This window comes from Ostrinia furnacalis, unplaced genomic scaffold (genome assembly GCF_004193835.3).
Source record: "Ostrinia furnacalis isolate ACB-3 unplaced genomic scaffold, ASM419383v2 OfSCF2997, whole genome shotgun sequence".
NCBI classification, from domain to species: Eukaryota; Metazoa; Arthropoda; class Insecta; order Lepidoptera; family Crambidae; genus Ostrinia; species Ostrinia furnacalis.
The window spans coordinates 522,237-649,977 of record NW_021133236.1 but is presented as its reverse complement, the minus strand read 5'-3'; the positions used below and the strand labels follow the sequence as shown (position 1 = coordinate 649,977).

At 36.2% G+C, this 127,741-nt stretch overlaps 5 protein-coding genes and 1 long non-coding RNA gene across 7 annotated transcripts; 3 read left to right on the top strand and 3 right to left on the bottom strand.

Annotated features, from left to right (window-relative positions):
• Positions 1 to 6,262: 6,262 nt before the first annotated feature.
• Positions 6,263 to 13,425, bottom strand: LOC114356879 (uncharacterized). Its single transcript, XM_028310249.1, has 9 exons — positions 13,189 to 13,425; positions 12,728 to 12,850; positions 12,527 to 12,634; positions 12,291 to 12,445; positions 11,904 to 12,065; positions 11,683 to 11,789; positions 11,479 to 11,590; positions 11,235 to 11,365; positions 6,263 to 10,662 (listed from the first exon to the last, which is right to left on the bottom strand). Exons 1-9 carry the CDS (start codon positions 13,351 to 13,353, stop codon positions 10,499 to 10,501), a joined length of 1,227 nt encoding a protein of 408 aa, XP_028166050.1. The 5' UTR covers positions 13,354 to 13,425; the 3' UTR covers positions 6,263 to 10,498.
• A 193-nt stretch (positions 13,426 to 13,618) lies between these two features.
• On the bottom strand, positions 13,619 to 17,605 carry Rpn5 (regulatory particle non-ATPase 5). The gene is made up of 9 exons (XM_028310248.1): positions 17,496 to 17,605; positions 17,293 to 17,366; positions 16,847 to 16,963; positions 16,602 to 16,714; positions 16,118 to 16,496; positions 15,491 to 15,714; positions 15,055 to 15,211; positions 14,524 to 14,687; positions 13,619 to 13,928 (listed from the first exon to the last, which is right to left on the bottom strand). Exons 2-9 carry the CDS (start codon positions 17,350 to 17,352, stop codon positions 13,790 to 13,792), a joined length of 1,353 nt encoding a protein of 450 aa, XP_028166049.1. The 5' UTR covers positions 17,353 to 17,366; positions 17,496 to 17,605; the 3' UTR covers positions 13,619 to 13,789.
• A 533-nt stretch (positions 17,606 to 18,138) lies between these two features.
• Marf1 (meiosis regulator and mRNA stability factor 1-like protein) lies at positions 18,139 to 45,024 on the top strand. The gene is made up of 19 exons (XM_028310238.1): positions 18,139 to 18,589; positions 20,171 to 20,334; positions 20,530 to 20,676; positions 20,957 to 21,114; positions 21,540 to 21,657; positions 22,034 to 22,227; positions 28,382 to 28,550; positions 30,547 to 30,712; positions 31,772 to 31,968; positions 32,201 to 32,784; positions 33,943 to 34,118; positions 34,921 to 35,056; positions 36,983 to 37,088; positions 37,409 to 37,723; positions 38,271 to 38,576; positions 39,416 to 39,818; positions 40,393 to 40,553; positions 41,268 to 41,364; positions 41,894 to 45,024. The coding sequence occupies exons 1-19, from the start codon at positions 18,454 to 18,456 to the stop codon at positions 41,929 to 41,931; spliced, it is 3,771 nt and encodes a 1,256-aa protein (XP_028166039.1). The 5' UTR covers positions 18,139 to 18,453; the 3' UTR covers positions 41,932 to 45,024.
• A 596-nt stretch (positions 45,025 to 45,620) lies between these two features.
• On the bottom strand, positions 45,621 to 46,873 carry ND-PDSW (NADH dehydrogenase (ubiquinone) PDSW subunit). Its single transcript, XM_028310239.1, has 4 exons — positions 46,694 to 46,873; positions 46,484 to 46,619; positions 46,222 to 46,361; positions 45,621 to 45,825 (listed from the first exon to the last, which is right to left on the bottom strand). Exons 1-4 carry the CDS (start codon positions 46,785 to 46,787, stop codon positions 45,719 to 45,721), a joined length of 477 nt encoding a protein of 158 aa, XP_028166040.1. The 5' UTR covers positions 46,788 to 46,873; the 3' UTR covers positions 45,621 to 45,718.
• Positions 46,874 to 51,450: 4,577 nt separating this feature from the next.
• On the top strand, positions 51,451 to 115,232 carry LOC114356902 (uncharacterized). Its single transcript, XM_028310287.1, has 8 exons — positions 51,451 to 51,805; positions 71,676 to 71,779; positions 107,780 to 107,933; positions 108,689 to 108,874; positions 109,902 to 110,125; positions 111,927 to 112,143; positions 113,517 to 113,720; positions 114,170 to 115,232. Exons 1-8 carry the CDS (start codon positions 51,629 to 51,631, stop codon positions 114,314 to 114,316), a joined length of 1,413 nt encoding a protein of 470 aa, XP_028166088.1. The 5' UTR covers positions 51,451 to 51,628; the 3' UTR covers positions 114,317 to 115,232.
• Positions 97,496 to 98,836, top strand: LOC114356903 (uncharacterized). Of its 2 annotated transcripts, XR_003656260.1 has the most exons (4): positions 97,496 to 97,907; positions 98,076 to 98,200; positions 98,511 to 98,676; positions 98,754 to 98,836. It is a non-coding gene; the product is annotated as an uncharacterized LOC114356903 (long non-coding RNA). The 2 variants fall into 2 exon arrangements; XR_003656259.1 differs by lacking the exons at positions 97,496 to 97,907; positions 98,076 to 98,200 and having other exon boundaries at positions 98,465 to 98,676.
• Positions 115,233 to 127,741: the final 12,509 nt, after the last annotated feature.

Here is a 127,741-nt window from a genome sequence, read left to right as displayed (position 1 = left end):
CGGGCGGCCGCTAGTATTACGATAAAACGGAACAGCGCCATCTCTTGGTTGAATTCAGAACTAATACTATGAACAGCGCCATCTATTATCCAAATTCTGAACTAATCCTATCATTGGCTATTTATAGGTCTCCGTCGCATCAGTAGCGTGCCTATATCGTCGGGCCTGAAGTGTGTAGCGTACAACTCGGTGCAGTCAGTGTGCACGAGCGACCACAAACCGGTTTGGGGACTGTTCTCGGCTGCGTTGCGGCCTGGTACTGATGTGTGAGTATCTATTTCTTGGGTCCATATTGGCTCACCTAAAGTTATTTACCCGAAATTGTTCTTCCTAACGATTTTAAATCCGAATGATCACTCTTCCTAAAATTTTTCCTCCTAAAGTTTTCATTCATACTATTTTTAGTGCTACCAGCGATGTTCATAACACTCATGTTTCCGAAAATTTTAATTAATAATATCATTTATGTAAATATATTTAAACTCCTACTGTTTTTTATCATAACACTTTTATCCCTAAACATTACCATAATATTTTCACTCATACCATAGAATAATAATAAATACTACGTACAGAAGTACGTTCTTCGCGAATAAAACGTAAGGCCACAGTTCTAACCTAACCTAAACCAATAATAATGAATAGACCGATTCGTTTCTGGAACTTGACTGAATGACTGGAGCGGGACTCTGGCTTCGCTCGCTCGGCTGGTGCGTTGTGGTCACAGTTCTAACCTAACCTAAACCAATAATTATGAATAGGACCGATTCGTTTCTGGAACTTGACTGAATGAATGGAGCGGGACTTAAGTATACGTGCTAATGCCAACAAACTTGAACTTTAATATATTGTTAGAGAAAGAAATCTAAACAAAAAAGATATGACTTTGAATAATAGTGTAAAATATGGTTATGTTTAGAAAATCTAGGAGAACAAATAAAAGTGTAATAGATGTTTATTGCTAATGACATTATGAAGTTGAATGATTCGGAATTATGAACATTAGAGATAGAGTGGTTAGGAATTGTGATTGTTAGGATGAAAAATTTTAGGAAGAACATTTTCGGACTTCCAATTTTCGGAGTTGAAAATTTAGGTGAACTTTGGCGCACCCCTATTTCTTGTATAGCCCGACCAGGAACATAAAAACCCTCGCCATGTTGCGGAAAACTAATGGTACTAATTTCTTTTAATGGCAACAGTAACTGAAAACTTCATTGACATGTCACCTTGCATGTCAATAATAAACTGTCTATTGCTGTCAAAGTGTAAACAAACTTTATTTTAAATGTGTGCAATTCATTTTGTGAATTAAATTGCTAAAAACATTTTATAGTCGTGAAAGAAAAGTGGTTCACAATGTGTTAAAGTATTTGTCGAAGAGAAATAGGTACTAAGGGTTCGGACAATATTTTCATTGAATAATGTTTCCGACATAGATTGTCAAATTGACTGACATGTTTATCGTATAGTACAGTCCACTAAGAAAATTAAATGTGGTTTGTTTCAACTACCTATTTTAAAGTTTTTTGACCCTTTGTAAGTGTTGAATTTTATGGAATTGGGAAAGAAGTACCGAGTTTGAAGCGTTCATGAGCAGACATTGCAGTTGAATATTAAAGTTCTGAATTTGATTATTAATGAATAATAATATAAATCGTACTAACTCGATTGATGGTTTCATTTAATTTATTGAAACCAGGTTGAAACATCAAATTAGCCCGTAATCTTGAATCCTGATACATAAAGTTAGCCTAATAATTTAACACAGGTACGACTGTACTCAGTGTTGCACTATCAATGCAATTGACGTGTCTCTATGCCAGGGTTTTTATGTTCCTGGTCGGGCTATACATCTTTGCTAAGGTTTAAATTGGTTAAGAAGAAAAACCTATTAAAGACTGAGAAGATCCAAAATTGACGCGGGTGTCACCGCCAGTTGAAACTAGTATGTAAATGATATAGATGACGCCGGATCCTGATATTACTCTGGAAAAACAAACTAATCGTAGATTAGATAATGTAATCTTATTCTTGGCCTTCACATAGATTTTTAGAAAAGCCCACTTTCTAAGATCCGTATAGTATATTAATAAATCGACTGTTGTCAAGAAAACGTCAAATTAATAAATCTAAAGAGGTTACATTACAATAGTTGAGTTTCTCAAGAAATTACTTGATTTCAAGCCAAGTTTATTTAGAAATTAATCGAGTCGAGTTTGTAACGCTTACTTTAACTTACTTTTTAATTTTCATCTCGAATAATTAACAAAATGTTAAAAAATATCATTTTACATCCTACAGAGTGCCACTAGCAGCTGGTCTGTTCAACAGAGAAGTCTACTTGGAAGGTATAAAACGACGAAGGGCCCTACTAGACCACAATCCAGGCGGGTCAGCAATCTGCAACGTGCAATAACATTGGCTGAAACCCTAAGTATAAGTACCTAATTATATCTATAGTCCGGTCCCTGAGCACGTAGAATTTCGTCCAATGACCCCAAGCTACCCATCCTTATCGCTCGCGCGTAATTATATTGCTGTCGTGACTATGCGAGCGCAACAGCTTGGGGTCATTGGACAAAATTCTACGTGCTCCATGACCAGATTTTATCTATTAGGTGCAGTCAGCGTCAAATATTTCGTGACCAAAAAACCTAAAAGTTGCAACACGTCTTTGTTTCAATTGGAATAAGGTTGTGTTTGTCAACTTTTTGGCCACTATGGGCGTCACGATCTTTTTAACTCTGACTGTTTATTTACTGACTTTAAATTCACAATGCGACTGCGAAATATTTTATGACTATCAATCTTTATTTGACTTCGGTGTAGGTACTTTTGTATGGTGTTACCGGAGTACGTTAGAAAGATAAATTTTTGGTGTTAGAATCGTCGAACAATAGTTATTATTCTTAAAATGACTGCCATTAGGCGTAGTTTACAACGTGTACAGCAAGTGAGCAAAGTGAGAATTAAATCTAGCGTTCTTGTAAAGTATGACAGACTTGTTAAAACAAGCAAATTGATCACTTAACATGAAGGGAACCGTTCTACCGGTAGCTTAGGCTTTTTATCAACTTGTATTAAATAGTGGAGATACAGTCGTGGTCAACTAATTAGGGACAGATAGAATACTAAGCAATACTAAGTGTTCATTTCCTATTATTGTGAGCTTCATTCGATATTACTGACTGTTACTTTGTAAACATATTGACTATCAAGTACTCTATTTATAGAATACAATAACAACAAAAAAAAACTTACTAACGTAATAAAAAATCTTAATCAAATCACATGAATCGGTAATTATGGTACGGACGGTCTGGCCACCTAATTAGGGACGCTTAAGTTTTTCCTTCTAAATTAAAAAAAATAAAAAGTAATAACTTTTATTCTGTTCATTTGTAATTTCGGCGTCAATTTGAAAAGTGATACTCTTATCTTGCGAGTTAAAAACTCATCAAATTATTAAAGGTAATGGGCTGAAAGAAAAGCAACAATGCGCTAAGTTATAATCAATCTTTATCAGTGTGGATGGCCATACCGGTAAATAGCAGATCATCTGAAATGTTCCAAAAACATGAATCTACGATGCAGTGGCTTATTTCAAAATCATGAAACCACAGATAGTATGCCTAGAAGGAAGAGGCCAATAAAAACAACCCCACAAGATGATCGCAGAATGGTCACTCTCGCAAAGAGAGACCCCTTTAAGGGTTCCGTTCTGATCAAGAGCGAGATTTTTGGACCAGAACCGACTGCTGGAGTATCTGCGAGGACTGTCAGAAGGCGACTGGTGGAGGCAAAGCTTGTAGGAAGAGTTCCTCGAAAAGTTCCACTACTGAAGATGTTCCATCTTCAGTAGTGAAACTTTTCGACAAAGAAGCAAGATTGGCGTTTGCAAGAAAGTATGGACATTAGGCTTTTGCTCAATGGATAAATGTGCTGTTTTCTGATGAGACCAAGATAAATCTTATTTCATCCGATGACAGACAATACGTGGGACGACCTGTAATACCAAAGTAAACGAAGAAGCAGGTGAAATATAGTGGCGGCAATATTAAAATCTGGGGCTGTTTTTCTGGACATAGAGTGTAACCTATAAAAAGAACTGAAGTTAAACTTGAGCAATTCCAATTCAAGTAAATATTGGAGAAAACGATGCTATCGTATGTTGAAGAAGTCTTACCAGACTCATGAACATTTCAACACGATAACGACCCAAAACATACCGCGTTTTCTGTTTAATCGTTCCTAGCGCAACAGTCAGTGACGGTACTAGATTGGCCCGAAAACAACTCAGACTTAAGCCCTATTAGAGCTTATGGTATGAAACGAAGGAAAAAGTTGCAGCTCAACGTACTGGCACTAAAAATAAGCTTTTCGTGGCATTTCATGGTGTTTGGAATATTATTTCTTTAGAAACCTGTAATGATTTGATTGCATCCATGCCGCGCCGATGTCAAATGGTTATAACCAACAAAACCAACCATATTGGTTATAAAAATACGTTTGATGATTTTGTTTTGTATTCTATATTTATTAATGAAAACTTTTTATGTAATAAACACTTAAATAATTTCCAATTTATTTACATTTACAGTGAAAGTGTTACGTGTCCCTAATTAGTTGTCCATCCATAGGTCAATAAATGTGTAGGTGGCAATGATTTATTTATTTTAAAAATATTGATCGCAACTATCTAGTTTCTCTTCTGGCCTTTAAATATTTAGAATACTAGCCAAATTACTTGTTATTAAAAGGCACAAGCTACAAAGCCTCGTGAAGATTTTTTTTTCGGACTGGACCGGTCTTGTGTTTTAGTCATATAACGTCCTTAATTAGTTGACCACGACTGTATATCCCACAAATTCAAACATCTGGAAACTTTAGCATCGTAACATTACACGACAGATGGTAACGTCGATGTTTAAAAAAGGGTTTTTTAAAAGTTATCCAAACTAAAGCATTATTCACCTTGTTTCATTTTAGTAAAATGAACCTTTGACAAAAACTGTAGGAACATAAACGTGTCCCTAGACGTTTAATGTCACGAAATTTTTTTTCTTGCAGCTAATACAGTCAGCGTCAAATAGTTCGTGACACCCAAAATCGCCAAAGTTCGGAACACGTCTTTGTTACAATTGGAATAAGGTCGTGTTATCAACTTTTTGGCCACTTTGGGTGTCTCGAACTATTTAACGCTGACTGTACAAGGCATCTTTTAAAACTTACTTTTGCTGTACATAATTACACTCATTTTGGGAATAACAATTTACAAACTTAAACGCATAGACGGTAGTGTTTTGTTATATTTTATGTGTTTTGTTTTTAATTTTGAATGTTTATTTATTTTATTATACTTTTTTTTTAAGTTAGAACATAAGAACAGCAGCGTTAACGTGCAATGAATTTAATTAAAATAATTTGACGCTTAAAATTTTAGTTAATTTTGTGTGTACTTAGTTTATAAAGTACGAAATACGCGTAAATAATACAAAAAAAGACATTCAGCGATTTTCAATAGACAAATCTAGTCAGTGGTATGCAATAGTCTAAATGTACATTGTACAAGTATTATTATTAGTTTACTTACTTTTTATCAGTTAATTAATATTGATTTATAAAATCAAAGTGTTGTGTATTTTCAGTATTAATAGTTAGTCATTTATTTATTCGGTTTTATTTAGCTTGATGCATTGCTTATTAATTGTGTATTAATTTGATATAAATACATAGTTCATATTGATAATGACATGAGATACCGAGATACGACAAGTTAAAATGCATGGAAATATTATTTAAAATAATTACTTTCGTTGCATTCTCAAATTCGTTTGTCAAGCATTAGCTGTGAAATCAAAATATTCAATAATTTTACATCGTGGTCATCTATCTGCCTGTATTATTATTCATTTGTGTTCGTTTAAGGAATGTTTTTTTTTTTTAAATTTAAGTCGTGGAAGTTATTAGAATAACCAAATTTCGTGTCGGTAATTCTTCCAAATTACCTATTATAAAAAGTAGCCATCTTATCTTTGATGGATGTTAAAAAGGTAACATGGTGCTTAATTTTTGTATCATGTGATCTTTTTCTTGGTTGTGAATTATTTATTATGGATTTTCTTGCAGTGATCATAAATAACTGTATGGGAAACTATAATTCTGCTGATCACAGAGGAAAATTTTGCCCCCACTGGGAATCGAACCCAGGCCCTCTGGATTGCACCCCCAGCAGTTATGGTCGCTCTTATTCTTTATTGGGTTTGAATTAAAATTCACTTAATAGAGGCTCCTGGGTTAAAAACATGATCGTAGAAGTGTCTGGGTGGGAGGAAAAGCATCCAACAGACAGTGGCAATATAGTTACTAAATTGTTCTGAAATCTGAACCTTATTGCCCTGTCTTAAGGCAAAAACAATTAAAAACGTGCACGGGTGCGTTTCTAGTCACGACCTTTAAAAAGCAGTAGTGGCAATATAGTCACGTATTCGGATATACGTCACGTGACGTCTAGTCAATTTGACAGCGAACATTAATTTCGATACATCGCATGTTCGCGAGCGAATGATTTTTAGTACCTACGCGAACTCGCTGTTTATACTCGTATTACTGACTATTTATGAAAAATATTATTATATTGAAGATAATAATAACACATAATTCTAAATTATGAATGAAAACTTTGACAACCGCAGGTAAATGTCTTAATATACATTTAATTTTCAACTATAAGGGTGAAGCCCTCGTAGCATTGAGCTTTTATACTACGTAGATTTATATTGTAATGTTTATAATACAAAACTCGATGTTTCCTGCCTTAACACTGTGTTATGTAGACCGTCTTATGAAGTGTTTTAAACATTTCGTATTGATTGGGTGCTGTGATTTACTGGTTCTAGTCTCGAAACCATTCCAAATATCACAAAAGACCGTAGTAATATGTTTATGTTATTAATAACTAAAAGAAGTGTTAATCGTAGCGGTTTGCGTCGTGATTTGTAATTTTTTGTAAGGCGTTTATTCCGAAACGATGTTAAAATAACAATGTACTGTCGAAAGTACCTACATCAGTCCATACATTTTTATTGCAAAATGGCTGCTATTACAACTGTATAAGAGCACAGTGTAAGCTTGTTATGCTGTTCTCACATAAGAGACAGTGTAAGCTTGTTATGCGGTTATTTGAACAGACGTATTGGTAAAAATGCTTTTTTTCCCACTTTGGAGTGTCGTTCCAGATTATTTATAAGTCTTATTACTTATTTATTATTTGCCACTGATAAAGAAGTGGTAACGAAAAATCGACAATGCGACGCCAACTGCTGACTTTAATATTTCTTTTGTATTCTAAACTTTAAACCAGTCACAAGTTTACAAGTTTGTATATTAGACGTTTCTAAGAAATTAACTATCTTGAAGGTATACATATTGTTCGTTAGTTAAGTAAGAGTGTGGTGTTGGGGTTTTTGGGAAAAGAAAAGAGTGGGAATTTGATAGTTTCTTAATGTATGTGTACTGTAAAAGACGAAAAATACAATTATTTTGATTAAATCTTGATTTATCTCATTAATTTTGTAATATTTATTTCATTACTTTGTCTATTTTTATTGATTATTTACCGAAAAAAGGAGTTGACACCATTGACTAACATTTTATTCTAAAGTAACTACAACTTATTTCAATCTATGGGATTCTATGGGGTGTTGATGGTGGTGTCAATTGTCCAAATAAATAAAGTATTCACAAATCAATATATTTTTCAACAGATGTGAAATCTAAAGATGTATGAATTAACAGTTGTATTCTTTTGTCTTCAAAATTTACTGTATGCTTTAGCAGTATTGTCTAAAATCAAGTCAATATTGACTTACTGTTACTAACTTAACCACTGATTGGTCAAACGACTGTCAATTAAAGGCCAATCAGTAATATTTTACTACTAAATATTGTTGTTGTGTGACGTAGATAGATCAGACTAAAACAGTAGATAGTAGATGTAAAGGGTAATAAAGTGAAGTATTCCAAAAAGTTTTTGGTGTCTTGATTTCGATATGATCTAGTTTGCTAGTTAAATTGAAATAATTCTAAGAAACAAAATTCTTCAAAAAGATGTCCTTTCTAAAAAAACTGTCATGTAAGTTTACATTTGCAGAAAATAATTATTACCTGCTGAAATTGACATTCTGATAGTTTGCTACAATGAGTTATTATTACTAGATAATATACTACCATAGTATCATAGTTATTATATTTGTACCATCCAAAGATATAAATAAATCACGGCCGCTAACTTATAATCATTTCAGTATTTGCAGGAGGAACAAATCAGTCTGTCTTCCATTTGTTATAGTACTAGTCATATAAATCTACAAGTATTATTATTTGTACTTCACAGTCGGTTCATCTAAATGTCATATTATGTCAAATCATAAGTGCAGTCAGCATAATAAAAACAAACGCACAAGAAATCGAAAATGTGTAATTTTTTTTTAATGGAACTTCATAAAAAATATTAGTCTAACAATGCCTTGGCAAATTCTTTTTTTGTAATTTTATCTGTTTTTATGCAAATGCTAATGAAATAAACAGCGAAAAAAGTATACTGATAATAATTATCAACTTTCAAAAAATACACACATACTTAGTATTTCTCATTGTTATATTTTTAGCCAAACAGAAATACATATGTAAATAACATGTTGCTGACTGTACTTGCATAGAATTTTGTATTTTTGTGCTAATAGCCTATAGGTATTTATTAGATACTAGTAACTTACATAAATGTTCAATATTTTGTCTAATATGCCTATAAAATATTTTTAATGGTTTTCTATGTGAATATTTTTCACAATATAAATAGCAGAGGTTATAGGATCATTGTAATAAAAATACATACAGAAAGTTTATAATACACTCGAATTTATATTCTATACCTACATTCATATTACATACTCTTTTCGCTTGTTATCATAGTTGCACATTATTTAAGGCGTTTCTGATATTCACACGTTTTATGTAAAGCTGTTGTTAAATGAAATTGGAATTGATAAATGAAACCTGTTTAAGGCTGATACACATCGGATTCATACGCGTAAACGTGAAACTGTGAAAGTGTGACGTCACTAATCTAGATATTAGGGTTGTGCCCACTATATTATCATCAGTTGTATATCATTTCTTTTAATCATCTTTATAAGACGGGACGTGACACGGGTACATAAAATTTAAGCTTACGAATCCGGTGAGTTTCAGGCTTTAAATAATGTAATAAGGCGCATTTCACACCACCTGAAGCTAACTTAGTTTATCTAACGTTGTTTGATATTGTTAGAGTGATATAAAGTAATTTAAACGGAATAGAAAAGGGACCACGCGAAAGTGAAGTTAAGTTTAGCTAAGTTAGCTTATTTCGTGGTGTAATGCGCCTAAAATTGACCACAAAGTCGTAATTGTAGCTTTCTAAGCTAAAATGGTTTATGGTCAATTAGTCATTCAAAATAAGGAATGGTTAAACTTGATGAAGTCCGAATTTCCTCAGTGACATTTGAACTTTATGTCTGTATTGTAATGTTCAAAATTCATTGAGGAAATTGGTCACTGTGGTAGGTTGAAGTACACAGAAGAAAAGCCTTATTAAAGATATATCAGTCATAACAAAAGCAAAAGTAAAGAACTAAATTAAAAGGCTGATTTGTGACGAGTAACGCACTTTAATCTTTCAGTTTATTAAATTAATTACAATGTACTTACTTAAAAATGACATGTTATCTTTTAAAGGCAAGCACTTGCTGAATTGTATTAGACAATACAAAATGCAAATTAATTGATCCATCCTCTAAAATCACAAACACTCTTTGACTCTATGAAGACAACAAATTAAACTTAATATGTATTACTTTTAACTTCTCTACTGTTAAAATATGACATACGCAGTAATATATCTATTACTGTGTTCATATGTGAATTTAATTTCGCCAGCGAGTGCTAGCTGAAGTTGTTGTAGCATTGATATATTTTCCTGTCTATATTTCATGAATAAACATAAGTTTTACAACCTAAGTTATTGAAATGTTACGCTAAATATAGTTATCTTTCTCGCTAAAAAGACTATTATTTTTGATACTTGGCCAATAAATTGATACGTACAGTCGACGGCACATCAAGTTTAACATAAAATGCGAAATGAAAGTTTTAGTGGCTTTTGAAATCTGGATTCTTTTCAAACAAATTTTAATTTCGCTTTACCATCACAAAAAGGTTGGCGACCCCTGCCCGGCATAGTATGATGTGCGGTCGACTGTACAAACTACTTATTGACTAACGCCCGTATTCACAAACATTACTATGAGGTCCCACAGTGCGCGTGGCCGCACAGGATCACACATTAACCAATCACAGAACTCTATTCAACGTTGTGCGTTCGATTTGCTGCTTCACTTAAGCAAGTATCGTTTGTGACTACGGGCTTAAGCATATCTTATCTAAATTTTTTCTACTATTTTACTACATTATTGTACTGCCATTCGACGCAAGCGCAGCCCTTGACTCCGTCGATTTCAATGTCGCACCAGCGTTCGTAGAATTTCGAAACCCTGTCTTTACCGATGTAGAATGTTTCTTCATCTTTCACTTGCACTCGAACGGAACTTATCTTGCCATCTGAGAAAAAAAATGTTTCTCAATGAGTGCTAGGATCTTAATCAACAGTGGCGCCACACCCTTGTTAGTGTAAATATGGATAGGCCACCTACCGCTCAATAGTTGGCGCCACTGTCTTATGTAGCGTGCAGGGATGTTATGGATATCCGTAACCGTAACTGAACTTTCGGATATCCGAAATAAAAAAATATCCATTATAACCATAACCGAAACTGATTGAAAAGTTTCGGATAAAGGCGGAGTCTAAATTTTAATATTTGTTACCTACTTGTCTGGCATTCCCTGGCACCACCCAATATCCCCGCCTGTTTTACCTTCTATCATAGGTGTCGTCATAGTAACATAAAATGGCTATGTGGGTCGCGTAGCATCTAACTATTTGAGTTTTACATTTTTAAAATTCTAATATCCGTAACCGTAACAGAAACCGGTATAATATTATTCTAATATCCATAACCGTATCCATAACCAAAACTTCATATCCCTAACATCCCTGCCTGAAAGTGGCGCCATCTGGTGAGGGCAATTACGACAGCCTTCATTTGTGTCAGAAGTAAATTATTTTTTCTTACCAGCTTTGTACAGAAATCCGTAGTCTTTTGGAAGCACTTGCCCTTCTCCGTGCTGATAAAGTTTAAAATCGCATGACTGGATCGGAAACACGCTGCCATCAGAGTGGCGGCAAACGTATCCAATCGTAAGACTGCAAATAAAAAAGAACTTATTTGTAGGTACTTGTATAATACTTATAAAGTTTAATTTCTGGTGCTTTTGTAAGGTGAACAAATACTGAGCTGTTTTAATGTATTTACTTACTGCGACAAAATAGCTGGCTGCGAAACGATTCCAATTGCCATGCAATCACCATTGTCGAGGAAAATAAAATGGTAGACATAGCGGTGGAATGTCTTCCAGTCACGGAAGGGTCCTGTAAAGTTAAAATATTAGGTAAAGTAATATATTGACCATTCCCTACATAAATTCTAAAAAAAAGTCTTAGTTACTTATTTTTAAACTCACCAAAACTGTGGTCTCTCACACATGGCGTGTTCAAAGTGTGTTCTTTGCCATCGATAGTTACTGTGCCTTTTAGGAAACCCATTTGTTCATAATGTGTTTGGTGTAATCTTTAAAAAATAGCAGTCATATTAATGCACGAAATAAAGTAAGGTAGATCATTTTATGAATTACTGGTATAGCGCCTCTAGTGGCGAGATATAGAACTTTAAATTGCAACGTACTTTTTCAGCGTTTTGAAGTAGTCCCGGGACCATTGCTCTCTTGCAATGTCTTTAGCCATACAAAGTGCAGACATTTGAGTGTCGTAGTTAAAGGGAGACCAGCGTGCACTCCAGGTGGCTTGCAGCTCCACCTTGACAAGTTTCTCTGGGTTACTGCGAAGTCTGAAATGTCAAAAGTAGGTAGGATTAATATTCCATTAATAAGTATGCTCTTGTGTCTCTCACACTTGTTTGGAAAAATCGATGGCGCAGTGCAGTGTCCAGGGAAAGTGCAGTTAGGAAGTGTCCTTGAACCGTTTACACTGTGCCATCTACTGAGAAACTCCACTTTGATTTAGAGCTAAGAAGAGAGGAAGCTGAAGAATCGATACTAATCTTGTCACTTACTTCATTTCGCCCTTATAAGAGACATGCCAAGCTCGCATGGGAATGTAGTTGATAATTTCTAGCCCTTGTATCTTGTACTCTCCCGCTTCGTGGACTGTTTGTACCTGGTACGTGTCAGGGAGACATGGAGACAGTAGGAGCTCTTCATTTTCAACCTGTGAAAAAAAAATCAACCTTATGGCATTCATCGATAAGACAGTATTTGCTTAATTACATCATTTACAATTAATAGATACCTTTAAATATAAGAAAGCATCACAAACATGTCCAGCCCTTCGCGCAATTCCGCAAATCACAGCAGTTCCGTTCCGGGTCATTCCATTAAAATAAACTCCATCTATCGCCTAAAAATTGAAAAAATAAACATTACTAATATTTCATTAGTAAATTATAAAATCCATGTGTTCTTAATGAAGTGACCCTTTTCTGGAACTTACCTTAGGATTGTCTCCTAGAAAATATTTCTCCTCCAAGCGAATTTCGTCGTTGTGGATGTGAATAGTGCCATCTGAACTTTCCCCTAATTCAATGGCCATCAAGTGCTTTATATGAGCCACTAGCTGTAAATAATTAACGTGATAATAAATATAAAAAATAAATCTTCATTTCTGAAAGTGATTATTCCACCCAAGAATCGAACCTAGGACTTTCGAATCTAGAAAAACCATCTCTCCAACCACTAAACATGGAGGTTGGAGGCGTTAAGTAGTTTATCTGGAAATACCTAAAGTTTATTTATTTTTATCATTGTAACCTTTGGTGCCGACTAATCTAGCATTGAGACGCTTAAGTACATTAATTAATTAACCAATAATATTGTTACAGCTCTTTAATGAACCAATGCTAATCTGCTTCTTCTCTATGTTATTTTAAAAATAAACACATGGTATGTACTCACCTGTCTCATTTTCAGAATGATAAACATTATTATTAATTTAAACCAGTAATATTTATTTTTTACTTGATAAACTCCAAAGATCGGTTGATTATGCTTAGCATTTATAAACCTAAAGATCACTACGAGACTGGCCGGAATAAATAAAGTTATAAGCAATAGAAGCATTTCGAAAATAATAATATAATTAAATTAATTAACTTTAAATCTAGGCGAGGCACTGTTAATCACTGACAGACCGAGCGTTGTTATCACAATTTCAGTTATCATTAGATACCGATGCATATCGAAATTTGGTAAGTCTGCAGGTGTCGAGGTCCACTAAAGCACATCAAGGTCATAATACAATAAAACACTGGTGTTATTTTAGTATATTTATTTCGAATTTACCTAACAGTGAACTGACAATAGTCCAATACCAGTTGGATTTTCACTTTGAAGATACAAAATCATTCTTTTGGACACTGATTACATTAAGAGACGTTAAACGAAAATTAAATTGATTCCATTAAAGTTTCTACACAGTAGAATAGTTTTACTGTAGGAAAGAAAATAATAAAAATACATTTTCAGACTCGATACGTAACGCTAATTTGTTTAATAATTACTCGGCTGTCGCCAGCAGGTGTTTGTGGACGCATTCTTCTTTGTTGATCAAATGTGTCGTCTTGTTCACAAGTTGCATCAAGCTGTTCAAGTTATTTGACCACTCGTTGAGACGGTCTGACGCGTCCATGTTTAAGCTGGAACAATTTCAGAACAAATTAACGATAGTTAAAGATAATACGTTAGAGCAATTAAATATCATGCAATGTTTGGACTTTTGCCAAAGCAATGATGATTAATGTTATTACGCAGTCGATGAGATATTATTAGAAACGCATGGTCACTACACAGATGCAATACTTGGCGACTCGCAAGTCGATGGCCAAAAAATCGGCAAACTTGTATCATAATTTATTTTCAATTTCACACAGCGCCATCTAGCCCCAAAGTATAATAAAAACGAGTTTTGCTTCAATTGTGAGTTTCGTTTAGAGTTAGACTACTTTCCGATAGGGCCAAACGATGTGTCTAACGGTTCTCTATCAAATAGAAAATGTCAAAACTGCCCAAAAGTTACGACATGTCGACCTTAGTAATGATTTATTTGCATTTGCTTTAATAAAACATATCAAAACAGACGAACGTGTTGTCAGCGCAGGCATTGCGTCGGCAGAACGTGCTTTACGTGTGGGACCCACATGGCCATGTGAAAAAATACAAATCATGTACAACGAGGCGTAACGATCGAAAAAATACAATCGTGCGTTTTCAGCACAGGGTTAAAACGCTTACCTAAAGTGTACAACGCCAGCCGGCCGGTCGATCTTGGCTTTCACGATCGTGCTGACCACGAGTTGGCTCAGCGCTTCCTCCGTCTCTGACTCGCTGAGGCCAAGCAGCTGGCTCATACGTTTCACCGTGATGCGGGTGTAGTACATAGACATAATGCGAATGTTCTGAAACAATAGGTTTAACTTAGAATTTCCTGGACAGTGTTGTAAAGTTTTGGTCCTTCGAGCCGGATATGTCTATCATTAATGCAAAAAATAGTTGAACAATAATGAATTAAGCCAGCCAGCCATTATTTTTTTAAAGTCAGCCGATTTTCAACGATTATACAAGGATCCGTCATTGTGGAAATCCATGAAGGATTCAGCAGTGGACATCATTTGGCTGAAACGAATGATACAATTTGTGTAACACTTTTGAAAAATAAACACTAATTTTTATCTTTGTTAAGCTCTCACCTAATAAACTTGTGAAGGTACAGAGATCACTATAAACTTGAATCGTGTAAAATAAATAAAAGTTTTGACTACTTACATGTTCTACAACGCGATTCTTCAGATCGTTCCAGCGTTCCTGTCCCTTCTCATCGGCGGAATCGAAGTATGGAGTAGAACGAAGCATCTTTTCGTACATGGAGCACAGGGTGTTCCATCTAATGATTTCAGGGTTGATGAAGAGACCCAGAAGTTGTCTGAAATCAGAACAAATTGTGAAGTTGTGAAACAATAAACATTCAACATTAATAGTTTCCCTTACTCAGTGATCAAATTAGAGACAAATAGAATATTAAACAATCTATTTAATTTAATTAATTGTAGGTCTGCCTAAAATTCATAAATTTTCTCTTCTAAATCCTGATGTCTTTTTAAATAATAGTGATATCAGAAAGGTTCAGGTATTACCCTCTATGTATGTGCAAAAGTTCTATAAAATCAGTACAGATTTAATTCTCCTTTCTTAAATAACTTACTTGTACTCAGGCAGCTTATCAAGATCCTTGTCTTCATTGAGCCTGTGTGTCAAGTCCGCCTGCTCGTTGTCATACGGAGCCAGCACTAGGAACACCACACTGCCGACCAACGCATCTGATCCGGCTAACTGGCCCAGAGCCCTGAAGTGTCTGCAGACGGCGAGATACTGGCCGTTGTGCTGGTCTACCGCAATCATTAATCGGTAGAACTTTTCTTTCAACTCCTGTGAAAAAAAAAAATTTATGCAAAAAGTTTCAATATTCATACCTAATAAAAACAGGATTTTATTTTAATCACAAGGGGATATACAAATTCCAAAATTTTATTTTGCTTTTTTGTGTAAAAGCTGCGCACGTGACGTTGGCGGAAGTTAGGGTCATCATCAACAACAAAAGAAATCCAAAATTTTTCAGAGATGTTCTCATAGGCTGGGTTGCACCATCTTATTTTAACTTTAACGATTGTTCTTATTTTAACTTTAACGATTGTCAAAAATCTGTCAAACCCCATACAAAACACACCAGTTATTGTTATAGTTACTGCTAAAGTTAGCGTGTGCAACTCAGCCTTAGATGATGATGTAGAAGGAAAATATTAAATTTTAGTGATGCAAATATCTAACTAACCTGTGTATCATCCTCTTCAAAGAACTTAGTATTAATTTTCTTAGAAATAATCTGGGTACGGATGTAGTCTTTTATAGCCAAGCACAGTCTCATCTGTTCCAAAATAAGCTCAACTTTCTCTCGTTTATCCATTGACCCATACGTTTCAACCTGCAATTCTTGGATGATCTTTGCAGCTTCCGCGATATTGCCTTCTTCCTCACGGATCTTGGCCAAGATGTGAGTCAGCCTGGCCCGTTCAACTTCAACGTAAATTTTGCCCTCTGTGATAGATCTTAAGGTCTCAATGAGTTTTATTTTGGTCTCTTTGTCTGGAGTTTTATCGACATAAGTGCAACACTCTTGGACCATTTTGACAACTGCTTGTTTGAGTTGTGACCTGAAATATACAATTTAGTCTCAAAGGAAGTACTACATAAGTAACATTACATACATACGTGATCAGAAACAAAACTTATACTGTATAGATTATTCAAATTAATACCTTCTCTTTGAAAGAAGTACAATATGGTCATTCAGAGCTGACCAGTTCTTAGCCTCAAAGCAAATTTGGACTACAGCTACTAAAATCCTAGCAGTAGATGCCATATCAGCTCCCTGTAGAACAAAACAAATTGTTATATTTTAGCCTTAGTACAAATTCATCTTTAGCAAAAAAAGATTGTACGTAAGAAATAAGGTCATTTTAGACATTCGTGAATTTTATAAATCAATAGGACAATAAATTACCGTTCTCGTCTGCTTCTCAAGAGCCAGTAGCTGGTCTATAGCTTCTTGTACCTTTCCTTTGGAAGCCCATGATTTCCAAAGGGGAATTTTTTCATCGCAAGTGGTGCTATAATCCACCTGAAATATGTAAAATTAGATTAAATATAGAAAGAAATTGACGTTGAAATAAGATTATTTAATGTAAACAGATAACTTAAATAAAAAACAAAATAACCCTTCTTCTGGCACAGTCAGTTAAAAAATAGATAAAATGTTGGAATAGGATAAAAATAAAAGATGCACTCCAAAACTTTGATGGATTTTAATTTTTAAAGTCTAATAAATAAGCTCGTAAGACTGTACCGATAGAATACCTACTTACCTACTAATTTTTGGTCTATGAAACACGATTATGATACTGTCTTTGTGCATCAAGAACAAAGCATTTGAAGAGAATTTGTACTTACTTCCATTTTAATTATTTTTCCACTGGCATCTAGGCCACCAATATCTCCGTTTGTAGTCATTTTTAGATAAATTTCTGAAAATAACAGGAGTTAGACGTGGTTAACATTTACCAGGTGAGCAGATGTGAAATACAACATGGTTATAAATGTTAAATCTTAAATAAGATTGAAACCAGTAAGGAAGAAGATTATGCTTATTATACCTTATTTAATTCAGTAATTACAGCACAACAAAACGCTATTTTTCAGACACAAAATAAATGCAAGCTCATCAGAGTGACAGCTAATCAGAAAATAATTGAGTGAGTGAGTAGTGAATGAATGCATCAGAGCTTGACATTAGCATTGACTTAGTAATCTCTATAGACTTATCCTACGCACAAAATAAGCTGGAACATACAACCTTATTAAGTTAACTGCGCACCTCGCTGAATACGAGACTCCTCACACTCATCTGCACACCTCCCCGCATTCGCCCCGTTCGTATCAGGAGCGTCGATGTGACGTCACTGCTACCAGATGCGAAATGTAAAATGTTGTAATCAGTTGCAATTGACGCGCCTCTATGCCAGGGTTTTTATGTTCCTGGTCAGGCTATAAAGTGGTTACCATTCCGGAATTTTGCCATCTAATTGACACGGAATTTAAAAAAAATATAATATTTCATAAACTTACAAGTTTCTCCGGACCTACTTGAATCCTCTCCGTGTGTGAGTCCAACTTGCACTCGACCAGTGTTTTTTTTTTCAACTTTCATGCGATGAGCATTTACCTTTATTCACGGTCGATATTTAAAAAAAAACAAAGACGTTCATAATCGTTCGTTCATTTCATTGTTCATTCATTTTCGAGTTGCTGTGCGAGTGTGTGGGGGACCGATCGAAATGAGATGATTTGGATTTATGTGTGTTGGTTACGGATTATGGCGTAGAAAGTGTGGATTGATTTTAGTTTTTACATTTTGTAATTTTTGTTTTCTTATATGACGCAAATCTTATCAGATTTAAGCATTTAATGTATAGGATACCAACCCAAAGATAGTTTTTGTACGTGTGATGTGTGTTGTGGCTACTACTTGGTAGCCTCAGTTTTCTTTGTTTTGAGAAACATATGCCTATTATCTAAGATTTTAGTCGTAATTAGCGTGGATAGTTCTGAAAAATGGGTTCTAATATGGATCGTGATGGTGCAGTACCCTCTAGCAGTAAGGGAAGAAGTCACTCGGCTCAAGGTCTACCCAGTACTATTTCTAGTCCAGCTATGAAAATACCTTTACCTCCGCGCTTATGGATTACAGGTGAGAATACTCCTATTAGATTTGCTCGGCGAATTTCACTAATAATGGAATGCTGAACTGGTTTTATGTAAATAACTAGAGATTGAAAAAAAGTATGAAAATTATGATGATATTTTTTACTGTTTATCACCTGATTGCATGAAAAAAATATGACACGTAAACAGCTTTATTGGATATTTCTTATCAGTATTTATTTACATTGTACTGTTGTGTGTTGATATTGAATTTTCATAAACATATATTTTATTAGGTAGGTAATTCAACTCAATTCAAAATAGGAAATATTTATTTGCATAGTGACTCAGTGAAAAAAATGTGTAGAAGAAAAACTCAATAAATGTGTTATTTTAAATTGGGAGAGGTGTTATGTTACAATATTTTAAGTATTTTATAGTAATATTTTATGATGTAGTTATCATTCATAATGTAGGCCATTTGAACAGGTGCTCACCTTGTGGTTATTCTACTGAAAAATCACAAATTTCACTTGACGTAATGTTTCTGATTATTTATTCAGTGTTGAGCAGATAACATTGATATTGAAGCTCATGCGAATATCAAATTGGGTTATCGTTGAAGCAGTTAACTAATAGGTATTAAGGGTTTCATCAGCTTAAAAAATTATAACCAATAAGAATTTGAAAATCTAATTAGGTCAGTCGCAATTTCAAGATTTATCAGCAAAAGTAACTTAAGTTGCTCTATGGTTGTTTGTTTGAATATAATTTTCCTCCAATTAACTTTTATTAGTATACCTATTATTATTAAGAATGACAGATTGCTCACCCCCCACATTGCAGGGTCATTGTATTTTTCAATGTACCTAAGCAACATCCAGTTTTAGAAGTCTTTAGATTGATAACTTTACTAACTCACACTTCTTACAAAAATAATATGTGATGAATAAATAATATAATAAGTAAAGTTTGCTATAAAGAATATCTTGGTTTTTATAAAAAAAAAATCAATTTCCCCTTATTATAACTTTAGCAAGCTTATTACTGTCTCCAGCTCCACTGAAGTAGAGTAGAAAAGAGACATGCAATAAGTGTCTAAATTAAATGGATATAATGTAGTGAAATAGTCATAGCAAAAAGGAGAATTGTATCAAAATGCACAAACTAAAATTCATCGATCAAAATGAAAGAAAGAATCTAATAAGTTTCAAGAAGGACTCATGCATGGAAATTTTTATCTTTTAGCAATGAGTGGATTAGGGACTTGTACATCCCCTCTCTTTTATTTAATTCAAGAACCTGCATATGCGACAGTATCATTTAAAAATCAAAGTAGCAATATGGTATAATATTGTCCACATAGATTTTGTTTAGAGTTGCTACATTTTTTCACTGCTTTCACCTCTATCTCAAAATTTTCATGTGGAACTGCTGCTGTTTCAGTTCCACTGAACACACACAGCCTTATACACATACATTAAGTGTATGTATTTCCACTGAAACAGCAGCAGTTAAAATTCACATTTGAAGTAATTGATAGGTCATTATCTGCCACAAAGTGCAAATCAATTCCTTACTAAAAACATTAGGTGAAAGGAGGTATATCACATTTCTTCTTTTACAGACATCGAAGATGAAGATTCATCAGACGAAATAGGAGGAAGTACTAGAGATGATTACTTAACAAGTGTCGAACGTCCCCGTGTCAGGTCTAGATTTCGTCATCACAAGCCTAGACAACAGAATAAGGTGCCTGTTGGAATATTTTGGGATATTGAAAACTGCCAGGTATGTTGGTTTTATTTCTCGTCTTCATTCGTTTGTTCGTTTTAGCTAAATGACGTCCACTGCTGGACAAAGGCTTTCAAGGATTTTCATGATGACCGGTCTTGCGCTGCCCGCATCCAGGCTCTTGCCGCAACCTTCACTACCTTTCTACTACATTACACTATATTATAGTGACTATAAGATTACTTGTTATAGGTACCCCGTGGCTGTTCTGCGATAGATGTGGCTAAGGCTATTCGTGCCAAGTTCCTAGTTGAAGGGCGTCTTGAAGGAGAATTCATTGTTGTTTGTGATGCACGAAAAGAAGCGCAATTTAGACTGCAAGAGCTCAATGATGCTCAGGTATGCATACATTGCATTTTTATGGATCGTTTCATCCACGAAGACGCGCCCCGCCATTCTTCCGCTAATGTTTGAGTGTTATCGGTTTCGGTACACACTAAATTATCCATGAGTGCACACGCACACTCCAATAATGACGCTCGGATTGCTTGGATCAAACTCCCTGCGCCCCGCGCTTCCCTCTACCAATAATTGGTAGGGCGCGTCTTTGTGGATGAATCGATCTGTAATATTGTTTGTGGTAAAGAGACAATTTTAAAACCTATTTCTTTGTGGACAGGTAAACCTCTTTCATGTGTGTGGCTCACAGAAGAATGCAGCCGATGAGAAGTTGAGACAATGCATGCGAAAGTTTATTGAACTCTATGGGCCAGCTGTTATAGTTTTGATCTCTGGTGATATTAACTTTGCCGCTGACTTGAGTGACTTTAGATATAGGTAAATATACTGGTGCTGGTTTTCTGGTCATATATTTATACTGTAAAAAAATGTACACTAATGCCATGTGATGTTCTATGCCAAGTGGCACTGAACTCAGGTTGGTTATTCAATATTTTTTATAAGATTTGTACATTGCATGTGCAATTAAATTATCAAAATATGTGTTGTATTTATTATAATAGTTAATATTAGGTGTTAAGCAACTCGTCATACACTGAAATAATTTTAGAGTTATGTTCATTCACACTGCTGCCATTCATATTTTTATTTTTTACTATTACATTTTGTGTCAAGATTCCGAAAGTTTCTAACTAGTTGATGTTTATATCACGCTCCAATGATATGAGTAAAATGATTATTATTTATTGCACATGCATGATTATACTTCTATTATTAATTATTTTATTACATTTATGTATTAGGAAAGGTATGGAAGTGATATTGGTGCATAAACAGAACACATCATCTGCCTTAATTGCGTGTGCCTCGTCCCATTACTCTTTCAATGATTTGACTGCCAATCTGCCAAGGAATTCAAAGGTACACAGCACAAGACCCTATCATCCATTTGTTTTTATTTTGTTAATCCAAATAAAACATATTATTATTATTTTATTATCTAATTTATACAACTACAGATATTAAAAACTTAAAATAAAATAACTATAATTTATGGGAATGGTGATTGGGATTATACAATAATTACACATTGAAATAAGATTCCAATACATTTTATATGTATAAGAAAAAAAAAACAAAATTCTTACTTAAGAGTGTTATTGTTAATTTTTTTATCAATATCGATAAAATAAAACGGTTGTAACGCCTAAAGTAAATTTTAATTACAGTTAGATAAGTTACTCTTTTTATAACCCCCTCAAACCAAACAGGAATAACATATTGTTTCGTCATATAGGTGTACGCAGCGGAAGATAAGGCGATAGATGAAACGAAGTGCGAGATGGAAGTGGTGAATCTGCCAACCGATCACCCGCCGGAGCGCATTTCGCGGCGCCTGCGCCGGTTGGCGGACAACTGCGGAGGGAAAGTGTTGGGGGTGACAGCCTCCACTGCCATGCTAAGGTTCCCCACCCCTGACCACGCTTTGAGGTGAGTCGATTTGATTTTGACTGATACTTTTATTGGATTTATTTATGTTCAAAATGTTATTGTGATCAAATACAATCTAATATGTACTACCTTTAGCCTAGGCGCAGACCACCAACTTTTGGTTTGCCGGTAGTTGAGTCGGGCTGTTAATCAGTATGGAGATTGGAGATGTATGAAAGTGCGCACATTACGCCGATTTGGTGTCGGCCAGTTCTTTATACAGGATGACTGGAACTGAACCCGCCATAGCTAATAGGCGTATAGAGGAGGTCATTTGCTAATTATTAAACCTTACTTTCTATGGCTAAAGTTTAATAGTTTAGGAGATATGTCAATTTTTATACTTTTTTCAGATTTTTCCGAAATTTGACCTAAAAACTGTTTCAATTTTTTTTCTCGCGTGATTTCCACAGTTTTTTTTATTTGATATTAATATCGAACATGTCTTTATTCAAATAAAATAAATTTCTGATCCAGATAATGATTGAATAGCTAGTTACGAGCCGCCAAAGTTCAACAAAAGTACAAACCACGATAAAAAATTCTACTTCAAATTCGATAGAAACAAAAATTAATGGTGATAATGGATTTCCAATAATCTTAAAAATATCTCCAGCTTTTCTTCTTTCCAATGATATATCACACGTTGTAATTGGATATTGAAATTTATCAAAAATTCAAAGTTTATGGAAGAAAATGGAGTAATAATACAAAAATTATCCATACAAAGTTGATTTTTAATTTTTTTTATAAAGAATTTAGTCAGATTAGCTCAAAATTAGGCAAAAAATGGGTTTAGTTTGGTAAAATTCGGGACGATTTTGTGACAAGGCCGATTGGTGTTGAATGGCTGAATGGTGAAAACTTCAAATTGATACACGTGTTTTGCATCCATCTACGTCATCTTCAGAAAGTCAATCTAGTAGGTACTTCAAGTCCTGGTCGCCCAAAGATTGACTTCGTCCAAACCGCGTTCAAAACAAAAAGAAGACGCAACGAGTTGACGATTTATTTAAGTCCTACAGTACCTACTGACGATTTGGTAATGGCCGCCCAAGTATTGTTATAGTTTTATTTAATTTCCATTATTTTTTAACCAGCTGTGCTCGCGTCTTTGTATGCGTAAAAATAGTTTATTAAATAATACTTCCCGTTTTTGCAAAATTTTTCTTTACTGCTCCACCCCTATTGGCTGTAGGGTGTTATATCGACTAATGTCTTTCTTGATAAATGGGCTATCCAATACAAAAATAATTTTTCAAATCGGGCTGTAGCTTAGTTCCTGAAATTAGCGCGTTTAACCAAACAAACAAGGTCTTCAGCTTTGTAATTTTAAGTATAGAAAGCCATCTTTAAAAGTAATTAGGCTTAGGTTTAGCATTATACCTTAGTACTTTTACAGAACTAGTGCAAAGATGTTAAAATATCAAGTACCAGTATAAAAAAACAATAATTTACCATAACTAACAAGTCCAATTTAACTAGACCTCCATACACGTACAAAATGTTTAATAAAGAGGGTCAGCTTATGCTGGTTTTTAGTTTTATAATTATTAAAAGCTTTCTGTTCATTTTTTTAAACATATTATATCAAAGTAAGAGTTTTTAAAGCGTTTAGTACCTATTTCGAGCCTTAAATAATTTTGTCCAGCTAGATTGGCCTTTTGGTTCACAGTGTGTCGTCGACATAAGGCCGTCTATAAGTTTTATATAACTTGCGTAAGTCGCTTATCGTAATTTCTTACAGCTTGCATATAGAGCCAGTAATTTTGCGGAAGCAATTTACAAGTGTAAAGAAAGTTTAGTTTTCAAGTCATTGTTCGGCGATAATACGTCTATTATGTATGTCATGTATTCTTTTGAAGCGTTGTTGAATAACGGCACGCTAATAGCTATTCATAGCCGACAAGGATACATAAATTGTACCTACCTGTTGTGATAACGATCGGTGATATAAAATAAAAACTCCTTTAAAGAATAGCAAGCTACTGATAAGTGACGATGGAACTACCCCTATGTTTCTAGAACGAAACGTTTTAAAGATTCAAAGAGTAATTTAATGCTAACTGCAAATTATGCAATGATCGTTTCCACCTGTGGTGGCAAGGGCGACATTCAGCGGTGAACTAATAATGGAGTTATTTTATATGTTTTAAAACTTTCACATAGTCGTACACACGCGGACTGTGTGCTAGAAGTAGTCTTACAGCTTATTTGCTAATCTGCACCTTAACGAATGGTCACATAATAATGTTTCCATTTCATTCTTAGATCAGTGACAAGTGAAAATTACTTTCTTTGTTATAGTTTACTATGTAACATTATTCGACATAAAGATACATATTATTATGTGATAATTATCATCATAATAATTTAATACCTCGTCGATCACACGAATCGACGATGTCCTAATGTGTCTGCTTCAACGAATAACATTATATAGGCTATCTATTTATAAGTTTATTATGCATTGCTTTAGATAACACCGGCCAAGTATTGCTTACTTCATGAATAAATTACTGAAGTAACGTTTTACTGTAAAAAGTGCTATAATAGCGATTACAGACTATTGTTTCACTATCCGCCGTTGTAAGATTAGTAAAATCAACACAATGGAATAAAAACGTGCAATGCTTTTTCTTAGATACGTCGCATGCTGTGCACGTTTGATTTTTCTTTAACTACCTATTTCAAAACCTCATTACTGTGTACCACTGTGAAAACATAATTTAAGTACATTCTATGTGTTAATAATTTTAGAACAAAGCAACGTTAAATGTTTTAAAAATCCATTGTATCAAAGATTTTACAAATTGCATTCGTAGAAAGGCTAAATAAACTGAAGTAACCGATTAATAGCAGCAAATCGATTGCGATTGTTGCTGAATTATGATTCAACTTCCTATATTTACGTGTAATGCAAGCAGGTTATCGTAACATTCAAAGATGATAAAAACGAGTTGCGCCATTCATAAAATATTGTTAATATTTTTATTTACAAACTTCACCGCACAGTTTCCGAACGAAATAATAGTTGGAAATGTAGGTACTTTTTTGGGTGCGAAATCCGTTAATGACGAAAAATTTAGATGTACCCACATTTAACTGAATTTCCTACTTGATCATCTGTTCTTGTTTTAAACGGTCATTGCATCGCCGGGCACAAGCAAGGACACAGTGATTACAACAACTTGAAAAAATAAAGCCAACGGTCGATTTTTGCAAAATTAATTGTGGTAAATTAATGTTAGTTGATAGGCCAATTCATTTTACAAGATTTTTAATACATCAAAATGCTACTAACTGGGTAAGTTTTCTTTATTTCTCTTATCGCAAGTTAATTATTTTTCGGATTTTCTATTTGAAAAATGTTTTTTTTTTTCGGTTTATCATAATTTAATCCGCCTTTCTACCAATTTTATTTGGTTCGTTTTTAGGTTACGCAATTTCTTTTTTTGTTTGTATTATCGTTGTATTAAAATTTAGAATCAAGAAATGTAGATCTTTAATAATTTTGTTTTAATTATTTAAAAAATGCATTATTTTAATTCGTTCTCTCGTATTTTATAGAAAGGAAAATTAGTGAAGTTCGTAAAAATGGTATTGTCAACGATTTCCGTAATTTTCATGTAGCTTATTAAATCTCAAATTAAAATTAGCACGTTCGAATGCATTTCACAATATATGATAATGTGTTTCTTCATTAAACAATCATAAGACAACGGAAAATGATTAGCCACAGTGCGATAGTGATCAGCTGATTCTTTGTAAGCGTGACTCACACACGGCGCAGCAGTTGAGATTTAAAAACTCGTACTTTTTAGCATTTCATTTCAAAATCTAGTAGTTTTTTAAAAGTGTTATTGAGTATTGAAATACATTAGAATTAAATTTTGTTACGAATAATAACGTTATTTAGCTATAACATTTATTTAATAACAAATATTTTTAACTTCTAACTTCACGACGATTTTCTTCTTTACTCTGATTTTATATTAGTAATGTATGTTTTAAAGAATGTTCAATGAAAAAAGCTCTGAAACCATGAAATTTTGTGATGCAACTGGCGAACGGTGTTTTAACGATGAAATGAAACTCAGTGATTTGAGCTTTATAATTTACTGTTTAGCTATAAATTAAAACTAAATGCCCGCCGCTGATTTCAATATTTATGTTAAACCAATAGAAAACCTATTGAAGTGCAGTGCATTTTCAGTAATGTCAGTTATTTAAATAATAAAGCATCTACTGCCTACATCTGTAATTTTTTTTTAATTTATCCTCAATTAAAATGGACTCTGACTGAAATCATGATGTCATGATGGAAAGGTGGGCAGTGCATATGAAAATTTGGGCGGTGCCCATTCAGTCAACGGTTTTTTATCAGTGGTATGATGAACTTTAAAATAAAACTGTTGCCCTTCTCTGCTTTTATGTAAATTATAATAGTTTTTTAAATAAACCGTTGGTTGTGACGATTCAAATACGTGCAGTTTCATAGAATGTGGGCGCTGCCTACTTGGGAAACGGTTTATTGCTGATAAAAGAACCTTTGTTAGCTGTTTCTCTGGGAGAAAAGTAGTTTTTATAAAATCATTTTTTGTAATATTTATATGCCCAGTGCATACTCCTAAAATATTTCAGATTATAACTTCCTGCTGATAAAGGCTAAGGAGTGAAATTGCTCAAAAAATTCGTTACGACGACGTTCTGACTTCTTAGTACTATAATATCTTTTAAGAAATCTACACATACATAAAACTATAAAAAGGAATTACGATAGCTAGCTGTGACACACATTCAAACATTCATCCTATATAAATAGTAGTCTATTTACATTACTACATTATATTTTTCGCAAACAATGTTATCGATATCATAAATGCGTAATAACAACATACCTACTTTTAAATCGATGTGAATTTTTTACCAAACGGGTTTAGACAGTTATTGTGTTGTATACTTCCGACAAATGCCGCCAATGACCGTCAATTTTTTATTCTAACATTGTCGTTTCCTTGCTATATTCGTTGACTTCGAATAACCTTGCGATTTATCCTCGATCAAAAGCCATGACAACAGATACTTAATGAGAAATAGACTATGACAAACGCAATTAAGTAGATGTGTAAATAAAGTTTTAATGTTAACATCTGCTTTTACCTATAATTTAGACTTCATAATTTATTAAAATCAGGGAAAACTTCAGGCTCAGTCAACTCCTAGTTTCTTTATTAGACTATGGTAACTTACTTTTTGAAACTAATCTGTTATTAAGTACACCGTCAATTTGGAATAGTTTTTATCAGCTGCTTCTCACCAGCTGTTTGTATAAAACACAAAATACCCACGTTTGAATTTTATCTTTTGTAGGTTTTATTTTTCATATTAAAATAAAAAATTAAGACATAAGCAATATTTAAAATCTAAAAATGTTATCGAGTTATTTTAAAGAATTACTTGTAAATGCTGCCTAATTCTCTATTTCATTTATCTGCATTATTTATCTACCTTACAAGATAATGTATTCTGTGAATTGAAATGAAAATGCAAATCGAGTGTCATCATAATACAGTATGATGAGATATGATAATACCAATAGGTAATATTTGTCTGTTCCAAATAACGTTCTACTGGGTTATTATATCGATTGGACTCGCATCGATCGTATTATGAATGCACATTGCAGGTGCTGTTTTCCCTTTGTTTTGTAAGCTAACCCAGATATGACGTCACTTGTGGTTTGTTCTTCACGGAGTCAAGTGACCGAGTTATTAATTTCAATAAAACGATAGTTTAAAAATACGAATAAATAGTATTACCGACTATTATGATAAAAAAAAATGCATTTATGCTTTGTGCGCAAAGGCACTGAACGGATTTCAATGAAACTGTGCGGTATTAATAAGTTTTAAAAACTTGAGTACCACCACTTTCCACATCTTAACGATGTGTATCAGCAGCTCTTTACAGAAAACATAAACTAGTAACGCGATTAATTTCAGTCATAAATTCTTTCTTATGCTTAATGCTTGAAATTAAATACAGTTTTCAGCTTCGGTGTTTTAATTGGTACATAAGGCGAAGTTCATTCCATAGGGCATTCTTTGCAGTTCTTTCTGTAATTTGCATAATCTCTAATCCTTGTCCACAGAGCTATGAAGCGTATGGACGGTGAAGACGTGTTTGGTCGCAAGATCAGTACGCGTTACGTCCGCAGCGTGTACGAACAACCGCAGCCGACGTACTCGAGTGACGAGGGCTACGGCACGGCCACCACCGCGCCGGCGCCCTCGCGCAGCGTGTACGCGCCGCCGCCGCAGGTGCGTGGGATTGTCGACCTTATGGTTGTAGTGGTTTAGGTTCTATTCTATAGTCGATATCATTTGGGACTACCATCGCGCCGCCGTTCTCGCGCAGCGTGTACGCGCCGCCGCCGCAGGTGCGTGGGATTGTAAACCTTATGGTTTAGGCACTATAGTCGAAGGCACAAAGACTAGGCCGCCGCGAGTGCGTGGTATTGTCGACCTTATGTTGTAGTGGCTTAGGTTCTATAGTCGATAGCACATGGGACTAGGTGTAGAAGCAACCGCAGCCGACGTACTAACGTTACCGCGCCGGCATCCTCGCGCAGAGTGTACGCGCCGCCGCCGCAAGTGCGTGGTATTGTCGACCTTGTGTTGTAGTGGTTTAGGTTCTATAGTCGCTAGCATATGAGACTAGGTGGAGGAGCAACCGCAGCCGACGTACTCGAGTGACGAGGGCTACGGCACGGCCACCACCGCGCCGGCGCCCTCGCGCAGCGTGTACGCGCCGCCGCCGCAGGTGCGTGGGATTGTCGACCTTATGTTGTAGTAGCTAAGGTACTTAAATAGTCGCCACTCGCCAGCACGTGGTGCTAGATGTAGCAACCGCACCGATGTGTTCTAGTGGTTTAGGTTCTATAGTCAATAGCATATAGAATTAGCTGTAGAATCAACCGCAGCCGACGTACTCGAGTGATGAGGGCTCGATACCGCGCCGGCGCCGCAGGTGTGTGGGAATGTAGACCTTATGGTTTAGGCACTAGTCGACAGCACATGAGACTAGGCCGCTGCAGGTGTGTGGGATTGACGACCTTGTGTTGTAGTGATTAAGGTTCTAAAGTCGATAGCATATAGGACTATGTGTACGAGCAACCGCAGCTCGAGTGACGAGGGCTACGGCACGGCCGCCACCGCGCCGGCGCCCTCGCGCAGCGTGTACGCGCCGCCGCCGCAGGTGCGTGGGATTGTAGACCTTATGTTGTAGTTCTTTAGGTTCTATAGTCAATAGCATATAAGACTAGGTGTAGGAGCAACTGCAGCTGACGTACTCAAGTGATGAGGGTTACGTTACCGCACCGGCGCCCTCGCGCAGCGTGTACGCGCCGCCGCCGCAGGTGCGTGGGATTGTCGACCTTGTGTTGTAGTGGTTAAGGTTCTATAGTCGACAGCACATGAGACTAGGCCGCCGCAAGTGCATGGTATTCTCGACCTTATGTTGAAGTGGTTTAGGTAGTATATCAGACTTAGGTGTCCTCATACAGTGTAGTAGCAACCGCAGCCGACGTACTCGAGTGATGAGGGCTCGATACCGCGCCGGCGCCGCAGGTGTGTGGGAATGTAGACCTTATGGTTTAGGCACTAGTCGACAGCACATGAGACTAGGCCGCTGCAGGTGTGTGGGATTGACGACCTTGTGTTGTAGTGGTTTAGGTTCTAAAGTCGATAGCATATAGGACTATGTGTACGAGCAACCGCAGCTCGAGTGACGAGGGCTACGGCACGGCCGCCACCGCGCCGGCGCCCTCGCGCAGCGTGTACGCGCCGCCGCCGCAGGTGCGTGGGATTGTCGACCTTGTGTTGTAGTAGCTAAGGTTCTATAGTCGACAGCACATGAGACTAGGCCGCCGCAGGTGCGTGGGTTTGTCGACCTTATGTTGTAGTGGTTTAGGTTCTATGTTCGGTAGCATATGGCACTAGGTGTAGGAGCAACCGCAGCCGACGTACTCGACTGATAAAGGTTACGACACGGCCACCAAGGGCTGATTTATGGGGGGACATTGCACAATGTAATATGGAGTTCGATACTCCATTTTTTTTACAAGTCGCGTTCATTTAAATGCCCCCGTGTCGACCTTGTGTTATAGTGGTTTAGGTCGCATAGTCGGAAGTGAGAGCAGTTTGTACCCACCGCCATTTTGCTCAATTATGCCATTTTGTGTTTTCTTCGTTTATTAATTTATTTTATCAGTTTTAATTTCAATTGGTATTTAAATTTATTTCAATCATCTGACAGGCTAAACCGACACCTCGTCTTGCGCTAATGCCGAGCACGTCGAGCGGCCCGAGCGCGTCTGGCGACTGGTCGCTGGCGCTGCAAGGGCTGCCCGTGGCAGTGCCGCCTCCGCTCGACTTCTGCCCGCCGCCCGCGCCCAAACCGAGGAAGATTAGGGGCACGCATGGTAAGTTCAAGTATCAATTAATATCTCCTAACAGGTACCCTAGCCCTGCCTAGCGTCGGTACTCAGCACTGCGTATAGCGACTGGTCGCTGGCGCTGCAAGGGCTGCCCGTGGCTGTGCCGCCTCCGCTCGACTTCTGCCCGCCGCCCGCGCCCAAACCGAGGAAGATTAGGGGCACGCATGGTAAGTTCAAGTATCAATTAATATCTCCTAACAGGTACCCTAGCCCTGCCTAGCGTCGGTACTCAGCACTGCGTATAGCGACTGGTCGCTGGCGCTGCAAGGGCTGCCCGTGGCAGTGCCGCCGCCGCTCGACTTCTGCCCGCCGCCCGCGCCCAAACCGAGGAAGATTAGGGGCACGCATGGTAAGTTCAAGTATCAATTAATATCTCCTAACAGTTACCCTAGCCCTGCCTAGCGTCGGTACTCAGGACTGGTCGCTGGCGCTGCAAGGGCTGCCCGTGGCTGTGCCGCCTCCGCTCGACTTCTGCCCGCCGCCCGCGCCCAAACCGAGGAAGATTAGGGGCACGCATGGTAAGTTTAAATATTCTCATCTCCTAACAGGTATAATCCTCGCCCTGCTTAGCGTCGGTACTCAGGACTGCGTATAGCGACTGGTCGCTGGCGCTGCAAGGGCTGCCCGTGGCAGTGCCGCCGCCGCTCGACTTCTGCCCGCCGCACGCGCCCAAACCGAGGAAGATTAGGGGCACGCATGGTAAGTTTAAATATTCTCATCTCTTATCAGGTAAAACCCTCGCCCTACCAAGTGTTGGCACATTAATGTTAATGTGGTGTTAAACTCTGCTGTATACTTTGGCAAAAGGAGATTTGGATCCCCAAACAAAGGGCTCACTTGGCTTTAGTAAAGTGAGCACCTGAGATTTATTTAAAAACAAAAGAAAATTTTCTTCGCTACCTGAATTCACTCGTACACTCACTGCGGCCGCTCGTCGCACAGTCGCGTCAATTACGCTCGAGCGATAGGGATGGGTAGCTTGGGGTCATTGGACGAAATTATGTGTGCTCGGCGACCGGACTTTAATCATTATTCTCTTTTCAGGGTCGGTGAATCTGGACCGATCCGGGTGTTCGTCTACCAACAGCGCCGAGGAGAACCGCCAACGCGACACCAGCCAGAGTCGGGCTATATCCCCGTGGAACTCGTCCACTTTTAGTGAGCAGAGCGAAGGCGACTGCGAGTCCACTGCCGAGCTCACTGTGGCTAATTTACCGCCCTACGAGCCTCAAGTGCTGCAGGTAGAATAATAGACCTTATTGTGATAGACATAGGTGTCAATAACCAGCAGAGTCGGGCCATATCCCCGTGGAACTCGTCCACTTTTAGTGTAGCCAGTATCTACAGCTTGACCGCCAATAAAAACCCAAAACTTTGTCTCGGGGGAAAGTTAAACTGCAATTAATCAAAAGAACATAGGAGGAGTTCGAAGTTAATATTAGATCACAGTATTAAGATACCTCTTCTTTTCAGGAAATGCTGTCGCAACTGTTCAACCAATACGTGCCCGTGGTCCGCGTATCAGTCTGGGCGGCCGGCGAGGGTCCCCTAGCGACCGTAGTGCTTCGCTCCGAGTGGGACGCTCGCCTCGCCATCGCTCGTGTCCACAAGCGCCGCCTGGACAACCAATGGACCGGCCGCAGGCTCGAACTGTCCCTCGGCAGGCCGTCACCGACCCCCAATCTAGACGTTCTACGAGCTAGGCTACGCGCCATCCTTCTAGACCAGAAGAACTACATGCTTCCGCTATTACGTCTCCGTGACGCCTACGCTAGCCGTCACTGTTGCGCTCTCACCACCTCAGACATCGCTAAAGTGAAAGACACTGTTATTATTCACGAGGGATTCGGACGCATGGTCCAACTGATCGATTTGACTCCCGTAACCAACACTGAGGTCGAGGAAGCCCCGTGGAAGTGCCATATCCACGCCGCCTTGAACACTGGGCACGAAGACGGAAGCCGCATACTGCAACCGGTGTACATGGAAATCTCTTTGTTGGCTAAGAATACTCAGATGCTGTTGGAGAAACATTGCGGCATCTTGCCTTTGTTGAGGTTAGTAGCGTTACTTTGTATTCTGTAATAATTTTAATAATACTCATCATGTTTTAACTTGTATAAATTCCCAGTTATAGAACTAGAATATTGATAAAATGTTTGTCAAACTTTTATGTATCATCTAAATTTTATTTGGACTCCAATTCTGTTTCTATCTTCAATGTTTTTATTTTTCGATTGCCATAAGCGCGAATTGAGTCCACTACCTTTGATCCCTGAGTTATGGAGATCTAGCTCTAGCTAGTAGAGAAGAACTAAAGAAGTCGAAATTTCCAAAACTACAGCAGAGGCTGCTCGCTCAGCAGTAGTCAGCAGCTCACAAAAGGCCGTTGGTTCAATTCCTACCTAAGTCAATCTATTTTTCTCAAGTAATTTTATAAAATACTCGTTCACCTAATAGACGTTGCTGGACTAAGGCCTCGCCCAAAGATTTCCATAACGACCGGCCTTGAACTGCCCGCATTCAGGTACTTCCCGCGACCTTCGCCAGATCGTTGGTCCACCTAACAGTACATCTTCCGACCCGTGGTCATCACTCTAGAACTTTCTGCCCCAGCGGCCATCAGCTCTACAATCTTTATGCTCCGCCCACTGCTACTTGATTTTAGCAGTTTTTAAAATGCTCACGTACCGTACCGTACATACCGTGCACGTGCGTACGCGGCCGGCAATGGAATGAATCCAACGTAGGGAACACCCGCGGAGGCGGCGCGGTGGCGGGCTTCGCGCGACTCGTATCTACAGTGTAGTTGAGCGGTGTGGGCGCGGCGACGGCGCGGTGACGGCACCGTGTGCAGGAACGCTAATAACTAGAGATGGGCCGACTAGTCGGGAAAGCTGACTTGTCGGGAAAGCCGACTATTCGGCATCATTTGTAGTCGGCCGACTAGTGACGACTATTCGGCAAAATATGCCGATTGTAATCGGCGCCTTCGTTCGTTCGTTTCAGCCAAATGACGTCCACTGCTGGACAAAGGCCTCCCCCAAGGTTTTCCACAATGAACGGTCCTGCGCTGCCCGCATCCAGGCTCTTCCCGCGACCTTTACCAGATCGTCGGCGCCTTACAAAATTAAATATGTGAATGAAATTATTACTATTACTTATTTATTTATTTAAAACTCATAAAATAACTACCTATGTACTTCGTCCAACAGCTTCGTAGAATGCTACGAGTCCATGTTCCCGCCTCTAATGCCGGACCCGCACCACGGGGTCGCGCTAGAGCTGCTCCTGCGCAGCGTGCCCGGGATCGAGGTCCGGGACAGCCCCTCCCGCCATCTCACTTGGAAGACTGAAGGCACCGAGACTCCGCCCACGCATAGCAATCACAGTAAGTTTATTTGTTTTGCTCTTTTATTCATGAAGATTCGATTAATTCACATACCTTTTTTGTATTGTTAACACGCAATATCCATAGATTTTGTATAGTAATAAGAATCTATGACGTCACTTGTTCGCCAAGACATTGTAGATAGTTAATGGATAACTGAATGGGGTTCCAGGGCTAAAATTAGTTTGTTTTAGTGATAACCTGTGTACGTTTGAACACCTATGTGCAAAGTGTACAAAGGCCACAGACAGAACCCATCCTTATCGCTCGCGCGTAATTATGTTGCTGTCGCGCTCGCACACTCACTGCGGGCGCCCGTCCCACATTCACGACAGCAATATAATTACGCGCGAGCGATAAGGATGGGTAGCTTGGGGTCATTGGACAAAATTCTACGTGCTCACAGACCAGACTATAGAATAGATAAGACCAAAAATGTCTCAATTCAGAGCTTCTGCAGAACATATTATTGTCTATCCAATTAGAATTATGTAAAACGTTTAAAATACGTCTCTCCAATTATAACAGAAACGTTTAAAATGTCAAAAATCAAAAATCAAAATCAAAATCAAAAAAAAAAAAATTATTCAGTTTAGACCACAAGTGGCACTTATGAACGTCAATAGAAAATAATAAAAAAAGAAAAAGGTAGCCCTTATGGGGCACTTTACATGTCTCCTTATCTTTTGGGTCCTACCAGCGCTTCGAGACAAACATATGGCAAGTGCTGAGAAGAAACGCCGGAACAAACTGTGTGTCTCCTAAACTATACACTTTATTTACTCCACAAATCTTCGTCCAGGTGAGAGCTCCCGCTCAAGCGGCGACCGTGACAGGCCGCGCACAGCGCCCGCCCTGGAGCCGATGCTGGCCTTGTTCGAGAGAGAGCTCATCGACCTGCTGCGCACAGCGCCGCGCTGCTCCATACCGTTTAGCAAGTAAGATTCACGATATACAGGGTGATTTTTTATAGTTCATCAAACAAAAGGGTGTATTCTACAACTCAAATACAAATACAGGACCAGTATTCAAATCCTAAAAAAAAAATTGACATCCCCATACTATATGACTGATTGTTGATGGTAATGATTTTTTTCGGTCCCTTGGGTAAAGATTTTGCATTTGAGCAGTAAAATCATTTTTTATATTTCATTAAAAAATAAAATACTATAATGTATTTATGCGCTGCAAATCATTTACATATAGTCAGCATCAGTAAAAGCTGACCATTTTTCATATTTATAAGGTCGAATAACATTGAGATTAACGACTTTCTGCGCACAGCGCCGCGTCCATACTGTTTAGCAAGTAAGATTGACAAATGCTGCAAACTATTCTCATAATATACGGGACTTATCTCACCACACTTCCTCATCACTGCAAGCAGTACAGTTGGGCCTCCAATGAAACCCAACCAGTGAAAGTAGTCCCATATATTGGAAATACAAACATTTCCATGAAAATTTTTCAAATAAATAAATTCTAGTATTTGAGCTCATCGACTTGCGTGTGACGTACTTGACATGTACAGTCGCGGAATGAAAAGGTTCGTCACCTTAGTGTCGGTTTTCGCTTGCACTAGGTACTGTAAGAGTCAAACCTGCCAACATAACAGTGCAAGAAACAGTGCTGCTAACATTTAAATAAATATGACGTTTACTAACGAATAAGGTTTTGCTTGTTTATTTTTCTATCCCATCAGTGCAATGCAATGATGACATTGACCAATTGACAATAGTTTTTTTTATTTAAAATAAATAATAATGGCAGGTTGAACCAACAAGAAGGTTTTAGTTTATCAATCATAATAATCTTCTTGACAAGATAAATCGTCAAACAACTTTGATCTGAATAATTTTGAACTTTACTGACGAACAGTTAAAGATTATTTTCTCTAACTCGAGATTATTCTGTAACATAGTTTCAAAAGGTAATATGTGCTCGCGATCGTTGAAGGAATCAATTTGAAAACTGACGAACCTTTTCATTCCGTGACTTTACCTACACAACCGCGTTGCTCCATACCGTTTAGCAAGTATAATTAAAGTTTGCGCTGCAAACATTTCCATATAGTTTTGCCTATAGTATCTGGAAAAAACAAAGTCAAATATTATCTTTTCTTCTCAAATTGGTTTGTTTTTTGTGTTGTAGACAACAACTTAAAATTACTTTTTTAATTTAATGAGCTTCCATTTTTATTTCTTTTTTATCAAACTTGATGTCAATGCTGCACATTTGCGAAATCGTAAATTCCAAAACCCAAGTCATCCAAAAAATAAGAAGCTAGTTATTTGAGTAAACCGTTCCTTGATTGCAAGTCAATCTCTGTACTTATTTGCCAGTCTCTTTTGACATATACGACTGTGACTATACATGTCGACTGTATAGTCACAGTCGACACTATATCAGACATTTTTGTTGCAATATAGCTCCTGTTGCAAGTTAATAAGATGCTGTAGTCTATACATGCATAATGCCAATTTGTTATTCAGATTCGCCAATATTGTTTTGAAACTGAGATTCAAAATAAATTAGATTCAGATGTGGCAATGTTTGCAGCTTGTATTTGAATTACAGATGTAACCTTTCTTGAATGACTAAGTTAGGAGCTCATGTTTGCATTTTAAAACTGCTTGCTTACAAACTCACAATCCCAGCAAATTTTAATATCCATACATCTTGATAACATAACTACAGTGTACTTTTGTTTTAGATGTTTTGTGAATTTAGTTACATAGATTATTTTGTCACCTACTTTATACGGCTTTTCATCCCGCATTTGTTTTTAGTTACTCATACATGTTCCTAACAAAAATGTGTTTTTACGCTACCTTGGATGATAGGTATGGGTTAATTTTTTATAGGCTTATCCCAGCTTTCCATCACCATTTCGGCCGGCAGTGCCGAGTGGCCGATTATGGATTCACGAAGCTTCCCGACTTGCTCGCGGCTCTGAGCAACACTATTGTGGTAAGAATGATTTTATTAATTTTATCGTGAAACTGGTTTCATCGAAAGCAACTGCATTTTTTTGTGTGTCAAATATCAATAAGATAAAAAAAATCTTTCGAATTAATTCTTAGGAAAAGTCTCATTTGATTGGCCTAATTGGAATGTAATTTTACCAATAAGGATACAAAGTCGGAGAATAATGTCGTATATCCGTTTTTCTAATGCAATCGAAAATACTTATTAAGCTTTCAATTAAACCAGTTTAAATGCCTACATAATTACATTCTTTTAACTACCTCAATTTAAGAGTGTACTGATCCGTGAATTCTCAATCCCAGGTGCTAGGCTCCGGCTCATCCCGCATCATCACCATATCGGCAGCCGCCCAAAGCCGCCGCTGGACTTCTGATCTCGTTAAACTGCTAAAAGCCCAGCCCGGCCGCTCCATTTCACCAACGGACATTCCCCAACTGTTCCACGCCACATTCGGACGGACTTTCTCTCCGGTGGACTACGGAGTTTGCACGTTGAACGAGCTCATGTTGCGAGTGACGCCGCAAGCGGTTGCTGTCGCCTCGGATGGGACCCTCTCTCTGCCGAGGCGCACTCCTACACCTGAGGAGAGAGCTCGCACTGTCCAGTTTGCTGAGCAGGTTAGTTATAGTTATTACCCATTCAAAAGCCCGGTTTCCTCCATGGCGGAGCGGAGTACAGTAGTGTTTTGGATAACCAATCAGATTTCATTATTTCCACATCTCTTCTCCAATATGCACAGTATTGCACAGCTCCGCTCCGCTTTGGTGGAAACCGTGCTAGAGGGTCCTAACGACCCCTATTACTACGCTTCTATTGCTGTATAATTTTGACATTGAATCGTCTTCTTATAAAACCTAAGATTAGGCGCACACCGTTGATTTTTAGTTGGCCGATAGTTGTGCCCGATTTTAATTTGTATGAAGAATCGGCCAAATCGAATCGGCGTAGTGTGCCCATACTGATCAACTGCCCGACTAAACTATCGGCCGACGAAAAATCAACGGTGTGCGCCTACTCTTATGGCTTATTTAGATGGCACATAATGTTTTTTTTTTTAAATACTTTTTCATAACGTTTTAGAACCTTTTCTAGTTTAAACGAAACTTACTCGTAATATGACGTCATATTCCTCGTTCGAAACTTCAAAACATGCATTTCTTCCAGGCGGTCGAACTCCTCTGCTACTCACCGAACCTACGCATGGAATTCTCCCGTTTTGTGCCAGCTTACCACGCTCATTTCGGCCGCCAGTTGCGCGTAGCCCACTACGGCTGCGTGAAGCTCGTCGAGTTATTCGAACTCATTCCTGAATCCGTCGCCGTCATGATTGAGGCTAGCGGAGAAAGGAGCGTAAGGCTGGCCACTCGAACGGCGAAGCAAGTTATGGCGCAGAGACTCAGGATCCTCGGTCCTTTGCCAGTGGCCACTTTTGCGGCGCAGTACGCGGCGCAGTTTGGAGCTCCGCCACTGGTAATTATTATTTATAACTAGCGTTTTCCCGCGGCTTCACCCGCATGAAATTTCGTTTGTCACAGAATGTCATAAATTATAGCCTATATGTTATTCTAGGTTATAAACAATAATACTGTAAAATTTCATCAAAATTCGCTCAGTAGTTTTTGCGTGAAAGAGTAACAAACATCCAGCCATCAAGACATCCAGACATTCAAACTTTCGCATTTATAATATTAGTAGGATTTTGATGTCATAGGGGCCACTTAAAATTTGGGATTGATGGTGAAAACGGGCATAAGTCGATTAGATTCTGATAAAATGTGTCTATTAAATCGTAGCTTTATTTAATAAAATCTCGTCCTTTGATTGAAAGATAAAAATCGATGGGTCCTATGTAGAAGGGCAAAAGTGCAAAATCACAACTTTACAGTTAAATCATAACTAATCTATTATGTTCAGATAACGGTAGTAGCATAGAGATCTAGAGAGATGCCAACTAATGCGCTGAGTTCGAAACCCAGTGTCGCATTAGAAATTCACATACACAAAGTAATAAAAATAAAAACAATACGTTGTGAAGAGTGTGTGTCACAGTGTCATGCACACATTGCATGTGCTCACTATCCATTGCGGTATCAGCACTCAACGTTCCAATAATCTTTAGTACTACGCAAGCAATGTAAACTGTTTACACATATAACGTCGCTGCTGTCATCATTGCTGTTACGAGCAATGTGTTCTGTTTTTTAGCATAATTATTGCTGCGACACTGGTTCCGCCCCTTTGTCACAGTTTCTGTGATCTGTGGCTAGTAGATATGCACATTACATAACACATTTGCATTTTTCTTTCAGCCGGACATCCTCGAAATGCCCACCGTGGAGGCCCTCATCTACGCAGCTGGGGGCTGCATCGAAGGCGGGATAGTGACCGGCCCAGGCGAGTCTCCCCGCTGGTGCTCCTCTGCCTTAGCCGCTTGCTCAGTCCTATCATCAGACCGAAGCGTAGCCCGGGGCTCCACAGACGACTATTTCATCAGCGCCTTCCGTCGCCTCCGCGGTTCAGACCCAGATATTAAAAACTTGGCCGCAGCTGGGATCATCATTGTGGCGGACAAATACATCCGCATCACGCCCGCTTGGCGCATAGTGTGGCGCGTAGCCCAAATCCTCGGGGAGACTGGCCCTATTACGTCTATGGAGATGTACGCGGAATACTCGAGCAGATTCGGGTCTGTGTTCCCGGCTGCTGAGTTGGGTGAGTGACTTTCCAAATTCTCAACACAATCATAGCATAATGATTTTAATTTTATTTATTATTTACTTTCGTAGAAATCTGATGTTTTTTTTTAGATATTTCTGATGTGATAAAGATTTAAATTAATCCAAATTGAAAAAGCATAACTAAAACATACATACTTTAGTACTAGTTCAATTCACTAGTAGATGCTGGCAAAAATAAGTCGCGCTCAAAGATTTCGTTGCAATACAATGAGGGTTTTCGCGATTGAAAAATCCGCCAGATGGCAATACGTAGACGGGAGGTCCAAATGCTGCATGATTGGTTATTTTTGACATGACATTGACAGATATTCAAAATCCACCAATCATGCAGCATTTGGACCTCCCGTCTATGTATTTCCATCTGGCGGATTTTTCAATCGCGAAAACCCTCATTTCTTAGGGGTTCTCTTTTCTTGGGGTTTGAGATTTTTTCTCTAGCACATTTCCAGCAGAGTAACTAATTTGTTTCCAGACATATATGGCATAGCGTAGTTGTGATTGTGACATAGCCAACGCATTTAGCAATACATTCTATAATTTCCTTCCAGGCCTGGACGGCATAGGCGACTTCTTGCGTCAGTACCGCGAGATTTTCTACGACGCCGCCGGCGGCCGCTGGGGGCTTTGCCCCGGCGTCGTTGTGCCGCGCTGCCGCGAGTTGCCCGCGCCAGAGGACTACTCGGTGCACGACACGCCCCCGGGACAGAAGGTACGTCATTAAGTTGATAGCCATATGGTTCAAATTGCTCTTATGTTAATACATATTCGCTGCACGATACGACCCCGGGATAGAAGGTACGCCGATATAGATCGTTTCATCCACGAAGACGCCCCTCCATTCTTCCGCTCATGTTTGAGTGTTATCGGTACACGTTAAATCGTCCATGAGTGCACACGCACACTACAATAATGACGCTCGGATTGCTCGGATCAAACTCCCCGCACCCCGCGCCTCCCTTAACCAAAAATTCCAAAAACGTCTTCGTGGATAAACGAACTATAACTCGTTAACCATAAGGTTCAAATTCCTCCTACTTTAATACATACTGAATGCACGACACGCCCCCGGGACAGAAGGTACGCAAGTCATGAACTACAAGGTTTTAATTACTCCTACGCCAATGCGTTCGCGTTTACGGAGATATATTGCAAGACGCACCACGGTGATGCAAATCATTGCGTGTATAATATCGTTGGCAGCACATGTACCTACTACACTCTATACATACGTCGATCATGACGACATTTATGCTTGTTTAGCCTTTGTACAGAATCAGAATTACCTTCCTAGTGTTTATTGACAGATTTGATGATTTTAGTTTATATTAACAAGTTTTCCAAACAAATATTTGTTTTTCGTTACATTTGCTTTTACAAATAACTGCGAAACAAGACATTAATGCTTGGATATATTTTATTTCAGGGATCAAGGGTGTTCGAGTCACCTAAGAACAATATTTGGTGCTCGCCTCCGGCCAGCGCTCTGCCGGCGCCCACCGCTCTGCTCTCGCAAGAGAAACGTAAGTTTTTACAGGCACAACTCGCTGCAAAGCCACTTCTTGAACTACTGAGTCGTCTAGTTTAAACGTAAATACTATAATCTATTTTACTATAAAATACAATAATCATACTTTTACATACACGCAATATTGTTTACATTTTACCCATATAAACAGGTACATTGGATCGTTTGCCGAACGCGCACACGGCCTACTATCGTTCTGTGTACATCAGAACGTATTGTCAACGCGTTTGATCAGAAGCGTCTTCCGTTATTCCGGAAGACAATTTCGAAAAGTTCAGTTCTATCGATCTCTCTCTCTCAGCTCGAGATGCTGAGTTTTTTTAAAGAGATATTTATTGTGTAGTAGAGTTCTAATCAATAGTGTTGATAAAACTTTTGGCGTAGGCTCTAACTGATCAGTCTTCATCTGTTATTGCAATAAAGACTATTTTCCAAGCGGTCGGCCGACGACCCAGTGTAATCCTTCATTCTTCTTCTCAAAAATGACTTCGGTGTTGTCATTTTAACACATTTTCGCTTGACAGGTCGCACTCGCCTGGCCGCGCATTTCGATGCACAATAACCGTTACATTCACCATTCCCTATGCTACTAAGCGAAGATGCATTCCTTTCCAAACATTTACTCTAATGAAGTGAAGATTGCATGTGTTCGTATGATGAATGGAAGCTATCAAAGGATTGTTCCCAGGGTCGAAACGAATTTTATTACATAGACTAATAAAAGTGTCCTGAAAATTGTGATGTCTCTAACAATAATGTTTTAGATGGCGTATATTTTTGTGTGTTTATTTAGGTTAAGAGAGTAATGTTCAGAGCATTCGAAAAGTGTTATGGAGTGTTGTTGATACGTCTCGAAGGCCGCGATACTCGGAGGCTTGACGTGATCGAATCACAGTCCTCGTCGCATAAACCCCGGCGTAGATCGTAACGATATATTACCATAACAACGTGTATGATACCTATATATTTTATTAGTACTTAATTTCTATTTATGTTCTAGTCTTTCCCTACCCAATCAGTTTATAATCTACTTTAGATTGATTGGGATTCATGGTTGTATATAGCTTAAAATTTGATCAATCTTTATTTTATCTTTTGACATTTTTATTTATTATTTATAAGGTTAAATATGTGCAAAGAAGGACTGAAACATAATACTTTAGAAATTGGATAAAATTCCAGAAATGGTATGTATTTATTTGTTGTTTAATTTCTTTGTGTTATGAAATTATATCAATTATGATGTTTATAATGTGATTAAAGTTTATGTTTACCTATGTTTTTGCAACGATAACATAATATACATATCATCTTTATGGATCGAGGCTCAAAGTTACTTTAGGATTTAGTATAAGTTTACAAAATTAAACATATAGTTATCATATTATCACTTCAAATAACATTTTTCGAATGACACATAAAGTACAATAAATCAACATGTTGATTTTTGTCTATAAATTTTATCCTTTGATATATTGATCTCGATCTAAATGTGCATGCAATTTTGGCTTACCTTGGTTTATTTAAATAAAATATATTTAGTGGTTGTTGTTATAAGTATAATAGAAGTATTAATTTGTCTGTCCTAGAGTATCTCTTTCGAATTTATGTACTTTTAGATAACATTTACATTATATAAATGTTTCAATATGTATGTTTTGGAGATCACTCAGCACCTTGCTACACGAACCATTCAAACTGGCCTTAATATCAAATACTGTAACCATAATGTTGAGTCAATTATAGGACGTTCAAATCTTTTATAAAGATATAACCTGTAGATATAGGTTGTGTTGTGTTGCTTTGAAAGATTTATGCTTGTGCCTAAAGTGCAATGATTTTAATTTATTTGCGTAAAATTTCGAAGTTCCACATTGATAAGCAACTGTGCTCTTAGCATGGTAATTAATAATTGAACGTTTTAATACCAGTCCACAATAAGTCGGACTATAAAATGTAACTACTTAAAATTTAAATCTACTTTTGCCGTTATTATTTTAGGAAAATCATTTTAATGTATACTATAAAAATTGCGTCATATTTTAATAAGTCATCTGATTAATGTAAGGTTTAAGAAAATCCTATATTAGTTAAGGGTTTTTGCTAATGGAATTGGAATAGGATGATATTATTTTACCTTAAAACTATATAGCAATGTACAGCGGTATAGTTTACTATCTTATTTACGTTCCATTAGCAAGTAGGTCGCATAAACATCGGTCGGTCTAAAATTTGTTCAAAATGACATCCGATTTATGCTGACTTAGTATTGTTACACACCGATATTTCAAAATGTATATTATCAAATATATTCTCGACATTGTCAACATTTGGAAGTATGGTCACCGAATTACCTCCGTTAAATCTATTTTTCTATCAAGAATTCCTATTGTAATTAGATACAATTGTATCAACATACAAAGAGTGACTGATTTCCCAGTGTTAATTGTACTACATGGTGTTGCGTAAAGTTGAGAATTAATACAAAAATGTTAGTAAATATCAGGTGTAAAAATGTTTTTTTATTTGTTATATTTTTCAAATATTTTTTTCTTATTTAAGTATATTAACGTAAATATTTACGGTATTGCCAAATTTTATAAATATTAAACTAAATTCATATGGGGCAATCATTCGAATCATTTTTGTAGAAGAAATTGAAATTGAAACGATTTATTTTAGTATTGTAAGTATATCAATATAATTACATTTATGGTTCATTTATATATTTAAAATTAACAGAAACTTGCACCAATGCATTGTTACTGTGATAAATACGTACCAATGAATGCCATCTTTATCCAGTAATTTTTAGTGTTGATAATTGAATTTAAACAATCAAAAAGTACAGTATGTGGGGCTAAGAAATAATTTGTTTATTTATGTATATAGTGTACATATTACAATTTAATTAAAAAATTGGTACAAAATGGAACTCAGCCAGCAGATCTTTGTAATATTACATAATAATGAGCGTTATTAATGTGGAACGCCGATATTTTAAACCTGTTTAGAAAGTTGAATTAATGTAATATTAATTTTATATTTAGGCAGGACCTTTTTGTTGGTCGTGGAATGTATTGTTTCAATGCAATTTATTTATGGTTTATTGTATGATTGTTAACACTGCCAGAATGCATTTTTGAATAAAATCCGTTTCTCAATTGGCCAATACGTGTTTGTAGTAGTTGCTACTAGAGGTAAAGCTGCACCAAGTTGCTGAAAGGTCTAACGTTAGTAACATAAAATAATGAAATGTTTTTTCAAAGCTAAATGTGTCAAAAAGACGCAGTAGAAGGCTTTATGTGTTTTCGTATTAGGCTTTACCTAATACGAGTCTTGAATGGATTATTCAAGTACACACACAGATCTTTCAGAAACTAGGTAAGTAAGTATATAATTTTAAAAACTGTTTTATTTAATGACCGGTACTAAATATTCTGTAAAATGTAAGTTCTTAAATGTAATTGCTTTAACATAACAGCAATCTGTCCATATTTTGGAAATAAAAATTGTTATAATATGAATTGAACAATTGAATTTCTTAAGACTGTAGCAGATACATTTAAGTACTCGTAAACGAATGCTGTTTTTACTTTTATGTGACCAATTGCAAGTTTTAAATTTTATCATTAAGACTAGATACTTAAGAATTCCAAGTACAGTAAGAGAAGATGTAAAAGTAGTATTGTGTTTTTTTCTACATCTTCATTATTCTGTGATCATTAATTTCTTGTCGTAGTGAACTATAGATCAATGTACGTGCGAAAGTAGTATCTTTTGTCAGTATTGCATGAAAATTAATGTAGTGTTAATAAAAAAATAAATGTTATTTTTTGAAATTTCCTGTGTTTTAATAATAAAGAATACCTAACACACTATTTCAGAAGTAATGATTGTTAGCTAAGTCACAAAACCATGAGATATATTTTTTTGTTTTTTGCCCCAGGAATTAACATTACATCTTTAGGTGTCTTTAGTCTTCACACACAGACAAAGTCAAGAGAGATGGGCGTTGTTTTACTAATGTATTATTTACCCTGTATTATAATATAATTATATTATGACCATACATTTGTGACTAAAGGACTACCTATCTAATAGTTAGCTCTCTAATAACTCTTGAATGTATCAGATCTACCCTGATACTGTAATAAAAGGCACTGGTAGTGACATAGGTCTGTAAGAAACATAAATAAAGGACTAGATCAACAGATACCTAAAATGGTGAGTAAAAAGTAAAAAAAGATATCTCTAAACTGTATTTATTTTATGGTAAATGACAACATCTACTTATGTGTTAGGTATTGAACAAGTTACATCAGCTGTATTCAATTTAGATAGATACTTCACTTCGTTTGGTCGGACAGTGGGCCGTGGCGTCTCTCCCAGATCATGCGGTGTTTCTGCTTCATGTATGCCTTACGAGCATCACCATAGGCTCCTAGGTCACCATCTGTAACAAATTAATTATTGGTCAGTTTCTATCAAGATAAGTTGGAATATAATGGTGAGAAAAAGAAAAGGGATGTAATGGAAGAAATATTACAATTCATAATTTTATTTGAGTGTCCACAGCATGGCTTATTCCACTATTCCCCGTTGACAATCCCCGTTAATGGGCAATAGTGAACAAAAAGTTCACTAATTCCCGTTGACGGGGATTGTCAATGGGGAATAGTGGAATAAGCCCACAGCATGTTGGCTAAACTTAAAGTTGGAAAATAGGTGGTTGATCCCAGTATGACTATGACAGTATAAGCTAGAATTAACTTGATTGTTATTACACAAAATATTGTGTATAAATGTGAATAATTGAGGATTAGAAGACATTCAAAACATTGCAACTTACATTTAATAAACCAAGCTTCTTCAGCATCCTTGTATTTTTCCCACAGAGGTTTGCAAACTGTGTTCTGGTCAGGGGTCTCATACAACATACAATCTTCAAAGCGTTGACGTATAATGCCCAGAATTTCAGAATCAACAGCTCTGAAATCAATAAAAGTTAATTTATTATAAAAGAAGTATTATTCAGTATTCTATTCAATGACGGTTTTTATGTCTACACGTAGATAATTCGATCAGAAACTTTTAACTAAAGCGTAACTAACCTATCACGTTTGAACTGAGCATTGGCCTCGAAGTCACATACGACATCGTCGGTGTAGCACTGGTCGATTGTTGGCACACGGCGGTACTGCTTGTGATACCAGGGATATTTCTTCTGATTCGGCTCCACTATCCTCTCTGAAGCAAAACAAAACCATTCCAATAACACTGGCTTACATAACAACACCGATTCTTAAAAATTATTATCTCACCTCGGAACCATGTTACAGGCGAATCAATGGTGTTATAAACAGCGCTTGCAAACGCTCTAAATAGGTTATCATCGGGTTCATTTTCTTTTACCATTTTATGATTCTAAAATAAATAAATCCACTAAAATTCTTCGCAAAAGTGGTGCTCTTTTTGCTCAGAGACAGCTGTCAATTTTGACGTAAGGACGTTGACTTTTTGTTTTTTAATTGTAAGACTATGCTATGGAGTATTAAAATATAATAGATTTGTAGGGAAATAAAATTTTGATTTTTTATTCTTCTTATTAATACAATAGCAACTTCGCGGCGCCTTTTCACTTTCAGCAGCAGCAGCAGTAAACGAAAACTGGAAAACTACATCACAGCAGCTGCAAACCCAGAGGGGGTGCCTGCAGACAGACGGAGTAACATTCAATTTTGATTTGAGATGTAATTGCATTGCTAACTTCCCAAGGCGAATAAAATATTTAAGTCGTAAACTAAAGCGACTATTATGATATTACTATTAAATTCCATTTACATAATAAACAGGCATTGATATAACTCAATGTAAACAGGCTGGAATTTTTTACCACCTGAAAAAATTACCTGTCTACTTTTATTTATGGATTGCAATCCAGCGGTGTTTTCAATCCAGCTGGATTCTTGCTGGATTGACCTGAATCCAGCTGGATCCAGCGCGGATCCAGCAAAATGTGGAACGCAAATAAAATGACGACATTTTTAAGACTTTTTTTTTATTAAGTAACTAGTTTTCCGCCCACGGCTTCGCCCGCGTGAAAAAAGAGCTATTTTTAGGGTTTTCCCACTCATTGTTCGAATTTTTCTCGCCGTAAAAACCATCCTTGGACTTCAATGAACATTTAAAAAAATTGGTCCAGACGTTGTTGAGGTCTGCGCTTACCAACACATTTTGCGATTCATTACTGAGAATGCCCTTTCGGTTTCCACACTGGTCGGTTTTAGGATCATTAAATAGTGAATAGTAGAATGACCACGACAACTCTGCCACGAGCGTAACGAATAAGAAGTCATACACCATAGCAGCGTCGGACTGGCCATACAGTCGGGGTGGCATTTGCCAGCCGGGCCCCAGCCTGCGCGGGCCCCCCACGGCCTGGGTTGCGGGGCATGCGGCAACCGTAGCACAGGGGGCCCGCGCAGCGTGGCCCCTGTGCTACGGTTGCCCGCTTGCATGTCTCGGAAACTGTGCGTCGTACAAAAAAATTGTAAAGTCATAATTTGTAGAAAATTGCTTTGCCTACAAATCTGTACCCCCAGTGAAAACGGAGTTAAGTCGAAAATGGTGATTTTTGGGAAATCGCATTTGAAGTTAAAAAAAATCCTGCTTCGTCGCTATTAGAGATAACTTGGTGAAATATTTTTTAGGTGAAAGGTAATGTTAGATATAATTAGGCAGTGTGCCAGTTTGGGAAATATAGCATGTAGTTTTTTCGAAATTAAATAAAAACCCAGTTATATCGCCATGCACGGCAACTTTACATTCGTGTAAAGTGATGTAATGGGACATAAATCATTTTACACCACACTTTTTGAGCAGACGGGGGCCCCTTCCGTCGTGGGGCCCTGGGCACGTGCCCAAAGTGCCCAGTGGGAAAGAGGGGCCTGTGTAAACATATTTGTAGGCAAAACAATTTGCTACAAATTATGACACAGCGAATTTTTGTAAGACGCTTAAAAAAGTGTTTTCACCCCTTTTTTCAAGATGGCCGTTGGGGGACAAGGGTGGCGACCCCAAAAACTTGAGGTTAAGCTTCTATTGACCACATTGACCCACACATATCCCAAAAATAAAATTGCGTTCTCTAATAAATGCAATACTCGGAAAATTGCCGGAAATGATGGGAAATTTTTTTAGTCCGTAATGTTTAATATAAAAAAATATTGGACACATATATTTTTATTTGTCAATCTAACAAATAATTACATAGTTATGGTGCGTTGAAGTTGCGCACGACGTCACAACGTGCGGCATTTTTAAGCAAGCGTTGACGTCACGGGCCTCTTCTTATGAACTTTGGGGCGCTTTATCTCTTTAAATTTTCATTAGTTTGAAAAAGTGAAAAATACGTGTATTTTTTTATAAGTTAACTGACGGACTAATTAAAACTCTTGCTTTTTGACCCAGGCAACATCCCCATTCTCACAATTTCATTCACGCATGTGACTTGTGAGAGACGATTTTCAGCATTAAAGCGCATTAAAACGAGACTTCGTTCTCTACTGGGGTAAGAACTGTTAGATTCGTTAATTATACAGTGTGAGTCACGATAAAGTGTACATATGAAATTAGTTGAAACTAGAAAAAAATATAAAAAATTAAATAAAAATCTCAAAAAAATTTTGACCTGTTTTTTGTCGATAAAAATAGATCTAGTTTCACCTAATTTCATATGTGCACTTTATCGTAACTCACACTGTATTAAATACAGAATCGGATCTAATCAAGGATTACGAAAACAGCAGCTTTTACGATCGAGTCATTAACAGCTTAGCTGAAAGTTCTCCTGTTTTAAAAAAATGTTGATTGGCTAGCTTTATATTATTATTTGTTATTAGTAAATACCTACTTATTATTTTACTTTATTTTAGTATTGTAATAATTTTTTTACAGTTTGTTTATCTCAGTATTTTTCGATAGTATCCCATCACCATGATCTAGTCTCGGGCCTCGGGATTGCTATCAGCCACCCGGGCCCTTCCGGCCCAGTCCGACCCTGCTGACCATAGATAAATGTTAACCTCGCACTCGTTCGGTCTCATATACGCTCATTTCTTTTTTCAGTACCTTTTCGTAATCTAATTGACCACTTGGCTTTGGCTTTTGTTTATTAAAGTTCTCCTTCTCTCTTTTAAGTTCCATCTCAAGCTCTTGCCTTGAAGTCATTTTACGTACCAGTAACTTCGGAGAGGCGCCGTTCAACGCACAAAACAACAGAACGGCAACGTCACCGCGCCGTTTTGAAAATGGCGGCAATTCGAAACTAAGCAATAGAAAATTATACGTTTGCGGACCCGCATCGCTGGATCCAGCATGTTTAAAAAGGCGCTGGATCCAGCTGGATTGCTGTATGCTGGATCCAGCAATTGCAATCCCTACTTTTATTGCATCGGTTGGGTAAAAGCATGCAATCTATTCTAACAAACTTGATAAATCAAATTATTGAAAGGAAAACCATGAAATTTAAAATTTTATTATTTTATTGATTTAAAATAGACGGTACGGTATGGTAGTGAATTTTCGAAAATTTTCTCTTTTCAAAATAAAACAATGTTTCCTTTGAGTAAAATTGTACCTTACAGTATTTTACTATTTATTAGTATTTTCCCTTTTAAATTCCACCCTATTTATTGTGTATTCTTAAGTTCTTTAGACAAAAAATCTTACTGTGTCCGCCCGACAAGAGAAATCGATTTTTTTCAAATTACAAAAACTGTTTTTCTATAAGTCTCTCGATGTGCTGTTTGTTGAATTGGTTCATAACGAACTACCTACTATGCCAGAGGTCGCGGGTTCGATATCGATACCCGATTTCCATAGTAGATACAAGCTTCTTTAAAGCTTTGCTTGGTTTGGGACTAGGGTTGCCAGGTCCAAAATCATAAAAGCCGGACTTTGTGCTTCATTTGGCCGGACATTTTACCCTAAAAGCCGGACATGTGAATGTGCAATTAGTGTCAGCTCATGAGTGAGTACTATCATCATCGGTTGCTAACCAACATCCTGATGCGTGCGCTTCATAATTATGATTATGTGGCTCGACTTTCGCCTGGCGCGGCAACCAAATAAAAAGCCTAACAAAAGCCGGACAGGCCGGACAAGGCAATATTTGGCCGGACAAGACCCTAAAAAGCCAAACATGTCCGGCTAAAGCCGGACGCCTGGCAACCCTATTTGGGACTAGATTGACTTGGTTAGATGGCGCATTATAAAAAGTGTTCAAGGATATTTATTTATTTTATGCTGTCTACTATCGATAGTCATAATAAAATTATACTTGTTTGAAGGGAGGGTATAGTGTTTATGTTGCTATTGCCTGTTAGTTCTCGTTGTGTTGCATACGCGTTCATATAAACGTGAGCTTTATTTACTGAGATGCGCTGCAGTGGCAAAGAAGGATGTTGACTGCATTACAGAGACGAGGGTAGAGTAGTAGCACAATTGTTTGATAATTTTGTAAATGTAGATCTTATTTCATTTACATAATAATTGAAAGAAATATTGTCGTAAGAGGTCTTTTAAGAAGTTTCCTGTTGGCCATCGGACGGCTAAACTTTGACTACAGGCAGAGTTGATGTTGTGTGACAGGACAGGATTTCAAGCCTCAAGTCATTGAACGGAGGGCGGGCGGCTAGGGCGCATGCGCGCAGGACCCCGAGTTGCCAGTCAATAGGGGTTCGGTTGTTGTGGTGGAAATTGTGAAAACATTGGCTTACATTCAAAACAGTCCACCACAAAAATACTTCATTAACCTACCGCGTTTCGTCCGCTAATGTTTATATCGTAAGATTTTAGTCCAAATTATGGAGTACTCACCAATTTAATAATTTAGGACATATAGGGTAGTTGACGCTTACTAATTTTCTACACGATGTGAGACAAATCTAAGCCTCAGTACGCGTGTATTTACGGCGACAAAATGTGTGTGTTTGCCTCGTTTAGCCGCATTGATAACACGGTTGCATGAATGGAGTAACGGTGAATCAGTGCAGTGTAAATAAAGTTCGCCTTGAACTTGCAACCCAGTTAGTTGATTTCTGTCAGTCGTCCATTGCGCGTCACGTCAGTCGGGGATCTGTCGTGCGGAATGCGGATCGCTAGCAGCAGTATGGCGCGGGCCTGGTGACAGCCTCAGTCAGTCGCGTGGCGCGAGGGCGGCCGCGAGGTGCTCATGCGAGAGAGGCGCCGGCACGATGAGGTGGCGGGCGCGCGCGGGCCCCTACCGCGCCAAAGAGCGCGCCAACATCAGCTTCTTCATATTCATCATGTTCTTCGCTGTCTGCGGCGTGATAGTCCTCACGCAGCTCCTGCTCCTCGAGAGGCCTAACGCCGCCGGCTCGTCCCGCTCCCGGTACAACGAGGAACTCCAGGTTAGTGCCAAATTTGACGATGCGCAGTCGGTCGTAAATCATGTTTACAATTTTATCTACCGTTTTCTTTGTTTGTGTATACTCAAATGATTAGACCAACAAACGGAGATAGCTAAAATACTTACTAATCATAATATTGACATTACATAGCTACTGTGTTTGCTTGAAATACAGGAAGATTTCCAGTTTCCCACGTTTATCTTAAATACACGTTTGTAGAGGTTCTAATGGCATGTTGGTAGCCAAACCTTTTGTGAGGTTTTATTATGTAAATTGAATTGATGTGATCAGTGTAAAAATAGATCGGGAAATTGTCGCACGAGATTGTTATTTTACGTGAAACTCTATTGACTCAGAGCAAAAACACTTGGAATGGATGAGGTGATTGTCCCGCTAATATAAATTTATGTAACACTCAAGTTGCTACCGAATTAACGTAGATAACGTATCAAGAAAAGATAAACGAAGCAAGAGCGAGGGAAGACGACGAGTTAAAGCTCATCGAAGATAAGAACGTTAATTGCCCTCAATAAATACCGAGTGCTTTTGGAGTGATACCGATACATGATAATGTTAATATCCGTATACGTAGGTACCTATTTACATCGTTAATACTCTCTAAATGATCATCAAGTAAAAATGTGCTCATTATGTTTACGTCTATTCGTATTCCAAAGATGGTTTGTATTGGCCTGAACAAAAGATTACAGCTTCGTCATCTTTTCATCATTAAACTGAAATTTGTCACAGTCACACTGCATTCATACCAATTATGATTCTTACCACTGTTTTAATACTTACGTATTCAAGTTCTCAAATAACCTGGATAAGATTACTTTTTAAATCGGTAAATATTTTCGAAAAAGCGGATTAGCGGACTTAAATATTGGATAAGGAAGAAACAACAGGATAGACGCCATGCATTCGATTGTTTAGGAAATATGGTTGGTGCATATTTCAGTTTATAATTGAATCATAGATACAACCAACAGGTAAGTATCCCCAGAATAACAGACATTTGACATTATAGGTTTCTTTGAACGTGACCTTTTAAATCAGCTGTGGCCGGTGGCTCTAGCTTGATAAGCAAAGAATAGCGATTTTTTAACCATTGACTTTTGCACCCTCTATCTCGAAATTTTCTTATTACTATCACATTTCGTTTCATTTCGTGTTTTGGATAGAGTGCGCCATTTTCCTAGACCGTAGAGCGATTGCTCCTTTCGCTTGCCTAGCTCTATCGTAGAGCTAACTTGTGAATTAATTATTAGCGGCGATGGAATCGACTATACGTCCCTGAAATGGATACATTGCAAGCTGCATTTCTTTGATTTGCATTACGGATTTGGACTATTTCGGAAGACGAATTCCATGTTTTACTATCCTTTTCAAAATACTGTCATGATTAAGAGCGATGATGTTCAGAATTGAGGCTAGGCACTACACAAAATGTACATCTATATACTTAGACCCTAAAAGAAAACAAAAACTGGTTGCTAATTTTGTATTTATACTATGTCGCATGTGCTGCTATGTAATCTACACTACAGGTCTGTAAAGTGAGATATGAATACCTAAATATACCTAACGTATTGTTTAATTAGCATAAATAATTCACAACAATCCATTTATCGCTAATTAAGTAGTCTCTACGTGATTCACGGACGCTATGCATTATGTAAATAACTATGACTGGACAGCTTTAACCCTCGCTGTACGAGGTGGGGTGTGACACACCCCAGGCCTTTAAAATACGCCATAATTTAAAAAATTTGCAAGTACTAAATTTGAAATTCTCAGTAGCTGGAATTATGGCGCTGCTGCTTCGATCAGCGTTACAATATCAGTCCAGCGGTGAATACCAACTGAGTTACATGCCTTTAAAGTGCGTGTGGGTGTCACACACCCCACCTGGTACGGGACGTTGTTAAAAAAGTTAAAAAATAATATAACAGTTTTGGTATAATTTATATATTTTTAGCTTTGTTAATTGAATAAAATTCAATACAAATAATATTTTTCGTGATGTTCACGGAATCTGAAATTTTCAAGCACTTTTAGTCAAATGAGATTACTTTTAGTGCGAATCTGGAAGTTTAGTACTGAGATCCGAAGATCTATGTGAACATACACTTATGGGCTACAATTTATACTTGGTGATACAATTTATGGGTTACTGAAATGGAATAGCCCATTTTATGCATTGAGCATACTCATTTTCTTTCATCAGAATTGTAGTAAATTGAAAACCTATAATCAAAATAAATTTATACCCTTCCAGTTTTTAATTTACTTTTCAATTATAAGTAAATATCTTGTACTTTGTTAAATAAAACGGTTGTCATAATTAAAGGCACTAATTAAAAATTATACATAAGAAACTGATTCCTCAATTACAAGACCAACAGAAATTGTGTCTTTTTGTTATTGTTGATAAAAATGTTATAATACACATTTTCAGCTCAGAGCTTTTCTTACACCTAATTAGCATACGTAAATAATCAATATTAAATATGAAATTCCACCAAAAGAAATGTTCAATACAAATTTTATCACTTTGTATATTGGGGTATGTCATACCCCACCTGGTACGGGACGTAACTTTTAGTCACCTCGTACACTGAGGGTTAAGGTTTAAATTGTTCATACGCGCACATCGAACTACAGATAATGGAGGGAAACTTGGGATACACTGGACATGGATCGGCGAACGTGGGCGAACAATGTTCGCAAGCAATGTTCAATTCTAATCGACTCCTGGATTTTAATATCTCCATAACGAGCAGCTGTATCAAGTAACTTCAATTATTAGCTGTCTCGAATTACATCCAATTTCACAGTCCACCATTTTATTTCTACATACCGAAAACCTACAAGATACTTTCATAAAATTATATCTTCCTTTAAGAATTTATATGTTAAGCCGTTTTATGAGTTCCTAAAATATAATACAGCTCGGGGTATTTTCCAGGGACTAATAATCTATACTTATAATAAATCTGTAGAGAGGTCAATTCTGTACATGAAATATATTTTCAAAATAACTATCAGGGGGTGATTAGTGATCGATACTGATGCCAAAAATGCAATCAGTAAAATTTTTGTCTGTCTGTCTGTCTGTCTGTCTGTCTGTCTGTCTGTCTGTCTGTATGTTCCTTATAGAAACAAAAACTACTCGACGGATTTTAACGAAACTTGGTACAATTATTCTTCATACTCCTGGGCAGGTTATAGGATACTTAGGAATTCCCACGGGAACGGGAATCAGCGGGAAAATCCTTTTGTATGAAAAATCTAAACCGCTTAAGTTAGACGCTTGAAATTTGGCATGCAGGTACCTCAGTAAACTTAAAGCTTAGTTACAACAGGATATTGCAAAATTCCCTCGGGAACGGGAGTTAGCGGGAAAAAACATTTGTATGAAAAATCTAAACCGCGTAAGATAGACGCTTAAAATTAGGCATGCAGGTACCTTAGTAAACTTAAAGCTTAATTACAACAGGATATTGCAAAATTCCCACGGGAACGGGAGTTAGCGGAAAAAAATATTTGTATGAAAAAATCTGAACCGCGTAAGAAGGGGGGGTAAAACGAGATCCACGCGTACGAAGTCGCGGGCGGCCGCTAGTAAATGATAATAATGGAAAAGCTAGACGAAAACGAAAGAGCGACGTCGCCGCCACAAAATGGCTCGGCTGAATCCTTTGACAAGTTTATACCTGGATATAAAAGTTGATATTTGATGAAACATGACTATTATAATAATATTTTGTTCTGAAAATTGACATAAAAATAAAAATACAGCTAGAAATCTTTTAGAACCTATAGAGTCCAAAATGGGCTTTTATAATGTAATACATACATAATGTCTATACTTATTTTTATTTCTTACATTTAATGAGCATAGCATAGAATAGCATATCTTTGCTGTGCCGTGTGTGCACGGTTGCGGAAAAGTTGTATCTGTAGTTGCTACTAATTGTAGTCGACATCACATTAGTCTAGTCATTTAGTACAAAATAATGGCTTTACCTGGAAAGTTTTCCGAAATCTGAAATCTGCTACTAGGCAGTATTTTTCCAATATGGCGGCGAAAGCGGCAACCATACGAGGTCGCAAAGTTGAAATTCGTAAAGAGCACATCTATAAAATACCAAATTTCATTACTCCCGGAAAACTTTCCAGGTAAAACTAATGACTGGACTACATCACCTATACATTTTTGTTGTAAAAGATCAGCTATTACAACTACATGACATAATACAGAGCCTTAATGTCCCAGTCCAAAGCCACAGAAAACTTTGGGCAGCCCAATTAGGTTGTCTGGTATATGAATCAAAACCACATGACGTCATTGTTCCCTTGTCCTTCATCGTAAGTAGCTTTTTATGTTTGCGAAAGTAATGCTCACATTATCCTTTAGTTAATAGGTACCTCTAGACTGCGTGAGTTATGTACCTACCCTTAATTACGGTAGTGCGTGCCGCTAGCTGTGATCATGTGCCAGTAAAAGTTGTGTTAACAAAACACTAAAAATATCACGATAGTCGATACTAGACACCGATTTTCAATATACCTAGACCTAGATTCAGTTCTTATTTCAACATTGAATATCTTTAATTCCTGTTCGTCGACTATGTTTCATATTACTTCATCATTATCAGGTCAAGTCTCCAGGAGGACGACTCTCTCTAATGAACCAGAGGATTTGCACTTAGCACACTAGGTAGGCTCAATTTTCCAGAATTTTCCAAATTCTTCATCTACTATGAGTAGAAATTCTACCTTTGACAGAAATCATAAATAAAAATTGTTTGCAAGAAAGGTGGGCTTAGTAACTATTGAAAATAACCTCTTGATCTAAATCACTGATTCGTAAAAATTCAAGAATAGATTCTCCGTTTTTTGTCCGGGATAAGAACTTGGAAGAACTCTTGTTCGTTGAAGGGGAAGAATCATTAATCAAGTCAGACTAGTCCATATATGGTTAGATATAGAGATGGTTTCCTTAAATCTTTTCCGGCTTGTCCACATCTTGTGAAATTTTAACACACATACCTCAAAAATGTCTTCTAAAAGTAGTTAACTTTGAAAATTGCTAATTCGATCACTTCAGTCGGTAATAAAATCGTCTATCGACATTAAACTTACACTTCGGACAGTAAATCTGCCTTATCTAGCATAAAGCGAATGTAGAGCAAATTCCCCGAAAGGATCATAAAATAATACTGATTCGGAACTCCTTAATGGTTCCGAATACCCGAATATTTTATTGGACTTTGCCGTATCGTCCGGAATTCCGGACGCTTGGCCCCTTTAAGGTAGGGTTACCATCTCTAAAATTAGGCTACCAGGACAAGACGCGTGAAAACCCCGAATTTTGGAGCCAAAAACCCGGACATGTCAACAGGTTTTTATAAAATTTAGTCCATCGCCCGGTATTGGCCTATGACTTAAATTTTTTATACCCGGGTAACAAATGAGACCCCGTCCGGACGCTTCCTAGTCCCTCTCTAAACTAGGAAAAATTCAGGAAAACCCGGACGGATGGCAGCCCTACTTTCAGGATATCAAAGCGCAGACGTAAAATAAAATAGGCCTGTTATCCCCAAAATGAATAAAGTGATTTCTGTTACATAAAAATCTTATCTCGCCCGAACGATGCCGGGTGCGGTGAAATTGTTTCAATTTAGGCAAAAGGTTAACTGGACAATCCATGTGTGTAGAGCTAAGGTCGCAGAAATATCAAACATTGCTTCTCTATATATTTTTTTAATTTGTAGATAAAATACTAAAGTATTCTTTGTGAAACGTATGCACAAAAGATGAGACTGTATACCATAGTCGTGCCATAGTTTTATTGTATTCATTTACCCTATGGCGAAAGACTTACATTGTCCACCAACGTGACACAAAAGACTTAAAAAGTTGCCTTTTTACCTACTTTGAGGAATATAAGTTTACAAAGATGCTATTATTTTAACGAAGAGTTAATAAAATGGTAGGCCTTCACTTCAATTTAACTTGTAAATATTTAGCTGCTTACGATTCCGTGAAAACCGTAAAAACAATTATTACTGTACTGAAACTGTTTATTTCTTTCTTGCCGCTATAAAAAACAGCTTTTAAACGTTGTCATACGACATTGTAAAATTGTTTCATGAGAAGCGATGGAAGTTTTATGAAATAATATTTCTTGGGCTAATGAATGAAAATATCAAGGGATTGTGTTTTCTATCTGACCGGTGCGGTGCGTCGGTTCCTCCATTAATTTTATTAGGAGTGGGCAGGGTCAGCCGGAGTGACGTAGGGGGCAGTGAAAATCCCTAGGGCCCGGACGACTTGAGATAAAAGATCCAAAATCCGAAGCCATAGAATAGATTTCACAAAAGTTACCGTGTGTTTTATCAGAGAAGCGGGGAACAAGTTTCTACTCGTAAGGTTTTAATACTCGAAGTCCCAAAATGCGACGTAATATTAATCACTAACAATATTTTTTATTCTTAAATTGCATTTTTCTGTCTACAGAGCATAATTCCAAGGCATTGTTGTTCATAATTTATTCCATGTTGTTTTCTCAGCTCGATCTCTAGGAAATCTAGTCATCATCATCATCATCATTTCAGCCATAGGACGCCCACTGCTGAACGTAGACTTCTAATCCCCCATTGATTTCCATAATGGCTAATAGGTACTCGTAATATAGGAATTATCCTGATTGTCTGCAAAGAATAATGACTCCGTACTTTAGAGGTACAATAGAAACAGTTATTAAAAATACTTTTTGGTGTTGGAATTTCCTGGGCCCCGATGCTAGGCCTCGATTCAACTGCGGCCCTGAGCGGTCGTCTTGAACGGGCCTCGTAAAATATCTTTCTTTTACTCGTAACTTGCAATACTTCAGCTTCAGACTTCTCCAAAAGGTTTACGAATTAATGTCCATTGTCTATAGCTGCCATTCCAGTCAGAAATGTTTTGTAGAGTCGAGCTGGTGGAAGAAAGTATCCCCTGAAAGCTTTTTCGCTTCACTGAGATTCATTGCATAAAATGTTTATCTTTTTGGGTAAACTTTCTTATGAGTTCTATTTGCGACTATTAAGAGTAGCTATCAGACATCTTTAAACGGGAAAACAATAGAGGCAGGGAGGGAAAACAATAAATATTGAAGGTATATAAAACGAAATTTTGTGGCATCATCAAAGTCTTATATGTTGTTGGTTGACTGTATGTATGCTGCAGAAGATTATGACAAGTATAGTGTGATAATGTTTAAGGCCTTACTAAGCCTTTAATGGGAACAAACTGTTTTAACTAGTCTAGAAGCTTAGGTTATGGCGCAATTTATCCCAAGCATGTCGCTGAGATTTGATCCCATTTTGCGCCAGACGGTTTTAATTAATTCATCGACATGATGGTTATAAGACAGGGATTACTGTACTTTAGATAGCAAGCACTTTCGCAGATGAAAGTCTTTTAGTTCAAGTTATCGGGTTCTTATATTAAAGATGAGATCTCCGTGAGGTAACTACATACTTAAGTAGGTTACGGGTGTAGTTAAGCACCTATGATAGTCGCGTATTGCCAAAGTTTTTGTCCAATAAATGTTCTATTAATATTGCTAAGCTGTATCATATCAGTCTACTTTTCAATATTTTATGAAAATAAATAAAAAGGCATGGGACTATTTCCACCTCTCTTTTCCACCGCTGCAACTCCTGTGTAGCCAGGATCTACAATTTGACCGCCAACAAATTCTCAACCAGTAAAGGTAAAATTTTCTAGAAATAAATAAAAATGTAGGCGTCTAATACAAAAATATCTTAGCTAGCTTATGCTTTGAAATAGTGATGAATAAGCGATTGCGAGTGGGAGAGTCTCTAGTTAGTAAAAGGAAACAAAAATACAGAAATTCTTTGTTCCCTTTGTTTCTGAATGTTACGTACAATTCTCTAAAGCTGCGCATACTTTCAAGATTTCCTACCTATAAGTTCAAAGGCTGTAAGAGAAAATAGACTATCGGGTTGGTAACGTAGAGTATTGTAGAGCATTTTAAATGTGGCATTATGCTAATATACTAGTGTACTTATCGCCAGGAAATGAGACTTACAATAATTAAGTCGACGATTTTAATGTTAATGTGTAAAGAAAACACATGAAATTAACATAAAACATGTCTAATTTCAAATTAGAATATCTTAATCGAAACCTCAAGGTTCTATTTTATCCACTCATAAATTTTAAAGACTACCCACTAAACTGTATTTTTAGCCACGTTTTGTTACATAAATAAAATGACAAAACCTTAGTTTATTGCTCAGCATGTGAAACACTTTTTTAAGTATACGATAGTCAAACTATAAACTTGAATCTTCTCTCAAGTATAAATAAATTCAAAGCCAATGCTTAATTGGTCTAAATATTGACAGGTTGACTTGACTTTAATCAATGCTATTTTTTAATCAGTAAGCTCATAAGTACGGACGTTAGATTAACGGCCGAATACTGAAACACTACTCAAATCTGTCACTCAGCTGACGGGCTCCTAAATTTAAGTATCCTTCAATTTTAAATGGTATTCTCAAACGCTACTCAACGGATTTGAAGCCGTGATCAGCTAAGCAGCTCTCAAATGTTTACATAATGGCAACATTTACCAAAAAAAGTATGTTTTCATTTACACAAATGATAACTTTACGTCTTTTATCCATTACACGCAGCATCGTTTGGTTATGTATTGTCTTTTATGGAAATATACTCAATCAACTTAACATAGAACAGTTTATTTTTAGTTTCTATTATATATAAATCTCGTTTTATCATATAAAAAAATAAATGCTTGCATTTTTATTTAATTAAAAAAATAATTTTAAAGGTGATACTTTTTATTGTTGAAATCTATTAAGTGGCGATCGTGGACCGAAACGTAACCACAATTGACATTTATCATTGTTGACTGACAGAGCATCAAATTGACAAATCAACAACTCTTGGAAATGCTGCTATGCGATGTCCCCTTAATCCTCAGAAATAGGCATGTTTATGTAAAGCGATTTCATAGCAGCTATTTTGGTTGTTACTTCGTGCACTATACGATGCACAGTTGGCTGTTAGATGTGGAAGATATCACCTAGTACACGTTCATAACTTCCCGTTGCGTAGAACAGTAGGGTTATAATAAGTATTTGGTCCACTGGTTGTATGGCATTTGGTGAGGGGTTTCAAAGAGCTTCCAAATTATGAATCCAGAAACAACACCGTTTCTTTAGAGACGCGGAACCTCGCTCGGAATTGCATGTCATTATAATAATATTTTTCAATAGCGTTCAGCCTTATTGCGTTCCTGCGATTAGATCTAGGTATTTCCTCGAGGCTCGAAAGAAATGATAACGATGACACACATTATTTACCACTATTTAGGTCGATTTAGGTATAAGAATAGGATTTAAGATACCGCGCAAGCACTCTCAAATTTAACAGCTGCTTAAGACGATTTGACAGTTGTTTGAGTAGTGCTTAGCGTTGAATGGCGTTTCAGTATGCGAAAATTCATTTAAGTGGCGTTTGAGTGCAACTTAATTTGAGAGGTGCTTAAAAATTGAGAACTGCTCAGATATTGTTTTGAGTATGCGAAATGTAAGTTTAGGAGCTGCTTAACTATTTGAGAAGCCGTCAAATATTTAAATGGCGTTTCAGTATTCGGCCGTAAATACTCGTATGTAGTTCCTAAGTTACATACTTGTAAGAACATAGGTTAGTATGTAAACCATCTAGGGATTATCATTAACACAGCTGCATGGATCAGTCTCTAATGAAATTCCAGTTATAAGAATGCTGCACAGACTGGAATACTACGCTCAACTATAGTAAATATTCTACTTTGTAAAGTTTATTCGCGCATAAAAGGATTTTCCAAGTGATATTAATATTTATGTCTGTTAATATTTGCAGGTTCTTCTGTAAAGATTGTCAAAAAAATTGCAGAAAAAGTTGTAGTAAGGTTTCGTTAATGAATGTAACGTTTGTACTGATTATAATAATTTTGCCAGTTGCTGAGGCATTTTATCTTAATACTTACAGACACCACATGTTGCCTACTTATTTGTACAAATATTCACGTGATTGAACCAAAAGAAAATCATTGTACAAATACAACCAAAACAAATTATAGAATAAAGAACCTCCTAAAGTCATATTTTTGTCGCAAAAATAATTCTTAAAGGGAGTCTGAATGAGGTAGGAGATGTGGGTTTATATGGGGATCCCATCATTTTTCATGTTATCAATATCCGAAGTCATTTTAATGGTTTTTGTAATAAATAAAGCGTTTTTATCAGGAGACGCGCGGGCGAGAACTTTTTGTGAAAGTCCAAAAAACACGCGGGCAAAGTCGCTACCATAGCTAGATAAGAATAATGCTGAAATGATTTACTAAGGGAGGTTAAGACTAATGAAAATAAACTAACAGGATAATTCGTGCGAATACCGTGAAATGTAACAAATTGTTTTAGCTCTGTGAGAAATCGTTAGGCTCAACGTCATGCTCTGAAAAGTACCGCCGGATAAAAATTCCAGCCGCACAGGCTTTCTATCAAAAGGGATGAAACAAGGCTGAGTCTGTTTGCGGTAAGGCTGGGACACACAAGGTAAATCTTATTAAACGACAAAATTTTCTGATTTCAGACTTTTCGTTAATAACTTCTGACATACTTACTAGTGAACCTTTCAAATTGCAGTATGTGGTTTAGCCAAATCTGAAACTGTAAATTAAATGTCCTTTCGCTTTTTCTTGTTGTTATTTTATATGACCCCCAAAATTAACATTATTAATTAAAATTACCATCTATTTTCATAGGTTCTATATTGGCTCACATGAAATTCTAAATCCTATTCTTTGTCTTACTACCGATTTGTGTTCATAATGATCTCTCTTCATAATTTTATTTTTCATACTTTTTTTATTCATACATTTTTATTACTACCAACGGAGCTCATAACAGTTAGTATCATAATTTTTTTTATCAATACTGTTCCTGCCAAGAACCATTTAAAATACATAATTTTTATTTTCAGATCTTTTTTCTTCATAACATTCATTGATCATATTGTTTTAATTAATAATGTTGTTACTAAGAACATACTTCAACTCATAATGTTGTTGTTCAGAATAATTTACTTTAGGTATAACAGACATACTCGTACCTTTAAAAAATCATAGATAATTTAATTAAGTAAATAAGCATGCAGCATGCATTGGTATCTCCTCGTCTCCGGCGCTGCGGGATGTGCAGCCCTTCCGCCCTTGCGTAACGAGGCTCAGGCACCCACGCTTGCTTCCGCAGCTTCGGCTTTTTGGATCGCCATCGGCGCCTTCGGCGCCTCGGCGACCAGCCTCAGCCGCTCCAGCTCACCCGGGCGCCTGAGCCTCGTTACAGCGGGCGAGGGCTGCCCTCCCTCCGCGCCTCCGGCTTTTAAATTACACTCTAGGGGTAGGGCAGACAAGACTACGTGGAGTCGGTTTTGCAGCGATTCGTTTCTGTCACGTTAGTTTTGTGGCACAAAATATTGCCTGTTTTGGACCATTTCAAATTAATTTAATGTTAAAATACGATTTAATACGAATATAGACATCATGATTTTCAATAATATGGATAAATACGGATTACTAATGTTGGGCCAAAAAACGTTTCCCAAATTATCACATAGCAAACAACGTTTCGCAAATTTTCATTTGGCAAAATTACTTATTGCAAACTTTTAATTCGCAAATGTCTTTTTTGGCATATTATTGTTTGGCAAAGTATGTTTTGCCAAATGTGTCATTTGGCAAAAATATTTCACGATAAACTATTTACAAAATAATTTGATTGTCGCATTAGAATGGACTACAAATTAGTTTGTGGTTATTATTTTATTTAGTGGGTAGATAATATAAAATTTGTTCTAAATTATTTTCATATTTCATTATTTTTATCGAAATTTCCAAATGATTCATTAAACAATAGAGGTGATTCTAGCGCTCGGCGGCCGCTGCCGCGGCACGCTTCGCTCGCCTTCGCGCGTTAAGGGTCACTGTTCTAACCAAACCTAACCTACTATTTTCTGCGATGCCTACTTTCTGCAACCATACTATTTTCTGCAATCTCTTTGTTTTACATAAAATTCTTGTGAAAACCATGATCATCTTCCTTATGCTTTGATTTGTGGGTAACGGTGGGTAAGTATGTGAAGTGTCAATTTGACCAAACAAATTATTTGGGATATAATATTTAGCAAAATAAAACATTTGCTATATAAACATTTGCCAAGTAAAATTTTGCCAAATAATAATTTGACCAAATGAATTAGTTGCAAAAAGTACAGTTGCTAAAAGTTCATTTGGGAAATGAAACTTTGGCGATAAGTTGTTTGCGAAGTGAAATTTGGCGAAAAGTAATTTGGCTAAACGGAAGGATACCGATAAGTAAACTTATAGGTAATAAATTTATGAGAACAAATATTAGGATACATCACATTTATTAATGTTATAGTTATTTATTCGAATGATTATGAGTTTCGATCATTAGTATAGAAAAATATATGAAAAAAAAATAGTTAAAACTAAGTGTATGATTAGTGATATTATGAATATCAATGATTATGTTTTTAAATGTGTAGGTTCTAAATTTTTTATGAAGAATGATCATTATGGTATCAAATTGTATGAGAAACATTTTCGGACCTCCAAAGATAGGAATTGAAAAGTTATGTAAGAAAATGCGCTACCATTTTCATAGCCCTCCTTCTTGGGTTTTTGGGTCATTTAGATTTTCAGTTCGCGCCAAGAGACGCCTCTAAAGAATCGATCATTAGAAATATGCTTCATTTGTTTAAATAATCACCATTTCCTATTGGCGCGAACTAACGCATTTTGGCTTGCAATCTGCGAGTAGGCGGCGAAGGCTGCGAGTGGCGCGTCTACCCACGTAGATATTGCGGCTTTGTCAATGGCTGCCTGCCATTGTGCCATTAAATTACATTGCATGCAATCTTCGGTTAATTTACCTATGAAAGGAACTGCTCATCCCCAAAGACAGAGGGCTTTGTGCTTTAATATTATTAGCATACTGTATTTTTTGGTTTAATTTAGTGACGGTTCTACTAAATATATTGACAAAGGCGCGGTTGTTGATTAGGGGTAATTAGTTTATTATTAAATATTAGCTTTTGCTCGCGGCATATTACGGTCTATTTTTGGGACCCTTATTGCAGAAATGATTTGTTATTTCACCCTCTTTAAGAGGCAATAAGAGGAAAATGTTACAGAAAGATATTAAAATAGAGTTTAAATTAAGATTTGAAATTTTCGCGTTCCATTTTAATTAAAATAAGTAGAAAGACACGGGTCTTAACGCGATATTTAAGACTGAGTTGAAACATTATCTACTGTATTGTACTGTGTGGCTTGACGTTATGTAACTCAGTCATAAATGTCGTGTTAATACCCGTGTCTTTCTATTTTAGTTAGTTAAAATAGAGTTGTTTTGTATTAATAAATAATATAGTCAACGTGTAATTTTCTACCGCAAATTTACAAGTAACAAGCAAGTTACATACACTATTATATGCCATACTATATCATTTTTAACATATTTTCATGTCATCATCAAATAGATAAAAAAATAGATTCATATCTATTTTTTCACCATGTGTATTCCCACCCTAACACTAGGATGTGAGCCTGTGTGCCCCCGCAGTTAGGAATAACGACAAAGTAAAACCAGCCATTTAGACGTCCGCGAGCTCTACCAAACGCTCGGCACGTTGTTTGTTTCATTGTTTCAATCCTAAAACTTGGAAAATATGTGCATAATGTTTTCTATTTTACGTGGAATGTTCTAAAATTGTCCTAAGTTGTGATGGGGCACTGCAATTTTGATAATAATCATTGACTTGGAAGACAAATGTAACTGTCTAACTTTCCTTGTGAAATTATTAAAAAGTTAGTAAAAACTGAAAAGTTATGTGAAATGCATATACTTATTTTCTAGTATAAATGTTTTACAATGTTGCTGCTTTTTCTCAGCACTATCCCTCATTTTCCTTTCACAGTCTGTGGTTAGTTTTATTGTGTACGTAATACCTACGTATTGAAAATGCTAAAAGAGCTTTATAAAAGCTTACTCAATTCTATGAAAGCTCGTAATCCGATACATTGTATTATTTCAACAGCGCGTGTTTCAATTCTGTTTTTAGGTATTCCTGAAATGTATTCAGATTTGGTAAACATAAATCAAATGTTGGCTCTAAATTTTCCACCACAAGTATCCCAACGACGAATATTACTCTATTAAGGGGGTTGTGTAGTGACAAGTTCCAAAACACATGAAACTTCGGAACTATCGTGCAACAATAAACTTTGCCATCACGACTGTGACGAGGCACTTTGCCTACTACACCCTATATTGACGACGTTGTATTTGTACAGTCGACCGCATAACAAACCAGTTTATTTCGTAGCAAACTAACACGTATTGCGTCTACATAAAATCTACATAGTTTTGTGTGATGTGTGGGTGCCTGTACGATGTTTGGCCAGTCATAATTGCATTTCCTGCTTTAAAGAGGGTCAGTCATTGATTTTATAGCATGTCCCTTTCACCGTAACCGATTAAAAGTAATAAAGTATTTAACTGCAAGGACAAAGTGATTAACTTAATTTTTCCATAATTTAAATTGAGTTATTAAGTTATTATATCGATTGTTTGTGCATAGAGCGTGTCGTATTCGAATGTGTATAGTTATTGTGACCGTTTAGTGAAAGCGATTAATGAATAATATATTAATTTTATATTTAATGTGAGTATAAAAAATAATGAAGAAGATTAGTTATTTGATTGCTCAACAATTTTCGCGCTTTTGAACTCAGAAAAAAATATTTTTTCACTTCAGAGCACCTAGAGTCTTAGCTAGATATTTTTCGTTCGTTAACTTGAATTCATCAAATTATTTTAACTTTTCACTAGACATTGACTAGGCATGGTACCTAATGATAAATAAATAGACAAAATATTATTATTTCTGTATAATGTTATAATGAAATAAGTTCGTTGACTTTCTTTCATTTGGCTATTGCCAACTGCTTTATTGTCTCTAATTTGACGAGACTCGTGGAGTTTCCCTGGGACAATGAACCCTCTCACCCTGATACAAAGTATAGATTTATTGCCCCGCGTGCGTATTCCACGCATTACAATTACTTGTATGAAAAGGACACTTGCGGGTGTCACGCGTGAGGGGAAATTCCGCGTCCGTGATGAAATCTACACGATATTAAAAACACCCTAATAATGGCATTTATATTTCATGGAAAAACATTTACTATTTTAAATAAAATACGAGTAATTTCGCTACCCTTTGTAGGTTTTTACAGACCCTCGGCTATTGATTGCGTCACAGCGTGCCGAGTGTCGGCATAAAGCATTTATGTACAGTCAGTGTCAAATAGTTCGTAACACCCAAAGTGGTCAAAAAGTTGACAACACAACCCTATTCCAATTGTAACAAAGACGTGTTGCAACCTTTTTGACTACTGGATGTCACGGACTATTTGCCGTTGACTGTACACGGCACATCAAGTGAAACAATGTGGCAGCCAATGCAGTTGTGATAAGAGCGAATTTGCAACAAACATGTAGGCTTTTGTGCCGTTGTATGTTCTTTGTGAGTGTATCAACATATTTTACGTATTAAATTCCCGCATCCTAATGAGAGCTCGGAGATAAATGAATTTAAATTCGTGCAGCAATCAGCCCTATATTAAGCTAGCTTCGTTGCCCGGGTTACACAACGCCTGTTGGTGGTTTGAATCCTGTTGAAGGCAAAATGTTTTGTAATAAACACGAGCATTCATTTTTATTACATTCTCTACTTATACAAATTTAGGTCCTAACAAAGTTTTCTTGATACTAGCACAGAATAATAAAATAAGTACTATACTAGGCACAAGCTTACGAAATAACGATTAAGGAATCTCTACATATACCACACATTAAGATGAGAGGAAAATAATATGACATGCATGCATACATTTCTATTGGCGTATTTAGTTACCGATTCAAATGAAAGCCAGAGTTAGTCAAAATTCAACCCACGTTCTGCTCATCTCACCGTGTGGGCATTAATATTATCGATTGAATCAATTTACTGGTATATTTTTAAATCTCTTCAGCTTTGCCTACGTCCTATATCTGGACTGACCATCGCCAGTCAGAAAATATGTTTTTCCTTTTGGTTAAAATTCCGGACTTGCCAGCGACAGTAGGTAAATTAAAAAAAAATGAAGCCTTTTGGTGGAAATTATACTTTTTTTCTCTTTTGCAAAACTAATCTTCTTGTGAAAATTTCGGATTGGCCATCGACAGGACAGTGGTATTTATGAAAAAAAAAAACTTCTTATTCCTTTTCGTGAAAAAACTTTTTTCTCTACAACTTACTGCTTGACCTACTTCGTTCGTCATCTCACGTGCCCCATTTGAGTTACTAGCGTGACTGTTTTTGACCTACTGCGTGTGACGGCCGATCTCACTTTGCAGCATTCTAATTATAACTCTTTCAGTAATTTGTGCGAGTTATACCATTCGTTGTTCAAAGTTACGAGCCTTTAACAACGGCCGACTCCTCAGTCTCGACATGAGGGCTCTGTTTTTGGCAGCGTATAAATATACGCCAAATAATTATTCGTAGACATCTGCTAGGTACTTATGGTGATAGATTGATGAGGAGGATTCAAGATACTTGCATGATTGAAGGGTTTTCAAATATTAATCTTTCGGTGATATTGGGATAATTAATTTTTCTTCGATTCTACACACTCGTTTGCATTGGGGTTGTAAGAATTCGGGAATTATTTCTATCATTATTAGAAACCATTTAGAAGAAATTGCTCGAATCATCTACGTAGACAAATAAAAATAATTGCTCATTTAAACGTAACTCTCAGTTCTCTTATTTTAGTTTTCATTTTCTTTAATATTTAATAAACTGTACCGTAATACAACTTCTTTTAATATTAATAACAGGCACTCTATTACAACTAGATCTTAATTCCCCAAAGTATAAGAAATAGAATATTTAAAGGTGAATAATAAACGTTAACACATAAAACGCTACGCCCGTAGCTCAAAGTTACAAGCCTTCGGGAACAGCTGCCTGACGCGGTAATTGCTTTGTTTTTGGCAAGCGGTAATGTTGCCAAGGCTTCGTTTCTATAACTTCAACGACGATGTAAACATAGGTTGAAATGTTATAGAGCACTGAATAGTAGGTACATTAAACCGGCGTTTCGTAGATACAGAAGTGAATTGAGTTGGTAAAAGGTAGGGTAAACCGTATAGCTATTGCCCACTTAAAGATTTCAAACACATTGAGATGAAAAATTAAAGAAAGTATTTTAATTATCGACCATTTATGACTTTTTTCTTATAACTCAATAAACTGTTAAACAGAATATTAACAGTTTTTAGTTAAAACTTACGTAACTTAGAAAATATTGAAATAAATTTAAAATCCTCCAAAAAGTACAGTCATTGCCCATTACTTACACTAATTGCCCACATCAAAGCACAGTAATTGCCCAGTATCTTAAAACAAAATAATCAATTTTAAAATGACAAAATAGGCTTTAAATAAACAAAACAAAACATTAAACTTAAATTCTAGTAGTACAGTCTTCAAAATTTCAAAATAAATTGCGTTTGGCCTTATTAACATATTATCAAATATTTCTTGAGCTGATGTTGATGAGTCAGAATCGGTAGAGACAGAATCATCTACTTCAAAACATAGATGACGCAAAAATTTGAATTTTATATGTAAATTTTATATGTATTTATTTTTTTATCTTCTTTGATATCAGTTCAAGTGGTTGCTCAGAATGTTCAATTAGCTGTTGGTTATTCTTCCCTAAAGTTGTATCTATTTCCTTACAATTAACATTTTCACTAGTAGATTTAACGTAGGATTTTCATTTTTTGTATTTGCGTTTGAATTTTTATCAATTTTTTCAAGCCAAACCATATTTTTCAGCAATTTATCTTGTAGATAAATTGTTGGATACATCTTGTACAGCTTCGATCGCTTTTTGCAAATTTTCTATGCTATATTGAACTTTTGGAGTCTTTGGCATACTGAAAATGAAACATTAAAAGCCATTTCAATATTTATGCCTGTAAATTGCAAAACAAGTCTAGCAATGAGCAACTTAAACACTGCTACTGCATGGTGGCAACACTCTAATAATAATTGCCCTGGGCAATAACTATACATTAACATATGGCAATAACTGAAATGATGGTGGGCAATAACTAAAAATATACAGATTTACGTGCAGTGATTACCCACCGTTAAAATGACCGTTAGAAATCAAATTTTATCAGTTATTTTCATTGATAATGGAGAAAACACTTATAATTTCATCATGACTATACACCATTAGTTGAATATTAAATAACTTGCAAAAAAAAATTAACCTCTAAGCAAGTCATTCCTTAGTAAAATTGTTAAAGTCTTTACCTGTCTGAGTAACATTTTCACCCGTCTTGACAAAATCCGCCATAACTGTTTTTTTTTAGTGTTTCCTATTGTAAATTTTAAATCTACTGTACATTGATCTCGGAGCCATCTACTTAGTAAATTCAAATCTAACTAGAGTGATTCAAAGTCAGCACCTGACAATATTATTCTTAAAGCGGGCAATCACTACCAGTGGGCAATCACTCTCTGGTTTACCCTATTACCTACCTAAATTTAAAAAAAAAAAGAAGTATTTTCTCACTGCGCTGTTTTATCAATCACCTGACTGCTAAAATAAAATTATATCAAAACGGTCGAACTCTATCTACATAATTATGCCCCAATAAATATATTACTTTAGTGGGTGGGTCCTGTTCTCTCCAAAGGGTTACAGAGACAGGTAAAAGGTACAGGGTAAGGGGACAGGTAAAACTAATCAAATCCTTTGTATGACTTTTAATGTAATTTAGAATAGAATAACTTCAGTAATAACTGTTAAGTCACATGAGGTTTTATGATATCGTGTTACGACGGCACAGATGTAAGGTGGAGGTGAACGATCTCATTGAAAAAGGTACGAGGCGCTAATAAGCCTAATGCTTTGTGTAGACAGTGAGCTAGCTAGTATGTATGGTGTTGAATTTTGTACAAAATGTTATACTCTACATACCCGTTTTGTAGTATTGTTACAGTTATTATCCAATGGCATATTATTTACAGTTTTGCCATCCTATCCTATTCTACTTCCTACTAATATTATAAATGGGAAAGTTTGTATGGATGTCTGGATGTTTGTTACTCTTTCACGCAAAAACGACTGAACGGATATTGATGAAATTTTACAGTATTATTGTTTATAACCCAGAATAACATATAGACTATAATTTATGACGATCTGTGACAAACTAAATTACACGCGGGTGAAGCCGCGGGCAAAAAGCTAGTTTATAGTAGTACAAACAACAATACATCAATTTACACACTGTTATCTTTATAGTTGTAAGTAATAATCCCATCAAAAACAATACTTGTCAAAANTGTTTCAAAACCTGTCAAGGAAAGGTTTTTATCAAATATCTTTGAGTATCTTTTATAGTTATCATGTATAAGCAGTATTTAGGGGGTGCTCAATACTTTTGGCCAAGGCTGTATACTATTTTGGAACAAAAACATACGAGCAAAGTCACAGAATACAATAAAGTTTAATGTGCTATCGACTGTACACAAAGCCGGTTAGCCGGTATTCCGTCAAAATTGATAATCTTCACCCTGATTTTTTGGTGTTTGCTTTCAATTATTTACAGTAATTACTTCTTTACAGGCCTGGGAGGGGAGGACCGAGACCGGCAACGGGGAGGGGGGTGAGCCCCCCCCACCGGCCCACGCGCCTCTAGACGCCGTTTGGCAGCCTGTTGCGGGTACTAGGTAAGTGGACTTTGCACTGTAATACTATTTTCGGCGACCGGAGATTTTGGGAAACGTACAGTTTCAATTTGATTCAGCACGGATTTTCAGGATAAATTGGGAAACCGAGTGTTGGTTTGAAGCGCTGCTAGGGGCCAAAATAGACTAAGGCTGAGTTGCATCCACCTAATTTTGACGGTAACTTTAACGATAACCCGTGTTTTTTGTTTGGAGTTTGACAGATTTTTGACTTTTGTCAAAGTTAAAGTAAGATGGTGCAACCCAGCCTAAGACTCCCCGTAGACTTTTTTTGGTCTATAGTTTGGTCGGTGTAATGCTGCATACTTCCATACATGTTCATATAACGATAAAAAATCTGTAGTCTGCCGGCGGAACGCTTAGATAATGTTTTGAAGATGAGTTAACAAAGCAATTCTTGCATTCGTAAAATGTTCCACTTGTAGATTTATGTAGTTTAGGTGTATGTAAAAATATCGATGAGTGCCTTTACTCGTATATGGCAGACTACTATGAGTAATGAACATAACGACAGTCTGTCAACGTTACATAAACATATTGTGATAACGTTCGCTTCTTTGACTTGTGAAGGTACACGGAAAGCTCAGAATACAGAACAAACCAGAAGGAGTGTTCGATAACATTTCTACGCGGCAACTTGTGTCCAAAATACTTCCCCTCCCGCGCCCCTCTACCCCCTTTAGTGTTACTAGCGCCGTGTGACACCCCCATTTTTGGGGTAAAATTATGTAATTTTTTAAAGAGATGTTAAACAAGTAAAAAATAAGTAAGTGAAATAAGTACACACGGCCAGTGTTAACTATCCATTTCCGTTTTTGCTCTCGCTCTTATCAAATGGTGATTCTTTGCGATAGAACGAGACGACATGACTGGCCATAGGCATAGATAGTACCTACCTACCTATGAATTTAATTTTTACTCCGAAGTAACTAAGTGTAAGATGATTATTTATTTCTATTAAATAGTGTAATATATGTACTATATTTTATGTAGGTATAATATGTTATTTAAAAGTCAATTACAAAAGTCGAATATAAATTTTAGAATGCCAAGTAAAACAAAAAAGAAACTTAAGGTTCTTTATTATGTAAACATATCGACAACAAAACATTTGTTTACGGCGCAGTAGTGCTTTTAGTTTAACTTTTCTTGGAGTCAAAAACAGAATCCAAATCAAAAACATCACCAATACTTAAATTTGATTGCGAGGCAACTCTGGCTGTGTATCCTGAAAAAAAATCAGAGTAAGTATGTAAGCAATAATTAATTACTTAAAATTATTATTAAATATACAAATATTGCTGCTGCTGATCTGTTGATACCAATGCCTTACTTTTGAATAAATGGGAAAGTATGAAATTCACGATAGTAATTTATTATCTCCTCATTATTAGGGAGTAATATTATAAATTAATTCAATATATTGAAATCAAATCAAAATCAAAAATATTTATTCAGTTTAGACCACAAGTGGCACTTATAATTTAATTAATCAGGTTGTCATGTCATGGATGAAATTACACTAAAAACTAATTAAAACAAAAAGGATGGGGAAAATATTCCATTATTCTGTGGTAACGCTAACAAAATTAACGCGTGAATTTTTTATAAGTAGACAAATGTAATTCAATATAAAAAAGTAGGGTAAAATATTCCGTTGACCTGTGGCAACACTTACAAAATACAACCGTGATTTTTTTTGAAAATTATTATTTAATTAAAATGAATTGGAAATGTGCTACTTACGGATAAAACATGATCCCATGCACTTTCTTCGTAATTCCAGTAGCATTCTTACATGTTGGAACGGCACAAGACGGCATAATTTAATTATAAAGTGTCAATCTGACGGATATGTAAACAATGCGCGCGCCGGCCATTGACTGATTGCTCTAAAGTCAAAGTAGTGCGATTTGGAGTACTTTATATGAATACACATTTTACGCCCGTTGACGGTTTCTGGTTTGTTCCGTATTCTGAGACGGAAAGTAATAACCATTTCCTTGTTGTTAGTTACACTTTGCCATCATATTTTGAACTTAAACGAAATGGGGTTCAAAACTGAATTTCAATGAAGCATATTTTACCCTATACTGGTTAAAGGGTGAATATACGAGAATAAATTGCTGATGTTAAAAGTATTAACGCTGGCCCTTTTATCTCGAATTGCATATTAGCCTCCGCGGAACGTGCTCTAACGGCCGCGGAAAATGAAATGAGAATTATCTCCTCGACAGAGTAATGGGAAAAACATGCATTGCTATCGCAATTTGCAGTTTTCCCGCGACGCGGTCTTAAGAATGGGAGAATATTACAAGCTTATGCTGAAGTACTTTCGCCATAATAGGTGTTAACACCATTCTCATTTTCGCGGTTATGTTCTTGGCTTGATGAAAGCTGATGAATATCTACAATATTTGTGCCACTGATCGAAATGTCGCGGCGGGGGTATAATAAAAGATTAGGTCAGGTTATTATTTATTATGTATAGACCAGACTGATATAACCATTTGTCTGACTTTTATGTGTTCACGCCTAAACCAAACCCAATATTTATTAATTAAGTATGTATGGGACCACGACCAAGGACATAAACAACCTTTTGCCTCAAAAACAATCTAATACCATGGCGCACGGGAAAAAGCTACTTATCGGATTTTTAAATGTTATATACCATTTTTTAAGAAATGCATGATTTATTACGAATATCTGAGAAATAGCCGGCCATGAAAGTATTTCAAACTTGAAGCCTAATGGGTTCGCTACACAAAAAGAGGTTTTAGTGTTTTTGTGAACGTTAAAATACTATTAGGATGGAAAGTTCTTCGGTGTCAGCTAATGAGAGTCGATTTGGAAAACGTGAGAGGATCGTGTGACAGCCCGTGGTGGTTCTAATAAAAACTTTTATATCTAATACTTATAAACTAGTGGTCTGACTTTGGAACTGCCAGCAAAAGTTAGTTTGTTGTACTGACAACTGACAGGGGTAATACTATTAGGATGTGAGTCCAATATTATTGTCTATTTGACTAACTTTATTATTACTGGATAGTTAATATGATTTACTTACAGCTTTTGGCCGCGGCTTTACCCGCGTGAAATTAGGTTTATCATTGAAAGACTTTCGCGCGCGTCTCTCCCTTTCTGAAACCGGGATAAAACTATTTTATGTTTTCCCTTTTATCTCATACTAATACTAAACATGTAATTCGGTTCAGTGGTGGCCATGAAAAAGTGATAGACAAACAGTTACTCTCGCTTTTATACCTTTAGTAAGTATGGATTCATCGTGCTTTTACGAAGTCGTCTTTCTAACATGTCACATGTTATTATTAGGATCCCGGCCCAAGTTTCTGTCGGTTAACAGCATTATAATGACAATTTGATAGGTACTTTTCAATAAAGTCAGTTCTTGAAAGAAATTTTCCTAAACTCTACACGAACTAAGTATTTAATGTCAAAATAAACTTTAAAGAGTGAATAGTGATCCCTTTCACACAATACCTACACTTTTATTGGTTTTTGCTTTGACTTTAAATAAAGGAATAACATAACGTAAGCGACTAACGTACTTTTGTTAGTTGTTACTCATCATAGGATTAACGTTATCATCATAATTATTTGTTTTGGGCGAGCTTTTTATTTAATGTGCTTTCGAAAATGGCTCGTAATCATTATAGTCAATAACTTACCATGAATCATTTAAAACATTTGTGATAGCATTGATATTATTAATTTGTGCAGATTTATAGACGAAAAACCGACTCAAAAAATATCGCTAAAAGTAGAAAAATAATAACATTATTTAAATATTTATCCCATGATTAATAATGTCGGAATCGTTGCCAGTCTGCCAAGTGCCAAGGTTAAGAATCATATAAAAGCCTCTTGAATCTTAAACTTGTACGAGTATCTAGAATGTACTAAAGATGATTTAATATAGTCATAGTTCTTTAATGTAATATTTGTACTTATCTTCTAATATTTTTTGGGACATAGTTAGGTTTAATACATTAAAGTGCCACAATTACAAGAACATTTACGTTGCGTTCGTTCACTTTGCGTTAATTACTGTGAAGGGAAATAAACGGGCCTATTGGGTCGGATTACGGACTGAGGTAATTAAAAATAGCGATAATAGTCGTAAGTTATTACGTGCAATTTGGGTGCTTTTGAGTGTTAATAAAATTAAGATAATTTTTAATATGGTTAACAAGGTGTTGACCACAACAATCGATAAAGAATGTTTAATAGGCAAATAATATAATTTATTATGAGAGAGCTAGTTAATTTATAGAAGGAAAGGTGTGCTAAAATAGTAATTAATAACTTTAACTCATAAAAGTTTAAGTCAGATACTAAAACACTCAGGCCCTTACTAATAAAACTTACACGCTCGCTGAACAGTGTTTTAAAATGACATTTCGTTTGGAAACATCATTTTCAAAAAGTGTTTAACAACTGTGTAACTTTTAATAGTAAGGGGGTCTTTTAATGACTACGAATAATCGAGATAACGGTGCGTCGTCGTATGGCAGAAATTGATATAAAATAATTATTTTTTTTCTAAAAATATAATTCAGTTACTGTTTTAGATGCTTAAAATGACAGCATTAATACACCTACATTTACATTAACTAGACCAAATGCGAGTATTTGTTAGCTTTTACAATACACGCTACGTTAGATCATTCGTTATTATTACACGATAATTCAATTACATAATTCATTTTCGTTGATTGTCTGTTACGTTTAAATACTGTTTTTCATAAATCAAAAGCAATTAGCTAGTTATTCAGTGCGTGTGTTCACGCCCTTGGTATTTTGACTCAGTTTGCGCACGTGTATATGCGTGTTTGTCTACAAGTTGTGGAATGAGTGGAGCTACTAATTTGAGTTAGCTGTTGAACTAATTATTTACATCTGATTGGGTCAAGTTTGTAAACTTTCGTAATTGGTAAAAAGGGCAAGGGTGTGGATGATATTTTTGTTGTAACGGGATGATCTTTGTTTTGTAGTGTATTGTTTAGGTAGTGTTGTGTGAACTTGTGTGGATAGGTATTGGTAGCATTCCAACCTTTACTAGTACTATTGGTAATAACTTAAGGGAAACCTGTTATTGGCCATATTGTATGTTAAATTTATGTATGGTAAAATTGTATAAATACGCTGTTGGTTTTCTCAATAAAATAAAATAAAATAAAAAAAAGTAACAAAATAAAGTTATTCTTGATTCTGTATTTAGATTAAAAACAAAAAATCAAAGGTCATATACAAACAATGTATGTATTGTTTCATCAAAATCCTTTCCGTAGTTTTTGCCAGAAAGAGTAACAAAAAACCATACAGCTTTGAGTATGTCTATACAATCGTAGACTACATTCGTAGTGCGCGGGCGTATATTCGTAGCTTATATTGCGCTACGAGCTACGGTAAAAGACTACGTTAGTATACTATTACTTATTCTGTGACGTTAGTTTGTATCTCTACATAGTTAATAGTTAAGTATAAATTGTTCAGGATTCTCTTAAGTATCTCCTTACGGTACTTAGTAGTAATATTGTTTTCCTAATGAGGCTTTCGTTATAATCACCATGATGACCCAAATAACAATACTTACTGAAACTGTTTACAGAGTTCCCTAAATGACAATTTAGGCATTTTTCCAAAAGATTTCATTTTTTAGATTGTAAGGTATTCTTTCAAATTAACCAATTAAATCCTTAGCTTTAGAGCACCATTTAACCCCTATGTAATATAAAACTATGGTTGTTAAAACAAACATTTATCTAGACAAACGTTTGTTCGTAGACAAGATAGCGCATATAAATCTTTTCAGCGTCGTTTAGGTTAAATCCAGTATAATAATGAAAGGCTTTAAATATTTGGTATCAACCCGCCCTCGCTTGGCGCTCTGCCAGCGAGTCGTTACAATCAACATTTCGTTCGTTATTGCCACTTACCTACCAAATTTCCAACATTGTCCTATGTTTTGAGACATGTAACGGTTGTGCACAAATGGATAAACAGTATCTTGGCATTTTGTGAGGAGGTATAATCGATTGGATGAAGACACTTGACGTACCGACGAGGTTAAAATGCTTTTTATATTGTTAGGCACTGTTGCTTGATGTCTCAAGTTGACTTTCTTATCCAAAGGCTTTATCCTGACTGACTGACTGATGGATCAACGCGCAACCTAAACCGCTGAAAATAAAGGGAAAAACAAATTAGTTTGTGATTTAGTCAGATTTTGTAATAATAATGAAACAAAATAGCTACAGTAATTTTGGTAATGAGAATTCCGAATGCATTACTGTGACGGATTCCACAAAACCGCATTTTTTACACTATTTTCAAGCAAAAATGTAATGACACAAAATGCAAATGAAAATAGCAATAAGTATACGTGCGTCATGCAAAAGCACAAATGCCTGCATCAACTCGTGTTAATTCTGTTAGGGCTTTTAGCTGGAAGCTTGGTAATCCGGCTCGTCCTATTTTAACGCAGAGAAAGCTCGCAGAAAAAGCTCGCAGATGCCTCCCATCTCACGAGGACAGAGCTGAAGCGAAATTAAATATTCTTAACCCAAAAACCTTGGTGAAATGCGTTCTTTTATCCAAGTGCTTCAGTGTTATAAAAGTCTTGAGACATTTTTATCTAGTTTTTACATTAGACTTCTGTATTGAATTAAGTGGGCTATTTTGGAACTTACATTAAAACTTTTCTCGTTACGGAAAATTTGTAGACAATAAAATAGATCTGTAGATCTAGCTAGACTTTTGAGTAATTAGTAAGAACATTGATTCAAAAATACGGTTTCTAATTACGAAAACTTTAGAGTACCGCTTCGTGACTAAAACATTGATACTCGTACATAAAAAGGGGAAAGAAGTAGGAATCAAAGCGTTTGTGTGAGCATCAAGGAAACAAATGGCAATGCCAGATTTTGTATGGAAGGTGGCGTCTTTTTTTGTCGCGCGGCCATCGACCAAACTTTGTTTTTCGATTACAAAATAGTGTAATAAATCAAACTTACTATGACATGTATACCTCTAAACTCAGTCTGAACTGAGTTACGAGCGTTAGAAGTTTGATGATTTACATACTAGATTTGCTTTTTGCGCGCAAGTTTTGTAAGAAATTGCAACAAAATATTGCGCTATTTTTTTATTGCGCTGATTCTGCTCCACACTGATGTCTGGGGCCTTTAATGGATGGTATTGTTTGTTTACACATACAATGTCACTATTCTGTTGCAATTTCTTACAAANAAGAAATTGCAACAAAATATTGCGCTATTTTTTTATTGCGCTGATTCTGCTCCACACTGATGTCTGGGGCCTTTAATGGATGGTATTGTTTGTTTACACATACAATGTCACTATTCTGTTGCAATTTCTTACAAAACTTGCGCGCAAAAAGCAAATCTAGTATGTAAATCATCAAACTTCTAACGCTCGTAACTCAGTTCAGACTGAGTTTAGAGGTATACATATCATAGTAAGTTTGGTTTATTACACTATTTTGTAATCAAAAAACAAGGTTTGGTCGATGGCCGCGCGAAAAAAAAAGACGCCATTTTCCGGCATTGTCTTTAAGTTGTCCTATCAAGCAAATGCACGATAGGCTGGTTGAACAGTACCTACCTGTTATATGTTTTCGGAGTTAAAAGTTAATTTCATTTTATGACATTAAAAGGGAGGTTTTCAAGAATTAAAATTAATTTAAAGAATACAATTTTCCGCGTTTAAGTTCTTTTCCTATGAAGTATGAACACATTTATACAATTTTAATTTCTTTATTTTATGTAAGTAGTCATAAGTATATTAAACTTCATGTAGAATTTTGAATCAGCTTAGTATATTAAACTTCATGTAGCATTTTGAATCAGCTTAGTGTTTGCCGTGTCTCTAGGGGCGATTGCAGCGCCAGTGGAGGGGCTTGAAGTGTCCTCTCTACTCGTGGAGTGCCCTCATTGACGTTACAGGGCACTCTTCTGTGAACTTTAACATGCATCATCCACTAGTGATGGACCGAAATAATACTAAGAGTTTTTGAGTATTTAGATAGTATCAGTGTTAGTTTAGTACCAGCATTTTCCCGCCGCTTCGCCTGCATGAATATCGGCAAGTCACAGTCAATTTTTTTTAAAAAAAATTTAAAGAATTTTTTTTCTTCCAATTTCTTATTGTAAAGAAAACGTAATAACTTTTAAACTAAGAGGTATATCCTGATAAAATAAAAACAGTAATGCTAAATAACAGGCAATACTAAAAAAATACATAAAATACCCTGAAAACGCCAACAAATAATAAAAAAATGATACTTTTTGTAAAAAATCTGCTTTTAAATTCGTGTTTTTTTTGGTTATTTGTTAAATTTCTCCAAAAAATGCCCCTATAACAGGTAGTTTTTATTACTTTGTATTATTCTCTATCGTATTACCTTTGTAAAACCAAAAATCGCATGTCTCTATCCCTATCATAACATTTGCTATGATCGTTTGAACAAAGGCCTGCCACAACATTATTCTCCGCTACAGGTAGGGACAATTTTAATTTTAACTAAAATGCTTATTTTACTTCGAAATCTTTTGTTTTTATTTGAAATCTAACTTGTCTTTATCAAAATCACAAATATAGAGCCATTTTTAGTTTCGTTGTTAACGAAGCGTTGAATAGCGCGCCCGGAGAGGCTTAGTTCAAACGATCATTGCAAACGTTGTGATAGGGATAGAGACATGCGATTTTTGGTTTTACAAAGGTAATACGATAGAGAATAATACAAAGTAATAAAAACTACCTGTTATAGGGGCATTTTTTGGAGAAATTTATCAAATAACAAAAAAAAAAACACGAATTTAAAAGCAGATTTTTTTCAAAAAATATCATTTTTATTATTTGTTGGCATTTTCAGGGTATTTTATGTATTTTTTTAGTATCGTTTATCATTTAGCATTATTACTGTTTTTATTTTATCAGGATATACCTCTTAGTTTAAAAGTTACTACGTTTTCTTTACAATAAGTAATTGGAAGAAAAAAAATTGTAAACTAACAGTGTTGTAAATTAGGTTAGATTGTAATTTAACTACGTCAGATTATAATCTGACGTAATTCACAATTTTACGGTGACATATACTTATTACGAATATTACGGATTTAGTACTACATACTGTTTTTTCGTAGTTACCCGACTGCGCCAGAAGGAGGGTTATTTGTTATCTTTGTTTTGTGGTTACATAATATATTTCCAGTTTGTTAATCTTTATCCTTAGCATTGTTATTTATCACGACATTATTTACCTCTTATATTTACCTATCTAATTAAAATCCTTATAAACTTTATACAAACTATAATTAAGTTAAATTATCGTTAATATACTTTCCTCTGTTAGTAACAAAGGAATTGTTTACAGAACAATCTTCTTGGAATTTATCAATTGTTTGTGCTCGAGTGCCGTAAGTATTTCGAGTAGGTATCGACTAACTATTCGATTACGTTCCGAGTTTCTCGAGAGCCCATCACTAACTCGCAAAGAGGAATAAGCTTGTAAAAAGAAACACGCGCTCGTGTTATTCACACATTTGTGCGTGCACTGATACAGAGGTTTTATCTTATAGTTACGATATTGTACCTATATGAGTTTTTAATCAAACCGCAAAGCGCGGTGAAAACCCTTTCATCAGTGCTAATATAAAACTTCATTTGTGTAAGGAGGTATGTAGAGTTGCACAGCTATTCTTGTTACATCTATACTGATTCTTATCCGCTTGAAATAAAGTTCAACCTTCTTTTTATGTAAATAACAATATTCAAGTGTACCACAGTCCAATAGTGTAGATTCTCTAGATACGTTAAGTATTTTATTAATGTTATACCTAAGTATTGAGTGAATATTGGTATGTCATTATGACTTATCTAATAATAAATAGGTGTTATTTTTTTCAGTTTCAGAACCTTCCTTAGGTTAAACGCCAACCAATCGGGGAAAAAAACTGAGTTTCACCTTTTATGGAAAACAAAAGAAAGTATAAAAGCTTAACTGATTCATTGAAAACTTATCTATGTATTTTCTACTATTTATTCGCTAGTACGCCATGGTTCCGAAAAGGGTTAAAACAAATTCTGTGAAGATTTCAGCAACGTTGATAGAGATCTTGCAAGAAAATTAACATCAAATAGAGTTGATAAAAACATTAAAACCCTAATTGTGAAAAGGAAAACTGAAAACTTTTTTTATAGCACCAAGTTGGAATATGCCAGTGAATAGAACGTTCACTGAATAAACAATTTACTTTAAAACTCGAGATTAAAAAGCAATAAGCTAACAGTACCTACTGAGTTCGTTCAAGGTCGATAGAATAAATGCAAGGACGGAGCTTGTAGTCCATTCTTTTAGATTTATTAGATAAAACATTGATTTATAAAAATAAATGGTAGTTACACAAAATTAATGCTTTGTCGATGTGTAATCAAACAAACGATAAACTACATCGACCTTTGCCTTGGACAGGTTATTTATTATTAAAATACTATGAGACATGAAACCAAAATACGTAGTAATAAAAAAACACATTTGATATTTTATGACAAACCATAGTGAAGTGCTAAGTAAATAGCGGGCAACGTATTTGTTTTAATCAACTGGGCAAAATCCTCCCCAATTCTTTTAAAATAACCCATTTGTCTTTGTCTGTAAGAAATTGAAAACAAAACCGTGAAATTTTCAGAATAACAGACTTGGTTCTTTTAAAGCTTTTTTGCAGAGAAATACTTCATATTATTATGGGCTCCACCAGTACTCATATAAACTTAAATGAATACAATACCATGATAGCACCTTAGCAGGCGTTACTTGTAACCTCCTGGTCAGTTTTGAACTATTTTGCAATAAATAGTAACAAGAAACGATCCCTCTATAGTTCACAATGTAAAATTGTTTTTCCTGTGGAAAATACCTTCGACATCAGGGAATTAATTTGTAAACCAAAATAACTGAGAATTCATGACCTCGGGGCAGCTGCTCGAACCACTCAGGGGTGAGGCGATTCACAGATTGAAAGCTTAACTGGTCAAGCGTAAAATTCCCTAGGTAAGGTACAGTCAACAAAATAGTATTGGAAAATAGTACCTATTACGACTAAATAAGATGCTACCGTGTTCACCTTGATGTACTTGAAATACAATCTAGACTCTATACTCCTGATACGAACCAATAAATAAGGTAGAGGCTAATGTAGCTTAATTAGGGACGTGCCTTTTTGTGTTCAGTCAATTAGGTGATTAAAAAGCTTTCTTAAAATTGAATCTAGTTGTAGAGTACCTAGTAGTGATAAGATAAAATAAAATGAGAACATAACCATTTATGAAAAAAGAAAATTTATAAGAATCCTATAAGATCACTTACGTGTCTGTACAACCATTAGCTATAGGCAGTTGTTCGAGAAACTCGATGGGTATACTGGAGATAAAGATGTAGTTTGTCGACTTATACTTTTAAAATAATGTGGGATATCCAAATAGCTGATAAGACCTAAATGAAAAAGCGAACTAATTAGATTGACTGATATAATTACTTATTTGTATCTATGCATCTCTTAACTCATCGAATGCCGAAGAGTTTGCCAGCTATGCAATATTCCGCAACCGGCATTGTACAGGTCAATAACATTCTCAGATCCTGGTATGAGTGTGAGACAGACAGATAAGTAAAAATCATACTTAACCTTCACTGCTTGGATGTCATTGGAAGCTAACCTACTTCCTTGCTATACAGGAGTTGTCGTGGTGGGAAAGTGTGGTAGGATAAATCCCGTAAGTGGAAATCATTTTCGACGATTTCACTCGTAGAGACGAACAAATTAGAATAACATCCTCAGACTAATTTGGTTACGAAGACCGAACAAAATGGGCGGTGCAGTCATGTAGAACTAACTTAGCCTAATTTGTTTACTTGACTAGCTATTCAAGTTCTTAGTGCTGACAGTGTGGCTTGGTGGTAGCGAAAGTTGCGAATCGGACGTGATTGCCAGTGTAGATTCAAATACCGCCAGGGGCAAATATTAGCGTGTGTATTTTTACTACTGTGTACGTTTACTTTATGTAGAGTTTATTATGTATATTTATTTAAGTAAGTTATTGCATAATCTTTTTGCCCGGGCCACTAATTGGTGCGATAAAAATTATGTTGCTTTGATGGAAGTGTGTCATTTCACTCAGATAATAAATGTCTCTCAAAGCTTACTATTATAGTAATCCTACAAGAGAGAATTTGAATTGATATAGCTCTGATTCTGTCTAGTCTAATATTTAGGTATAAAATTTCAAAGCTAAAATGGTCGTCTGACAGATTTTCTACGCCGAGTATTCAGCAGTAGGTTCTTATATTATTTTTGTTTTCGTAATAAATAATAAATGCCCTACTTAACTACAGATACGAATTTCTTCAAAAAGCGCCTGCGTATTATACCTATCGTAATGGAAAAATCTCCGGGGAATAAGCAAACATTTTTTATGAAAATACCTTTGGCGCGCCCATCAATCGCTGTTATGCGGCTAAGTTTGCTCACTCGCTATAAGTAATCTAAACTACACTTGGTTTAATTTTAAAGGCTAATACAATTTTGTAATTACGTTACAGAGTAATTTTGTCTTTTATAGCCCTTTTTATGTAGGGTAGATACAGCTACCATTACCATGTTATTATTATATTAATCATCAGCACTTTTTAGTTTTTTTTGGAAGAGGGTTCAAAATAATCGCCCAGTATGATTTGTTGAGTTATTAACATTATTTTAAGAAAAATCCATGACCAAATTCCTCTTATTCAAGACTATTTTCCAAATAAGGGGCTACAGACGAGTAAATGTTTTTTTTAAACCAATCGCCATTTAGAAATCTTATTTCGAGATTTTATCTCACGGTAATAAAATCTCAAAATTGTTTTAGTACTTTAATTTATTATTTTCTCATTAAAAGTATAAACTTCGCACAAGATCATAATTGTTACAACTTTCCACGCCAAACCATCAATCGCTATGTTAATAGGCGGCCAAGTTTGCTCGCTCGCAATAATCCGGGCGCGTGAGCTACGCAATTTCTCGTCAAGCCGACATGAGCGCACCTCCATCAAGAAGTTTAACATTCCTAGACTTTAATTAAATTCCGGGGAACTACCAGAATCTTTTCAATTCCAACCAACCGCGTAGAGTTGAAACTTTCCGCGGACCGGCTGTTCGTAAGTTGACAAACATAAGTTAGCAACAATAGTTTTTATTTGTGACGCTTCTGTTATCAGCTTATTCTATGTTACGTAACAGTGAATATTGCTTCATTATATTTGGTAAGCACAAAGGGTTTTATGCGATATTTCCAGGATTCTAGTAATAGGGTTAAACCGGGCCCGTATTATGTTGCCTGCTTGCAGGAAGCCCTTTTCTTTGAAAACGTTTTTAGTAGGCAGTTTTCCTTTCGTGTCCGCATGTAATGTGGTTCTATCTTATATTGGTATTGTTATTTTGTCTGTAGTTCCTTTTTGGCTGTCAAAGGTTGAGTTTTTTCCGCCACTTCTTCTCAGCACTAGTCAATAATGTTGTCCCGAAGTGGTGGTAGGGCAAGGTATAAGGTATTTGGGACGTGTACAAGTGCCCTGGGAAAGGCCTAAGTTAATATTTTGATTTTGAATTGATTTAGATTTTTGTGTTGTCCAATATATTTTAATGTATTATTTCTTCTCTTTAATATATCTGCAAGTCTGTCTTCTTTTTACGTTTCTAAAAAAGATTTTCTTTTGTTGCAAAATCCTTGTAGGGGCGATTTTTTTATGACTAATAGGTATTTAATAATGAATTCGTAAATGCATGTTTATGTTTATGCCAATGACAATAAGTACCTACCTATGCAATTATATTGAAAGGTTATATTGTGTTTTCTAAAAGAGGAAGTACTTAGCAAAGTGTGCGCGTTTTATCAAGTGACACGACATGCATGTCACGAGACTACAATAGCTCAGGTAAACAACATTATTTCAAACTGCATGCTATACCTATTTATACGTTAATTATTCATTATTACATACTCGTATTTCCGTTTTATATTATCCTTATTAATTAAGAAGTAATTAAATTTTATTAAAAGTATATGAATGTATAAGAAATGTACAATCTGTCTATTATATTACCTGATACCTTACCTTATTGTTCTGTTAGAATTCGCCGAAACCGACCTATTTTGATGAATTTTAGCATAAATATAGTTTGGACACCGGAGAAGGTCATATAGGTTACGCAAACAAAAGATGGGATGGCGGGTGAAATAGGGATCAAAGTTTGTATGTTAAATCAAATTATTTCACATAGGTATTGGTGATAATAATGCGATTGTGTAGGTATATGAATGAAGTGCTTTTGAACTAGAGACGCGCATCAGACATGGCGCATACGAAAAACGAAATCCACGCAGGTGAAATAGCGAAAGTTGAGGGAAAAAGCGAAGCTAGCAAAAAAGGCTTAATTTTTATTTAGATTAAATTAAGGGCTATATTACGTCTTCTATACCTATCGTTAGTAATCCAGTCGCAAAGTGTAGCAGATAGGTATGAGTTGTTCAAAAGTGAGTTAAGAATCGACGCTCGAATAGAGCAAAATATAGAATATCGATTTGAATGTGTACCAGTTCTGAAAAGGGCCTGTATAAAACAAAGAATGAGAATTGCGATCGTCCTTTATCTGCCAACATGCCTGAGTGAGCATACCTCGTACGTGCACTCAGCACTGCAATGTGCATTTTTCTCGTGCCTACCCACCTCTCACACGCGTTGTCGGTCGCTCAGCACGTTCTGAGCCTCGACATTCTGGATTGTAGTAGTTTGTTAAAACAGGGCAGACAATTCTCGGCTCTAGTGAGTCATTATTTCAAGGACTGTTTTGCTGTACGGATAAGACTATGAATACACGAAATGGATTATGTATGACATGGTATTGTTCAATAACTTATAGTTATTTCATTTGGTACACATTTTTTGTCTGGCAACAAGCCGAAACGATATCTTTTTATTTGAATTATGTACCTACTTGGTTTCAATAATGTTGGTGATTTAATTTTATTAACTGTAACGTTAGTAACAGCTAGTTGAGTATTACAATTGAGGGCAATCGTGCATGAAAATTTAGCGTGAAAGCTTTAATATGTTATTTATGAATGTTTACTGGAAACCGCAAAGTAGATCGTACAACTAATATACGGCGAATGAAAGCTTTGAACGACTCCCACATTTATTACAGATTTATATTACCCTTCATCAGAATTGTATTGGACTACCTTCTCGGTCGATTACGTAGGTTTATGAAATTTTTAACCAAGTTTTGAATTGACTATTCTACTCAATTTCAATCTGTATTTCTCTACTAATATTATAAATGCAAAAGTAACTCTGTCTGTCTGTTTGTTACGCTTTCATGCCTAAACGACGAAAGCGATTTTTGATGACATTTGGTTTAAAGATAGTCTGAGACCTGAGAAAGGACATAGGATAGTTCTTATCCCGGTTTTTCAAAATATGGACGCGCGCAATAAAGGTTTTCTGTGACAGACAATTTTTTTCTGTGACGGGCAACAGCTAGTGTTCAATATTTTTTCAAAAATTACGTACTAGCTAGTTTAGTTACTTACCTTATGTACCTAAGTTTTAAATGATTTAAATGTACATAAAGTTAGTACCTATGCTTTGAAAAATGACGTATTTCTAGGACAACGATAATACAGTTCTTGATAGAGCTCGCTGTTAATTGGATTTGTGTTTATTCGTTTCGCAAAGTAAATCAAAGATAATATTAGCACAGAGCCTTTGTCTGGACTCGGTGCGGTCAAGTTAATTGTACTATTTAGATATGAGTAATGAGTATTGTTTTACTGGATTATCTTTTAGGGATGCCTATTTTAATTAAGCCCAGGCGCAGACCACCAACTTTTAGTTGACTGATAGTTGGGTCGGGCTGTTAATCAGTATAGAGATGTATGAACGTGCGCACAAAAGGTAGTCCTACGCCGATTTGATATTGACCGATTCTTCATACAAATTAGAATCGGGCCCAACTATCGGAATACTTTATAATAGAAATACTTAAATACTCTTTTTTGTAAATACATCATGTACCTGACATAAAGACAGAAAACATTCATACAATACAAAGAAATATCACGCACACAAATGCTTGTAACTATGCGGGAATCGAACCCACGACCTCGGCGTAGTAGTTCGTTACAAACCACTACACCAAACGGCCGATCAGTAGATTTTTTATACAACTTTTTATTTCAGGATGTTGATTTAGACCAGGCAACACGCTTGAAACACAATTTTTGACTTCGTAACTTTGTTTGGGCTAGTTAGGACTTTTCGATGCCTGCCCTAAGAGTTAGGTATAGGTCTTGTTGTTTGTATTTGGACATCGTATAAAGTATCCCTCAATTTGGTGTAATGAAAAGAGTTGGCCGAGGCATTTATGCCAGAAGGCACACTGAATTGGTAGATTTATTACTTTTGTAGAAATCTGGCCGTAATCGCGATAACTTTAATCAATTTTTTACAGTAAAAGTTAACAAAATACTCTAGATTCGGGCGTCTGTAGTTTGTCAAGTTAATTGTACCCATACGTTTCAGTGTGACGAATGCCTTTGATTGGCTATGAGTTTTCATTAAGCCGAATATTTCATCGGAAAGTACCTATAGATACTGATTGAAACTTTAAACGTTAATATTGTAAAACATTATGTGGATATGTTGACATTAATAATAGCGGAAAGGATTCATTATAAGACGCGCGTGCACGCGTGACTTTTGTGCAGTATGACTCTCCATAGATAAGAATTACTACGTTATCTCTCTTTTTCTCTTTATAAACGTGTAAAAGTGAAAGCCTCGGTGACAAAAAATCACCTGTGCGCGCTATAGACTTACTAGCTTTTGCCCGCGACTTCACCCGCGTGAAATTTAGTGCCACAGATTGGAATAAATTATAGTCTATATGTTAATATGGGTTACAAATAATAATACTGTAAAGTTTCAACCAAATCCGTTCAGTAGTTTTTGCGTGAAAGAGTAACAAACATCCACACAAACTTTCACCTTTATAATATTAGTAGAATTCATTTTGTAAATTACTGGGTCATGTTCGATTTCAACTCGGCAACTCTTGTGGAAAAGTTGTTTAAAGTTCCTATTCAATTACTAATATTATGTGTCATTAGATAACCATCAGGACATGTGAATTGAAGCTGTCAACTTGTATTGTCGACTAAATACATGTTAGATGTTCCATTGTTACGGCTAATTACAATGTCAGCACACGAGATGGGTACTTACTAGTTGTATTGTGATTCTAGTCATGTCTTTGGCATGATAAGTCACGTTGTACGTGCTAATATAATGTAATTAGATATGAGTATCTGTATCTGTCTAGCACTAATATCGATGGCTCCTACGTATACTGGCGTAAGTGAAAAAAGTAAATTTTACAGGAGAGCCATTTTAGTGGCCAGAACCATATTTTTGGGTCATATCTTCTGACCTACTAAAACGAATTTAATGAAATTTCACATTTAGCCTTAACATGTAATGCTTTTGCTACTGCTGTTATCAATTTTTATATTTTTCTTATACCTATATTTTGAGATTTTACGCATTGCCCTTTTACGTCGGCATATTTCTATAATTTCATGTATATTGTTCAACGTAAAGAGACTTAAATGACAACGTAAATATAATATTTTAAGCGATTACTCTCTTTATTTATGCATGTAATTATTTTAATTGTTATCATGTGCTATATCAATAATAAATCAGTTAGAAAAAGTCGTTTAATGTACCGTTTTACGTTTTAACGCAAATACGCCCATATACTGTGCTCGAGATTTAGTTAGGTCTTTTAACATAATGTGTCATATTTTTAAAAAATATAAATAACTTGAAAAAATCGAATTGCCTAAGGCGGGAATTGAACCCACGATGCCTTAGGCAGTTCGATTTTTTCAAGTTATTTATAATTTTCAAATTAGTTTGAGATGCGACTCTTAACGCTAAAAATTAAATAACTATATAATGTGTCATAATTTATAAATAAAACAATTTGCTAAATATTTTCATGGCTTTGTTTAAGATTTGGATTATAAAAAATATATGTTTATGTAAGCAACTACTCGTATAGATTGACGAATCGTATGATTGGGCTTTATACGTGGCGTAGTTTTGCACATACGCCTATTTGCCTAAAATTTTATTTTGTATCTAATGGAAAAAAAATTTTTTTTTCTTACTGATGTTATAGATTAGAGCAAAGTGAAATCATTGCTTAAATAATTGGAAAAAGGCGTAAGCGGCAGTTTCGCCCTTATACGTAGGAGCCATCGATATTATAAATGTGAAAGTCCACAAACTGGACCGACGACATCATAAATGTGGCAGGAAGGCGCTGGACGCAGGCCGCTACCAATCGATCAAAATAATAAATCATTGGGGGAGGCCTATGTTCAGCAGTGCACGTCCTATCCTATGGCTGAAATGATTATGATGATGATGAAAGTTTTTAAGCATGGATGGATGGGTGGATGTTTGTTACTCTTTCATGCCAAAACCACTGAACGGATTTTGATGTAATTTGGAAAATTAAGGTCTTCGTTCGTTTGTGCGGGCAAAAGTTACTTTTAATACACCGTGTTACTTTGCATTCTTGCCATATTCACAGAGATAAAAGTAGGTAACAATACCTATTATTTAAGATAAACAAGAGACTCCCATAAAGAAAGTACACTAAGATTTTAGTAAATTTGGTTTTTCAGTACAAATTGGAATAAACCAATTTTGTCTCGCACGTTCTACAGGTGCAAGTGGAATAAACCTAGTGGGCGTGGCCTAGTTCTTAATTTTATGGCTTTGGGTACCAGCCTTTTTATCCAGTCATAATAACTATTTTAAAATACTCTTCAGTTAATTTCAAATTTTCCTTTCTACTTTACTTTGGGCTTAAGACCGTCAAAAATACGTAATAATTAATAGGGTTTCGATTAATTTACAACATTGTACCCTATTTTTACAAATTAATAAATTAAATATGAAATGAAATCACCTTATTCACAATTAATTATTATTTATTCATAAGTTCCTACTTACAAAGTTTACGTACTGCGAAGCAAGTGTTCAGTGTCCTCCGTTCTGATGAAGGCACATTCTAGCACGGCTAAGCGTAGGTTTTTCGCTTTAGTTTTCGCAACACATAAACGTTTTGTATCACAGTTTCACTAAAACAATCCTTTCATGTAACGCGTTTACACTGTTTATCTCTTCTGCGCATACCAGTCGTTTCAAGTCACTACCTAGTGGGCGTGGCCTAGTTCTTAATTTTATGGCTTTGGGTACCAGCCTTTTTATCCAGTCATAATAACTATTTTAAAATACTCTTCAGTTAATTTCAAATTTTCCTTTCTACTTTACTTTGGGCTTAAGACCGTCAAAAATACGTAATAATTAATAGGGTTTCGATTAATTTACAACATTGTACCCTATTTTTACAAATTAATAAATTAAATATGAAATGAAATCACCTTATTCACAATTAATTATTATTTATTCATAAGTTCCTACTTACAAAGTTTACGTACTGCGAAGCAAGTGTTCAGTGTCCTCCGTTCTGATGAAGGCACATTCTAGCACGGCTAAGCGTAGGTTTTTCGCTTTAGTTTTCGCAACACATAAACGTTTTGTATCACAGTTTCACTAAAACAATCCTTTCATGTAACGCGTTTACACTGTTTATCTCTTCTGCGCATACCAGTCGTTTCAAGTCACTCCAAAAATCCATTGGTGTCAGGTCCGAGGTTCGTGGTGGCCAAGCTACTGGACCCCTCGTCCAATCCACTGATCACCAAACATATTATTCGCGCACTTGACGTCCTTATTGTGGGGGAGCACCATCCTGCTGGTAGTAGAGGATTTGGTGTAACGCTAAGGGTACGTCATCAAGCATTTCGTCTAAGACGTCTTGCAGACACTCCAAGCACCATTTTGATTAAATTATTCGTTGTTTGAATACACTTCAGTAATTTTTGTATTATTTATAACGTAATTTGTGTTTGATGGATTTCTCAGTTTTTTACAAGTGTCAAAAAGACATTTTAAAGACAATAGATTGCAATAGATATTTAAAAATACAATAAAAAGTAAAAAAGTCTCCCATCGCCATCGCCAATAAGTGATGTGCATGTGTTACGATAATTAGTGGTGTGTTTAACAGATTGTCGATAAAATAAAATACTCAAGATTAAAAAAAATTTTTTTCGGGCATTATTTTTTTACGGATTTGTGTTCAGTATCAGTAATATAGTAACCTCTGTAAATATGGCAAGAATGCAAAGTAACACCCTGTATAAGCGTGTTATTGTTATTCTTCACGAACAGTAATAAAATAAACCTACGCTCCGACATCATTATAAAGGTATGAAAAGTAAACACTTACCCCTGAGCATCTCAAACCTTTGAAGAAAAATCCTCTTTGGGGTGTGTAATTTGATATTCTGCATACAATTTTCTAAGCGTCTCGTTACGACACTTTAAGAATGTTTTCATTTCTGCATTTTTTTAAACTGTTTTAACATTTTGGTCTCTTGAGTTATTTGGTAATGAAGTTATAAGTTGTAAGTTATACCGAATTTAAAGCTTTTTAGGCAAGCGAGTTTTATTAGATGTTTGGCAAATTAAATAATTTAGGTTTATAAAGTTGTGTACACAAGAATCAGTTTAAATCAATCTTGTAAATTAGAAAAATGAAAATGTTCAAAGGTTCACATAGAATCATTTGTGTCATGGATATTAGCAGGGAAAATGGTGCTTTATCGGTGAAAATCAGTACCATCTACAGCCTTACTTCACAATAAAACATATCCACCAAATCAAGCATATGAGTAAAATAGCAATTGGAAACATACAATGTACTTGTATCTGTATACAGTACAATATTCAACAAAAGTTTTGATTGAACGTTAAACTTGAGAGACGACTGTGGCATGAATTCACAATCTGCAACAATGGCACATCAGCCTTTACATTTTTGTGGCAAAATAGCCTGTATTACAACTAGATAAGACTCCTCTGTCTAGCTTGATGTACTATCCGTACTTGTCAGTACTAGTTCAATATTCTCTTTCAAGTATCTCCCAGTTATTCCCAGATGTCGAAAGTCGCTTTTAGCCATTGAAGCTCGACAAGTTCCCTTGGGGATGTCAGAATTCCCATATCCATTCTGCTACAGTCGCCGACATGCCTTTGTACTCTGCGTTACAACTTTAAGGTGATTTCAACAGCCGTTTGAAAAGGCACTGATACTCGTGTGTCATTAGCTCTGTAGTCAGTGACATTTTAAAAGTCCTTTGAACAGGAGTGTGAACTTTACATATAATATTTTACGAAGTTACCATATTCTATTATAGAATGGATTTTTATGATGAGGTACTGTATAAATTCTCAATATTAGTTTACTTTAGTAATAAGTACCTACGTCACATCAATGGAGAAATAGGTTTGCGAAATTAGTCTAAATCTAGTTTTTTTATTTCTGCGAAATTATTCAATTTAAATGTGCTTCTCTGGTGTCACAATGTGTGAAAAGTACCTACGTAATATAAAATTAAGAAAATTTATCTCCCGCGTTTTTCTTGAAAACAGGAAAAAGGTAAAAAGTAGGTAAGTCGCCCCAAAATATCTATAAGAAATAACGAAAAAAGGGCATAATGTTTAGAACAGAAGGACCTGCTACGTCAGAGAGCTCCGCAAACACGCTCAAGGCTCTTGAATAAATAAATTATGTAAAAATGCGGCTTAACCTACTACAGTGTCAACCCTACCTGCAGCCCTTTGTAGTGATGCACTTTATATCGATAGATTTAGAGACCTCGATAGTTGAGATTCTATGTTCAGACAAAAATCGCTCATTTGACCCTCGATTTATTTATGTAGAATACCAAAATATGGTTAGCCGCTGTCGTAATCACAGATATTGCCGTGGCAACGAGCCGCCCGCGTTTTCAACCCCCGTGCCACGGTAAAGTAACCGCAAACATCAGAGGCTGCTTCGGACGAAATTGCGCCGTAAAATTTGCATCAATTTTTCCCTTACATTTACCATATTAAACGGGGATCGCATCTACATACGGGCACAATTTTAAACCACTATTTGATATACGTATATAACTCTATGATGTTCTCTTTTTCGAACACTAGATTTGCCTATATTTTCCGTGTTTCTTTATTTATGAACAGTTATTTAATGGATTTCACTTCTTAAGTAATAATATACAATTTAATAAATATTCGAGAAAGCACAGACCCCGAGGGATGCCCTGTGCCAATCTGAAAAAAGAAAATTAACTTCTAAAACGAATTTCTCCATATAATTTCAAAGCTTTATCGACTTTGATATTGATTAAATTTTAAGATATTTGATATTAATGCCTTTTTGTACAGTCGACAGCTAATCAGACTGTACAGATATTACATAAGATTTCATATTGTTTAGACTTTAGATGATGTGCTGTCGTTCGTAGCTAGAATCTATCGACAAATTATTTAGTGGCATCACTAACCCTTAGCGGCTTGTTCGCGACGCGTTACACAAATGCTTGCTCGAGTGTAAGATTATCGGCGGTCGCTTTGGTGGTATCGCATTTTAGGGTTAGGGTTACAATTTTATTTGCGCTGAGGGGAAGAATTTTCTTACTATTTTTTACTGTCAGTTACCGATTGTAGTGGGAATTTGAATAGGAATGAGATTATGCGAAAATTGATACAGTATCCCAGTTATGTATTTTGCATTAAGTAGATCTTGAAACTCATCCTTCGGGATATTATTTATTTATTTTACTGTCTTCTTAAAGGAACAAAGAGATGTCGTTTTTATTATGTGAATAACATTAAAATTACGGAAATCGTTTTTGGAAATGTTAGATAACATAAACAGAAATTAAGAAAAAGAAACATTAGACGGAAGTTACACGAATGAGGTCATCGAAAAACAAAGGTTCCGCTTCAGTTATTTAATTTTCTTTTCCTTTACGTCTTTACAATAATAAAGTTGTTAATGTCGTTATATTATTACACTAATTTGCAATTCATAAGAACCTGTCTGCGCGGGCTCTGCATAAATTTATTTTGTCTTACTTTAGGCAATTATTGTACTTACAGGAGTCGTATATTATTTAATTAATGGGTCCGTTGAAATTTGCGAAGAAATGTGGGGCGGCTTTGCGACAATTTGCGTTTGTAAGGTTTCATAAAATAAGCAGCGCTGGAAGCGCTCGGCTAGGCGACAAGCGAGCGTGTAAAGAATTGGGTCAACTGCGTTATTTTGTGGTGGAAATACTCCCATTTGAAATGTGAAAGTTTTTTTAATGTTAACACCGTTGTATCCGGGTATAGCTTTTCCGCGTCATTAACGTCTCGTTAGGCTAATGGTTGGGGTTGCACTTCTGAGGGTGTTTTTGTGGAACAGAGATTAAGATAGATGTCAGATTCGTAGATATCTTGCTTGAAAATAAAATTAGCGTATCCAGGCAATGTCGGATTTCGTTTATTTTCGAAGTTATTTTGTACAGTTGATAGTGTTTCAAGTATGTCACTAAATTTTCTTTCGAGAAAAGCAACTTCAAGGCTGTTATTTCTATTTGAAAATGTCACAATACTTTCGATATTGACATTTCAATAAATACCTACATTATACAGACGAAATAGGACCTAATTCTTTGGGAATCGTTGAAATGACTTATTGTATATTACCGTACCCTGGTCTTTATCAAACTTTGTAAGCCGGCATCTGTTTCGCTTCGCTGGACCGACGCGTATTGCTGTGCGACTCCAAGACAAAGTTGTCTTACAGGACGTTCAGGTTAATTAAAGTTCACTATGTTTTGACCATAATAACATCCAACACAGTAGCAGTAGGTTTGAGTGTGTAATCAACCTCATGGTTTCTGGGGTCAAGTGAGAGAAGGGACTCTCTCAAACCACTAAACCACAGACAACTTATGGTTATGGTCGATGGTGTTGCGGCATTCGATACAAATAAAATGTAGCATGGACTCTATTTTATGTGGGACATCTGTCAGTTATTTGTGGGCCCCTACTGAGTGCGTGCATCTGAAAAGGTGTATGTGAGTTATGTAGGGGTGTAACCATGTAAAAGACGAAAATGAAGCAGACTTACTGATTTCTTTTGATTACCAAGGATACTGTGAATGATTTCTGTAGACCCACATCAAATAAGCAGAGTGTAACAGCTAAGATCGAGTACCTCGTCAGCTTTATAAGACTTTTAGTAGGCGTTTGATAAGTATTATGGTTTACTTTCAAAGCTTAACTGTCCTCCAATGCTTTATTGTCTTGTCCGTGTCATCTGATAATCGAATCAGGATCTCCGGATTTAAAAGAAGTATAAAGCCCTTTTGAAATCATATGAATATGCTTCTATTAATATAGTTTCAAGTAAGAATCTAAACTCAACTTCAAGACCATGAATGTCATTAGATCAGGGGATTGCTTGCGTAAAATCAGAGTAAATACATATGAGTAAGTAGGTCATCTTCATAGAAACGCACCGAGCGCGGTTTGTATATGTGAGCGCGCCAATACAAATGCGGCGCGCACGCACACACTGACAAAATTTAGCGTGGATTAGCGGGGTGTTGCGCCGGTGCATTTCTATGAAGTTGACCTACTCATTTGTATTTACTCTGATAAAATTCACAATTGACTTAGTTTAATATGGCCCGGAATTCAGTCGTTTGTTTCCCTTCAAGTTCAAGTATTTAATATGTGTGAACTTACTGATGCAGCCAGCAAGTGTGGTGTAATAGCGTAGGGCGTGTTTGCGTATTCCGCACGCGTGGCGGACGACTCTCGGCGAAACTCATTCGGCTCGGGCACCTGCAGCTCGCCGACTAATTTGGGCCGTGCTTGGAACTGGCAGATTGCTGTTTTAGATGATTGATTGTGGAAGTGTAGGTATAGGTCTGCTGGTTCGGGTGTTGAAGTCATTCAGTGGAAAATTGCAGTTTTTTTAATTTAACTGTTGGTTAATGCTTACACAAAGGATTAAAAGTCTCAACTTAACTTACCTACACAAAGGGTATATCTATTGGATCAAAATAGAAAGTTTCGTTTCATTATAATACGAAACTTACTATTTGTTTAAACTTAATAAAATCGATTGCCTCAGATGGAAGTTGAATAATTTAAAAATAGTTAACTATTTTATTAATTGCTCTTAGCCAAAGTTAGGCACTTTTAGGCCATCCATTTGTTCCAGTGTAAATTAATATTTGCGAGGGGAGGCTAGCTTTCAACAATAAATCTCTGGACGGAGCCGCTGAAAACGGCCTGTGAATTTTTCAGTAAGTTGAAATACTAATACAATTTGAATTTAATCTCAGCGGTATTGATGAATGAAATTCACAACATAGTCTCTCAAATAATCATTGTCACACATATGAAATAAAAGCTAGTAGGTAGTCGAAGTAACAAAAGCCAAGGAACTTCTGTCTGCAATGTAGACGTATGTATTAAAATTAACCTTCTAGTGTTACAAACTAAGTCGTATTTTCAGTGCAACTGTAACATAATGGGCTAGGACGTGCGTTTCCTATCGTAACCTTCACCTAGACATCGCAACTAAATCCGCGATGAGTTTTTAGATTTGCATTCTATAAACTCGATCGTCGGCACGAATTTACTCTAGCGCTACGCTTGTCGGCGCGGCAGCGGGTTGAACTAATTGATCGTGAGATTTTGTATGGGATGACGTTTTGAGTGGCATTCTGTAAGGAAATTCCAGCCCCATTCCGAAACACACTTCGCACTCGAATGCGCTCCAAAATGTCAAATAAAAAGTTAGTATTTTGTGAGTGAGAATAGACGGAGTTTTAGAAAATTGCATTAAAATTACTTTTATTAGTGTTCAAATGTGTTAAAAATAAGTTTTGTGATATTTATTTGAACTAAATTATGCATATTAGGGATGACACGAATGTTTATATTAAAGGCAAATGGATTTCAACTCGAGTAAAGGTAAGCTTATGTAAAGTTATATTTTTATTACATTGATATTATTACACAGTTTAAAATAGATTTCAAACAATGAATACATGGATCTTCATACAGTATCAGTAGCTAGAGTCTGTATTTTATTACATACTTCGTTGGAATACCATATATAAATTTAATGATTTGTTTCAGAGATATTATGCACCTTGTCATTTTTGGCTAAAGGCAGTAATCTGTAAAGTAATTAATAAATTTACCAGCAGAGAACGATAACGTTTTTACTGTCGCAAAGGTTACCATGCAAGAAAGTGCAATCGGTAGGTAAATTGGGTAGGTATCAATTTTGTAATAGTTTTTTTAGAAAATTACATTGGGATAGTTGCATTTAGATAGCTTTGAAAACCACTAGGGTTTGATATAAAGCTAACGAGTTCACAATAGGTACATTCACATACAATTACATAATAAATATTGTTACATTAGCAAGGAAATTTAGTCCTTATGCTTATATTTAATACAATAAATAACTTATGTCCTTGTGTGATAGAGCAGGTCTTTCTTCACCCTTATGTCATTGTAACCTCACCACTCGAAGAATGTGTCTTCTAATATTATTTCTTTTTTCAGATAACAGATAAAGATCTAAATAAGTCAAATGCGGATCCAACTTAATATGGTGGAATGGTGGTGCTATGCAAGTCTGATTTATTTTTATTCACTGTATCTACCTACCTATAGTAAAAAAAAACACTTAAGAGATGTACAAAGGCTGGTGATGAAGTGGTTTTGCTTGGTGAGTCACTACTACTTAGGATGTGAGGCAATTTTAATTTTTGTAATGTGTGATTGATGCTTGTGTTCTTTTTTTAGGTGATTTAGGATATGCTCCACGCGCCTGCCTAATGACACCAGTGAGTGGTACCGAAGATAATTCCCCAGAAGCACTCATATTCTGCAAACTATAAATCAAACATTTTACATCTCTATGTATGTAGGTACCTAAAAGAATAATAAGTGTGGATATGTACAAACTTTCATTAAAATTTTTGTTTTATCTTAATTATTTTGAATAATAAAATATACCTATGTATAAATGTATTTCGTATTTAAAATAATTATTAGGACTACCTCTAATTATCATTACTTTCTGAGGGGCACAGTAATAGAAATATGTAGTAAAGAAATTAAACAAATAAAGCTGTAGTAATATTTTATCTTTAATCCATTTATTAGCTTCTGCTAAAGCTTCCAATCCTTTTCCCAGTTCAGTCAGGGATTCAGTCAGTGTCTCTTCTCTTTCCGCTTTGCGTTCCACACAATGTCTGCAAGTCCTGCTGTTCTACCACCCTCAGGAATCTCTCAGTAAATATCGCGTATTCCGATCGCTGTTGAGACGGCGGTGGAGTAAGGCCCTTTTCACACGTCCCGGTTGCCGGCTAACCGGCGCCGGCTACCCGGCGTCAAATGTATGGGCATGCCGGATTAATTACGCCGGAACATGTGAAAGCTACGTACCATGCCCATACACTTCACCACCGGGTACCCGGCGCCGGATAGCCGGCAACCGGAACGTGTGAAAAGGCACTAACAGTAGGTACGTGGAGGAGTTGTGGAATGTTATGCTGAAAAAGACAGTATGAAAAATAATGTATTAAGTTTTAATGGCATTTGTGACATAAGTATGTGCATGGCATAACATCCATACAAGATAAAGTTTTCTATATCCCAAACAAACTTAGTGGGTTGGTTTCAACCACAGCTCTATTACTTGGGCTTAAATAAAATGCACTTTAGTAAAGTACCTACTGAAGCAATTTGTCATAAACTGCACAAGTAGTTCATGATTATTTCATTAAAAATAAAAAAGTCCCAAACTTCGGTGGTTTTTGTCAATTTATATATCTGACTGGTCTTTACAATATAAAAAAAAATTGAACAAAATCNATCGACATGCCGCTCAGAAACTCTTTGGGCCACTCAGTGACACTAATTTGGAACTCAAATAGCTGGGGACGTTGCTAGACAACCACGCTGAAATGCCTGAAATATTGTGAATGTTTGGAGCTGGATCTAATTAAACCAAAGTTACTTGAGTAAGGTTAAGTTCACATTTAAAATTTGACGTATTTATAGGTGAACAAAGTCCTATTTTGTATGATACGTGACGATATTATGTGCCAATACTCGATATGACACTTTGACCTTCCTTATCACATCCTTTACCTGTTCTAATAATAAATGGGCATACGTATAGTCATAGGTATAGTACTCAAAATGACTGTTATTTATGGCAAAACAATTGGTAGGTAACATAATTTGAGTAACGCAAAAATTTTACAATAAAATACTTATACTTTTCTTTGTGAGGTACGCAAGTTTTCATTACGTCTGTAATTGTATGTAGAAGAGTACATGGGAAGATATTTCATACTTTGCATACGTTTTCAGAATCAAAATTCTCAGTAAAAAGAATATGCCAATATACTGTCGCTTATTACACTTTCTCCAGCGAATCCGTTGCTTTGTCCTAAGTTTTATAAAGCATAGTTTCAAACCGCTGAATATTTGATTACTGTTCAGATTAAAACCTCTTTGCAGCTTCTCGAAAGCGCTGCAACGAAACCGCTCGTTGTCAAGAAGTTCAAGCGAGTCTTGAAAAAGAGCTGGACCAAAAAGAAAACTGGCCACACGGAAAATAGCATCAGGTTCACATTAAAATTTCAGGCCGTCCCCGAGCTACGGGAAGCGGTTCGCTAAATATCGATCAAGGGTAATTTTGCACGACCTAAGCCGTAATATTAGCGATACGGTTGAAGTTATTGTACTTCTGATACCATCGACTACTACGAATATCTCTGCTTTAGACGAGTCTCCTTAACCTGTGTAAGTGATGGCACTCGATTTGTCGTTGACAATTTGGCATTGTTGCCAGATTTTCCTCAATAGAATAAAAGAAACGATTTTATTCATATCCAAATTTTATTAATATCATAGGATTAATAAGCACCTTTAAGCGTGATTATTTCTTTAGAATAAGATTAAACTTGAAACTATTTAGTACGAGAGCCCGCGACCAAAATTTTTGTCTCATAGCAATACGGCCAAAACCGCATCAAATCGATAGATACGATTATCCTGAACTCGAAAATACCAATATCAGACATTTTCCGCGTAGCGTTTGATCTGACCGAATTTTCAAAATTGTCAAAGAATTTTACCGAACTGCATCATAGCAATATGTCTGATTTGGAGACTGTAGTTGAATGATAGTTCTGAGATACCGGAAACATTATTTTCAGACGTTAGTGGTGTAGCGCAAACCCGTAAAATCACTTAAAAAAATTAAAAATGAGACAAAAAAAATGTCTCATAGCAATACGTCTGAAAATCTTTTTTATTAGTAAATTTTGGTTATTTGATGCGAACAAAACAATTTTCAGACGGAAATGTGAACGCATTAAATTTTGAGACCGTTTTGAAAATGTTAACAAATTTTACCGATCGGTATCATAGCAATATGTCTGAAAATTGTTGGACATGATAAAATAAGTTGTCCACATGTGCAAAAAATTTATATCAGACAAATTAAGTGTAGGTAGCACCTTCTCTATCATACAACTTTTTGATACACTTAAAGTGTCTGAAAACAGGTTTTTGGTAATCATGGCAGCAATACGAAATGTTGAAAAAAATAATTATCCGTATTGCTATGATACAGGTCGGCTAAATTTGTTGACATTTTCAAAAATGCGCTCAGGCTATATGCTACGCGCAAAATGTCTGAAAACAAACTTTTTCGTAATACAATTATAAAATCTATGTACATTTTCACTATCAGACGTATTGCTATAATACAGACTGTCTTTTTTTTTTGACACAGCAGAAATGGCCTCCCACGCAGTTGCTACACTTTCGACCGTTACTACACACCTAGTCGGGTTCAGAATCATACAATCTAACGATTTTATAGGGTTTTTGCCGTATTGCTATGAGACATGGTTTTGGTCGTGGGCTCTCGTACTAATTTCTATAGTTTTTAGACAATGGTATTTCTAATGAGACGTTTTGAATATTAAACCTTGTTCTGGTAAGGGCATTGCAGGTCTAAATCAATTGATTGTTTAAATTATGACATCAAAAAATTTATTTATTCTTGAAATAAAGCTTTATGTTGTCAAAAAAGTTGTTTTACGCAATTTTTATCTTGAAGGATTTTTCTTATTTCTATTTCATGTTTGATCTTTCGAAGCTCTTTCAATATCTAAAGCTTGACCTTGAGATCTTGACTCGAAAAGAAACTTGCCCTAAGACCCTTCAAATTAAAGTCCACGGTAATCCTTTCAACTGATGGTACGATATCACACGCCCAGAGCGGCACATAAAGTCTTATCACAACTTTAACAGCCCACACGATGGAAGACGGTGATAACAAAGAAAGTTGTGCGGGAAAGTACTGAATGACGTCACCATTCCAACCAATTGCAAATTCACAAAGTGGGGGTTCTTGAGGCGTTTCGAATCGATCTGCATATTTCATATTAATTATTCACAGTTCGAAGTCGATTGGCCTCTGTCCCGAGAGTGCTAATTCACCATCACATCGATATTTGCCCCGATAATATTGGCATAATAAATGAGGTAACGTTCTCCCTGACTAGATAGGGGATTGTATCTGAAAGTATTTAGGTATTTATGACCCACGTAGTCTTGTTACTGTGGCAAATGGAACTTGAGACTGCCCGTGAACTAGGATTTTGACATATTGATTAGTTATTTATAGTCACGTTGCTACAGGCACAATATTTCGCCTGAAAACAAATTTCATTTAGATCTAAGTATGAATTATGTAATTTTAGTAAGTAATGTTTCGATCCTTGTATTCGTATCAAAATTTATTCCAAAAACTATCGGTATTGGAAAGTTATTTTGTATATATAAAAATTTGTTAAATAAATTCAGAAGAATTCAGAATTTGGTTTTGTGTGGTTTTTGCTAATCCTAAAATTGTAAAGCAGGCGATAGGGTCGCATTTTTGTCATGGTAATTTGTATGGAAATGTATGTGAGTTCAACGTCTCGCAGTTATATGCTAAAATACGCTGACAACCTGATTAATAAGCACTTCCTAGCATAAACAAATACATAACATTTAGGTGGTTTTGATTACTCAATTTATATTGAGTATGTAGAGTATTATGGCCAGGTTAAGCCCGTCCTCAAAAAAAGTCCATAATAGCCTATGAGGAACTTAAGTGTCAAAAAACTACAACTTTTGGTTTCACAGATCTCGGAAAGATATCTGGCAGAAAAGTCACTGGGCGTTTATTTGTTACATACTTTACTATTATATCATGCTACTATCTACTGCCACTATCAGTAATAACCCTCAGGTATACATAAAAGGCTATCAAATTTGAATATCTTTTATTTATTTGATACCATTTATAGCATCATTCGAAATGAATGTGTTTCTCCCGCCCGACAATAGCATAGGACAATTTCCCGATGCTCACCGTCTGTTGTGAACGAAGTGTTTTTCCATTTCCTGGAGTATTGCCCGTAGGGTTGACGCTTATTGCTATATATTTGACAGCTGGCTGTTGGACTGAAGTTCGGGGATACAGAATTGGACTGGAAATATGGACTTCTAGACTTAGTACTTTAAAACAAGTTTTATTTTGAAACGGCACTCGAAACTTGACCCGCCCTTGAGCATAGTCTAAAGCAAGATTATTTGTTTTTTTTAATAGACTAATTACAGCCTTGAATTTTATCCTTTTCATAATTTATAGGTTTCATAATTCGGGTCCTAATATGGATAAAAACGGCTTGTCTTTTTACCACAACGAGGAAGCTCTTGGTCTGCATTTCTTTGGAAGACGATCAGGCTCAAAGTGGAAGCGAGATTCACCCAGTCCTCAACCGAGGGCAACTGGTTATCTCACCTCCAATTTGTAGATATTTAATTGCGATAAAAAAGGTGACCAATGACCACATTGTACTAATGTCACCAGCTGACAGCCCTCGCCGGGTCGCGACCCACTCGCGTTTCATATCCGTCGGCTGTGCGTCTGCCGTGAAATTACCCACTTAATCTGAACATCCAAGATTGATCGATGACAGGTGTACTGTACGACAACACGATAACAACATGATATTAGGCAGGATTCAATTTCGCAACCGGCAAGGAAATAAGGTCATTTTTCTTGGGCATGACAGATATTTGATCGCGCGCGCGGAGAGCGTCACGGTTTGGCAATTACTGGAATGTATGATGTATTTGCCTAATGCATGCAATTATTTTTCGTTTATATCCATAGATCAGGATTTCTCAAAGTGGGTACGCGAACCTCTAGGAGTTCGCCATTCGAGGGCAGGGGGTTCGCGAAAAGATTTACGTACTTAATGGTGGCTGAATTAAAATTGTCCAAAATCGCCTAAATTGACTCCATTTGCGACAAGAAACAAGTAACCTTGTTTTCTTCAATAGTTAATTTCAAGTAAGGGGCGATTTAAGGGGTTCGCTGTCACCTTGAACCTTTTACAGGGGTTCATGGAGCCGAAAGTTTGAGAAACCCTGCCATAGATACTTAACACATAGACACTTCCATGTGTTAACTATTTAAGGATATAAACGAAAAAACATCGTTCATTCTCAGCTTGACCTGTTTTTAATGGTATCGTAATTGCATTAAAGACAAACTGGATATTTTAACGTGTCAGTCAATATTGGTATTTTTCAATTTGTAAGTTGAACGATGCAGTACTTATCAATTTTATAAATAATGTAACCTACCTCTTAATATATTTATATGATATCTAGTCACCATAGTAGGTCTGTTAAATACATGAGTTTAGTGTGTCAATTCTTTATCATATTATTCTTTTTTGTTTTGCAAGTTTGTTATCTCCGAAATGTGACACCAAATTGAAGTCACCCTGTTTGACCTGTGCTACGTTATTGTTGATAATGTGACCCTCAAAGCGTACCTATTTTAGCTGGAATTGCTAATCTGTATCTGTTTATGTATTGCAGTTAATTACCTGCATCATGTGACTAGAACGATTTATTTATTGTACGTACGGATAGTGGCCGACCCATTTTCATTGTTTCTTTTATCTGAATGACATCAAAGTATTATAGAATAAAACATAGGAAATGTTACTAAAGTGTTACATAGGGGAGAGCGAGGCTGAAAGTGCCGATTTTCACAAATCCTTAAATGATTCGGATAAAACAAGTGCTATGTCTGAGAGTAGTGGTGCATCCTAAAGCAAATTTAATATATTTTACAAATTTATTTATATATAATATGCATTTTAAATAGTTTTTAAGAAAAAGTGATTTTTTTACTCAGCGGCGGCAAGGCACTACCAGCCCCACTTTGGGGCAAGATGTGCCGAGGCTGAGGTCGGTTGTTCCGTTGATAATGCTAGGTGTTTTACATGAATGTAAACTAATTTAGAGTTTAAAAGACATCAGTATAACAATAACTTATTTATTCATTATACTTTTTATAATAAATTGACAGTTTTTATAATACTAAATACTAAAATTATATAAAAAACAAATTACCTGTACTTATGTCATTATTTCAAACATATGTCACAGCTAATTTACCCCGGGCACTTTCAGCCCCGCTCTCCCCTACTTTTATTCATTAATGAAATTACTCAATTTCATTAATGCAGTTCACAATGTTATCATAAATCATCAATATCTTCGTAGCCTGTATGTTAATATAACCAGTAAAATCTCCCACGAAACTCAATCTCGTGAAGTAACTTAATAATCTAAACCGTGATCTAGTTCTACACAATCTACAGTAGTGGGCACCTCCAAATATTTGCGTTTTCCAATTCGAGCGAATCGACGGAGGCGGCTCGTGCTAGGTCCCGACGCGCTTGTGTTATGAATGTTTATTTTTCTTTGGTTAGGGAAAGCAAACGGTGCATTAATTAAATTGAACTATGGATTTTGGGGTAGTAAAACTGATATTAGTTTAGTCACGCCTATCTTTAGATTGTTGTCATTTTTAGATTTTAGTTATCATTTCTCGATTGCAAATTAAATGCCGATTCAGGGTTTTGTGAACGGTTTTGATCGTTCTCGTATTGTTAGATGATAATGCAGTATGCCTAGGTATGTTATGAAGCTTCTTTTGGCTGTGCTGTATAAAATTGCTTTACCTACCTATATTGGCCTTTAAAGTGGTTCCCATTTTTGTTGCACCTTTATCCCAATTTTTCCAGCATACTCTATTACATTAATCGTTCTTTTGTACATTATCGTACATCGCAATTTTATTGTCGACTGTCGCTATGCACATTATACAATGTTCATTACGAATGAAAATTAGCAGCGCACAGATCCTTCCGTTCTAATTACTGTCATTTTATTTACGTTCTCATACATTTGGACTTCACTTGCTATTATACTACGTTATTGTTACCTTTTATAGTCGTGTGTTGACATGACTCTACCTTTAATGTCACTAAAATTTTCATTAATTAAAATGCCCTAATTATTTCCACTTCACTTATTGATACAACCATAAAACCAACAATAAATATCATGCCATTTCAGGAACGTCCTAGACAACGCAGGTAATCTATTACTACTAGTAATAAAATTAAAATACAAGCACTGTAATAGGTAGGTACATAAGCACGCTCGTTGATATAAGAGCTCTTAGCTTCTTTTTTGTATAGAAGTGTTTTTTCGGACTCGTCACTCAGTCCGATTGAAACTGAAGAAGCTTCTACCCGTATTATCTTGCAAACAGCACTCTGATCATCTGAAAGAAGTTACGATTTATTTCGAAGTGTCGAGCTGTGGTCTGCTCATTTACACCGATGATTGCAATTAAGATCGAATCTCGCATTCGCTTTGACATGGTTTACGCCTAATCCCATTCCCATGCCTAACTAGTCAAACGCTGATTACACCAAATTAGTTTGCGAGTTGCGACGTTTGCCTAACCGAGTTGACTATTCTAGGGTTAACCAAAAATGCATTATTCAAAGGTTAACAGAACTAGTTTGAACTTTAGTTAGCATCCCTCGGTGAGGGTGACAAAGGTCATCGTTAAGTGCTATGATTGATTAATTTGAATTTCCAACCCTATTCACAACAACTTTAGGATTAAATTGTAGGAGTCTGTAAGACTAGGTTCAGTCTCAAGCATAGATTTTTTGAATTTCAATATTAATAGACCAATGACAGGGTAGAATCTATGACTAAAGATGAAGACGAACCTAAAGTGGTTAAAAGTGACCCAGAAATTCCAAATAAGCTCTATGAGACCGAGGTTTAACCTAGTCAAATAAAATACCGGTCTTTTTATCAGATAGAGAGCACAAGCAAAGTTTAAATAGAAATAATCTTGTCATTAGATCAACTGGAGTAAATAGCAGTTTAAAAGCTAAATTACCAAGAACTATTCATGATTCACTAATCAAAGTAATTTGCTCCGTCCGATACCGATACGATTCCGTGCGACTAATTCCGAATGAATTTCATTTCGCGGCCTTGTCGTCGTAACCCAATACTGATCGTGGTCAGGATCAATCCATTGGTATTAGTTACTCAAACAACCTTCGATTTGTCCTTCGGGTCTGTTTATCCGTTAATTAATATTAACTGGTCACTCCAGGGAGGTTAATTTTCTTAATGATGCCAAAGAAAGAACATTATGTTCCATAGATCTTCGGGCATACTTAGGTACGTTTGAATTACAAGGCCCTTATCTTTGGAATAACGTCGTTTGATTGATGATTGACGTGCTTTTTCCATTGGTTTATAAATAAAATATAATTAAAACGAAACAAGCTTATATCGTCTTAAACAAGCATTTTTAATTCCATTTTTCCTTGAACACAGTAATTTTGTTGCAGGTTTAGGTTCTACGTATATTCAGCGTTCGTAGAGCGGCGAACAGTTGCGGCGGTGCGCATAATCGCAGCGACTAAAACGCGCGGCGCCGATGCAGTCATGTGTCGCATCTGGTTGCCTGATAACCGCACGCTCACGCTCAAGGCTAGGGTTAAGGTGAGATTCATCTGCTAGCTACGTCCTACACCTCGACACTAATAAGTAGATAGATAACACATTATTGTGCACCACAGAAAACAAGACAGTAGGTATGCCTACCTACTATACAGACAGTAGGTAATTAAGTAAGGTTTCGAGATGGTAAGCTATAGCTAAGTCCTTCACGGTATATCCTTCACTGGTTGGGTTTCATTGAATCTGGCTATACAAGAGTTGCAGTTGTGGGAAGGATAGGTGGAACTAGTCCCGTTACGCCTAGGTATCGTTTAATAAATTTTCGGAAATGATATCTAGTTTGGAATTGGAAACACTTCATTCCACACCTCGACACTAATAGTACAGTTTCAAGACAACAAGCTATTCTCTGGGAGTAATCAACCTTCACTCGTTGGGTCTTATAGGAGGCCAAACAAAACTGTAGATTCCGGCTATACAAGAGTTACAGTGGTGGGAAGGAGAGGTGGGACTAGCCCCGTTACTCCGTTACCCTTTCATTCACTTTCGGTAACGAGTGTTACCGATGTTCTTCCCAATGATCGTTTTAGAAGTAGATCTCTTTTCGTGGATATAATTTCTTCCTCTTGATGCGATTAATAAATTACAAAGTAAAGAGATAAGAAGTGTTCACCTTTAACATTTTAGCCAAACATTACGAGTATGCTTATCAGAAAAAAATGTCCCCAATATCATTAATTTGTGATGATAATGTTGTAACTCTTATTCATGTGCAATGTTTTTTTAATCCATTTCAGGCTATCCGCGAGAACTGGAACCTGAAGTACAGCGCCACCTATGTTCTGTGTTTGCTACGTGATACTGGTGTGAAGCCCCAAGATACCGTAGGAGCTTCCATCTCAGTGGTGGCAGCCAGCTCACCCACACGACCACCGACCAACTTGCTTACTGTACTGGACACGGAACCTAAGAGCGGTATTGAGGTAGGTTTTTGTTCTTTCTAAAATACCTTAGTATAGCGTAGTCATGCCGTTCAGTTACTAAGGCAGTTGTAGGTAAGTATGTTTGGTAAATAGAATTATACCAACCCCTAACTTCTAAGCGACTAACAGTCTTAAGTAGAATTTCTTGGTAACTGCGTGGAATGTGGCGTAGGTAGCTAAACAACTAGACATCTAAGTATTCGGAAACTAGTGGCAGGCATTCGCTTTAGGCAGAAGATAATTATATTCGACAGCTCATATTCTTGTTCCATTCTCGCAGCTAATTTATTTTCAAATTTTAAATATTCATCAATAAAACATCAATTTTCGTCAGAATTTACGCATCATAATCCCCCAGATAGCATGCAGCATGTTAGATTAAAGCGGCCAATTCCGCTAACATTTCTTTCGTTTTCTAATGAAAACGGCCATTAACGGAACTAAATAATAGAACATTCTCACAACGAGCCCATCCTCAAACTTGTTAAACTAACCAATGAATAATGCATTAGATAACGCACAAGTGGGAATCTGTTTCGGTGGTTATAAGCAAACGGGCTATATCTGGCATCTGGTGTTTGCAGCGCGCCACAGTCGGCCATTGTGGGGATCGCCCGGGGCAACAAAAAGATTAGTGTGTTCAAGAGTGTATTCTTGAATATAGAGATACTGCGGAACAATGCGCTGTTGTTACAGCCTCAGGCACGGTATAATGCTTCTGAAATAGCGCGTAAAATAAAGAAATACTTTATCGTGAACTGCTGATCACGAATTCATATTTATGTTATTATTTTGATTGCCGCCTGATCTGGTACACTCAGCGGCGGTTTGGGCTTGAATCCTGCTGGGAACAAAATTTTGCGTGGATGAATATTTGGATAATGATTAGCCGTTCTCGAGTTTCGTGTTTAGAAACATAATATCAAATCTCACACACACAGTCTCTCTCTGCACAGTCTGACTGAAGAATATCAATAGTGTTGATAAAAAAATTACAAAACTGCAAATATTTTTTATTAATTTCCAGGAAACGCTGCATGTGTGCGTCAAACCATTCCATTTCTCATACTCCCGGGGTGACTGGCTGATCGAATGGTTCGAGCTGAACCGTATATTAGGGGCCAGCCATTTCTACATGTACAACGAGTCTCTCTCCGCGCCTGTGGGATGTTTACTGGACCACTACAGGAGGCAGGGGCTCGTCACGCTGCTGCCTTGGAAACTGCCTATCATATCTAAAGTGGAGATCAGGTGAGTAATCATAAAGAATTGTGCTCGTTCTCCTGGTAAATTACAGAAAGTCGTGATTCTGCAGAGGAGATCAAAAATGATCTGATGATGATGATGATAAATCAGACAAGATAGCATACTTTTGTCGTATTTTGACATGTGAATATATGACCATTGACCATAGTTATTGTCACCTATACAAAAGAAATAGAAGCACATGTTTGCAACACGAGGACTTGCGCGTTAAAGAAGGTTTTCAAAAGTTAATTTCGTGATCACGTTTTTTTACCAACACAAAATATAAGGATATTTTGTTATTTTCATAAAGTGGGTCACGAACCAAACGATCATGATTATAGTGCACAATAGGCTTGATTCCGGAGTACAGCCCTTTTTAACGACGAGAGATGACTAGCATTTGTGCCACATGTTTTCGTTTTATAAGATTTTATTATTTCGAGGAAATATAATAATATGCCATTCTTGGTAGGTACTAGGTAGTATGGAGGACTATAGGCTCATCAAGTCTTGCATCTTATCTGGTTAAAATACGTGCTATTTTTAATAGCCTGGTGTGCTACGCTTGCCAAATATTCATCAGCAAGCAATCATAATAGTAACGATGACTGCAACGTTCTCGATGTGTAATCGATATTAAGTTAGGCACAAACATGTCACAAGTAGGGTTAGTTACGGGGAATACCCGATGTGATTGAACGGGCGACTATGATTGATTGTCCGACTGAACAGTATTTGAATGATCGATGATAAGTGGCTCTAGTCTGTGTAATTAGTAATGTGAATGTGAATATCGATATGAATATTAATGGAATCGATAGTTGGATTTGAAAAATATTTGGAAAGTGCCGGTCGAGTGATGTTCAGTACTTCAGTCGTCATATCGACAAAAGGACAGCGTTTTGTAAACTTCGAGAACATGAATTTTTGTTATAAAAACTTACGCCTTTTGCGGTTTGTCTTCTACATATAATCAACATCTGTTACATAAATGCATTTAAATAAAATAAGATGAGAAATATGTGAAAAGAGAACCTACTTGCAACTATAACTAATGAATAAAATAGGTTTCGCAATTTATACAAAATTAACAATACACCTTAACCAATTTGACGATAAAGTGTTTATTATGTACTTGGCTAATTCGATATGCTTTCATATTAAACATTGTTGAATAATATCAGAAGAAGATATATTTTCAAGAAATAGCGGACCGAAGTTTCTTTAACACTGCCATATCCAAATTTTCTTTCGCACCGTTTGTTTTTAATTTATCAAATGATGTATTCGTTGTTTTGAGGTATAAGTAACTTAGCCTAATTGTTTGCGTCATATGCTATTAGCGAAATTTTTAGGGCACTAAAATTTGCTTTACTTTCTGTATCCACATCATCAATCTTCATTAGTTACTTGGTTCCTCTGTAATTTGTTTGCTTGAAAATAATAACGCAACTCTGAAAAAAGCTTTTTTGAAATTTTTAGTAATTACGAAAGTTTGTTACAGCCAGAATAATTCAATTTTAGATAATTATTTACTAATAACATAGATCGTTATGTACAAAAAGCAATAAAAATGATCAATTTAAGGTAGTTCTATCAAGTCAGTGTTCCTTGTATGTGTTGCAAATACGGTTTACGTTTATCACGGAATAGGATAGGTTTTTGCAACAATGCTCACACTTGGTTGCGGTTTTAAATTACCGTAACCGTATCTAAATTATTGTAGATGTAATAGTCTTCGATGTTTTTTTATACTTTTAAATCATACATACTTTTTTAAAATCCCGAATATTATTCATTTCAGAACGGAAGGCCAGTTCGCCGCCTTCAACGACTGTCTCTACCGGTCGATGTCGACCACCGGTTGGCTGCTCGTCATCGACGTGGACGAGATTGTCATGCCTCGTCGGGAGAGGAGTCTGCCGGCGCTGCTCACTGCCCTAAGGGCCTCTTACAGCCCGCCTTCTAAAGCGCCGGCCGCTTTTCTGTTTAGAAACGCCTTCTTTTATATGCGGTGGGAGGTAAGAGTGCAGTTATTTTTACGTAATATTTGGCAGATTATAAATGTCATATCTTGATTTGTCGTCGATGTAGACGAGATCGTCATGCCTCGTCGGGAGCGGAGTCTGCCGGCGCTACTCACTGCCCTCAGGGCCTCTTACAACCCGCCTTCTAAAGCGCCGGCTGATTTTCTGTTTAGGAACGCCTTCTTTTATATGCGGTGGGAGGTAAGAATTAACTTAGCCTTTAAAACCTCTTGGTAGATCATAATGCTATGATATTATGTTGGATGAGATCGTCATGCCTCGTCGAGAGCGGAGTCTGCCAGCGCTACTCACTGCCCTCAGGGCCTCTTACATCCCGCCTTTTAAAGAGCCGGCCGTTTTTCTGTTTAGGAATGCCTTCTTTTATATGCGGTGGGAGGTAAGAGCTCCATTTGTCTCTTCATCTTTGCAGAACTATTGGTAGATTTATATCAAATATTGCTTGTCATCGACGTGGACGAGATCGTCATGCCTCGTCGGGAGCGGAGTGTGCCGGCGCTACTCACTACCCTCAGGGCCTCTTACAGCCCGCCTTCTAAAGCGCCGGCCGCTTTTCTGTTTAGAAACGCCTTCTTTTATATGAGGTAAGAGGTAAGAATTAACTTAGCTAGGTAGATCATAATGCTATGATATTGAGAATTGAGATGGACGAGATCGTCATGCCGCGTCGGGAGAGGAGTCTGCCGGCGCTACTCACTGCCCTCAGGGCCTCTTACAGCCCTCCTCCTAAAGCGCCAGCCGCTTTTCTGTTTAGACGCGCCTTCTTTTATATGCGGTGGGAGGTACGATTGCATTATAACTTTTGGCAGATTCATTAGTATACAAGCATGCCTTGCTTTGCCATCAATATGGACGTGATCGTCAAGTCTCGTCGGGAGTGGAGTCTGCCAGCGCTACTCACTGCCCTCAGGGCCTCTTACAGACCGCCTTCTAAAGCGCCGGCCGCTTTTCTGTTTAGAAACGCCTTCTTTTATATGCGAGGTAAGAGAGTTTTAGCAGATTAGTAACTTACACATACATACAATCTTGCTTTGTTAATGATGATCGTCATGCCTCGTCGAGTGCGGAGCCTGCTAGCGCTAAGTACTCGCGTCATTACACTCTTTTCTATAATGCTCTCGTATACTCTGTGAGATGAGTGTTTATTGTCACTTATTTAGGTCTGGTTCAGACACGCGCGATACCCGCGTAATTTCTGGGAAGTTCTCGTACATTTGCATCAAACCGTAATCGCATGATTACCGCCTCAGTGTCTCGCCTATGAGAACCACCCAAAAACTACGCGGTTATCGCGCGTGTTACAAGGCCTTAATAGATACCTTTAATCATCGCATTCTTCTTCTTTACAGGACGACCCAGAAGCGCCAGCGCCGTTACTAACCGCGCGCAAAACGCGTCGGTGGGCGACGCCGCACGCGCTGAAGAATCGCAGCAAATATGCGCTGCGGCCGCGAGACGCGGTCGAGCTGGGCAACCATTTTGTTTGGGAGCACGCGCCGGGCGCCACGTCGGCTGGCGTGCCCACGGAAAGGGCGCTACTACATCACTATCGAGTAAGTTATTATTGGTTTCCTTCTATTATGTAAGTATTGTGAAAGCGCTCGAAAAGTGATGAACGATCGGAGTAACCGCGTCTCTGTCAAGCTGCGGAATGATTTTTTGGGGTTACACGTTGGGCGCCAAGTTTGCAGGCGTGTCACGAAGCGAGCGCTACTAGGTTACCAATGTGCTTGCCTGTATTAAAGTATTTGTAGAAAGCTCGAAAACTATAATCGAATTTAGTACTGGTTGTAAGTTGGGGAATGATTTTTTAGGACCACGCGTTGGGCGCCAAGTTAGTAGGCGTATCAAACTGTCGACGGCATATACAGCGGAGCAGTATAGCCTTAACATCAGTAGGAAAAATGGCATAAAAGATCGATTGCTCAAACTGTATGTTATAAACGCCTGTTACCAGCATTAACGATATAAATAACTATTGCATTTTATCATCTCTTTACAGATTGCATGCGAGTACGGTGGAATGAACTGTTTAACGGTGCCATCGACAGTGGACCGCACTGCCCACCGCTGGGCAGAAGAACTGGCCCAACGAGTGGCCGCAGAAAAAGAACAAGTCAAGAGGACTTGCCCGGCGACGTCACGTTGAGGTGACATTTGATATCACTACCAAACCAAAGTCTAGGTATTATAGTGACAAGAAATATACAGTTTCTTACTTAATTTAGATTCTGTAGAAACGTTACCAAATGTTTAAAAAATGTTTCACTGAAATGGAACACGGAATTTGAAGATTCACGGAAGTTATTGCCAGGTATGATAAAAACTTTAATACCTTTTTAGTAAATATTATGTTAGAGTCACGCCGCGAGCTGAAATACCTACACGAACCACTTACAAAGTGCCAAACCGTCTACAATTCATTTATCCAATCCAAGATTAGCTTAATGTAAGTAGAGCCAATCCAAGAACGATATTCCATTATATTGGACTGTCTCACATTGTCATACATTGCAACAACGTTGGATTGACTCAAATATATCTGCCAATGTTGGATTGACAATTTATTGTTTTGGATTGGCATTATTATCATAGATTGGCTCTGTGTAAATGGTTGATTTAGCTCACGGAATGATTGACGCTGCAATTCCAGAGTTTAGCTGAATAAAATAGGTAATCCTCTGGACAGATTCGTAAAATTATTTATAATTTCATACAAATATCGATAAAATATTTACGTAAGGCCGAAGTTTTTGTACAAGTAAGAAGTGCTTCAATATTTAGAATTACATGAAAGTCAATCGCGTTATATATTTTTTACTACAAAGCAATAAATACACATTTTTCATAGTAGACATAGCGTAACATTTGTAATAAATAGGTAGTGAAATATTTCAAAATGTTCACACACGTACTTGCTAGTTGCTATCTAAAGGTATGATTTTATATGTTTGTAATTTGAAGATTTTCAGGCTATAAAATTTGATACAGATGACATAATTTTTTAAAATGACGCAATTACGTAAACTATTTTTCGCATGCAATGTACAACAATGCCTCATAGGATATTAGGGGAGAGTTCGGTATATTGTACCGCCGGGTAAATTGTACCACCCTCATATTTCGTAAAGTATTTATTGAATGTCTGTAATTGCAACACTCAGCGATACACAACTAAATTCAATTAATATCGGCCATGTGGTTTTTGCCGTGACATCGAACACGTGTGTTTTATTTTGAAAAGTATTTTTTCATTGTTTTCAAGTAACTTTTGACAATGCATGTTTAGTTTGTAATTTTATTAAATTTAATCACAGGGTGTTTCTAATATATTATTTAGAAGCGTAAATTAGTGTGTATTACAATTATTTGAAACATTTTTCGATATTTATAAGCTTTATTTTTTACCGATTTTTTAAAAGCACTATCACCTAGTCGGTTAAATTGTACCACATCAAGTTGTATGGAACTTTACCAAAGGATTTTGAAATTTTTTTTTAGTAAATCATATTTTGAAGTTATAATAGCGTAGTTATGTTTGACTAGCAATAAATGAAAGCAAAAGACTGGCAAAGTAGATAAGGAACAAGTGTGCGTTTCGATAATTGGAATTACAAAACTTTTACTCAAAATCGTGATAACGTGTGAAACAATATCGATTGTCTATGTTATTAACTACTGTTCCTTTTCGTTACCTAATTTGTTAAGAATGTATCGTATAATATTTTGCCATAGTTTTTGGCATAGGCTTGAAATTTATTGAAATCCAATTTAGTAACCCTGTGGTACAAATTATCGAACCGGTTGGCTAAATTGGACCGAAGCTCTGAACTCGTATTTTGTTGATTTGTGCTAAATATATAACAATTGTGTTGATTAATACCTATGAAATAGTAAGTTGAATAATTTCTCTTTAATTATATACCATGAACATTAGCCAAAACAAAAGAAAACTATGTGTAAAATGGGATTGAAAAAAACTGGTCCAAATTACCGGACTCTCCCTTATGATGCCCCAAAGATATTTTTTATAAGCATGATGTTACACCTGATTCTTTGTTGTATTTATGGACATGCATTAATTTGCATGCATGGAAACAGGATATCGTTTTGGTGCCCAACAGTTGGCACTACTGTAGAGTCTGTCCTTGTCAATCACTGTCAATTGCTAGTGACGAAGACAGTAGCGCAACTGGTGAACGCGGTAGGAGGACTATCGAATTTGAACTTACCAGGATGGCACCACTAAGTAGGGTCATGTCAATCGCCAGTGGTGTCAAGCCAAACTGTTCATTATTTTTAATGTTACCTTGGAAAATGACCTTGCCATAAAATGCCGAGAAAGGCCAATAAAGCCTTTTAAGCCATTTCATGAAGACCATACTCGTGCCAGAAGCTACATATGTATTATTGTTGTTACCTAATACAGAATAAGAAGATTCCGGATTATTTATTATTTTCTTATTAATTATATAAATTTTTTGCTCACGCATTTAATGGACCGACAATCGTAATAATAAAGTTTAGGTAAAGTATTTGTGCCATTTGGTGTTACTTTTAAGTATCAAAAACAAGTTGCTCAATATTGAAATCAGTATTATTATAAAACTGACATGTTTTTGATGGTAATGTTATCTTTAGTAAATGTTTATGATGATTTGGACTTCATTATAAGCTGATTTTAGAGTCACGCTGACGCCCGCTGACCGTCAGTGCTGACAGCCGAATTGTATGAAGCGTCGGCGACGAGCGATCAGCGTCACTCAGGAACGTTCCCTTCAATCCCAACTAATATTATAAATGCGAAAGTAACTCTGTCTGTCTGTCTGTCTGTCTGTCTGTCTGTCTGTCTGTCTGTCTGTTACGCTTTCCCGCTTAAACCTCGCAACCGATTTTGATGAAATTTGGCATAGAGATAGTTTGAGTCCCGGGAAAGAACATAGGATAGTTTTTATCCCGGTTTTTGAAACAGGGACGCGCGCGATAAAGTTTTTCTGTGACAGACAAAATTCCACGCGGGCGAAGCCGCGGGCGGAAAGCTAGTTACATATATATTGATCTGTCAGCGCCGAAGATCAGCGAGCGGTCAGCGTAATTCTAAAACCCGCCTTAAAGTAAGTAGGTACACTTGATGGCAAATCAAGTGGAACAGTTGCATTGCTTATGGGAGTTCTTATTTCGCTAAGAATGAGGTGGTCTTAAGTTTATAATAGTAGGTACGTCTGATGTGTGGCAGTTTGTTTTTTCAGACACTATTTCACGAATTTTAATGTTTTGATACATTACTTTAATAGAAAATAACACTGCACTTGAACTACACAATAGATAATTAATAATGTACGTTTTAAATCATTCGCTGGTAATTCTGTAAATAAATTATGAAATTGTTTTGTAAATATTGTACTTTAATTGTAAGTACGCACATTCATGTCGGTAGTTAATTATTTGTACTGTCAACAATATGAATACTTGGACAATATAGATTCTATTACTACTTAAATAAAGGCTAATATATCAGGGCGTTACGTTGCACCACCTATAAAATGTTGTTTAGTTGTTTGTTGATGTGTGTGCATTTCCGAAGTCGTCAGTTTGTTGTTCAAATATTATTATATACTTCGTACATACAACAATGTTGTTATCATATTTATATTGCAACTAAAATTATTGTTTACCATAATTTATATCCTGTTGTATTATCACATTTATTTGTTTAGTGAAACAATTTTGCGTTTAACAAAAAAATGAATTGTAATTGTCCATAAATTAAATCTTGTGAGATACGGAATAAAGATCGTAATAATTGTCAAAGGGAGCCACTGTGATCCAAGGCACGTTTCATTCGTTGCGTAAGCTTTTTTATGATCTAACGAACTTCCCAAATGAAGTTCGATCAATACATATTTAATATGATTAATATCAAAAATATGAAAAAATGATTCGCTCCATCCGAAGATATGGTATAATTACAACGTAGTTCCCTGTTTACCATGAAAATTTTTTGACTTTGGTTAGTACACTGGATGGTAAAGATAGAATCGGGAGCTGTATCTTGACTTGGCTCTGTCTATAAAGACTTGAAATCTCGAATATGTAATATAATTAGTGATACTAATTCATGTTATGTTACATATTATAATTATTGAATAATATGAAACATTTATTGAATAAGTATTTCTTAAGATATGATCTTTTTGATGATGATGGTTAATTCTCTGAATATAAAGTTACACCATCACACAGAAAGTAACTTATTTAGTTATTTTATCGATCTGATGCAATATTATTTGCCATTATATTATAATTTAATTAAAAATATTTAGTTAAAGCTCTCTGAAGGTTAAAAAATGGTTCTACAAATCATGATAATAATAAGAGCAAAAACATATCAGTATGTTATAAAATGGGGCTGATGGAAAAATACACAGGTGCTTATTCGATTGCTACACATACTATCTTAATACTATCTAATCTACTTCAGAATGGTTGTTATAATAAAGTCATGGTGAAATTTTTACTATGTTGGAAGGAAAAAAAGGACGGGTTAAAGGACGGGTTGTCATTTGACCAAATTTTTCTTAGTTTAATTCATATTATATTAATTAATTCCTTAGTTGTTCCAATATGCGTGTATGTAATGCAAAAACGTCAGCATATCAACCTACCGCGGAACGACTCAATTGAATTTAAACCTTAATAGAAGATGTTAAAGTGCAAATTCCATTGAGAAAGGTCGTCATTTGTAAATTGTCCTGCTGGCAATCTTACTTGTAATACTATTTTAGTTAAGTATGTAATATTTAAATGTAAGAATCAATGAGGCATGTTATTGTTTTAGGCCTATTATCGTTAAGTGTGCTTCTAGGAGTAACATTTAAAATACTAAATTTATAATCGTATTATTGTTTTTAAATTGTAGTACCGCCAGATATTTTTGGCATGTTAATAATTTGACTGTTGCAAGTCTTTATCTTCTAAATACAGGTACAGTCAGAGTCTATTTAGTCAATATTAACTATGTACTTAGTACTTACTAGAATCTCAAGATGTAAACATGCTTCACGTTAGTGTCCGGGCACCAATAATTCTGATTTGAATACCTCAAAAAATACATTAAACAATAAAGATTACAAAAAAAGTTATAAACTGTCCATCATAATATTATGTATGAATTTTATTCTGACTGTACCTGTGAGAAAGAAACTAAAATTGAATTTGTGGCAAAAATGAAAACAATAATTTAGTCGTCGTGACTGTACTTTTAATATTAGACAATTTACCAATAATGTACATAAATAGAAGTATCAATCTTTAATGTATGTACCTGATAAGGAGAAGTCATACACGTTAATGTGTACAAAAATGCATGATCTTTAATGATATTATTAATTTTATTTAAATATATATAAAAAGGCTTATTTTTAAATTCATTAATGACTATCTATGGGGTGATTCTGTCGCACAAATACGATATCTATCTTTATGAGATGAGACCAATATCAAAGACAAAAATCGGCATTATTCAGTCGTTGTTTTTTGTATTTATTGTAAAGAAAAGAGTAATGTATTAGTTGTAGCAGAATCACCCTTTAAGAGTTTATGATTGAATTGATTATAGTCTATCAGGTGAATATTAAATTCTCAAAAAGTCTCAATTATTCGCGAGTTAGGTACTTAACATCGCTATTATGAACCTTATTCAAAGAGGACTAAAGCATTAAACCGCGTTACTATTTCAATCAATACTGCATACTTTATCAGTCGATTAAGATCTATCAAGGATTGTTGAATTTTCGTATTCACCAGTTTCAACATTAAACGTGTCAGAATGTTTATAATGTCACGAAATGATCACCATTCCAAATAATTATCCATTTATGATTATGTACTATTACCTAAATCATATTTTTCCTAACAATGTGTTACATAATAATTATCATTACATTAATTTGAGAGTAGACTGATAAGTCATCGGCTCTACTCGCTGTTTTATTTAAATTTTAGTTGTTTTCGAAAAGTTTAATAAGTATTACGTTATTTTGCTCGCAAGTGTATGCATTGTAACTGCATTTTTGTTATTTACCCTCGTTTGAAGTCTAAACAGCGTTTGATAGGCAATGGTAAAATAATTATTTAGTCGCATAAATATATTTTGTGTCTATATTTTATCTGTGATGTCTATTTTAGAAGTGAGGCGCTATGTTCGATTCGGAGGAGGAAGTGAATTGTTAGAGGAATGTTGAAAGAATCTTTTTTAAATAAAAAATATTGTATTTGCACTGTAATTTTAAATTCACATACCTACCTAACCTATCCATACCAAAATTTGATATTAGTTATCAGATTCCAACAAAAAAATTGCCGTTGAAAACTCAATACAAGTTTTTTTCCTTAAAAAGCTTGCTTCTAGCGCCATCTGTCTGATGTTCCTAAAAGTTTTCTCAGTATGAAGAAGTACCCAATGTCTTGCCCAAAAGTAAGATGACACCACCAGTATTTCTTTTAATCCAATTTACATAATAAACTTTAAATCTTTAGAAGATTAGGGCTTTTTAAAATAAATAAATAAATCTGCATAATTATTTAATATTTAGCATTATAAATGCAAAAATCGTAACCGTTAATATTCCCCAAAAAAATTTAAATATTTACGCCCTGCTAACATCTATTCTCATCAAAAAAGGTACTTACATAAAATGTAATTACAAATAGTAAAATTTTCATTTTTAACATTTCCGAGTTTTGTTCTTTTTCCAAAAATCCGCAATCATTATAAAGATTTCTGCATTCTGAGTGGCTTATTTACAAGTTTTTTTAAATTTGGAAATGATGATCATCTTTTAATAACGAACATCCTATTCAGATTTGAAGAGACTGTAACGTTGCCGTTTGCTGTTTTTTCACAAATTAATATTTCTTCTCAATATTCTGATTTTGGATACCACTAGCGACATCTATTGGCGTGATTTCGAATTAATTTGCAATAGATGGCGCTTTTTGCTCAGTTAATTGAAATGTACTTTGATGAAACATTTCCTAGTGTTTTTATATTGATTATTCTATTTTTCAAATAGAACATTTTCAGTGTTCTGGAAATTGTTTACATCATGGTTTTATTAGTACAGTATTTACTTTTTCAAACGGCGAAACGAAACGTATCGCGATGTCTATGACAGAGCGGCTGTCAGTGGAGCTGTCAAATCACTTAGGAATTTGTCGATCGTGCGCAACCGCAATTTGATTATTTTCGGGAATGTAATTCCTTTTATTTCAAATCGGGTGGTGCAAAATGCATCCACGATAATTTCTTGATGAGTAAATAAAAATAACACACATGAGGTAAGTTCCCGTCGGAGAATTTATTTATTTTTCGTGATTGATATTTTTCGTATTCCAGTACGTGGTTATTTCATGTGATCGTTTCTTTCAGAGATTCCCTAAATCGTATTCGGATGAGGGTATTGGGATGCTGAAAACTGCGAGTAAAGTTCAAATTAGCGAGCAGTTTTCGTGAGTATTTCTTTCCCATTGCGGTTTTTTTCATAACCTAATGCCACGTTCCACATGTGATGCTGACACTGGTATTTTTCGTTTCAGATGCGGGATTTCATATTTTACATTTTGATATTTCATATTTTACGATTTTACATTTCATATTTTAGATATTTCAATATTTCATATTGATTTCTGTAATTATTACTCCTTTCTGAACTGCTGATCTCTTCGCATTTCCTCCTTGTCATCAAACCTCTGTCTCTGCAAGAGTTTGAACGCTTACCTGTCAAAGAGATGCAAGAGCTTCATCTGGCACTGCGCGCTTGAGGCCGTGGAGGACGCTGCTTGTAACCTAAAAGTGTGCGAGACCCGTTGGACCCCGGAAGAAGAGAGGAACGTTCAGGGTAACGGCTTATAACCGCATGGCTTCCAAGGTACCCACTTTTCCATCCTTCAAGTAGGAGTCTTTCCGACCTGACATCGCGCAGTTATCTTAACTATTAGAGTCTTTAAATATTTAGGCTGAGTTTTAAGAAATTTGTAGTGGCAATAATATTCACCAAACCGAACCTAATTAACGACCCTGAATCCCTTGAGATTGGCACTATCTATTACAGTAGTTATAATATCGTAATTGTCAACTGTATTCAAGCTTACAAGACAAAAATAAATTGTGTCAATTGAGAGGGAGCTGTTTTATTTAAATTTTTTAATTTCACACAAGGAACGGTACTTATATAAATTTCTGCAAGCCGGACAACCTCTTTTCCACGTGCAGACAATCCACCATCTTCTCCGTCTGCACCGGTGGCGGTTCAATTCCAGTCACCAAGCCGCCAGGAAAAAATCCTTTCTTGCAAGACCATAAACAAGATGAAACGATTCCGAAACGGGCACCAAATTAAATTAATGCGTGTGTGTATCATAAACATAATAATGTGTGCTATATCTTTGGTAAGTATATGTAAGTTGGCGAAAAAGTAAACAAGGGTTTTCGTCGAGGACCGCCTGACCCGATGGCTCGTAGTTAATTGTCCACATTAGTCATATGCGGGTCTAGAGTGGCCGACACCGCCCGTTATCTCGCATGATTTGTGACACACTGAAATATAAATTAGCCCTGGCGTAAATTGCGAATAAGTAAGCTTGATATTATTTTGGGGGCGAACACTTTGTGACCCTTAGTGTACCGCAAGCTGGTTGCGTTTTAGTCACTATTTTTACTATCTATTTGTGACGCACTGAAATATAAATTAGCCCAGGCGTAAATTGCGAATTAATAAGCTTGATATTATTTTGGAGGCGAACTTTGTGAAAGTTATGCTGGGTTGCACCATCTTACTTTAACTTTAACAAACGTTAAAAATCTGTCAAACTCCATACAAAAAGCACTGGTTATCGTCATGGTGCGTCCAGACTGGGCGCACCATTATAGTTACCGGTATAGTTAGGTGGTGCAACTCAACCTTAGTGTACGTTGCAAGGTTCTGTTCTAGTCTATTTTTATCTAAGTAAGACATCTGTGTACAGGAAAAAGTAGGGCATTTTTTCATGACAAAACCAAGTAAGTTTGTAATATCATCGCTAGTCTAAGTGGAACTTTGCCAAGTTCTACATTTTCCATGGATCAAATAAGCATTTTCTCTACGAATGAAATTCCGTTCTATATCAAAATTACACCTACCTAGCACACTAGCAGGATCAAACAGGACCGTCTATAAAACAGTGAAGTTCCGCAAATTATTTCAGAGTATAAATACGTCTTATTCATTCATGTGGAAATAATTTATTTTCACTTTAACTTATTTTTTTCTATACGATATTATTTACGAGTGGATACTTTATTGTTCAGATACAATAATATTAATAAGTGTGTTTTTCTCAACATAGATTTTGAATTCCAATTTAAAAAAACCTAGCCTACTCGATAAAAGAAAATTTTCATTATTTTACAGACGAAATCACATCAAGCTAAACCTAAGTAGGTAAGTACCTTGTGTATTTCTAATAAGTGCTACTTTGCAACAAAAATGTGTATTCTAATGTGCCGTTGGACGAAGATGGTAGGATGGTGTAGCCACTCCAAAAAATGTAAGATACTAATTGGGGTGAGCTTTTGTGTCGAAAATTAATAGGGACCATGCCCATTAGATTACAAGTGCGTAATTTGGCTCAAAAGAGTGTGCCTTTTGATTATGTCCTTCTTTATCGCTTATTATAATGATGACATGGTTCTATTGTATTAATTGTCTCTATTGTATTAATTGTCTTCCTTTTGAGGGATGTCTGTTGTTTTAATAATACTTATAACCACACTATTATAGATTTTGTGGTTTTGTTCATAGCATAGTTTGTTTAGGATGTTGCAGATTTGAATCATCCTAATACTTAGCCTGAAAAAAATTGGCCAAGTGCGTGTCGTGTCACGCGCAGTGTAGGGTTCCAAAATGCAAGCAATTACTTCATCTAAAGTCACTTGTAATATTTTCTTCTAAGGAATTTTTATAGTTAAGAAATTTTATAATACCTACACCAGTTAAATGACTACATATAATATTACTCTAGTAGCCATTCTAGTAGCAGGGAAGCGCTGGACGCAGGCCGCTACCAATCGATCAACATGGAAAGCATTGGGGGAGGCCTATGTTCAGCAGTGGACGTCCTATGGCTGAAATGATAATGATGATGAATGTTACTCTTAAACTAGCTGATGTATCTTAACCGTTATAGTTTTCCTAGAAAGTTCATGAAAAGCAGTATTATCACGAATTTTTACAGATTTTTCAAGCCAACTGTTTAGTTTNACAAGAATTCGAAACATTGCTATATGTAAATGAATTTAATTCAATGACTTTCGTTCGTTTCTGCCAAATGAATGACGTCCACTGCTGGTGAAAGGCCTCCCCCACACCTCAATGACTAAGAAGTCAAGATTTCAATGTAGCTCCTATAGAGAAAGTAATTCTGAAGTAGTCATCAACATCATCATCATCGCCTTCACGATACCTTTATGAGGTCGTCAGTCCATATTGTGGGTGCCCCTTGTGGTTCTCTGAAGCAGTAGTAGCACTATTAAATTTATTTTAACAATTAGCTTATTAATAAGACAGCACCTTAACAATGAAGCTGGTTTTATCTTTCGGCGAGCCATAAATAACTGCGACTACAAGTGCCGTTTAAAACTACTCCGTTCTGTGGAGCTTACTTCCGCACGCCCGGGCGGCCATAATAAATACGCGCTGTGATTCGCTCTACAATAAATGAGTACGTTTATAAAGGGATTGTCAGATATAATAGGGAAAGAGAAACCTAAATAGGTTGTGGAAATAATTGTGGGATATTAGCAATATTAATTTTTGTACCTAAGATTACAGATGAAGAATTTAATGCCAGAAGGCATCAAACCTAACTATGGCCTTTATACATTATTGTCAAGCTGCATTTCAGGCACGAGGTTTTTCGTGAAAATGTATAGATTCTTTTCATAGAAAGGACAACATAGCTTTAACTTAAAAAATAAAACGAAGTTGTTCAACAAATGGGAGCACAGATGAAAGTAACCCTGTATTACTACATATTAACATAAGCGAAATAAGGCACGCCGTTTTACGTCCTTGAATAAAAATAAAGAAGGGAACATAAGGCATAACGAGGTGGAATCGTGCGACTAGAGCAATAAGCGGCCGTGGCTGCGGCTATGAAACTTTGACCATAACGGCGGCTTCGCGATTAAAGTAATATCCCCGAGACAACTCCTAAGTGCAACTCACCCAGTAATGTATACAGTTTTCCACTAAACTACTTGCTAAGTCAGCGGTAAATTTGGATTGTATTGTATAACATACTTAACACTTGGTAAACTTTTACTTTTATGTCTGTTTCGAACTACTTACAACCCGGATCGAATCCAGTAAAGATCGTTTGCGATGGGTCTGAGCATTTATTTCATATGATTATAGTATACGTTCAAATCAGAGCATAACTGGGGATAAATGAGATAAATTTACTTTAGATACTAACTGAACCTTTATCCTGTTCTTGGCTTGAAATTTTTCCCGCTTCCTGAAAGTTCAAGGATCAATTTAAAATGAATTAAGTATCCAATATTATAGTTTTTATCTATTTTTATGTAAGCAATTAACATATTGTTACTTAGTATACCTATTGTACGAAGTATCCTCTTACATTTATCATCGGTAATGTAAATAAATTTCGCTGATGGATTTTCCTCCAACGCGGCGAAGTGAAAAGTTTTCGAAGTGATGAAATATCCATACGAACTTCCAGGTATGGATAGTTCGATGTTTATGAAAAAAACAAAATATGATTGTCGTTATGATGAATTACTTTCTGGCGTAAAATTTAAATAAGTCTGAATATTAAACGATGAGAACAAAGTGTCTCATTTCCGTTGGAATTTTAATGGAGAGGTTGTCTCTTTTGATGTCAATAAATTCATAAATACGGCACCACCAGACTGTATTAATCCAGCTTATTGGGCTATGTTTAATTGAGATCCTATTAGTTGTACGACTTCAGACGCTTATGTTTTAGGCATTAGAATAAGTAATTAGGTACCTTCTCTAGAAATTGTATTAAGAAATCTTTATTCAGAACTGTGTTACAGCGGCCAGAGTTGTAAAAAAATAACTTTTTCAACAATCAGCAGGTAGGGCGAATCGGCTGAGTCAACAAAATAATTGTTGAATCACGGTGAACGCTGTTAGCATCGTCAAACTGATTGAAACATGGAAATGAGGGTTACCAGGTAGGCTAAAATAGCAGAGCAATTTGACAACGCAACCCGTTTCAGCCAGGCCCTCACAATGCGGAGCGAGTGAAATGTTGGCAATAAAAAAGGTCAAACGAATAGCCTCCGGCTCGGTTTTCAATATCTCACAGCAGTCGGCAGGTAGGGGGTGTATTTAGAGGGGGTGCTTGTCGAATACATCCTCATTTTGTCTGTCAATCGCATGTTTCCTCCGAATCAGAGTCGCACTATATTGACTCGGAACACCTCTACACTTTTTCGAACTCACACCTTAGGGATGCTATTCTCAATGGATGTGCTTGAAAGCCAGCAAGATTTTCGAGAAGGGCTCACGAAATATTCGTATTTTGCCCTGAAATCCCTGAATGTCAGGGGCGTAAGTAAACAGATTTTGTAATAAAATAAAATCAAAATAAACTTTACATTGGAACGACCTTATTCCTGCAACAACAATGTAAGATGATTAGAATGATGCGATGTTAAGTAAACGACTGGTGAATATAAACATTATCATTAAACATTACGTTCGTGTCATTGCGGTCAAATAGGTATATGCAGGTAAACAGATGCTTATTCTGGATAAAAGAATATACACAATATAAACTTAAGCTGAAGTTCATTTATTAAGATCCAGTAAAGATTAACCGCTATGTAAGATAACACACTCTAAACACGATGTACTTTAGGACCATAAGAAACAAACGAGCAGCGGTAACGAGATCAGTTGCTCCAGTTTTAATTTACGGAAATGTCTGTAGTTTTTTTCCCGCTGCGAATTCGCCACTGGCTCCATTCATCAGGGCACTGCCACGGTCCCCGCCGAGCAATTACTGATGTCGCACTCGGCTGAGCCACGATTACTGCCACCTACCGCACTGCCGCTTAGTTACAGCCAGTTACAGCCGAACTGCGATCTTCTGACCTTAGCGATGCTGACAATGACTGCAATTGTTGCCATTATCAGGTTCGCAAGAGAAATTTGGCTCAGAGATCTTAAGTTATCTACTAAAATTAGGTATTAAAGTAAGAGCAGGTATGTATAGAAATCCTAAAAGCTAAATGCTTATTTGTTACTGTCGGCTCCGCCCGCAAAGTAATTTATTGCACGCCTCGTTAGTAAAAAAGCATAATATACATTTTCACGTCCCTATTTATAATTCAAATAAGGGGCAGGTCCCACTCACCGCACAAATATTCACTTCAAGTTGCTTTTCAGACGACAGATGGATTCATTAAACTATAAACAACATAGAGTTAGTCTTAGTATTTACAGTTCAAATTCAACAAATACAACATAATAAAAAAGAA

Excerpts from the sequence above, each read along its gene's own strand:
- LOC114356879 (XM_028310249.1), bottom strand. The coding sequence starts at position 13,353 with ATGCTTCTATTGCTTATAACTTTATTTATTCCGGCCAGTCTCGTAGTG. Across the intron at positions 12,635-12,727 it reads TTCTAGGAGACAATCCTAAG|GCGATAGATGGAGTTTATTT; the intron begins GTAAGTTCCAGA and ends TTCAATTTTTAG. Across the intron at positions 12,446-12,526 it reads ATGCTTTCTTATATTTAAAG|GTTGAAAATGAAGAGCTCCT; the intron begins GTATCTATTAAT and ends TTTTTTTCACAG.
- Rpn5 (XM_028310248.1), bottom strand. The coding sequence starts at position 17,352 with ATGACTACAAACGGAGATATTGGTGGCCTAGATGCCAGTGGAAAAATA. Across the intron at positions 16,497-16,601 it reads GTACTTCTTTCAAAGAGAAG|GTCACAACTCAAACAAGCAG; the intron begins GTATTAATTTGA and ends TGTATATTTCAG. Across the intron at positions 13,929-14,523 it reads GCTGGCGTTGTACACTTTAG|CTTAAACATGGACGCGTCAG; the intron begins GTAAGCGTTTTA and ends AAATTGTTCCAG.
- Marf1 (XM_028310238.1), top strand. The coding sequence starts at position 18,454 with ATGGGTTCTAATATGGATCGTGATGGTGCAGTACCCTCTAGCAGTAAG. Across the intron at positions 21,115-21,539 it reads TTGAGTGACTTTAGATATAG|GAAAGGTATGGAAGTGATAT; the intron begins GTAAATATACTG and ends TTTATGTATTAG. Across the intron at positions 21,658-22,033 it reads ATCTGCCAAGGAATTCAAAG|GTGTACGCAGCGGAAGATAA; the intron begins GTACACAGCACA and ends TTCGTCATATAG.
- ND-PDSW (XM_028310239.1), bottom strand. The coding sequence starts at position 46,787 with ATGGTAAAAGAAAATGAACCCGATGATAACCTATTTAGAGCGTTTGCA. Across the intron at positions 46,620-46,693 it reads GCCTGTAACATGGTTCCGAG|AGAGGATAGTGGAGCCGAAT; the intron begins GTGAGATAATAA and ends GTTTTGCTTCAG. Across the intron at positions 45,826-46,221 it reads AGAAGCTTGGTTTATTAAAT|ATGGTGACCTAGGAGCCTAT; the intron begins GTAAGTTGCAAT and ends AATTTGTTACAG.
- LOC114356902 (XM_028310287.1), top strand. The coding sequence starts at position 51,629 with ATGAGGTGGCGGGCGCGCGCGGGCCCCTACCGCGCCAAAGAGCGCGCC. Across the intron at positions 71,780-107,779 it reads CAGCCTGTTGCGGGTACTAG|GTTTAGGTTCTACGTATATT; the intron begins GTAAGTGGACTT and ends ATTTTGTTGCAG. Across the intron at positions 108,875-109,901 it reads AACCTAAGAGCGGTATTGAG|GAAACGCTGCATGTGTGCGT; the intron begins GTAGGTTTTTGT and ends ATTAATTTCCAG.